The sequence below is a fragment of the Trifolium pratense genome, linkage group LG2, assembly GCF_020283565.1.
Source record: "Trifolium pratense cultivar HEN17-A07 linkage group LG2, ARS_RC_1.1, whole genome shotgun sequence".
Taxonomy (NCBI): domain Eukaryota; kingdom Viridiplantae; phylum Streptophyta; class Magnoliopsida; order Fabales; family Fabaceae; genus Trifolium; species Trifolium pratense.
The window spans coordinates 73,236,110-73,366,032 of record NC_060060.1 but is presented as its reverse complement, the minus strand read 5'-3'; the positions used below and the strand labels follow the sequence as shown (position 1 = coordinate 73,366,032).

Genomic DNA, 129,923 nt, shown 5'->3' with positions numbered 1-129,923 from the left:
ATACTTTAGCTATGTATCTTATTATTGAGCTTGCAAAAGGCTTTGCACACTTTGCTATCTTTGATCAAAATTCTATTTTGATGGAAAATTTCAAAATTGCATATTTCATTGTTGTATGAAGGACAAAAAAGTTTAAGCTTGAAATAGTCACACATAGCAACAAAATATCTAAAATCAACTATCGAATTGAGGAAAAGAATTTGGTTGATAAGTTTGTTCATTTCATTTCATAATCGTTAAGAATTAATATTCTCCATGCTATAAAAACGCAAGTTTATGATTTATAGTCCATTTGTACTAAATTATATTTCTTGGACAACCAAAATTTATTCGCAGTTTTTTGAATGATTTATTAAATTCAAACAAATGTCCGTCATATGAATTCCATTGATTTTTTAGTCTTCGTAAATATTCACATTCGAAAAAAAGGGTATAATTATCTAAATAACTACAAACAAATTTATAAGAACGGGAAAAAACAAACGTAATTTGATAGATAAACGGTGGAAAACAATTTTATAAGTTTCCTGAATTACTGGAGAAATTAGTGCGACACATTTTCTTGAAAATAGAAGACTAATTATAATTGTTTGGGAAAATATAAAATATATATATGGAATTGTAAAACTAAGATGTGAAGAGGAGAAAATAAATTTTGAAAAAAATCGTTAAAGTTATTATAGCAAGTAATACTAAATATTAAAAAAAAGAAAAAGTTAATCTAAGAAATACTTTTTTCTAGATATGACTACTCAAAATTTAGAAAGATTCTTTAGTACAAATGCTGCAAAATTAGAATTGATTTGTTCCTATTTATTAGTTCAAGTACTACAACTAATTTATTATAATACAATAAAAGATGATGTAATTTGGGCCAAAGACAAAGTTGGCCCATGACAAAGCCACAATCTGAATTTTGAAACCCACATCTAATCATTCTCATTTGAACATAAAATACGGGGTTTTACAAAGGTGAGCTATGAAACATTTTCCATTTGTATGCAATCAAATTTCCAGACGTTGAAAGAACAATTTTGATTCTGAATCATACCAAGTTGTGTTGATCCAGATCAGGTAATTATCAATGTTTACCTGCAAAAAAAAAAATCAGTTTTCCTCTTTGATATTTTTCAAATATATGATTCTCAAATTTTATATGCTAAATCTAGTTGTAGGAATATTAATCTACATCAGTAATAGCTGTTGTGTTAATTATTCTTCTAATTGTATCTTATACATATTATTATAATATGATTGTAATTGTATCTTATTAATATCCTGTTATTAGATGAATATTGTTGATGGGGAAGATATTCAACCACCCAGATTTTGGGATATGGTCATCACCTCCTTCGATTTTCAAGGTAGAGCAGCATTGGTAATACAAATAATCAAAGAATCCTTATTGTTGTTTAAATTGAAATTAAATTAGAAATATACTAATTTACTTTTTCATTATTTATCTTAACAGCATTTTCCGCGCAATATCTCAATTAACTATTTGGGAGCGTCGCAAACTGATATTGTTATGGTCTTGGAGAATTCGGATATTCATGTCAATTGCGAAATCAAATCATCAAAATTGAATAGCAATGACAAATATATATGCGATGGGTGGAATGCATTTATGGATACAGGTAATATCAATGTTGGTCAGAAACTTAGGTTCACGATTTTAGATTCACCTGTTTTTTTGAAGGTTCGAAAAATTAATTAACATGTATAAGCCTATTCTGAATCAATGTTTTATTTAGATTACATTATAAGACAAAGTGTTGTTTTATTATCTTTTGATTTGTATGTCATCTACTTTATATTTCAAGAACAATATTTGTAATATTAATCTTAGTCAAATGCATGCAACAATAAAAGATAGAATATTATGTTTTCTTAATTCAGGCTCAAGCACTTTAATTAAAAGACCCACAAAATATAATATTTGTCATATTACAGAGCAAAAGATATTAACTTAAACATTCATCTAACACAGATTATAGTAGCTGACATTTGTTCTTACTGAGTCTTAATACACATATAAATTGATTAAACCTTTCGCAATTCATCATCATGAAACACAACATAAGATAATAAAGAGGGTTCTATTATAAAGTGAAGGAGCAACAAAGATTACCGGTCCTAATTCTGATTGATATTCTGACGTTCTAGCCTCACAGTTAGCTCATCTCTTTCTGGATACAGCACAAACAGCAAATTATCACCAACCCTTGGCCTGTGAAGGCGCGCGTATTCATACCATCCTTTACCAATATGTTTTTCAAATTTTCCAGTTTGCAGCGATCTTTTTGAAGTATGAATTTGGCATTCAACTTCAAAATCAGTGTCTTCTGATATTAGCTGAACCTGGGTGACATTGGCTAGGATACCTCTTGAAATAGAATTTGGGAAGTGCTGCAATAATAACAAAAAAAATTAACAGAATACTTGGCAATCAAACTTTATATCATACATGAGACCATTTCGACTAAAAGTCAGAAAATCAAAAGTGATAGTAAAAAAATTGCAATGCTTTTAAACCCTAATTGGAAAAACCCAGGTATTAATAAAAACATTGAGCAGACATTTTAAATTTATCCTAAAAACAATATATAATTTCTAAAGGATTCAACTAAAGATAGTTAAAAACCATATTTTTATTTGTTCTCCAAACTGGTTAAATGTACCAATGCCAGATTAATCAAAATCTAATTATAATGAATTAATAAAGAAATTTAATGTTATAAAATAGTACCAGCACTTGCTTCTTTGAAAGATTAGCCAAAACCTTTGTTACTGTTGTATTCCATGTAACCGTTACATCACCACCTTCTTCTCCAGCATCATCCTCTTCGTCTTCCTCTTCCTCCATTTCATTCTGAAAAAATAGATATTTGAAAAGGAACATTAATTGTTATCTGAAAAATGTATGTTTTTAAATGTAACACCAATAAAAAACATTACCTGGACTTCCGTTGCTCCATCTGAATCATTCCCACTTGAGACATTTGCTAAAACCTCTGTTTGGTTGGAGTGTTCCACATCCTCAACCTCACTTATAAAGGTCATATGAAAATCATTGTTGGTATCTGATAATCAAGAAGGACCCTTATTGGTTTTTCAATGTCAAAAACTTCTGTAACCTGGTTCCTATGCATAAAGAAGTTTGTACCATCCATTTCAAAATTTACTTGTGCCCATAGTTTTTCTGCTACAATCCTGCCATAGCTTAATCGATTCAATTCCCTTTTTCAAAGTTCATGGAATTCAGTTGGAATTTTAATTTTATACTGAATTTGAAGGTAAAAAAAAAACATTATTAGCAACAATTGATACTTTGTATAATATGAAAGAGTCATCTAAAGTAGAGAGTATAGTATAGAACAATATACCTTAAAAGGACTGATGACTGTTTCAAATGTGGTTGGTCTTTCAGCAATCTCCATTGTTTGAATGCATGTCATCGCAAATTCGTTACGGACGATTTTATAATCGAACATTACTCTGGTAGGATGCTGAAATCCAAATTTTTTAGCCACTAACTGGCCATAGAACATGAATGATACATCTTCATTCAAACTCAGTCTTATCTTTACTGATCCAGAGTTTGTCGTAATCATGCCGTCCTTTTGCTTATTCAGTTCACATTTCCAATCATTATAAAAATTCATTGGAATATCGATTGGTCCCTAAATATGAAAAACATTATATATTTTAAAACTTGACATTCAAAATGTTTCGAATAAGAGAAAAATTAAAGTATTTTAATGATGATTTGAAAATTATGGGTTCAATATTTTTTGTAACATAATAATAAAAACTACTAAACCATTATAATTAAAAATAATAATTTATGTATCTATACAATTTGAAAATCATAAAAAATATAGTATAGTGTAAAATTTGCACAAATATTTTGATGTATTATATATGTGGCTTTTCTTATAGTTTCCAAATTTCTAATTCTAATAATATTCATCTATATATACAGAGTGAAAATAATAAAAATGATTATATAGTCACATACCTCATTCGGATAAATGATACTTTCGAAAGTGTTGATTCTTTGATTTCCATTGATTGGTGTAGTCCTAAAAAGTATCAAAAATTTAAAAAAAAAATGAGATAAAAACTCAGATTTAGAAACAGTCAAATTGTTTTTGAAAAGTTATTTTACAGATATATCAGGGGTTAAAATTTTAAACTTATATTTACCAAATGCTACAATTAAATTAAACTTATGAATAATGAGCAATGAAAGTATTTATGTAAATCGATTAAGTAATTTATCAATATATATGTTAAACTGGAAATTATGATAATCTAAACCGTTTATTAAACATGCATGAACAAAAAGAACAAAAAAGAAAAGATCAAAAAACGATTCATACTGGAAAAAGGTTGAAAACTTTACCATTTTGAGGAAGATCCCATCTTGAATCTTTACGGTTTTGGTTTGATATTGAAGGAGGTTGTTTCGAATCTAATGGCTGGGGAAATTTACTATGGTTTTTGTCAAGTCGTTTTGTTGAAAAGGAAAGTTCTTTTTGGCTTATTGTTGCATAAAGTTCGAGAAGGATATGGAAAGTTCTTTTTGGCTTATTGTCTCTCAATTATCGTTTTGTCATTTTCATTAATGGATAAAGATATTATTTAGAAATAAATTTTGACTGTTCATTTGGTATTCTTTAAAAGACACGGAGATGTAGTTCCCAGATTATTTATTAGTCCCACAAATATGGGAATCATATTTTCGTTACATAAAGATTCAAAATTTAAGATATTTGTGAATGTCTTTCTATATGACAAGGCTTTTAAGATTAATAATATAAAATAATATTTTAAGATTTTTTTAATTGTTGTGTACCGTTGGTATTTCAAAAAATTTATGTAGTATATATATAATTGTCAGACTGTTTTTTTAATTACTACATATGATGTACCGCCATTTTATTGAACATTTTATAAAATAAGTTTACACCGATGATATATAGGTTAAATTTTAATTAAATATATAAATAATAAATGTGTAAGGATATATTGTACATCGTAATATTTATTTTATCATTTTAACTAAATGAAAATAGTCGAATTTTAAAAGTTGCAATATAATAGAACATAATATTTATCCACAAAATAGCTAAAATAAAAAAGATACACATGGTTTACTTGATTGCCAAATACAACCTTTTTTGGTAAATAAGTTTTTTTTTTTTTTTTTATCAAAAATGGAGAGCATGGCATCATAGTAAGTTTTTTTGGTAAATAAGTAGTACTCTGACTTGATAAAGACAACTTATATAGTAGGCTAATTCAAGGTCGATGTTATTTGGCAACCGACCAAATACAATTAGTTACTTCCAACAGTTAAATAGAATACGATGTTTTGGTTTATTTATTGTACTTGAGTATGGACCAACTATAGTTTGAATTGCATATATCGCCACAAAAAAATTGGTTTATTTTTTGGTTTATTTATTATATTGTTTTTTTTTTTTATCCGAAAATACTTTTATTAATGAAATTCTGGTACACAGTAGACAAGTGTTGTCCACGATGTGAAGACACTTGTCGTAACACTTGTCTTAGCAGTAAGAACAATAAAACAGAGCATTAAAAACATATACTGAAAAACATAAACGACACACATAATTGTTAACTCAGTTCAGCCTAACAGCCTAATCTGGGGGATACCAATCCAGGAGGAAATTCACTATCAGCAGTATTAATTCAGAGCTAAACTCCCCCGTTTACAACTCCTCACTTAATCCCTACCCAATGCAACTTCTACCTAGGAACTGCTAGATATCAGACCCTGTCTCACTCCCCTCAACCTTACAACCAGTAAGGATTTCAATAACAACAGAATGGAGACACTCTCCTTGACAAAGATGAAGACACACTTCAATGACATTAACACCTAGCCAACGACTAAGTTCCCAATTTGGAGTTGCTTAAAAGCTTCCTCCAAGTACAATTCTCAACTCATTACCTACAGGTTTCTGAGTGAGGACATAGTGACCATCTCACAATCCGAGTGGTTCACTTTACACCAACTCTCCTAGAGAGTGGCTTAAAGACACGAAACCCTTAAAAGACTACATCTTTGATATTCTATTTATTATATTGTTCGACAAAAAAAATTTCTTCAATTCCTTAACTGCATAAAAAATTAAAGTAGTAGTTAAGGTTTAGAGAGTCTTATATATCTAAATGTACTAATAGTTATAAGTGTTGAATTTAATTGATTGCAAACCAATTATATGTCATGTGAGACATGAATGTCTATATAGGGATTAGCTTGAAGACAAAATTAGATTCTTTCTTTTGTTAAAGTACCAAACATGTAGATCAACATGTGTGAATGAGTACTTGATGAATAGTATATATATTTGTTGATATTGTAAATTTTTTGAAGTGTAAGAAATAGTCACAAGAAAGGGGGGTTTTGAATTGTGACCCTTTTAAAAATTTAATCCTGCACTATAGAATTGATCTCAAGTGTATACTTGGATAAATGTTAGTTAAATATAAAACAGCTTGTTCAGAGAATGTTCTCTGCTGTGTTCGGAGAACGTTCTCTGCTATGTTTGGAGAATGTTCTCTGCTGTGTGAGAATTCAAAGTGAATGTAAATTAAGTGGTTTGTGTGATGTGTGTTTACAGAAAATAAATAGTTAAAGGTAAGAGAGATTCACACACAAAATTTATACTGGTTCACCCGAATCCTGGGCTAGTCCAGTCCCCACGCTTGTGAGTTTTCCACTATAATCTAAATCCAGATTACAGAAACTTCCCATTGATCTAAGCCCAGATCAAAGACCCTTTATGATCTAAAACCAAGATCACAAAGTATCCAGCTATATCCAGCTGATCTACCTTTACAAGGTAACCTCGATCAATTATACCCAATTGACTTAAGAAAATCCTAATGATTTATCAATGGTTTCTTGGATCTAAGCTTTTAATCACACCTAACTTGTTGTGAAGCTTACAATGAAATACACTCAAAATACTCTACTGAATATGATCCTAGATTTCTAGAGAGCTTGAAGTATGAGTGAAAAAGAAGAGACAAAGATACAATCACTTAAAAGTGAGTTGTGTAGCAAAGTGGTCTCTTGAAATATTTGCTTTGTAGAAACTCAAAGGTTAGTTTGAGAAGCAAATAAAAACACCCAATATACTAGAAGTATATATGAGAATGAGGATCTTTGAGTGTAGAAGAGTTTTATGACTTGTAGACTTTAAACAAAGCGATGATGAGTACAGTGTTAAGGATGTCAGTCTGAAAGAGGCGCCCTCTTGATTTAAGGGTCGTGCGAAGTCGAGCTAAGCGACTTTAAACAAAGCGCTGCGTGGGAGGCACCCATGAGTTTTTAATTTAATGTTTTAATTTGAATTTGCAGAAAATAAAGAGATCGATCGCTTAACACCCATCAGTTGCATTATAGGCGTAAATCTCCAGGTTTTGCACTCCAATTCTACTCTTGAGTCGCACTAGTGAGGACATTGTTGGATTTAAGTTTAGGGGAGCATTTCACTACTTTTATTTATTTCCCAGTCATTTCAATTTATTTCCCTTTTCGCATAATAAAAAAAAATTGAATTTATAGTGTTTTCTTTGGTTTTTCTAAATTTTTCCTTTTCTTGAGCCAATTTAAAATTTTTTTCTAAAGATTTAGGACAATTATTCACTTTGAAAGTATATAGGTTAGGAAAGGACGAGAGGCTAAGTTAAGAAAAATTGAATTTATAGTGTTTTCTTTGGTTTTTCTAAATTTTTCCTTTTCTTGAGCCAATTTAATTTTTTTTCTCTAAAGATTTAGGACAATTATTCACTTTGAAAGTATATAGGTTAAGAAAGGACGAGAGGCTAAGTTAAGAAAATTAGGGAATTTTACAACAAAATCGGTATTTTTCCAATACCCAGAAGTCTCTCTAGTATAGATATCAATTTGAATAACCATTGTGCCGAAATCTCCTGATTTAAATTTGTGGATTCCCTTAGTAGTTTATTTACCAGTCGGACACCATCTATAAGTCACACATTAAGTAGGTTAGTCGATGAATATAAGCGAATCATTTAAGCAAATAAAAGGTCATACTGTGGTAATACGGTTAAACCTTGTGAATATATATATGTATATTTGAATATTGCTTGTGAAAGTAATACGAAAATTTGCATCATCAAGATAATTTGCGAGAAAAAAAAAGAATAAAATCGCTAACCGATTTTCTTACCATGTGTGTGACATAGATAAAGGGTCTTAATGTGACTGTCTAGAATGAAAAAGGATTAAACAAAGGAGAAGATCTAGATTTTAGTACAACGGCATGATCCGAATTCGGTATGTATAAGATGGAGAACTTTGTGTGTCGTTGAAATACCCTTCTTGATTGAATAAGCACCTAATTAATTAGTCTTAGCTGATTTGAATTTCTGACCACGTATGAGTATTTGTGGTATTGCTTTTCTAAGTCTACATTTATGAATTGCTTAGTATTTTAAATGTTTCCTATATGTAAGTTAAATTGTTTGAGGACAAGCAATGGTTCAAGTTTAGGGGAGTTTGATAACACCGAAAAATGCACTATTTATTTAATAACATTAGCTTAGTATTTTACTATTTCTTCGCATTTTTCGTAGTATTATTACTATTATTTTTATGTATTTCAGGAATGTCCGGAAGCTACCAAATAATTTATAAGTTGCAAAATAAATGCTAATAAAGAATTGGATCAGATCAAGAAGCAAAAAGGGGCGTGAATGCCAAAAACAATCAAACTACAAATGGGCCACAAGCCACAAATAAAGCAGCCCAATTCACACCATATATGGTGCACGCCATATAGATGATGGCCACCAGATATTGTTTCTTTTTCTTAGGCACTTATTCACACAAACAACACATGGCGCACGCATGCCTATTAAATTGGAGCACTTTAAGTACGTGGCTCTCGCCACTCTCCCTCTTTCCGGATATATCTCGCCGAATCTGAAGCAACAAGCAACGGAAAATCACGCACTATTAGGAAAAAAAATCTGTTTTCTCAGCCTATAAATAGATGGCTTTAGTTAGATTATTTGTTACAATTTGTCCACTGTTCTTTTTATTCAGTCACTGTTTCTTCAAGTTTTACATCTTCCAATACCTTATCGTTGCTTTATTTATGTTGATGTTTATTTATTTAATTATTATGTTGTTACCAGCAACTATGTCTAGCTAATTTATTGAAACTGGAATGTGAAATTGGAAGCTAATTTGGATTCGATGTTTAATTTGTTTACTTAATATTTTAAACTAGTTTTCTGTATCAGTTTTTAATGATTAAATTAAAGATTTTGCACGAGAGTGAAAATTAAATAAGGTATAAATTAATAGCGCGACAGTGTGAGATTTGTACCGGATAGTAAAAACTGAACATTAATTTTAAACACCGCGACAGCTCTTTAAAGTTAATTAAACTATATTAGTTTTCAAAAAGTATTTTATAAATAAATGTGAGAGCGAGAGTGAAGCATTCATTTATATAATATAGTATCAGTTCAATAGCGCGACGACGTGAGACTATATTTTTAAACTAATGTTGTTTTGTGAAAACTAGATTCTTTCCCAATTAAATTGTATTGATTTTCAAACAGTGTTTTCATAAGTAAATGTAAGAGTGACAGTTAAACATATATTTTATTTCTACATGATATAACTCAATAGCGCGAGAGTGTGAGAGGCGTATCTTTAAATCAATATCATTTTGTTAAAAAGAAACCTTTTTTACTAAATACAAATTAATTATTGAATCAATTGAAGCGACTTAATTCACATTCCGGTTAGTTTAATAATATTATATTTAATACAGTTTAATTAATTATCTAAAACGCATTCTTTAATTAATATCTAGCCTTAACCTTACGATATATTAAAAACATAAGCGAAATATTAACAAATAGTCCCTGTGGGATCGATAATCTTTTATAACTACGCGATATACCTGTGCACTTGCAGTAATATCGACAACACTTTGGATAAGATTGACACCTAAGTGCAAAAACCTGGGAGATCATTCTTCAGGACGTTGGAGAACATTATCTGAAATGGTGTGGATAAGGTCCAACGAAATTAGAGCTGTTGCAAGTTGTAATACAACTGTAAATACTTCATCAAAGGCATAGAGTATCAACTGTTCACTTGTACTTCAAAGGACACATGAATAGTGAAATGAGTAATCTTTTATGGGAGAATGTAGCCACCCATGTCATAAACTTGTACTTGGATCAGGTGTGAAGCTTCCTTGCAAGCTGTTGCCTTTGTTGCTGCATTTTCATTGGTCTAAATAATAACATCAGTTGTCCATGAGAGAATCATAAACCTTGGCAAGAGATATGTTCATGTAACTCCTTGAATATGACAACAAGAGAATGTTCTCTAGTCATAATTCATTCGTTGCCTTAAATGATTTATTCCACTGTTATGATCCTTGAAATAACTTTCATATAAAAGTTCATTCTTGTCTTGTACCAAGTTGAACTATGAAAAAGTGATTATCCTTGAACACGCAAACTTGGGAGACCGTTCTGAGAACGTTCTATTGACTTATAAATAATTCAACCTTTGAAATAATTTCTTCTTCAAAGTTGATTCTTGCCATTGTGCTGAACTGATATGAATGCTCTTGAGGGAAATAAACATGTTCATGATGAGAACATTGTTTCATAAGAGTTGATAATATTTCTTTTCTATATGAGAAGATAATATCTTCTTTGGTCAATCAACTTTGAATTCTTTTGTTGTTGCAAAACTTCCCACAATTTCTCTTTGATGTTTTACACACATCGTTGCTTGTTCAATGACTATCTTTAAGATTATTTAGTGGAGCGTGAGTGTACTCATTTTTGAAAATGATTAAAACGTTTATGCATTGTGCATAAGCTCCTTTGAAAACCTCATGGAAGATCATTCTCAAACATTGTCATCTTGACAAGCTTTGGTAGGATGATATTTTGAGTAGCTTTTGACGATCTTTCGTACATGCATCATTCCTTTTGACATTAATTGCAATTGTAATTCTTCAAAGCATGTAGTACAAAACTCAATGTAAGTTTTGTCACACAACATCAAATATATTCTTTTGTAGCTTGTGATGCAGGTTTTTCCATCTTGATTCTTCAACTACGATTCTCTTAATCTTCCTTGAATATTTAATTCCCATTGTAAACCTTGTGGTGAAGATGAAGACTATTAACTATGAAGTTCACTTTCTTGCTTGAACCTTCAATGAATCCTCGTATGATTCAAACAACAGTCTTTAAAAATCTTCATGAAGCTTGTGATACTACTGTTGTAATTATTTGATGATACTCCAATTCTTTCATTGTTTGAGTATATAAAATGCACTTGTTGATGTGAGTGACATCTAGCTCGTCCACTTTTATCATTATCTGTCTTTAAACAAAAACTCAAGTGCAACCATCAGTAGATCACCATTCATAAAACTTAACATTTATTCCATAAGGTTTGTTGTCATTAAAACACATATCAAAAAGGATTTTGCTTCAACATTTTTAAGATGTTTAAATTTATTTCCTCAATGCATGAATAATTGTTAATTCTCTCAATAAAACAATTGTAGTGTTTTTTTAATTAATAAATAATGTTATGAAAATAAAGAAAATTAATTAACTCAATAATAATGGTATTAAAAAAAACCAAATATTTTTCATAAATATATTCATAACATATTAGAATTTCTGAAAAATATATATGCCATAATAAATTACATATTATTGACGATAATAATATTTGTATACATAAATGCATCACAGTTAAAATCTAATATATTTCCTTCAACAATGTTATTGATTTACACCATTTTTTCCATCCTTTTTCAAAGGTAAACTCAACACCATTTTCACCATGTTTTATGAATTTGCATGTGACATTTTCATGATGAGCACCGCATAGGATGAATTCTGAATAATCTGATAGTGATAGGTGGTTTCCAAAATCATGAGGTAGAACCTAAAGATTGACAAAATTGAATTGTTAGTATATATGTAATGACAAAATATGGCTATTAAATGAAAATGTGCTGAAAAGGATAAAATTTATGAACTAACCAATTTAGAGGAATTCAGATGGGATTCTTTTATTTCAAGTAGGAAGGAACGATAATCATCAAGATTTGTACTCAAACTATGATATTGAGGAAAAGAAGATGGAGACTCATTTTGTTCAAACTCACAAACGATCATTAGAAAAGTATCTTGACCATAGTAGTGAAATGTAAGACTTTGATTTCCATTCCATTTATAATAATTTCTAATTCTTGGCCAACCAAATGTTATTAGTGGTTTGGTAGTTGACATATTGAACTCTACCTGGTGAGGAATTCCATCTCCATCATACAATTTCCATTGAGTACCCAGTTGCTTAAAATATTTTCTAATAAAAAAAGGATCTAATTCTCCAAAAGTCTGCAAGTGATTGACTAATGTTAAGTTCTATATTATGCAATATTCAAAAAGCAGGAAAATTATTTTTTCAAACCTCATTAGGAAGATGAACTGCTTCAAACATTGCCAGAGGACTTCCATGAATTATAGGAGGCCATTTTGATGCCATTGATTATGAAGTAACAAAAGTAAGTAAAACTTTGTTAAATGCATGTATTTATAGATAAAAAAATAATGAGTATTTAATAAAAGAAACTTTTTTTGTACTACTTGTAATTAACTTTTAGATATTATTAATTTATTTTGTAATAATTTAATATTTCATCCAATTTAATTATCATATTCTTTGGCAATTTAATGTAATGTTAGATTAATTTATAGGCTCTCATTGTGTAACAACCCGACTCTAATTAATATTACTAGTAATAATTAGATGTTCCAACTAGAAGATTAAAATATAAGGTTTAAAGGAGTCATTGAAGAAATTGTACTGAAAAGAATGACAAAATTATGAATTAGTACAAGTGAGGGGGCAAATGAGTAATTGGCAAAAACTATATGTGTGGATATATTAAATTATAGCAAAAGGGAAAAGAAGTGCACAGAACCATTCATCTTCTTCTTTCTTGCGTGAGCTCTTTCTCTCTTTTCTCCCATTGGCTTGAAAACCCTCTTAGCCACACACACTACAACTCGCCTCTTTCTCTCAAAATTCTCTTCTCAACAGGCATCAATAAACATGTTCAACTTCTATTTTTCTTACCTTCCCAAGCTAAACGAAATTAGCTCAAAACCCCCCAAAATTACAACTTCTTTAATTTCTAGTTGCATGTGCAATTAACTTCACAAATTGAGACTTTTGAGTGTTGGGAACTAAGGTAAGAGGAGTTAAAATTCAGCTAATCCCTTCCATTTTTATCAGATTCGAACTCACCCTCACCACCTTGACCAAAGATCTAAATTCTCCATTACTCTTGTGATGATACTTTTCATGTGCAAATCCCTACCCAAATTCGTGTACTGGAGCTAAGGTAACAAGAATAGTCCCATCTTTCATTAGTTACTTTCTCTTCAGCTTTTGTTTCTAATAGACAAGGGTTCTTGCAATTACTTCAAATTGTCTAATTGAAGCTTTTACATGTGTAAAATTCCTTGTAACAAGTCTTAGATGTTGGGATTTAAGAAATTATTATGGAAAAGTGATTTAGAAACCTTAATGAACTGTTGTTGCTGTATTATGGGCTGGTGTTATTGTTAAAACTGATTTGGTATGGTTAGAATGGTTATGGCTGAATTCTATGGAATTTTAGTTAAAAATTCGTATGACAGTACAGGTGCTAATCGAGTCATAGCCGTTGCTGTGTAGCCCAGACTTGTGTAATTGTTGCATTTTCGGATTCTACACCTAATTCCCTTCAGTTTGGATATAAATTTGGTATGTTTTGGATTAGAAATGGATTCGGAAAACGCGTTTGAAGTTGGATATTGATGCTGGAAACTGCTTACGGGTTTTGGCATGGATTTTGCGGAATAAGCTAAAATGTGAGTTTAAGTTGGGTGAAGGATTCCATAACTGATTATGTATGCTTAATTGGCTGAGTAAGAGTTTGGTTTGAAGTTGGAATGCAAAATTTAGAGGTTGGAAGTCACTAGCAGTTTTATGCAGAAAATCTATCGCGAGTTTGCTTATGCGAGCGACATCATCGGATGTTTCTAAGCGGGCGAGATGGCTCGGTAGTGCTAGCAATTTTCAGGCGAGTTCCATAGATAGAAATCCTTACCAATATAGTCTCCCCACTATTCTCATGGAGAATTGGGTTTATGGGTAGTTAGAATTAGAATGAAAGATTGAACCTTGATGAGATGACCCCCTTAGATTAAATCTCTCAAATTGTATAGATTTGATGTATGTTGTTTATGAATTTTGGTGACTTCCCTTGCCCTTGTTGTGCCACTAATTGATGGCCTAATTTGTCACTAAAATTCATCTAAGTTAAGGTTAGGATTGTACATGAAAAATTGCACAAAACTGAGTTTGGCAGGAACAGAGCACCAGGGCAATTCTGCCCTCTGCGCCTGGGGCACAGCCTCTGCGCCTGGTGCGTGGGAGACAGAATCTCCCCTCTCCTCTTGCGCTTTAAGTGCCCCTGTTGTGCTTTAGGTGCATCCAGCAGCCCTGTTTTATCTTGTTATGTGTTTTCGGACGCTTGTGGGACACCGTAATGTCCCTAATGGACTAAGACTAATTAGGAATGAAAAATGTAGTTGTTAGTTTAACCAATTGCATAAGTTTGGGTAGAGAAAACAAATAGAATACTTTGGATTAGATGTAATATGAGTTAATTCATGACAGGTAAGAATTTGTGCAGTTGATCTTGAAATGTAGTGGACTTTGGACCACAAGCATTGGATTTCCAATGCTAAATGTTTATAATGAATAAAATGTTAAGTTGTGGTCTATAAGGCACCAGAAAGACTTCCTTATGTAGGGGTTGGAGCTGGATTGAAATTCTACATAGAATTTTACGCAACGATAAGATGAGGTATGACCGTGCTTTAGCCTGATATGATAGGGAATTTAGCCGGGTATGTAAGGGAATGATTCGAGACTACTCACCTCGGATTATTCCGTAAAATCAACTCAGATAAGTAACTTTGTGTGTCACACTTTATTTGCATTATATTGAAAATAATTGTGAAATGAATATTTATATGTTTATGTAATTGATCAACTGTCAGGACAAAGGATATTAGTACTACCCTAGGATAGGCGGGACTCACTGAGGCTTTATGTCTCATCCCACTCTTTTGTATTTTTTTTCAGATAAGCAGATTAAACGAGACAAGGTAAGAAGAAACTAAGGATTGAAGATGGAAGATTTTATTACATTAGTTTCTTCCTTGTGTTGTTAGATTAGTCTGATAGATATGTCTGATGAGTATTTACCGTTGTGTAATGGAACTTTCTTTTCCTTGTATCTGATATAGAATTTAAGTACTTGTTTCTTTTGAACAAGCTATTCTGTAAATTTTAATGTATCCGGATCTTAATTATGTATATACTTGTCAATATTCTAGACATTTGACTTGGGGTATTACACATTGAGTTTAATTTAATGTAAGAATTATTATATTTCTCCTAATTAATTTTAGACTAATTTATAGGCTCTATCAAATATATTGATACTGTCTCAGCGCTTAAGACTAATAATAAAGTTAATATTAAAAGAAAAAGGAAAAACTTTTATTAAATTTTTTAAGAAATAAGGAAATATAAACCATAGAAACAATATGTGCGATGTACCAAGGGAATATATCATAAAGAAACAAAAATTTAACGTAAAAGACTTCATAGATAATAATTTCATTAATTAATAATGACAATACAAAATACTATAATAAAAAAAAGGAAAGAAAAATAAATACACAAATTATTTGATTGCCAAATTCAACGAAAAAAAGTCTTGATGAAGAGAAAATTAGATTGTTTTAAATTATAATGTATGCGCGGTTGATATATTGAATTATAACAAATATCCGGCATAGAAATTAATGTTAAATTCCTAGCTTTTGTAAATATTGAGATACGAAAAAATGCATAACTCTCCAAATAACTACAAATAACTACAGACAAATTTATGGTGTTTAATATAAAAAATCGTATAAAGGAAAAAAAATAATAAAAATCATACATAATTGGGTAGATGAACGGGGAAAAACAATTTTTTAGTTATTGAATAATTGGAGGAAATTTTTGCGACACATTTTGATTAATATAGAAGACTAATTATAAGTGGTTGGAAAATATATATATATATATATATATATATATATATATATATATATATATATATATATATATATATATATATATATATGGGGTTTTCTAACTTAGACCCTAGTTAGGTCTAAGTTAGCAAGGTGCACCTTTTCAATTAGACCAAAATACCCATTCTTTTAATTTTTGAAAGAATAGAGCAACAGGGGCATTTCTGTAATTTTACATAAAAAAAATAACAACACGCGCCCCACCTTCTTAAACAATTAATAGACGTGGATCCAGTGTCGCGCGCGTACGGAAGGACCATGGTTACAGACCGTTGATTTCCATCAGACAGCCAAGATGTGATCTCATTAAGACTGTCTGATCAATCAGACAGCCCAGATCATCCTGATCTATCAGATCATCCTGTCTGCGACACACTAGATTATAAGCTGGAGAGAGAAAATTTTGCTTTTGAAAAAGGCAGCCACGTGTCAGCATATGAATGGGTCTGCGTGATTTTTTTCATTTTATACTTTAAACTCGATTATTTCGTCGTAAATTAATTTTTTATTTTTTATACCAAAATTCATAATTTTTTTTTCTCTACAAATAGAGACTTGGTTCGTTTGATTTGGACACCGAAAAAAAAACGCAATTTTTCACTACTTTAAACTCGATTATTTCGTCGTAAATTAATTTTTTATTTTTTATTTTTTATACCAAAATTCATAATTTTTTTTTTCCTACAAATAGAGACTTGGTTCGTTTGATTTGGACACCGAAATCCTTCTGAAACCATTTATATGGTAGAATGGTTTCAGAGAGTTGTAATCTGAAACCATTTTGCTGGTAGAATGGTTTCAGTAAGTTGATTACTAGTTATTTGCTTCTGAAACCATTTAGCTTGTAGAATGGTTGCACATAGTTGTATTCTGAAACCATTTTACTGGTAGAATGGTTTCAGTGAGTAATTTATTAATTGTGTTTGCTTCTGAAACCATTTATCTGGTAGAATGGTTTCAGAGAGTTGTAATCTGAAACCATTTTGCTGGTAGAATGGTTTCAGTAAGTTGATTATTAGTTATTTGCTTCTGAAACCATTTAGCTTGTAGAATGGTTGCACATAGTTGTATTCTGAAACCATTTTACTGGTAGAATGGTTTCAGTGAGTAATTTATTAATTGTGTTTGCTTCTGAAACCATTTATCTGGTACAATGGTTTCAGAGAGTTGTAATCTGAAACCATTTTGCTGGTAGAATGGTTTCAGTAAGTTGATTATTAGTTATTTGCTTCTGAAACCATTTAGCTTGTAGAATGGTTGCACATAGTTGTATTCTGAAACCATTTTACTGGTAGAATGGTTTCAGTGAGTAATTTATTAATTGTGTTTGCTTCTGAAACCATTTATCTGATAGAATGGTTTCAGAGAGTTGTAATCTGAAACCATTTTCCTGGTAAAATGGTTTCAGTAAGTTGATTATTAGTTATTTGATGAGATTAAGGTAGTGAAAAATTGGGTTTTTTTTTTCTGTGTCCAAATCAAACGAACCAAGTCTCTATTTGTAGAGAAAAAAAAATTATGAATTTTGGTATAAAAAATAAAAAATAAAAAATTAATTTACGACGAAATAATCGAGTTTAAAGTAGTGAAAAATTGCGTTTTTTTTTCGGTGTCCAAATCAAACGAACCAAGTCTCTATTTGTAGAGAAAAAAAAATTATGAATTTTGGTATAAAAAATAAAAAATAAAAAATTAATTTACGATGAAATAATCGAGTTTAAAGTATAAAATGGAAAAAAATTAACGCAGCCAATAATAGCGTGACACGTGGCTGCCTTTTTCAAAAAGGTTTCTCTCTCCGCGTCAGCCTTCACCCCCACGCGCGCCTGTCGGCGCGTGTGATGCACGCGCGTGGATTTTGTCAAATGAGAAGCTGCCACGTGTCCTGGGGGGGAAAAAGAAGTGGGGGCGCGTGTACTGTTGCATAAAATTACAGAAATGCCCCTGTTGCTCTATTCTTCCAAAAAATTAAAAAATGGGTATTTTTGTCCAACTCAAAAGGTGCACCTTGCTAATTTAGACCCAACTGGGTCTAAATTAGCAGCCCCCTATATATATATATATAGAATGGTAAAAGTAAGATATGAAGAATAGATAAAAACATGTGAATATATCATCAAAGTTATTAGAGTAAGTACTAATAAAAATATATAATTAAAAAAAAGTTCATAAAGTACTACTTTTTTCAAGAGATTACTACTCATATCTTCAGTACAAATGCTAGAAAGTTATACCTACTAAATTAATGAATTGACTTGTGCCAATTTCATAGAGCAAGTACTACAAATAATATATCTATATCTATCTATATATCTATATATATATAAAAGATGATAAACTATGCAACCCTAATTGCAAACCCTAATTTCTATCTAATGATTGATTGACATCTATAGCCTTAGCAAACCACATGGTGAGGAGTATAAGCTTACACATGGCCTGCTATATGGAACACATGCATTGGACCTAGTGGGATATATATCTCTCTTTTCTCAATTGTTTTTTCATTTGTGAAGTTTTTTTCTCTCTCTTCTCTCTTTTCTCTCTTGTGCGATCTCTCTCTTCTCACTATCTTCACACTTTCTTCTATAACCTTTCTCAATCTCTTTCTCTCTGTCCTCCTCATCTCATCTTCACCATAATATCCACCGCAACTTCCACCACCACCTATAAATCAATAACTCGTCAGTGTGAGGGAGTGGCCGAGTGAGAGAACATTTGTCGGCGGGAGAGAAGTTCCGGCGAGGAGGAGAGAATTCCGGCCGAGGAGAGAAGTTTGCGGCAACATGCGGTGCTTGGCGACGGCGGCGACGAATCTTCTTTCTCATTCCTTCTTCTGGTTAGATCTGTTACTTTCTATGCTCTATTTAATTGCTTTTTTTTTCTGTTGTTTTTTTTTATGAGATGGTTACAGATTGGAGGTGGTGGTGATGTGTGGTGGTTATGGTAGATGGTAACACTGATGTTTTTTTTTTCCAATTTATAGACTGATGAATCTACTGCAATCTGAAAACCCCAACATTTAACACTTATTTTTAGTTTTGTATTATGTTTAGTTTTGATCTTGCATGTTTGAAATCCTCCATGAAATTGGATCTTTGGATGTCAATAAACTCAAAGTGGGCAGCAGATATGGCTATAGGACTTGGTACCGGAGTTCCGTGGATCATGTGCAAGCAAGATGATGCTCCTATCCTGTCGTAAGTTCAGCTGCACTTTATCATTTTAAGAAAATATTTATATTCTGGATTCAGTCTATTATGCTTCCTAGGATTTCAGCTTCTAATTTCGACATAAAACGTTGTACAGATTAACACTTGCAATGGCTTCTATTGTGATTATTTCTCTCCAAATACGGCTTACAAACCAAAGATGTGGACAGAAGCTTGGAAACTATCAAGAGGTATGCATGACTTGTTTGGATGTCAATAAACTCAAAGTGGGCAGCAGATATGGCTATACGACTTGGTACCGGAGTTCCGTGGATGTTAATAAACTCATCTCTCTTTCAAACTGTTTTTCGTTTTTTATTTATTTTAATTTTTGCAGAAAACATTCTAATGATAAAATTGAATAGTTTTGATTTTTAATGATTTATGTTTTGTGGTGTTTGTTTGTTTGTGTTGGACACAGGTAGTTGAAGTTTCAACTTCCAAAACTGGAAAACATGGACATGTTAAGTGTCACTGACATCTTCACTGGCCAAAAACTTTGTGGTTTGATGTATGATTTTCATATTCAATTTCGTTTTCATTCTATCACAAATTCACATTGTATACTAACTAATTGATGATCATTTTTTTGTTTAAATTTTGAGTTTATTATAAGATTGTTAATTAATAATGTGGAATTAATTTTGTGTAGAAAGCAGAGATTAGCAGAGGTTACTCCAAGAGATTCACAAAGATTGGCAGTAAAAAAGGTTATTGTCATTGGAGTGTGTTTTTCTTTCTGATATTTAAGTTGGAATGATGAATTCATTATATCTGAAATTACCATGAGTTTGACAAATTACTGCGTGTCATTGCCCGGCATAATCCTCGCAAAAACTACATTTTGAGCTTTAACAGAATTACAGTTATGATTTAATCTAATTCATCGTTTTTCTAAACGTGCATTTAGTTCTGATTTTGTTTGATTAAATTGGTTATGAGAATGAGACTGATGTACTTTCATGGCTGCAGGACATTTCCTTAGGTGTTGCATTGGGCTCTGCTACTCAAATTGCAATGATTGTGGTAAATATACTCTCACCATCTAAATGTAAATTATCGATACTTTGGTTTTAAATTTCACTTATGGTCACAGTTGCGGTTTCCCTGCGGACTTTTATATAGTGGAAAAATGTGGTTGATGCTGTCAAAGTTCCGGCCGCGATAATGTTGCAAACACCTAAATATCCTTTATATTGCGGCTGCAATTGCGGTTGCGAACTATAACTTAAAACCATTTTCATATATAGTCTTCTTTATTTTAATAATAATGAAAACTAATATTTTACAATTTATAGGTTCCACTATGTGTAATTGTTGCTTGGATAATGGGTGTGAAAATGGACTTGAACTTCAACCTCCTTGAGACAGGTTCTCTTGCTTTGGCAATTATTGTCAGTGCCTTCACTTTACAGGTATATAAATTTGACAGAGAATTTTCAATTGAAAAAAACACCAAATTGTGAATTTCTGACTTTATTATTATTAATTTCTTAATGAAATTTTATATGGTATTGACATGACCACTTTATATTATTATGCCATGTTTTGGTTTGATTACTTTGATATTAAATATTATGAAGTGTAGTGCAAAATACTCAAAACATGATTAAAACCAGAACTGAATCAGTTATGGATTCGGTCAACACCACACTCTCCAATCTTCATGAATTGAGTTCAAATTTTGAACAGTTTTTAATCTATATGATTTTTAGGTAATTTTAGAAGAGGTTATTAATGTGATGAATCTTTTGAATTCAGGTAGAAACTGAGGATGAGGTACTATTATATTGCTCTAACCTGTTTCTTGTGATGTATTCAAGAGGATGCAGACTTATTTTCCCAAAGTTGATCAATTTTTTCCTATCATCATTTGCTTTTTTGAATCTTTTGCAATAGGCTTGGTTTTAAGAAGTAGATCAATTTTTGCGGTTTTGGTTTTGTAAATTATTTGCTAACCATTTTACTTTGCTAATTTGCTAAATATAAGGCAGTTTTGTTTTTTTATACATTTTTAGATTGCTCTTCTTTCTCGCACAACAACAACGGCAGCCTCCGACGTAGGTAAGGATTTCATATCCATTCTAACCTTAATTTGGTTACCTACTAATCCTTTATTTAATGCATTCCTAAATGCCCCCCAAAACACATTTAATCGAGCTCATGTCACATCACTACATTAGATATGCTTTAAGTATGTAACTAAGTTAACGAAACACATTTGTAGAAACAATCCAATACTAGATGTATCATTGAGATAACAAATTTACTAGACTGGCTCATAAGTTTTTCTGTTTTATAGCAAAAAAGGTTTGAATTTTAGCGCTTGCAAAAGAGATAACATTTCTGTTGAACCTGTCATGATGGTACATTAATCAAATGAGTTAGTAACAAAAAATCAAATATACTGTCAGCAAACCAAACCAATAATGTTTGATGACAGATATCGGTTAAGGAATAATGAATTAGGATTTATATAAAAGTGCTTACATATCATTACCAGAATTTCACTCATTCTATTTTTAGTTGTGCATTTGACAGCATGTTGAAGCCATTTGGGACAATTTTTGCATAACTAATACATGTGCAGTGCAGATGGGATAAATGCAATTGTATCATGAAAGCATGCTCACAAAAATGTGTTAACCAATAGTGTGCAACTATTCGGTTGCCATACTTTTCTTGCTTTCCCAGAAAAGTTACAAGCCTCCTAAAAGACCCTTGACAAACAAGGTTTGTTGGTCTTTTACTCTTTTACATTTTTGGTTTGTTATATACTTATATGTATTCAATTTTTTAGTTATTATAGGAATGTTTGTTACTTTGTTAGCTTTTTGAATCTGTATATATATAAGGCTTTTATTATGCAAACCTATCTAATTGAAATAAATGTTCATAGTGTAAGCCTTTTATTTCTTATATATATATATATATTGTTTGCAATTTCATATATGGTTTTCCATTAATCTATAATCCACTCCATCCCAAGAGAAATTAGTTTGCCAAATGTAGTCATTGTTGTGCTTAACTAATATTGAGATTTGAGAGGAATATAAATTTTGTCATCTAATAGTCTAAATACACATTAGATTGCGTGCTACATTACTTTGTTAGCACATAGTTTAGTGGTTTGGCTTTAATTTTGGTCACACGACATGTTCTTCCTATGTGGTGATACAGCAAGCTTAAATTGGTTTCTTTCTTTGTGCAGGTTCTCAAAATCATAGTTTCTAGCTTGCTTTAATGTGAGAGATTTGTAGTAGATAGTATTTTTGGGAGTTGCTAGATGGATTTCAAGATGATTCCTATGAAGTTAGTAACTTAAGAGTTTGAAGAAAAGTTTGTAAAATCTAAGGAAAGAGTTTCTTTTGTGGTGTTCTTGCATGTTATAAGGAAGATTGACATGTTATAACTTATGATTCCTATCTCTATCATTTTGTTTTCCATGTGTTATTTTTGGACATTTATTTTGTGATTAACATCATCCATGATTGAAATATATTTGGCGTTATGGTGATGTATTTTATTTTAGTCATTTTGATGTCTTTTTCACGTGGGTATGTACTTTATTTTGATGTTCTTTGGATATGGAATTTCGATGTCTTTTTGCATACGGTTATGTACTTAATTTCGATGGGTGTGAGAAGCGTTTGGCTTATATCACAGATGCACTCTTGCCATCAAAGAGAAAGTCCAGGAGACGCGGTGTTGCATTGATCGACAAATGGTTAACCTTCCCGGATATGGGACACATTGTAGCTTCTATTTTGGGCAAAGCAGTCGTTAAGTTGACGAAACAAGGAGCATCCGAGACATTTTTTCCATTGCGCGGTGTTCCATCATCCGACCCTTATTCGCTGGTTATTTGTGTTGGAGCTATTCCCGGTCATTATGTCTATATCAGGTTGAAGGATGGTTGTCCGATACCTCCAACGTGTGTTCAATGGAAACAACATTGTTCACAAGAAGCTATTGTTTGGGAGTCATATTTTGCTATTCAACAAGCCAAATATAGTAAACTAATGCACGAGCAAATTGTCCACGACAAGAAGAGTGCCCGTGTTGGTTCCAGTTTTTGTGATCCAATTGACCTTTAATTTGTTTTTGTTGTTTTCTGATATGAATCTGTACTTCATTTACTTTGTGTTAATTGCGACATGATACTATTTCAATTGCGATGTAAATGATGTCCCCCTTTGTTATTTTCCGCATGTTCATGACTAACTTTTTCGGCTAATAGCATCCATGATTGGTATATAAATGATACCCCCTAAGAAATTTGCATATGCTTATGACTAATTACCTCGGCACATAACAACCATGATTGGTATACAAATCACGTTCCGCCGAACCCGTGCAACGCACGGGCGGCCGTCTAGTTATAATACAATAAAAGATAATTCAATTTGGGCCAAAGACAAAGTTGGCCCATGACAAAGTCTATATCGAATCTTTTAAACCCATATCCAATGTGTGTCATTTCAATATAATTAGATCGTAAGGCTTCTACGGCGTGTTGCACGCGCCTTCGGCGCGTTACGTAGTTGGTTTCAACGAAATATTTTTTGATAAACAGAACAATTAATTGGATTTGAAGGTTGCGTTTATCATTAATCGACACAATTCTTTTTTACGATAATAGTTAAATAAAAAAATAACTTAACATAAAATCCATTACAACCATATAGCGGAATATGAAATACTTAGGAAATAACATAATTTGACTACAAATAATTAATTTCATAATGTTGCTTAGTCTTGTAGCATAAAACTTAGTCTAAACTATGGAAACCTGACAAACATTTAAGGTTATATCTTTGAATTCAAAACTTATTCTATCTCCTAATTGAATATTGTTGTCAAAACAGAAATTTAAGGTTTATATTTCAATCTAATTTTTGTGTGTTCATATTAATAACTTTTTCAGTGTGACATGTACTTGAATAATACTTCCTCCGATCCTATATATAATTAATATTTTAGTTTTTTCGTTAATCCTAAAATCCATGTATTTATACTATAATCTAATAGAGATTCATCAATTATTCAATAAACGTAGAAACTAAAACTTTTATTGTATAAAAAATTGAAGAGTGTCTCCAACTTATTATTAACTTTTTTTAGTTAGACGTATACTTTAAACAATACTGTCTCTGATCCTATATACAATAAATAATTTAGTTTTTAAATTCATCCTAAAATCCATCTATTTAGACTATAATATAACTAGCAAGCCAAACAGATGCGTTCAGCGCCTGCCAAAGTCTAACTTATGTCCAAAAAAATTGTTTTATATAGTATATATATATATAGTATTAAATTGGTAATCATTCATATATACGCAAACTATTTGTCACCTATCCTTTTTATATATTGTTGAAGATATATATTCATCCATTTTTCCATAACCGTAAAAACTAAAACTTTTAGTATATATAACACAAAAAAAAGTATCCAACATTTTTTGTTCTTATATCCAAAATGTTTTTGCTCATATTCCATCTATCCTTAGTTATAAGGAAAATACTAATTTTTAAATTCATTCTATAATATATGTATTTCGTCTATAATATAGACCAAATACATTAGTTTTTTGATTAATCTTAAAAAATTAATTTTGCTTCTAATTATAAATGGAAAGAGTATATAAGTATTGAGACAAAATTGTGGAACCAATCACCTATTGGCAAAATCTATATTTCTCAATCATTCTAACTTTCTAACTTTACCATAAAAATATACAACACAAAGTTGTCTTTTTTCAATAGAACAATATATTCCTATAGATATGGTCATTTGACGAAAAAGGCAACAAGAATACAGTACCAACTTCACAAAACTAACCTTTTTCAAGAAAAAATCTCTTATCTTCCTCTGTAGCAAAAAAAAATCTTTGTCTTCCTTCGTCTACTGTCATTCCATCTGCTACAATCGCTTTCGACAATTCACCCAATCATTCAGATCTGCAATGGAACCTTCTTCAAGCAGGTAAAAACCTCAACTTTATCAACTAATTTACCTTTCGCACGCATCAAAATATTAACTTGCATGCTTCAAATACTTCAAAATTTGTGGTCTTTTTCAATCAAATCTGTTTTGAAGCTATAGTTTTTATATGTTCTATATGAAAATCTTCAAAATATGCTCCTCATATGTAACTGATTCATATGTTGTATCAATTGTATAAAGATTGTATCTTATGTTTACCATTAAATTAGTTTAATATATGTTGCTGTCAAACCATTTGAACTAACGATGATAAACTACTTATATCAGAACTGATAACCAAAGGAACAACAAATTTGAAACACTCATTTGCCCTGATGAGGTATACGATTGAATTTATATACTTTAGTTTTTATATTTTTCATTTATTTTTAAACGATCATTTAAAAATCATAAATCCTATCAACTTTAGGGCAAAATTGAAATACCAAGGAGTTTCTTTGAGGAATGGAAACATGAACTCCTCAAAAAACAAGATGCCAGGATAACTACAAATCATAACTCATCAACAGTACATTTATGTTTAACCGATGACGAAAGTTTCATGTATTATGCGCATATGGTAGCTCAAACGTTTGATTTTCAAAAACCAACTAAAGTGATTTTGGATTATAAAATTATCAACAATGAGTTCCAAATGATGGTGATTGGAACTATCGATAATAGTAATCGGCCAACAACATTCGAAACTATCATCAATCCGTCTGAGGTACATTGCAATTCATTATAAACTGTTTATTTTCACTGATGTTATGCAAAAAATGATATTAATAACTAAGGTTTTTTTCAAATTTAGAGCTACATTCACATCCCAATTGATTTCTATCAACAATGGGAAAGGGAATTGAATCGACTTAACTATGGTCGGATTTTGTGGAATGATTCATCAGTACCTGTGTATTTTCGATTCAACGAAACTGATAAAGTTATGTTTGGAAATGACATTTGCTATACATTTGGATTTGAAAGACGAACAAAAGTGCGTCTAGTGTATAAAATTACAAACAATAAGTTTTCATTGACTTTCATTGAATCATTTGATGATCAATCACATGCATCAACTGAAGTTTTTGAAGAAGGCTTAAATGATGATGGATCTGATGAGGGAACCATAATATTGGTAATGTACATTCATAATATTTCATTTAACTTCATTAGAAATTTCATTCTGTTTCCAAAATAAATATTCTGATACATACTATTTATTTTAAGGATGGAGTTGAAGAAGGTGATCATGCTGATGAGCCTCAAGAAGTTGTTCAAAATCCAAATGATCCAGAGCCTGTAGATGCTGATGAAGAACCAGTTGAATGGAATAAAACAGTTTCCAGAGCAATGACAAATCTTTCAAAAAAACAAGTTCTGGTAATGCCTACAATTTATTTAATGTTTGTTGTTATTAAATCATGATTACTGAAAATAACTTCCTACTAAGTCTTATAAAGTACTTTGAATATGGCAGCACTTTCCAAATGCTCTTTCAAGAGGTGTACTTTCAAGAGCAACCTTTCTTGACTTAATCTCGGAAGATATGGATTTTCATCATCGATGCCCTATTCATACTTCTACCAGATCACAGAATGTTGGAGCATTTGAAAAATTTATTGGCGACGGCTGGTATGCTTATATGCTTACTCACAGGCCAAGAGCCGGAGGCACCTTGATATTTCAGCTATTTCCGGATACATTTGAACTCATTGTCACTCTTCAACGTCGCAATTAAAGGGACAACATCAGGAGGAATTACAAGTTATGCTTTTGTTGTACTGCATTTTATAAGTCAGCAAACTTTATGATCAATATGTAAATTTAGTATTTGCCCTCTCTAATTTCATTTTGGAACTTATTATGTTATATTAATGTGTACTCTAATTGGCTAATATAATGATATGCTGTATGATAAGCAATGTTTCGTGAATGTGTGATATAATAGCTTATCACTTTATAACTGTTCATTGCCATAACTATAAATTTTTTTGGTGAATATGTACAAATTCAATGTAATAGTACTTATTTCATTGATTCAGAACTTATTAGTGTTGTTGGTTTATCTTGATACAAATCAAAACAATAAAACTATTAGTGTTGTTGGTTTATCTTGATACAAATCAATGAAACTAAAATTGAATCCACCATGATAGGCGAATTGGATTTCTTCATTCTGACAATAATTGATATTTTCTCAAGATTATCAACTAATCAAATCAAAATTTCATACAAAAAAACCCCAAAATTTGTTAAGCTCACAATAATTGATACTTTCTCCTTCCCAGTTTTATTGACACATTTGACAGTTGTGAATTCTAAATACATATTAATTTTGCCGTTTTTAAAACTAATAAAGAAAAATAAATATTACAACGTAATATGTTTAGTTCATCTATATTAATTTTTTTATAATTTCAATTTTTTAGTATTCTTACTATTATCAAGTTAGAAATATTTTAGCTTACCTATTATTAATCGACACGTCATTTCAAATTATACAAAAAATTTCGGCTACACGGAAATAATATTTAGTTTAATAACTTTTAAAATTAGAAATAAACTTCCTTTATTCTACACTATAGGGCATATTTTTAATAGTGATTTTTTTTGGTATAGTGCATATTTCCATATTCAAAAAAGCCTTTTTATTTTTATATTTGTTTTTTTGTCCCAATTATAAGACTCATTTGGCCCAATTAAACACTACATTGTGTCAAATAATGATAACGCAACCTTCTAATTCAATTAATTATTCTATTTATCAAAAAATATCTTTGTTGATACCAATTTCGCAACGCGCCGTAGAACCCTTACGACCTAACGCACCGACACAATATAACGCGCCGAAGGCGCGTCCCGTGCGAACGCACGGGTTTGTACCCAGTTTATCGATAAAATGATACTTCATGTTCTTGGCGACTCCGTATATGCAAGACTTGTATCGCCTAGCTCTTTGTATAACTCTTTTTCTTCATTTTAGCAAGTGGGTTTTCAACAATATCAACAAACAAGAGATTTAAACTAACAATAAAATATGGGCTCGGTCTAGCATGGGAAATGGATGTAGGTCTCCCACCATGGAAAAGGACCTTTTAGCCGTCAGATTTATTAATAAAATAATCAATGAACATGATGCATTACTGGGAACCTGAGGGTGCAGTGTTCTTCAAGTTAAATTTTTTTTATAGTAATGCGCACTTGTATTTTATTAATTAAAATTTGTCCATGACCAATATAACCCTTATATTTTCTATTATTCTCTTTTCATTCCAATGATTTTTTTTCTCCAAATCACATTAGGGATTCAAATAACCCAAAATCAAACAAAACACAAACATGCCGTCAAAAACAAACACAAACATAAATCAAATCAATTTAACAAAACAAAAACCAATATAAAATCCTCAAGAACAATTGTACCCGTCTAGAGGTTGAAGAAGCAAATTTAAAAAAGGAAATAAAAAAAATATAATGTAATTTGGCACCAAGCAGTTTTGAACCCGGTACCTCTAAATAGAAGTGTATAACTTATGGCGCTTGACCGTTTACAACATTTTACAATATGACGCATTAAAGTAATATTTATTGCTTCTTTAAGTTCTGTATAATTTTTGCTCTGCTAAAATTAATTACTTGCATCAACATGTACTTGGGTCCCTTAACTATTTGGTCTTGGGTTCGATTTCCGGTCGGTGCATATGGAGAAGCATTTGTTGGGAGAGGTCAACCCCTTAAATGGATCTCAATTACCTCAAGGAGATTAGTCTCTGTAGTTGCGCGCGGATGATACCTTTAGTTTACCAAAAAAAACTTAATTACTTACTTTGCAATTTAATTATGCTTAAATACATTAATTTTTCATTTGTTTTCTTTTTTAGTATGCTTAACTAGTGCACCGGGAACACTGTTTAGCATGACCCAATTTTAATTAAAAGGGAGTATCCACAAATAATATTATTTTTTTTACAGAGACGAAATCACAAATACATCATAAATTTACACACACAAATGAGAGAATTGGGGTTCGAATCCCGATCATGGCGTTCAACCTAACAATTTTGTCAATTTTTGTCAGTTGAGCTAGAACTTGTGGACCACAAACAACATCTTTAATTATGCAAAATTATATATTAAGGGTTTAAAATCATGTTTGTGATGATAATGGTAATTAATTATATTGAACATTGTAACACCCAACCCCTTAACGCGTATTTATTAGATATAAATAAATAAAACACTTAAGAAAATCTAGGCGTCACATGTTAATAATACAAACCACGGCATAATTAAAAATCATGCTAGCACAGCGGAATTAAAAGCGAATAATTATCATAATGTATATCATACAACAGTCATAATTGTTCACACAATATCCTTAGGCTCTAGGCCATATCAACAAAGGATATTATGTTTACAACCCAAAAGATTAGGAATAGCAAAGTTAAATATGCCATCACGGGCTCAAATACAAATCAAGCGAATAACCCGACCCGGTAAAACCTAATCAGAGCAATTCTATACAACCCATCAAAAAGATATATATAACATATATCTAAGGAGTAGTCTACGCTAACTCCTCACCAAAAAGTGTGCTACACCAAGCACGAGCAACGCCCTCTAACTCTGATCGGAATCCTCAACCTGAGAACCTGAACCCCCAACGGTCCAGCACATAACACAAAGCATGAGAGTTAGATCACATAATCAAAATACAAGTGCAAGTAAAAGGGTACTTAAACACTTCTTCTATAATCATGCATATATCATACATTCGTCCATATCCATCAACAATCTACCATTCCATTATAAGTACATAAAGACATATAATCGAATACTCACACAATCAATTATCACAATTATCCAAGTATGTGTCACATATCACTTATCACATAAATGTACACATATCCTAATGCATTCTAATGCGTCAACTTCATGCAATGTCACCCTAGACATATCTAATGCATGTGGTACCGTTTCGTCTTTATTAGAGTATCTCACCTCTAATATTCGTCTTTATCGGATAAATATAATCCGATATCCGTCTTTATTGGAATATCCAATATACAACAACAAAATTCATGAATGCATGTATATGTTTTTCATGAATTCACCAACAATTATTTAGCATAAAGCTCGTCATTTACTATGTGGAACACTATCCAACATACGTCATTATTAAGATTAACAAAACCTTAATATTCGTCATTTACAACATACATGATTAACAATCAATATATGCATCAACAATCATCAACAAGCATCAACAATCATCAACAATCATCAACAATCATGTAAGAATAAGATACTGGTTCGAAACTACATGCAAAGGAAGATCGCAGATGAAAAACTGGTGCAAACTGCAGCATTTACGCCTGGGGCGGAAATATTTACGCCCGGGGCGGAACTTTACGCCTGAGGCGGAAATGTTTACGCCTGGGGCGGAAAAACATCTGAAAGGCTGGCTGCTCACTGCTCTGCCGTTTCAGGCGGAAATATTGGACAGCCTCTCATTGCAACGATCATAACTTGGGCTACGAAAGTCCAATGGAGACGTACATATACTCGTTGGAAAGCTAACAAACAGGGCTACAACTTTTATGTTGGCCACTAAAACCAGTTCACAACGAAAAGAGGTCAAAATTGCACGTAAAGGTTCAGACCTCTTAGATGACAATTTTCTACATTTCTCATTTCAAACTCTAAACTTTCAAGACTCTCACATAAGCCATTTTTCATGTTATAAACCCCAAATAAGTTCATATTCAAGTGCAACAAGCATATCTAAACACAAAAGGACAGTTCATTTCTCAGATCTACGTCATAAACATCGAAAAAGTAAAGATTGACACTTTTTCCTCAAAACTCTCAAGAACACAAAGTTCTTGAGTTTAATCCATTAGAAAACTCGTTTTAACCATTATTTCCGTTCATTAATCATGTTACAAGCATGTTAAACATATCAAGAACCTTAGGAACGATTTTCATCAAGAAAATCCATTCCAATCTAAAACGAAAATGGGGTGGAGGAAGTTCGGGTAAGGAGAAATCGACATTCTCCCCTTCCTCGAATCACCCACGACTATGGAACCTACTCTCATACCTGGATTCGAAGAAAACTCGAAGATTTGATCTTGATTCTCCTCACTTTCCCTTGCCCTAGCTCTTGAGCTCTCTTCTCTCTCCAACTTGTCAAGAACAAGAACAAATGAAATGTTCCCTCATGACTTGGCCATATGGCGCCACCCTCACCTCTCACAAGGCCCATTGGGCCTCAAGCCCAATTGGCTTGGCCCAATAACACACTAACGCTCACTATCGCTTAATAACTAAAGTACTCGATAAATACTCAAGTTATTAACTTAATTAAAATTCTACGTTAAATAAAATATTTTAACACATAAAAATTAATAATTTGAAAATTGGGTCGTTACAACTCTACCCTCCTTAAAGAATTTTCGCCCTCGAAAATTACCTGGAAATAACTCTGGATACGAACTCATCATCTTGCTCTCCAATTCCCAAGTCGCATTCTTACCAGCGGGTCCTCCCCATACCACCTTCACCGAGGCGATATCCTTATTTCTCAACCTCTTCACTTCTCTACCTTCGATCCTCAAAGGCACAACTTCGACCGTTAAGTCATCCCTCACTTGAACATCATCCGATTCAATCACATGTGACGGGTCTCTAACATACTTCCTCAATTGTGACACGTGAAACACATCGTGCAAATTCGCCAATGATGGCGGCAAAGCAATCCTATACGCCACTTTCCCCACTCTTTTCAAAATCTGATAAGGACCAATAAACTTCGACGTTAACTTCCTCGATTTCAAAGCACGTCCAATTCCGGTAGTCGATGTAACTCTTAAGAAAACATGATCACCTTCTTGAAATTCAATGTCCTTCCTCCTCTTGTCATGATAACTCTTTTGACGACTCTGAGACGCTTTCATCTTCTCTCTAATCATTCTAATCTTTTCCGTAGTCTCTTGCACAATCTCCGGACCAAGAATCATACTCTCTCCGGATTCAAACCAACAAAGCGGTGTTCTACACCTCCTTCCATACAAAGCCTCAAAAGGTGCCATTCCAATACTCGAATGAAAACTATTGTTGTACGTGAACTCGATCAACGGCAAACACGAATCCCAACTTACTCCTTGCTCCAAAACACAAGCTCTCAACAAATCTTCCAAAGATTGTATCGTCCTTTCCGATTGGCCATCCGTTTGAGGATGATAAGCCGAACTCAACCTCAATTTAGTCCCTAAAGCCTCTTGCAAACTTTCCCAAAATCTCGAAGTAAACCTCGGATCTCGATCCGAAACAATACTCGACGGAATACCATGCAACTTCACAATTTGTTCCTAATATCAGCCGGAAAGTACTTCCTCAAGAACTCTCCCTTGAACATCTCCCAAGTGATTACCACACCACCAACTCCCATCCTCAGCTTAGCATTCTTCCACCACTTGTTAGCTTCCTCACGAAGTACATAAGTACCCAAGGTCAACTTACTTTCCTCGGTACACCTCATAGCCTCAAAGACAATCTCAACTTCCTCTACCCACTTGACAGCAGCATCTGGAGCATAGCCTCCAGTGAAAAGTGTCGGATTATGCCTCATGAATCTCTCTAACCTCATCTCATCTTCCCTCCCGGGTTGATGATCTCTAGCCACGATGTTGGTCAAAGTAGCTATCGCATCTGCCATCTGATTGTTAGCCCTTCCAGCCATGATCCTGAACAACCAATCAATCCAAGAACAGACTTAGAAAGGTAATATCAACAGTGTTATCTCTACACAAGTTGAATATATGGGTAACTAATCCTAATTGGTTCCACATGAACCGACCTGCTCTGATACCACTATTGTAACACCCAACCCCTTAACGCGTATTTATTAGATATAAATAAATAAAACACTTAAGAAAATCTAGGCGTCACATGTTAATAATACAAACCACGGCATAATTAAAAATCATGCTAGCACAGCGGAATTAAAAGCGAATAATTATCATAATGTATATCATACAACAGTCATAATTGTTCACACAATATCCTTAGGCTCTAGGCCATATCAACAAAGGATATTATGTTTACAACCCAAAAGATTAGGAATAGCAAAGTTAAATATGCCATCACGGGCTCAAATACAAATCAAGCGAATAACCCGACCCGGTAAAACCTAATCAGAGCAATTCTATACAACCCATCAAAAAGATATATATAACATATATCTAAGGAGTAGTCTACGCTAACTCCTCACCAAAAAGTGTGCTACACCAAGCACGAGCAACGCCCTCTAACTCTGATCGGAATCCTCAACCTGAGAACCTGAACCCCCAACGGTCCAGCACATAACACAAAGCATGAGAGTTAGATCACATAATCAAAATACAAGTGCAAGTAAAAGGGTACTTAAACACTTCTTCTATAATCATGCATATATCATACATTCGTCCATATCCATCAACAATCTACCATTCCATTATAAGTACATAAAGACATATAATCGAATACTCACACAATCAATTATCACAATTATCCAAGTATGTGTCACATATCACTTATCACATAAATGTACACATATCCTAATGCATTCTAATGCGTCAACTTCATGCAATGTCACCCTAGACATATCTAATGCATGTGGTACCGTTTCGTCTTTATTAGAGTATCTCACCTCTAATATTCGTCTTTATCGGATAAATATAATCCGATATCCGTCTTTATTGGAATATCCAATATACAACAACAAAATTCATGAATGCATGTATATGTTTTTCATGAATTCACCAACAATTATTTAGCATAAAGCTCGTCATTTACTATGTGGAACACTATCCAACATACGTCATTATTAAGATTAACAAAACCTTAATATTCGTCATTTACAACATACATGATTAACAATCAATATATGCATCAACAATCATCAACAAGCATCAACAATCATCAACAATCATCAACAATCATGTAAGAATAAGATACTGGTTCGAAACTACATGCAAAGGAAGATCGCAGATGAAAAACTGGTGCAAACTGCAGCATTTACGCCTGGGGCGGAAATATTTACGCCCGGGGCGGAACTTTACGCCTGAGGCGGAAATGTTTACGCCTGGGGCGGAAAAACATCTGAAAGGCTGGCTGCTCACTGCTCTGCCGTTTCAGGCGGAAATATTGGACAGCCTCTCATTGCAACGATCATAACTTGGGCTACGAAAGTCCAATGGAGACGTACATATACTCGTTGGAAAGCTAACAAACAGGGCTACAACTTTTATGTTGGCCACTAAAACCAGTTCACAACGAAAAGAGGTCAAAATTGCACGTAAAGGTTCAGACCTCTTAGATGACAATTTTCTACATTTCTCATTTCAAACTCTAAACTTTCAAGACTCTCACATAAGCCATTTTTCATGTTATAAACCCCAAATAAGTTCATATTCAAGTGCAACAAGCATATCTAAACACAAAAGGACAGTTCATTTCTCAGATCTACGTCATAAACATCGAAAAAGTAAAGATTGACACTTTTTCCTCAAAACTCTCAAGAACACAAAGTTCTTGAGTTTAATCCATTAGAAAACTCGTTTTAACCATTATTTCCGTTCATTAATCATGTTACAAGCATGTTAAACATATCAAGAACCTTAGGAACGATTTTCATCAAGAAAATCCATTCCAATCTAAAACGAAAATGGGGTGGAGGAAGTTCGGGTAAGGAGAAATCGACATTCTCCCCTTCCTCGAATCACCCACGACTATGGAACCTACTCTCATACCTGGATTCGAAGAAAACTCGAAGATTTGATCTTGATTCTCCTCACTTTCCCTTGCCCTAGCTCTTGAGCTCTCTTCTCTCTCCAACTTGTCAAGAACAAGAACAAATGAAATGTTCCCTCATGACTTGGCCATATGGCGCCACCCTCACCTCTCACAAGGCCCATTGGGCCTCAAGCCCAATTGGCTTGGCCCAATAACACACTAACGCTCACTATCGCTTAATAACTAAAGTACTCGATAAATACTCAAGTTATTAACTTAATTAAAATTCTACGTTAAATAAAATATTTTAACACATAAAAATTAATAATTTGAAAATTGGGTCGTTACAAACATAGTGAACTTCATCCTACATTAAATTTTTATTATATTTATTTATGATTAACTATGATGAAATATTATGATGAACTCTGTAGGTTCTATTCTTTTTGGTGTCAATTTTGGTGGGTTTTGATTAGTTCATACATAGTAAGAAAAACAATTTTGGCTTTAAACAGAGCCGCCATAAGTGGGCAGTAGGATTGACCCCCTTGAATTAGTCGGTCCTTGGGCCGGATGCTGAGTTTTAAAAAAAAAACAAATATGATGAAATATTAACTTACATTTTTTAATTTACCCACGGGAATTAGAAAAAAGGAACATAATTTGATAGTTTTAGGTTAATTATTAAACAATTAAAGGAACATAATTTAATTTACCTGCGTTGAATTTAGTTAAGACTTTTTAGGTTAATTATTAGACTATTAAAGACTTATTATACCGGGTTTAACTTCGTTAAGAAGTTTTAGGTCAATTGTATACTAATTTAAACTTTTTATATTGTGTTGAATCTAGTTAAGATTTTTTAGGTTAATTATAAACTATTAAAAACTTATTATACCGATTTTAACCTCGTTAATAATTTTTAGGTCAATTCGTATACTAATTTAGACTTTTTATACCGCATTGAACCTAGTTAAAACTTTTTAAATCAATTATTCGACTAATTAATACTTCTTATACCAGATTGAATCATGTTAGGCTTTTTAGACTTTTTATACTACATTGAACCTAGCTAAGAATTTGTGGGTCAATTATTCTACTAAATTAAGAAACATGACATCAGATTGAACCCGATTTAGGTTTTTAGGTAAATTATTGGACTAATTAAGACTTATTATACCGGATTTAACCTAACTAAAATTTTTTAGGTCAATTATTCTACAAATTAAGACATGTACTAGATTTAACCTCGTTAAGACTTTTTAAGTCAATATTCATCCACTAATTTAGATTTTTTATACTACGTTGGACCTAGTTATGACTTTTGAGGTGAATTATTCTACTAACTAATATATATATATATGATGCCGGATTGAACAACATTAAGGCTTTTTAGGTCATTTTGTCTCCTAATTTGAAGTTTTTATACCGCGCTGAACCTAATTAAGACTTTTTAGGTTGATTATTAGACTATTAAGACTTATTATACTAGATTTAACCTCATTATGAATTTGGTCTAGTGGTGAGGGGTTTGGATAGTTAGCATGAGGTCTTGGGTTCGATCGTCTGCTCTGTTATAAAAATAAAAAATAAAAAAATTTGTGAGGTCAATTATAATAATTTAGTCATTTTATGCCGTGTTGAATTTAGTTAAGAATTTTTTAGACCAATTATTCAACTAATTAAGACTTCTTAAACCAAATTAAACCATGTTAAGACTTTTTATTTGTCTACTAAATTAGACTTTTTATACTGCGTTGAACCTAGCCAAGAATTTTCGGATCAATTATATATTCTACTAATTAAGATTTATTATAGCGGATTGAACATCATTAAAAAAATTTAGGCAAATCATTTGACTAATTATGATTTATTATACCGGATTTAACCCAACAAATAATTTTTAGCTCAATTATTCTACTAACTAAGACTTATATAATATTGGATTGAATATCGTTAAGATTTTTTAGGTCAACTCGTCTTCTAATTTAAATAAACTTTTTTAGGTCAAGGGCTAAATATGTTTTTTTGTCTCTATAAAAAAATAACATGTTTTTATCCCTGATATTTTTTTCTTTTAGCTCCCAACATTATTTTGCCTGTTAATTGACTAATAGGTTGCCACGTGTCAATGCATCTTGCAAAACAAAGGAAAAATTGAAAAAAAAAACATTAAATTATTTTTTTCAGTTTGTGTTTAAATTAAAATTTAAGGTTGTTATGGGCAGTTTTCATAAATATGGTATATGTGGTAATTGTGTAAATAACATAAGTTAATATTATATTATTAAAACCTGTTTCACTTGCAAAGGCAGGTTAAAATATGAAGACTACTTTCTTGATGACTTCTCTGTACTTGTGGACGTGGAATAATAAATTCATATTTGAAGTTGATTTCGATAGGCCAAGTAATTCAGCATTGATGATTTACAAATACACCAAAGATATTTAAGATGGTCTTTGTGCTCCCTATACATAAATATTCTAGGATTAGGTAGTCTTAGTGTTTTGGTTGTACTATGTAATATTTCGGACCGAACTAAGATCCACAATGTTGGTAGTCCACTTACGTCTTAGGCTCAAGACAACTCATCCTCATTCTAAGCTAAGGCATTATGGCACACTATCTATAGTAGAAAAATGTCGCATGTTATGAGATATTTGCTCTTCATTCCACTCATATTGTGGTACGCTCTTGTCCAAAATTACTCATTCACCTTATTAATGATTAGGCCAAGCTTTTGGTTAGCAATTTTTGCATTTGCATGCCAATATATCTCAACTCAGGTCCAAAATTAGTCATTCAACATACTCAAGACATTCACTATGCAAGAGTTCTAAGTGGCCAGTAGGTGACTGACTCACTTGTCTATTTTTTCTCTCATCCAAAATTAGTCATTCAACATACTCAAGACATTCACTATGCAAGAGTTCTAAGTGGCCAGTAGGTGACTGACTCACTTGTCTATTTTTTCTCTCATTTTCATGTCTTACACTAAAAACAGTAGTAGCATATATATATGTCCTCTATGAGTTCACTCACTCAGAAGTTAACACGTTACAATGTTACATGTACCATGTGAATTCAATCATGGTAAAAAAACTGCAATGTGGAACTTCAACTGTTAGTGATCAATCACTTTACATGCTACATTTATCTCGTGACAAAAGCATTTCCTAAAGGCACAAAATGGTCAAGAACAATATCACATGGTGAAAGATTGACAGAATTTCTATATTTGTTCATCAAGACGAATTCACAAATAAAGTTAAAGCAATATATCATGGCATTCCAATATGCTTTCTTAGTTAAATAAATTCCATAAGTAAACTATCTACAATATTATTTCTAGTTATCCATGCATTTTTCATTTGGGACCAACACACAATGGAAATATATGGGTTGTGCAAGTGGAATAAACAACAACCTACTTTTCTAGGTGTGTTTTTAAAAGTAAATAATCAACATATTCTTTGAATTTTTATTCATCCATTAATTTCGTCCTTAAGTTTATCGAATAGTTAAAATATTCCTTGATTTGTGAAAATTATATCAAAGTAGTCTTTCCTCAATCAATTGTATCCATAAATTATAATAAAATATATAAATATATATATATATATATATATATATATATATATATATATATATATATATATATATATATATATATATATATATATATATAGTATCAATTTAGTTCTGAATTATCTCTCAATTAATTACTTAGAAAACCGCATCTTATTGGCGGCCTAAAGAAGTCACAGAAACCGCCGATAAAATGCCACTTCTTGGCGGCCAGCTCGCGACCTTCATCGGCCAATAAATCGTCCGTCGGTAACATTAGGCGGCCAAAAACCGCCAATAAGTGAAAACCAGATGTGGCACCACTGCTTTGTGTATTGAAACAAGGAACTTGAGGTATATATATATCATTGAACTCCCCAACCCTTTACTTCTCTAAGCAATGTGAGACTTCTTCAATATAATTTCTTTACCCTTTATTCTTCCCTTCATTAGTAATGTGAAACTTACATTGCAATCAACCCCAAGAGTCGCTATCGCCATGAGTAGTTGGTTTGTGGATTTGTTGTTTCCGTGTTGGCGGTCAGATCCATCGCCGCTCTCAAAATCTGTTTTCATGGTGGGATCTTAATTTGTGGGTTGTTTTGTTGGATGCTTCCCACGAGCTTGATTCATCAAGACTGATTCAGCCTGATATTGCTTTCGAAATGGCTAGGTGCGTATATTCTTCGTGTTGACGGTAGTAGTCATTCGTCATGCTAATGAGTTTGCTGGGCTTTTTGGTAATTCTTGTGCTTGTAGTGCTCAGCCGCGTTGATTGACCATCCTCGATTTGGTTTTCGATTAGTTCTAGCCGCGTTGATTGACCATCCTCGATTTGGTTTTCGATTAGTTCTAGGTTGCTTTGGGTTTTCAACAAGATTTGATTCGTCACAGGTTGATAGAGAGATCTCAATTTTCCTATTGTGCCGGGTTTATCTCAATATTAGTATCATTTCTTGATTTCAGACTGTTTAGCTTGAAAAAATCATCATCTCACATTTTTTTTTTGTTACAATATATAATACTTCTTAGAAATGAGTATTGGGTCTAACTCATCCTTACAAAACCGGCTTGTAAGGTGAGGATTGCCTCTAGTATATAAATACTTAGTAAGGCCATCTCTCAACCGATGTGGGACTCTTAACACACCCCCTCATGCCCAACACTATTAGGCTTGGTGCGTGGATATAAACGGTAGGTGACCCGATAGCGGAAACCTGATAACAGGTGGCCCAACGGATCGTAGAGAGGCCCTGATCACTAGTACAAATATGACATATTACACATCATGTTTACATCTGACGAGCATATGTCAGATGTAAAACGCTATATGGAGTAGTCTTTTCATCTGGTTTCAATGTCCACAGATGTGAAAAATAAATAGACAAGACTTTTTACATCTGGCTTCAATGTACCAGAAGCATAACTAAACGTGGTGGCAATCTTGTAATTATGGTGAAAATTATCTAAAATATGTATATATCTGGTCATATTTAGCCACAGATGTAAAACGTCAGGTTGAATAAAAAAAATAAAATAATATTTTTGGAACAAGGTAATAGTCATGTGTATCTGATATCTCTCTCCCAATTATCAAGACTTAAAAGAAAAAACCCTCTCACCTTCGCGAAGAACACCCAAAACCTAGCAACCTTCGAAAAAAAACACCCAAAACGCAGCAACCCTGCTCGCAGCAACCTTAACCCCTCACCTTCGCAAGAACTAGCGCCGTCCTCTCTCTCAACTCACCACCAGCGCCGTCCTCTCTCTCTCACTCGCAGTCGTCCTTTCTCTCACGAACCCTAACTCCAAATCGAAGCTTAACTCCAAATCAAAGCTTCTCTTTCTTTCTCTGGCCTCTACTCTCACGAATCGAAGCTTGTTTTTCTCTCTCACATCGATTCAGGTACTCTTCTTTCTTTTTTAATCCTTTTTAAATATTTTCCTTTTCGTGATTTCTTTGTGTTTTAGCTCTTACAATTGTTACGTGGTTGTGGTTTTGATGGGAGATGGGTATGATTATGGTGGAAGTGTGTGGTGAGGAATTTGTTTTCACGCATAGAAGAAGGAAAAAGTCTAATTTGTGTTTTCTGTTCTCTGTTCTGTCTCAGTTTGTTGGTTGCAAAATCTCTCTTTGTTCTGATTTTTTCGTGGTTTGTTACTTGGATATTATGTAATGACTGTGGATATTATGTAATGAAGAACATGCTTGACATTGTCACCGCTAGTATTACAAAGAATTGGATGGAGGTATTTTTTTTTTCTTGATTGCCGCTTTTTTTCTGCATATATGGTTTTCTGCAGTTTCTTGCATTCTCCATTAGTCGGGCCGAACGTTAGTGTCTACGACCCATTTTGTAACGATCCAATTTTCATATTTTTATTTTTATGTGTTAAAATATCTTATTTAACGTGGCATTTTAATTAAGTTAATAACTTTAAGTTATTTATCGAGTACTTTAGTTATTAAGCGAGTAGAGAGAGTTAACGTGTTATTGGGCCAAGCCAATTGGGCTTGAGGCCCAATGGGCCTTGTGTGTGTGTGGAGCACCCATATGGGCATAGTGAGGGAAGAGAGAATTCATTTTCTCATGTTCTTGTGTTCTTGAGAGAAAGGAGAGAGCTTGAGGAGCTAGGGTAAGAAGGAGAGCTAGGGACTCGAGAGCTTCGTCGTGTTTTCTTCGAATCCAGGTAAGAGAGTAGATTTCATATTCGTGGGTGACCCGAGGAAGGGGAGAATGTCGATTTCTCCTCACCCGAACTTCCTCCACCCCATTTTCGTTTTAGCTTAGAACGGATTTTCTTGATGGAAATCGTTCCTAAGGTTCTTAATATGCTTAACATGCTTTTAACATGATTAATGAACGAAAATTATGGTTAAAACGAGTTGTATGAAAGATTAAACTCAAGAACTTTGTGTTCTTGAGAGTTTTGATGAAAAAGTGTTTAAACTTTACTTTTTCGATGTTTATGATGTAGATCTGAGAAATGAACTGTCCTTTTGTGTTTAGATATGTTTGTTGCACTTGAATACAAACTCATTTGGGGTTTATAACATGAAAAATGGGATTTTTGGGTGAATTTGGGTGGAAATCGCATGTTTTGAGCAGTTCTGGCAGGAGCTGTTCGCTACAGCTCGCTGCAGCTCGCTACGAGCAGGTGAGCCACTGGTGTGGTTCGCTGAAGCTCGCTGAGCCTTCGCTCAGCGAACAGCTCGCTACAGCTCGCTAAGGCTCGCTTAGCCACCGTGTCAGCACAACACTTTGCTGTTTTGGAATTTGAATGACTTTGAGGGTTCTAACATGTTATATTATGTATTTTACCCAGTTTTTCGCGTAGATTCCGATTCCGGAGTTTGTTTTATGATAAAATGCATGCTTAATACACTTTACTTATATTATTAGTATTGTGTTAAAAATGTGAGTAAATGCATTGTATGTGTTGATGATTGTTGATGATGTTTGTTTAAATATCAAAGAAGTATATTAAGGTGTTAATCAACTTAATAAAGAAGGATATTAGAGTATGTTATTCTAATAAAGTAGTATATCGAATTATGTTATTTGATAAAGACGGATATTAAGGTATTGATTATCTTAATAAAGACGAACGTTGGATAGTGTTCCACGTTATTGTTGATGGGCTATATGCCATAATTGTTGATGAATATATTCATGAGTTTTGAGTGCATGCATCATGAATATTTAGGGATATTGGCTTGTCCAATAAAGAAGGATATCGAACTATATTTGTTTGATAAAGAAGGATATCGGAGGTGAGATGCTCTGATAAAGACGATGGTACCACATGCATTAGAGGTGTCTAGAGGACATAACATGAATGTGAAGCATTAGATTGCATTAGGGATTTTGTGTGCATTTTATGATAAATGATGTTTGACACATACTTGGTAAATGTTGATTGTTAATCCGTATGTGAGGAGCAGAGTCCGTCATGACTATAAAATGAACAACGCAAAGTCCGTCATGACTATAAAATGAACAACGCAGGGTCCGTCATGACCATAATCTGAACAATGTATTTGTTAATGTTTTGGTATTGTCCGAGACGACGTGAAACTATATGTTTGGTGTATTTTGTGAATGATTGATTATGTGATAAATGAAGTATATGCATGATATATGAATATGCATGAATGATGGTGAGGTATATGTATAATGTATGATTATGCATGTTTTTATGAAGAAGTGTCTAAGTACCATTTACTTACACTTATATTTTGAGTATGTTGTCTAACTCTCTTTTATGTGTTATGTGCTGGATCGTTGGGGGTCCAGATTTACAGGTTTTGTGGTATTCGATGTCGAGTCGTCGGTGAAGCTCTGCTCTGATTGTGTCACGGGAAAGAGTTTTATATTGTATATAAAGTCTATTGTCTAGGTGGTTTTGTATAATCAATAAATACATTATTTGATTCAAAGATTTGTATAAACACTATTTTTACTAATTAATTACATTAGTATTATTTTGATAGAGGAGTGTAATACTCGAACCGATATTCAATAAATTAAATGTGATTTTCCGTTGCGTATTTTGAAAAAGATTTTACTAAAGGTAGAAATATATAAATAATGGGTTTGGGTGTTACACATTCTACATATATAAGTATTTGCCTATTTGCCTGATTAGTACTTCTGCATTCTGCATTAGCTGTGTAGTTTCCTAGCTGTGTAGGACTGTGTTGTCACTTGCGGATTGCTGAAAATAGCGGTTTGTTCAAACTTGGTTATGCTACAGTACTATAGTGCTGCTGAAGCCGCTACTTGACAGACTTCCCTCTTACTGGGAGAGTCTTCACTATTTGTTTGTTTTTCACATTCACAAGATAGTGCCATGAATTTGGCCATGAGATTGAACTGTTTTGTCTAGAAAAAGTTGGACATGAAGCTTCAACTTATGTAAATTGAAATATGTATCTGATTTTCTGCACACTAGAAATTTTAATTGTACTAGAAATCTGGTTGAGTAGTTGTTATTTTTTTCGCCGAACGCCGTACCTGGGAACTGCTGCTGTTTGTCGCTTCCTGCATTCTGTTTGTCTGGATTATTGCATTTTTTTAGATCATGTAGTATGAATAACTTGATCATGTATATGTATTGTAGGTGTTCGATGATCCCACGTCATTAACCGAGGAGAAGCTATATGAATTGCGAAACAGCTGGGCTACTTGTTTTCTTGACCTGTACAATCCCGAGGTAGATTATGATGTTGCCGATGATGAGGCTTAGGAGCTAGCTAGGTTAATTTGTGTGATGTTACAATGGATTCACATTAATTAGGATGTTTTGAATTGTAATGACTTGTATTTTGCTTGAATGTTATAACATTTTGGATTGTTGGTATTTTGCTTGAATTGTAAGACTTGGTATTTTATTTGAATTGTAATGACTTGGTTGAATGTAATTGTATTTTGGTTGAATGTTGAATTGTAATGCTATTTTGGTTTTTTTAATTGCAAAATAAGATTTAAAATAAAAAAAATAAAAAAAACGCAGGATTTTGAAAAAAAATAAAATTAAATAAACACTAGTACAAATATGACATATTACACAAGTAGTTTACATCTGACGAGCATATGTCAGATGTAAAATGCTATATGGAGTAGTCTTTTCATCTGGTTTCAATATCAACAGATGTGAAAAATATATAGACAAAACGTTTTACATCTAGCCACAATATCCCCAGATGCAAAGCTAAACGCGGTGGCAATCCTGTAATTATGGTAAAAATTGTCTAAAATAATTTCACATATGACCATAATATCCCCGGATGTAAAAAGACTTCAAGTGATTAATAATTGGTCTCACAGCAACATCTCTCACACGATCTCCTTCATCTCTGACTGCTCACTCGAACCCTAGCGACCGGCCTCATCTCTCACGATCGATCTCATCTTCTCTCTCAGATCTCACTCGAACTCGGCGGCCTCATCTCTCTCACGATCGATCTCGTCTTCTCTCTCACTGATCTCACGTACTCGCTCATCTCTGTCGTCTCTCTGTCTCACTGAAACATGAATTGATGGCTGAAACGGAAATTCCAAAACCCAGTTAAACACAAATTGAAGGCTGAAACACATCTCTGTCATCTCTAGCTGAAACCTAGAGAAAAGGTCAAACCCTAATTTACTCATGAATTATGAATTATTTTTTTGAGTGATATTTTGAGTTCAGTGATATTTTGTTCAATTTGGGTTTTTGAGTTCAGTGATAATTTATTCATATTTAGTTGGGTTTTTGAGTTCAGTGATATTTTGTTCAATTTGGCTTCAATCACTATTCATTCTATTTTTATGCATAAAGCTTCTTTTTTTAGGTTTAATTGGTAGTGCATTTGCATCGAAGGGTTGATTTGGTTAGGTCAAGATGTTCACTGAAGGACTTGACAAAAACCCATTTAGATGGGTCAGAGAGGTATTATTCTTCACTCATTACTGTTTTTCATGTTTTTATCATAATGGATTTCTTTTAATTATCCTTATTACTTGAAAAGTTGTGATTTTTTTTTGCTGATGTTGTTTTGTTATTGTTTTTGTTGTTGTGTTGTTTGTTGTAAGAATGTGATGATTTTGAGTTGAATTCTGCCTAAAAAAACTACATTGTGTTCATTAGAAGGAAGTGTCATTCATCGAGAGATCCGGTGATGAGGAGTGCTGCTAATGAAATGCAAGGTCACGGGGTGTGTTTCACTTGCTGTGTTGATTTGAGGTAGGTTTGTGGTTGAATTGTGTAAAGGTCCGATATTTTTATACTTCTGGTAGTTTGTGCTGAGCAACGATAGACGTATTTTAAACTGTGGTTTCGATATAATAAAAGAAAGATATTGTCAGTTTGATAAGAACTAGATTTGAGAGAAGGAAAGAAAAGAATTCCCTATTGGAATTGAATGAATGAACTACACTGAAGTGTTTTAGAGACCTTAACTCTGCTTTCTCTAGTCCACAAATTTCACTTTCTGGTGTCTTTAATTCTACTTGCTTACTAACTGCTAGGTTTTTTGAGAAGAAACACCGGTAATCTAGTCAAATAAACAAAATAAATCCTAACCTCCGAGCTACACTTGGGCATCCTTATATAGACCTCCAAAGTTACAAAAGGATAACTACCAATTAACACCCTAACTAAACCTAACTATCACAAGGGCTACAAAGCCTAATTCCTAAACTAACTCAAACAACTAAAACAAGTAGGAAGTAGTATCAATGGTTCTCTTCCAAAAAGTAAGGCTTATATGTTACCAGGGGATACTTCTATGTGCAAAGTTCTGCAGAAAAGGTATGAAATATCCTAAGAAATTTTTCTGCAATTTTTTTCATTTCAATTTTGGTTTTTAAGTACTTGGCACTACTTTCTCTGAATGAATGAAGTACTAATGTAGCACCAGCATTTTAGATTTAAGGCATGTCCGGTCAGTGTCCGATGTTGCCACCGACCATGTGGTTACATTCAAATATTTTACTTTCTCAAATTATTATTGGTGTGTGTGTTTGTGCTTTATAGATGTATTATCTTGGCCTGCTGGAATTAGCCTAACTGTGTTTTATGCCATGAAAATTTTCAAAATGGAAAACTATCTGAGTGCTCCACCATTTTGTGGCTCTACTCAAGAGATTAGACAAACTAATGAGGAAATTTCAACTTCTGCAGCATGTAGTACTCCAAATAATGCAGATTCAAGTACTTTGAAATCTGTATCCAGGGATAAGTTAGAGAACCATGAAGATGCAAGCTTGAAACATTTGTTAGGTTAGTATATTTGATCGAATTTGTATGCAATTATGCAGGATGAATTTTCAGCCGTTATAATAAAATCATTGGTAACCTTAGAGGATGGGGCTTATCAGATTTTTCAGGAGGCAGGACAAAGTCTTTCAAAGGCCAGATTATAGGTCTCATTTACGCAACTCAGTACCTACGAGTCCCTCTTATACTTTTTAACTCCGTCTTCATTATTGTAAAGTTCGTTTCTGGGTGATGTCTAGCAAGGTGAGATGTCAATACTTATAGCTATGCACATTCTTTTAATTTTTCTGTGTAGATTGTAGAGTATAGTAATAATAATCATAGCAACAACATTATAACACAAGCTGCAATACATTTACAAATGGACCAAATGTAGTTAACTGGATACTGTGTTTAGTTCACTGCATGGGTCTTCAGTCATTTTATTTTTCCTTTCTGGATATTGGCAACAACATGAAATAACTTAAAGAGCAAAGCAATACTCTCTTGCACACTTATTATTAGGTAAAATTCACGGGAATCTCTTTAGTATAGAATTGTGTCCCACGAAATAGGGAATGAAACATAATGTGATTTAGTGGTATCCGCGTGATTTTGTTTAATACAATATCAAAAGTGTGTTATAGAGTGTGCATTAACTTATCTAGCTTGAACTTGAAGTATGGTTGTTTTGCCACTAATTATTTTAGTTTTGAATGCTTAGCTAATTTTGGTGCTTGTTTGGCAGTAAATTTTTATTAGATTAAGATATAGTTTTGACCACAGGAAAAATAAAATAAATAAATAGCTGCAAACTTACCTAGTTGGTTATAGTGAAGTTCAAATATAAAGCTAGCTTGTTCAGCAAACCTTAAGCCACTAGTGTCTACCTTAACATTTTTGTCTCCCATCTTCCATTCTCACACACAGTTTGAAGAGAATATGGTTGTTTATTTTTTATAGTAAAGGGATCATGCTGTGAAGTATAAGGAAGTAACATAATGTCTAGCGCTGATGTTTATTTTTATCTTCTTAATGGTTGCAGGTGCTGGAGGTTTACATCGCATGATTATGATGTTGCCGATGATGAAGCTTAGGAGCTAGCTAGGTTAATTTGTGTGATGTTACAATGGATTCACATTAATTAGGATGTTTTGAATTGTAATGACTTGTATTTTGCTCGAATGTTATAACATTTTGGATTGTTGGTATTTTGCTTGAATTGTAAGACTTGGTATTTTATTTGAATTGTAATGACTTGGTTGAATGTAATTGTATTTTGGTTGAATGTTGAATTGTAATGCTATTTTGGTTTTTTTTAATTACAAAATAGGATTTAAAATATAAGAAAAAAAAAAAAGCAGGATTTTGAAAAAATAAAATAAATAAAGTTACTATTTCACATCTGGTGACTTGGTCAGATGTAAAAGGTCCAATTTAATTAAAAAAAAATTTGGTCAGCTGAAACACGAGAACAGAGGTAAAAGAGGATACTTTTACATCTGGCGAATGTCAGATGTAAAAAGCGTAAACTTACTACTTCTTGTACGTCTACCTCTGACTGGGGTCAGATGTAAAATGGGGTTTTGGCCAGATGTAAAAAGTGTTTTCTGTACTAGTGAAAGTTACTATTTCACATCAGGTGACTTGGTCAGATGTAAAAGGTCCAATTTAATTAAAAAAAAATTGGTCAGCTGAAACACGAGAACAGAGGTAAAAGGGGATAATTTTACATCTGGCGAATGTCAGATGTAAAAAGCGTAAACTTACTACTTCTTGTACGTCTACCTCTGACTGGGGTCAGATGTAAAATGAGGTTTTGGCCAGATGTAAAAAGTGTTTTCTGTACTAGTGGATACCATCTTAGAAATGAGTATTGGGCCTAACTCATCCTTACAAAACCGGTTTGTAAGGTGAGGATTGCCTCTAGTATATAAACACTTAGTAAGGCCATCTCTCAACCGATGTGGGACTCTTAACAATACTCATATTTATATTATCACGGTTTTTTATTTAAAGTTCATTTTACTAGATGTAATCTTATTTAAGACACTTATATAAAATATATGAACACTTTTAACAGCTGATTTTTAAAATTTAATTCGTAATCATACTGATGGGGATAATGCTTAATCTATCGTTGCCTCTATGTCATGTCCAAAAATTAGTCATTCACTTTGTTAATGATTAGGCCAAGCTTTTAGTTAACAATTTTTGCATCTGCATGCCAATATATCTCAACTCATTCTCTTACCAACCCATCAAACCACTTCATCACTTGCTACTCAACATACTAAAGTCAAGGCATTCACTCACTCACTGTGCAAGAGTTCTATAAAAAACAGTAGTAGCATTAGCATTAGCATTAGCATATAAATGTTCTCTATGAGTTTATACTCACTCAGAAGTTAACACGTTGTGCATGTACCATGTGGATTCAATCATGGTAAAAAAAACTGAAATGTGGAATCTCAACCGCTAGTGATCAATCACTACACATGCTACATTTATCTCGTGACATAAACATTTCCTAAAGGCACAAAATGGTCAAGCAATATCACATGGTGAAAGATTGAGAGAATTTCTATATTTGTTCATCAAGACAAACTCACAAATAAAGTTAAAGCAGTAAATTATGGCATTTCAATATACTTTCTTAAAGCATCTCCAATAAAAGTTTTATAGATTGATGATCTATTTTTTATTTTTTCTTTTTATTCTACTATAATGTGTTGTTGCATACGACTATATTAAACTGAATATAACATAGTAGAAATTAATTACTTGCATATGCTTCTATATATGAAAATAAATTAATTTATAACTTGGTGATTTTGTTTTTTCTCATTATTTTAGTAATTTTTTATTTTATAATATTTTTAAAAAATAAAGATTTTGATCTGTTTAAGGTCAGGTAACTCGCAACCGTATAAGACCGAACTCGAGTAATATATTTAGAGCATGTTTTCAAACCGAACTTTTTAATCCGACCTGATAAAGCTCGTGGCCTGTTAAGGCCGATTTGTTTAGTACCGACACTACAACATTTTCAGTCTACAAGAACGCCAAAAAACCGTTCTGTAATTAAAAAAAACCGTTGTCATAGGCTATGAGAACGGTTTTCAGCGCGTTCTACACCGAGGGGTTCTCTTAGCCTTTCGCAACGGTTTATTTTCCAATGGCAACGCCTTGAAGACAACCGTTTTCTTAGAGTCTCTAATAGAACGGTTTACAAAGTTCCCAACGACAACGCTTTCTATCCGTTCTCAGAAAAAACCGTTGCCCTTGGTTGAATTATAGAACGGTTCATATTACTAGAATAATGACTTTTTACATCAGTTGGAGCGACTTTATATATCGGTTTTTGAGGCGATGTCTCCTGACCTTTGTGTTCATTGCACATCGGTTACGCACAGAAACAGATGTTAAAAAGCTACTTTTCAAAACTGGCACTTACTTAACCGATGTAAAAGGTATGTCGTTTTAAAAAAAAAATCAAATTCTATTTTCGTTATATATCACCAAAATAAGATGTGAAAACTTATCAAATTTCTGTTATATAACAATACAAGTTATACTAGTATATTGAACATGTACATAGTCATTAAATATCCTAAAGAACAATACATTATTACTATGATTTCTTAACTAAAACATAAGAATACATCATAAACTAAGATTAACTTCACTAAGATACGACACTACAACATATTATAAAGTAGTATTTTGTCGTCCTCTCTACCTTCCAAATTTCTTGTATACATGTAACTCTGCAATTACATGGAAAACATATGTATGATATGAGCAATATATAATCATATTATATACTTAACTAGCAATTACAAATAACAGTAACTAGGGAGAAGAAAAAAGCCTTACAGAAATAAGCCCCCATAAGCCAAAAATATCGACCTTTTCGGGTCAGCCTGATCCAAGATAAAAAGAATTACAATATAAGTACTATATAATATAATTAATCCGAAAATGAAATGATTATTGGAATTTGGGAGGAACTATTGAAGCTAATTCGAGAACAGACCTTTTGCACATAGAACCTGATTTTATGATTATACTTATAAAAGAGCAAAATGTGCAAGGAATGAACAACAAAATTAATTAGTAACTCAAATGGATGCAGGCAAAGTTTGTCTATAGCTTCAACAGAATAAAGAGAATTTCACATTGTTTCTTTCATGTTCAGCTAGCTACGGAGACATGTAATTGCAATGCTACATCACATCTCTTCATATACAATAGAAAAACTTTAATTAATTCATTGATTGAAAAATACAAGAAACAAATTAACTAATTTAGATTTAGCATGCAAGGAATAAGAAAAAAAACTGAAAAATAAAAATATCATAGCACTTTGTCTAACTGAACAAAACATATTTAGAGGTGTCAAAATTATCAATAGAGATGATGAACAACCATCTCATAAGTCATTCTTTGAATTGGATTTAAAATGAATATGTACTGTAAAAATAATTTGAAAAATTGGGAATAAGACAAACAAATGAAAGTGACTAAAAAGAGATGATGTAATCAAGAAATAAATGAAATGACTTCACATATTTTCTCTTTAGTGCCCAGCAAGAGGACTGCAACTTATAATTCCTCCTGTTTTCTTCTGATTAACTCTGCCACTTTTCTCCAATACTAGTTCTTCTTTATAGCTGTCATTTCCTTCTATTACCTAAATGTTTCCAAAGCAACTATTATATACCTTATATATAAAATAATACAACAAGTTTCACTCTGCTAATATCAGTCATAAACAAAAAGGGTCATTCAATTTCAAAGTAAATTTAACTATTGATATAATGATTAAGGGATTTACATGCCAATGTTATAGTGCTACGTTTGTGCATTGTCATCATTGGGCAAACATTTGCCAACCTTTAGAAGAAAGAGTTCCAACCAACAAATTAAAATTTATAATTCTTATAATCAACCCATAAATCACACAAGAACTACTTTGCCTCTTAGCCTAGCAAGAAACAAATAAGCAAAAAAACACAAAAACAGGCCCAAACAACTCAAATGCTAAACATCCCCTCTAAAATCTAGCTATATAACATGTCACATGACAAAATCCATGTACATGTTCAATCAATAGTTTTCATATCTAAAGTCTTGTTACTTTGTTTTCATATCTAAAGTGTTTTGTTCAATCAATAGTTATAAAAAACAAAATATAATAGAACCTGCAATAGTAACCATTGGAATCTTTTCTTAATAAAAAACACCTTCCTCTTCAAATTGAACATATATGGTTATATATTTATATCAATGAGGTATTCCACATATATGATGAGAGCAATATTTGTTCAATTTGGAGATTTGGCTCTGGAAATCCAACACTTATTAAATTTCTGACTACATTAAAGAAAAAGAAACATGACAAGAAAACACAAAGTGGCATATGTATGTGTGTGAAAATTCCTTTCGATTATGAAAAGGAAAACCAATGCTATATATATTTGTCTATTCTTCTTTATCAATCAAACATTAAAACTGCAGTTAATTGAAGCCCTTCTTAACAAATAAGTAGGACTATGGAATAATAGGCATAAATGAGCAATTCATATAAGTTCTTAAAATAAGAATATATAAGAGAAAAACAGCCCTGAAGAGAAAAATAGCAATAACATGAGGAATACATTAGAGAAGAATCAAACCTGGTAGAAGAGAAGAATCAAATTTGACCAAAGAGAAGTATCGGCACACATTTAGACGAGAGGAAGAGCACAATTGATGTTTGCTCCAATACATCTAACACAGAGACAATGTGTACTCTAGTTGGATTAATTGGTTAACCATGAGAACATTATAGATGCAATCAAGGGACTAGAGTCATATCATACAATGATCAACACAAACTCATACTAAAGCACATCAGCAGACTATAGTTTGTCTGAGTATTTATGTCAAACACTTGGTGAGCAACAAATAAATGATAAAAGTATTGAGCAATGATAACAATTTGTGGTCACAAACTAGAAACCCAGAAAAAACACAAAGCAGTAAGTACCAAACACATAATAGCGAATAAGAAAACGCATCAACTCCGGATGTAACAAAAAGGAACCGCTAGAGAAAGGGATCAAACAAGAATATATAGACCTTGGTAACTACGACGACATATTAGAGATTGAGCAACCACGATGACTACGGATGAGCACCATGGATTGCGGATAAGTCGCTAGAGTTTTGCCGAGACAAAGAGTAGAGAAGGAATCATGTTTTTTGAATGAGACTAGGGTTCGTCGATTTCTTTGAATGAATCGTGTTTCCCCATCTTTCTCAGGTCCATGAATGGACTAGGTTTCGTAAGTTTAGGAAGAAGAATCAATTTATGAGTTTGCGACAATAATCAACGGAACATAGCGAATTAGGGTTCTTTGCCAGAAGAAACAACAGATCGGAATGAAAAGAATCACGTTTCTCAATTGCGTTTTGAGAATCAATTTTAAGTAGAAGAAGAACGGAAGAATCGATTTTGGGAAGAAATCGCATATTGTGTTTTTTGAATCTTGAATATTGGAATGGATTCTGAAATTTGGGAATGGAAAGGCGTGTTTTGTTTTTCTCTTCGGGGAAGTATATATTTTTATTAAAATAATTAAAATTTAAAAACTATTACGGAACGGTTTTAAACCATCGCTATAGAAAACAGATAGAAAACCGTTCTCCTTGGTGTCTATGGCAACGGATTTCCAGTGTTGCGTATAGTTAGCGAAAATATATATACTATCACAACGGTTTACGAACTCTGTTGCCTTTGACACTCTTTGAGAACGGTTTTTTTTACATCCCAAAATTAAGGCGTTGTTGTAGGCCTAAAATGTTGTAGTGCGAGTAATCCATTTTGACAGTTTTAGTGTGCTGACACTATGATCCATCCATCCATTTTTCATTTACGGGACCAACAGACAATGGAAATATGGGTCGTGCAAGCAAGTTGAATAAACAACAACCTACTTTTCTAGGTGTGTTTTTAATGGTACATCCATACCCTACCTCTATAATGTGTTTGATTGTTATTGAAAATCTACTTATCTCCATTCGATTATATGGACAACTTATATTTTTCTTTCCTTTAATGGAAACCCATGGTTCTCCAATGAGTACCACTAAAAGATATATAGTTTTATATATTTAGAATCTCGATCATAGACAATTTACATTTGTTTTGGACTCCCTTTTACTTCCTCTAGCCTAGATACCTAGATATATAACGTTTAATATACAAAATGTCATGTTGAAAAGAAAAAAAAATTAAGATATTAAGATTGACATTCAACTTAGTAATTTTGATATTTCTGCCAACAGAGTTAGAATTTATTGACAAAAAAGGCAAATTACTCTATAATTACATTGAATTTATACATATCTTCTGTTTAATTTATTTGTTTTATGCTTTCCTAGTACGTTGTATATATATAATTTTAAATGTTTTGTAGAGTTTAATTTTTCAAAAATTTTTATTAGTTGATGGATCGTTAAGATAAGAATATGAGGTTTTTGTAAGATAATTAGAATAAGATAGTATGTAACCAAAAAAAAAAAAAAGAAGATAGTAATTTTATTTCAAAACCCCTCCTCTTATAAATCAAACATATAGTTTAGTGAATAAAGTTGAGGCCTCAAATTTTTAAGACTAAAATCTAACCCTTCATCTTAGCGATATTTAACTTTTTATTTATTTTTTCATAAAATATACTGTAATTGTTTTTTATTTTACAAGACCTCGTTATAAAACATGCCTTAAGCCTCTAGTTGTGTTGGATCGGCTCTGCCTCTCTCCCTTCCCCTTACCTTCCTTTTATTAAAAAAAATTCTCTCTTTCTTTAAACCAAACATACCCTAGATACAGATAGAAGAGTTACACATTACTAGTTAGAAGGAAGAGGTAACGTGTCACTAAATCAACCGTGGAAGAAAATAGGGATTAGGGACTAAAAAGACAAATATGGTAATTAAATGCGATTTCTTTGGTGGGTCTAAATTGAGTATTGAGTGAGTTATGAATAAACATAATTCGCCTTCCAAGTGCAAATGATAAAAGACATTTCCATAAAAGCAAGCTTAATTAGGTCCTTAGTTTCCAATGATAGGTCCCTGATAGGACACCTGTTACTGATAGTAGTACGTTAGGCTTAGGGTATCACTTCCCTGAAGAGAGGATCATCGGTGCATGTTGAACAGTTCAGCTGGATGATGGATGTCGTCAACCTCATGGATGACTTTTTTTTTTCTCCCTCACGCTTCATAAAAATACAAACATAGACCGATTGAATTTTTTTTAATTAAATATATTTTTGATCAATATACATATCTAAAATTTTATAAAAAATTCAACAAATTTTCTGCCAGCGTAAAAAAAAAAAAAATCTGCCAGTTTCCGTAAAAAAAAATATTCTGTCATAATTTTTTATCTCTACTTCTTAGTCAAATTGTATATATTATTTAAAAAAAAATATGGTCGTATTCAGTACATTATAGGAATATCTCTTACAAAAGTTTAATTTTTTTTTTAATAAGTAATGAATTAAATATGATTTTTTTTTAGTTTTTTGGCTTAAAAATTCATAAATAATTCATCTTGTTTTAAAAAAATTTAATTTTTATGGGAGAAGTTTTTATAATATTATAGAATCAATTCATAAAACAATTCATAAATATGAAAGTACAACAGAGTTGATTAAAAATATAGAATCAAAAATTATGACAGAAAATATTTAAATTACCAAAAATAAGTGACAAATTTAGGGACGGAGGTACATAGTATTTTGTATATATTTAAAATTAGAGGGACTAGAAACATAAAAAGGGGAGACATTAAAAGACAAGATACTATCTTTTTTTTTGCAACCCAAATTAAGCTAGTACACCATTAAGCTACAAAATGTAAGTGATGAATAGAACAATACTAAGATAGAACTATACAATATAAAGTTGAAAAGATAGAATTGATTTTAGCTTGTAAATGTTTGGTATATAAAAAAATATTTTGATATTTTAAACAACTTATGAAGAAGACTAAAAGTTGTCATGTGATTAAGTAACAGATAAAAATTTTAGTTTTTATCCATTCTTTTGAGTCCTAATTTATCCAATCATATAAATAATTTTAAAATCAAACAGTTCATATTTAAAATTCTCTTATTCACTCTCTTATTATAGGTTTACTTTTTAAAAAATCTTTGATAACATCCTTGAAATAAATATCCTCCACCAAATCTAGATGGCCAGTTAAATTGCTCATTTTCACTTTTAGTTCAATGCACGCTTTTTTAATAAAAAATATACATTCGCCTTTGATTAGATATACCTAACTTAAGCTGATATGTTCTTACTTTTCCTTTAATTCTTAATTAATATAAAATCACGTTTTCCTTACTATATTCACTGGGGAACCCCGGAAACCATACAACACTCAAAAGTTTGTCAATTTTTCATGGGCTTTTGGCACCCTTCATGCCTGCTATTCACAAACGATGTTTTCTCTTCCCCCCTCCCATGAATCTTTTATACCCCCCAATATTTCAATTTTGCCCTTGCGGAAAAATTCGGTTCGTAGAAACCGAATTTTTTCTAGTGCAAATTCAGAGTAAATTTCGATTTTTAGAAACTTTCAATTTCTACGAACCGAAATTTTTTCAAGGGCAAAATTGGAAATTCAGGGGGGATAAAAGATTCATGGGGGGTGGGGAGAGAAAATATCTTCACAAACATATTGGCTAATTAACCCATAAGTTCTAATCAATGGCCTAATTATACAATTATATTGGTTTTTGTTTTTCTTTTACTCACTCTCCTCCCTAAAGTCCTCATATTTCCTCCCCTCTTTAGAGAAATGAAAAACATTGTTACTATAATTTTATAAACATACAAGAGCCCAATTTGTGACATAATTGTGCTATAATTACACGCAAAACTATGGTATTAAAATTAACAGTATATTATTTGTCAATAAGTATACCAATATGTATACGAGATTATGAGTGTTATGCGGTTTATTTATTCAAATTCAATGATTAAAATTCTTAAGATACTAACTTGAGTCTAACTCAATCTTACAAAATCAGCATTTGTCTTTGGAAGATGAATTGTTTTGAGTACATTTCTTTTGTTCGGAATCACACATTTACGGTATTTTTTTTACTTTGTTTATATAAATAAGTTATTTTCACATAAATTTAATCTAATTTTCTTGATTTTATTGTCAAAGTGTGACGTTGTTTTGTTTGTCGTCTTTGTGCGATGTTATTTGGTTTTGGCATTACTAATTCAATTGGTGAGTTGTGTGTTAACATTGCAGATCCAAATACATCTCAGTCATTTTAATTTTATCATATTTATTCATAGACATTTTTCCATGTTATGCTATTAAACATTGTTAGTTTGTTCACATATTTACATACATAGAGTGGAGGGATCAAAGTTCGAACTTGATCATGGGTGGCGTCCAATCCAATAATTTTGACGCCTATATATATCTGTTGAACTAAGATTTATGGACTCATCCTTTTCAATTTTAGCGGTATAAAATTTGTGTTACTTTTTATGTATTCTTTTTTAAAAAGCTTTACTGAGCAATAAATATTACTAAAACTCACATACATAACTGCTGCGTGCGAAGTCTACGTCAAATATCCATCCTCCAACAATATAATATATATATATATATATATATATATATATATATATATATATATATATATATATATATATATATATATATATATATTAACCATTTCTCTTTCTGCCATACCATCTTTGATTTCACTTACCTTACCATATGAATCATGGAATATCACTATGACAGTGGCTCTTCCTCATCTCATTCCAACCACTACCTTCAACAAACTGGGTCAACGTCCCTCACTTCACAACGCAGCCTCCTCTCAGTTCCTTCCCTCAACAACACTCACCACCACCACCACCACCACAATTACCACCTCATCACAACCCTCAAAAACCACCATAACACATCTTACACATCCTCTCTTACCCTCTTTGGCAAATTCCTCCTCACTGGTTCATCAGACAGAGAAATCACAACCTGGAACAGAACAACCTCTGATGAAGAACAACAAAACTCGGAAAACAACGTAGTAATTGCAGGAAAAGGTGCTGTTAAATCTTTAGTAATTCAATCAAATACAAACACTCTTTTTAGTGCTCATCAAGATCACAAAATCCGCGTATGGAAATTTGTTGTATATTCTGACAATATAATTTATTTTAAAGTCCTTTTAATATTATATAATTATCATCATTATTATTAATAAGTTGTTAACGTTTTACTTGGTCAGTAAACATGTGTTTTTTCGTTATTAATAAGTTGTTAATACCCACTTACTCCTAGTTAATAGCGATATGATGGTTACAATGAAGAAAAAAAATTCTCTCATGTATATATATTTGTACGTGGGTTAAGAAAGAAGGGGAGCATATACATGACTGATCTTGGGCACATAGAGCTTTCAACATAAACCAATATTACTTTTCCTTATAAATTGAGGTGTTATCTTCCTGGATTACATCACCGGTGTCTAATAATCTCTTGCTAGTTCTGTTACCTCGGGTATGATTCATATCCGGGAAGAACATGTTGAATCCTGGGGGATTTGCGCTTATGAGGCGGATAAATCCTTAAGGACAGTGCGATCAGCACGCCTCAGGTATTGTTCCATGGTTCACTATTTTGCAGGATTATGATTATGTGGTTGTTTACTATGCGGTTGACATCAAACTACTACACTCACAAGAGATAAATTCCTATAAACTCTCTTTTAATTTATTATTTATAATATTTGTTGAATTACTTAAATTAATATACGGTTGAATATTGTGATTAGATCCAATTTTTGACAACAATCTTAAGGATTTATTCTTTTTGTTGATTAAGTTTAACCGCTAAATTTATTTATGAAGTAGATGGTGAATTGACAATGAAATTTCTTAGCATTGAAAATGGCACTATCAGTTCCTTGGAAAAGGGCAACCGTGCGATTGTAATCACAACCAATAAGCTTCTCAAGTGTGAGGTTCTTGCTTTTCAAGTGTGAGGTTCTTGCGGTGAAAGTTTGATGTCTTATGGTTTTTGATACACAGGTCTCTTTTCATCCTTAATTACTTTTAATGAGCATTCGTGACTCTTGTTTTATGCATGCTAGCATGTCACTGATTGTTTCGAGCGTTGGTACCCAAGTGATCATTTATGTGCTGCAAATTTTTTTATGGATTTATCATGTGTGATTATCATTATTTTATTTTATTATTTTTGGCCTTTGTCTATGCGTTATAGTGTTACAAGTAATGAGATCTCAATAATTTATATTGATGCTAAATTGATATTGGCTAAGTTTTCTTTTGTGATCCTAATAATTATACTATTCTGCCAAAGGATTTAAACTGAGATCATGAGGTTTTGACAATATTCACATGAATAGAATGAAATTTGTGATAGTAGTGTATGTATATAGTTATGTGATTAATTGTCTTTGGTTGCTCATACGAGTCATTATATTACTGAAATTATGATTATGTTTCTATAGTACCGTATAAATACTATACTATATGGTTTGAATAGTAATTTCCATATGAGAAAATCTGAATAAATATATTTTATAAATTGTGGTGGCTATGTGTATGCATAATATTGTGAGAATTTATTTTGGTGTGTCATGGATTGAGATATTTTATTTTATTGTGGAAAATTCTTATTACTTAATTATTATATTATCGACAATAAAATTGAGAAATTTTTGGTGACACATACATTGTGATAGAGACATTGTCGCTTAGAAATATTCTAAGTAGACCTGAACATGATTGTGATTCATGAAATATTTTGAGATACCATAAACTATAATATGGTATATTGTGGATTATCCATTGTATTAAAATAATACAATGATATTTAGTGAAATTGTGGATTATCCATTGTATTAAAATAATACAATGATGTTTAGTGAAATTTGTTATGAGAAAATATATCTGTGCGGAGTTATAAATTGTCCTTATTGAGGGGGCACCGTCACTTGAAATTATTCAAGTAGACCTGAATAAAAATCTACATATGTTACTAAATGTGGGGGTGTTGTCGCTTGATAGTCTTTCAAGTAGACCGAATAAATTATATTATGAATATCGATTTGAAAATATATGAGATATCGCGTAATGTAATCAGCCATTATATTAAAATAATACAATGATGTTAATCGGATATAAGAGCCGATGAGAATAAAATCGATAAGTGAATTTATTGTGAAGAACAAGTTTATTATTATAGACTTCGATAAAATATGAGATTAATTGACTTAGAGACGTCTTAGTCAATAATATTACATGATGAAAGAAAATTATGTCTTCATCACTTGTGTAAAGTACGTACTTGAAAATCCCCTGGGAAGAAATAATTTTTGTGACACATCGAGAGGAATTGAACTTTAGCCATTTTGAAATCAACAAGTGATAGGAACCCAACCTTTGTGATTGGAGATCCCATGAATAAGGTTCATATGGGTAAGAACAAGTTACTTGTTAGATCTGTTAGCACCAAAAATTAATCAATTAATTTTTGTCTTAGTCCTTTTCCTATGGTGTGAGTGAGAAAGTGCTAGACACTGCATTATTGAGAGGGTAAGCAATAAAACTTTTAATGATTTTCATATCTCTTATGGGTGGTGTATGGTTTGCAGCATACACTTGATGAAATCACCTATGTGAGTGTCAAGTGGGGCCGCTTGTATGAGATCTTGGCGAAATCTCTAGAGCACTCATGAAAGAATCCAGGCACGCGCATGGCCTATTAGCGCAACACAGCGGCAACAGCAAGAAATGTGGGGTGTAATGCGATTGGTAGACCGCTAACATACGTTAAGTTTCATTGATTCATATAGCTTGCTACACTAATGTTACTGTGTGTTAAGTACTATCAGTCTAGGACTGGTTCATATAGCTTGCTACACCAGTTTGATGCATTACATCAATGATGTTAATCCATGAAATGTTTTTGAGTATTCTTTTATATACTTTAAAATAAATTGTGGGGGATTGTTGTATATTCTGACAATATAATTTATTTTAAAGTCCTTTTAATATTATATAATTATCATCATTATTATTAATAAGTTGTTAACGTTTTACTTGGTCAGTAAACATGTGTTTTTTCGTTATTAATAAGTTGTTAATACCCACTTACTCCTAGTTAATAGCGATATGATGGTTACAATGAAGAAAAAAAATTTCTCTCATGTATATATATTTGTAGGTGGGTTAAGAAAGAAGGGGAGCATATACATGATTGATCTTGGGCACATAGAGCTTTCAACATAAACCAATATTACTTTTCCTTATAAATTGAGGTGTTATCTTCCTGCATTACATCACCGGTGTCTAATAATCTCTTGCTAGTTCTGTTACCTCGGGTATGATTCATATCCGGGAAGAACCTGTTGAATCCTGGGGGATTTGCGCTTATGAGGCGGATAAATCCTTAAGAACAGTGCGATCAGCACGCCTCAGGTATTGTTCCATGGTTCACTATTTTGCAGGATTATGATTATGTGGTTGTTTACTATGCGGTTGACATCAAACTACTACACCCACAAGACATAAATTCCTATAAACTCTCTTTTAATTTATTATTTATAATATTTGTTGAATTACTTAAATTAATATACGGTTGAATATTGTGATTAGATCCAATTTTTGACAACAAAATTAACAAATGATCAAAAGAAATACACCCATTTAGCAACACTTCCTACACTTGGTGACCGTGCTTCCAAAATCTTAATCCCCAAAAACCATGTTCAAATTCGTAGACATAAAAAATGCACATGGGTTCATCATGTTGACACTGTTTCTTCACTTGCTCTGTCTAAAGATGGAAACTTGTTATACTCTGTTTCATGGGACAGAACAATCAAAATCTGGCGAACTAAAGATTTCACTTGTTTAGAATCAATAACAAACGCACACAACGACGCCATTAACGCCGTTGTAGTTTCTTATGATGGTGTTGTTTACAGTGGATCAGCAGATAAAAGAATCAAAATTTGGAAGAATCATCAAGGTGGTGATGATGATGATTATAAGAAACAAAAACAGAAACATTCTCTTTTTGATACCTTAGAGAAACATAACTCTGGAATCAATGCTTTGGTTTTAAGCAGTGATGAATCTATTTTATATTCTGGTGCTTGTGATTGATCAATATTGGTTTGGGAGAAAGAAGTTAATGATGATGGAAGAATGATTCTAATGGGTGCCTTAAGAGGACATAAAAGTTCAATATTGTGTTTAGCTGTTGTGTGGGATTTGGTGTGTAGTGGTTCTGCTGATAAAACCATAAGAATTTGGAGAGGTGTTGGAAGAGAGTATTTTTGTTTGTCTATTTTGGAAGGACATCAAGGTTCAATTAAGTGCTTAACTGCAGTGGTTGAAAATTGTGATACCTCTGAATCAGAAGATGCATCTTTTTTAGTCTATAGTGGTAGTTTGGATTGTGACATTAAGGTTTGGCAGATTTTTGTTCCTGCTGAGTGAAGAATCAAGATTTATTGTCAATTTTTCGTCTTAATCCTCTAGTTAATTCATTTTCGAATTACAAGTTAGAATTATGATTTGCTCTGTTTGTCTCATGGGAGCAAGAATGAATAACAGAATAACCATAAATCTTTTTGAGTTCCTTCCTTCCCCCAATCCATCTCACGCACAACTCAATCACATCAGGTTGTTTAATGTCTGCCTTCACATTGAGGAAAACATTATACACTTTTTTTACATTACCAATGTCATTAAATTTATATTATGGTTATTCACTCTTGCAAGTAAAATAAAACAATTCAAAATTTAACAAAAATGATAAAATTATGTTGATATCGGTAATGTAAAGGAGTAGCTTAAAACTTTTTAATAGTATTAGACCAAATTATAACCTAAAATAAAAATAAGAAATCAAATATGTAATTAAACCTATAAACAACATACATATTCCCCTATCTAAAGAGTTGCATATTTTACTTGGCAAAGTGGTGAGAATTCACACAAAACCCAAAAAAGACGGACTCATCTCAAAAACACAATTTTGTGGACTTTGAGATTGCAACAAAAAAAAATGTATTTTTAAAATTTTGTATAAAATAAAGAACATAAATGTTTGACGTTGGAAACTTGAATTTTTTTATCCTACCCCTACATTTATCCTTATACCCTAACAATTTTTCAAAAATGCCCATTCTATCCTTATCTTACATTATATTTTATTATTTTTTATTTTGTCCTTTTATAACTTTTCCGGTAGATTAATTGGTTCCGCAACCGCAAGACTGTTTCGATACGTATTTTTCTTTCCGGTATGTAAATTTTAACGGCACACATTGAAAAAGTATTCCGGTTTGCAATCCTTTTTACCAGCACACTTTCCGGTTTGAAAAGTGTGCAGAATCCATTTCAATTATATACCGGAACACTTTTGATAAGTGTGCTGGTATTAGTATTATAATAGTGTTTTTGATGTAAAGTGTTCCGGTATTACATAGGTTCAATACTTCAATGAAGAGGAAAAAATTATTAGAAGATACTTGCATAATTGGAGAGGAAACCAAACCTTCATCACATCTTTCATCCTCTAGAGATAATAATCTCCCCATAAGGCTCCATCTGCTCCACCCTTAGGACATCACGGGTAGCAAGAACTATGCACAACAGAGTTACGGGCAGATATATTGAAACAAGGAATGTTCAGATTTGTTTATTAATCATTAGTAAAAAATTAATATAACTGGTAAGAAGTTTGATAGAAAAGTAGTGCTGCTAATTTTCCTCCAAGGGTGTTAAAAAATGTTTTCATCTGACTATAACATACAAAATTCAATAAATATGCCTTGTTAGTATAGAAGCCTTAAAAGTAATATTGTTACCAAGATCAGGTGTTGGACACCAATGTCAGACAGCATATGTAATATTTCTCATGAACATTTTTAAGTGTTACGGTTTGAAAAATGTGTCCTTTTTAATTACATACCGGAACATTTTTTGTAAGTGTGCCGGTATATATAAAAGTGTTCTGATATGATCATATCTCTCATGAAAGTGTTCCGGTATGAATCGGCAAGAACCGGTAAATATTTCAAACCAGCACACTTTAAAAAAAGTGTTCCGGTATGTATTGTTCCACTTACTCTCTCTTTCTCCCCTAACTCACACCGGCACACCTTCTCTGTGTAGTGAAGAATTTTTTTATTTTTTTTTTACAGTTTTACCTTATATATAAGGGCATATTTGTCATTTCACTTCTAATTGTTGGGGTAAAGTGATAAATATAGGGGTAGAAAAAAAAAATTCCTGGAAACTTTTCTTTCAAATATTTTTAACGTTTTACAAGCTCAAATTTTCTACATTTTTTAAAAATAATACATGCATTCCAAGAAGCACCCAGAATAATACTACTATTATATTTTCATTTATTATAATTTTTAAAATGATATCATATACCATATATATATATATATATATATATGGGTCGTTCCGTCAAAGTCACTAAAATATAGGGTTTGAGTTTAATAATTTGAGCCCAAATTTTGTTAGTGCTTTTTAGCCCCCCTGAAAAACTGTGTTATAAAAATAGGCTAGTTCGTATAGGAGAATTCTTTTTCTATCCCTACATTTACTTTTTTACCCCATCATATTTTAAAATATTCTTATTCTACCTTTATATTAAAGTGTGTTGGTATGTTAAAAGTGTGCTGACATGTTAATTAAAGTGTGCTGATATATTAAAAAGTGTGCTGGTATATTAAAACTGCATGAAAAGTGTGCTGGTATTTTAAAACTACATCAAAAATGTGATGGTATGTTACAAGTGTGTTGGTATGTTAAAATTACATTCATCTTTTAACATATTTTACTAGAACACTTTCAAAACGTTAGTGATGCTAGTCTTTGGAAGAAATGCATAGCCCCCAAACATTAGTGCAGATGACTCTTAAAATATCATGACCCATCAATTGAATATGAAGATTTAGCATAAAAAACAGAACTCGACGTCGTGAGAGAAGAAAAAGAAAGATGGATCTTAAAATAACATGACCCTCAATTGAATTTGACTTTGAAACATAGTTTCATTTTCTGAAGGTAAAAAAAAAAAAATTTATTTTTCTCCATTGAAAAGTAACATTTAGGGAAGAGAAACAGTACTTGATGATGAATATTTGCGTTTTGCAATTTCCAGATTTCGTAATTTTCTTTAGTTTTTTACTCGTTAATTTTTTCACCTTCACCCCTACCGGACATAAAGATTTCCACCGAAAACTTGCATATGATTTTCACGGTGCGGCCGATGCAAGATGTAGCTTCATTGATCCCTGAAACAAATAAGTTTAATGTTTTTATGATATTCCTTAACTGTTGAATGCGCTTCCAAAGACCCACAGCTCACTGCAAGCAACAAGATTTAACTAATAAACAAAATAGATTTTAGAAAGAAAAAAATTACTAAACATAAAGATCTGGTGGATGATATGAGATCCAAATAAGAAAAACAATGAAAACCTAAAAAATGTAAACCGGACCTCTTTTGTCTATGTGTTCCGGTAAAATAGTCTAATTGGAAAAGTTGCAAAATATTTTTCAAAACAATTGCATATAGGAAAACTTTGGAAATTTGTGAAAAAAGTAAAGTTTTAATTTACATATAAAGGTAAAATTGTCAGGACACTCAAAATGTAGAGGTGAGAGTATAATTGTTGGGGTAGGGAAAAAAAAAATTCCGTATAGGACAAGGGTAGCCCTAGCTTGTTTTAACATAAAAATAAATATAAAAAACTAGAAAAAAAACAAATTTAAAATTTATCCTAGCTCTACATAATATGATGGTTAAAAGGTTTGAGTTTTATGCATAACAAATGGTTTATTTTCTTCTTGTGTAATCCATCTCACAATGACAGGTTGAACTCAAACCACTTACAATTATTAAGATGGGTCAAGCGGCTAAATTTTATTGTATTTTTCGCAGTGAAACATAACAAAAAAAAAAGTACTGGAATATGAGAAATATATATATTCATGAATAAACAATTATATAGTATGTTGAATCAGAGTTCAGATCCACTCCATTGCCTTAATAAGTGCACTCTTTCAATGCATTTGCTTTTGGTTAATGAAAATAAATTTGTAACTTGACGTTATTATTTTTCTATCATTTTTTAGCTAGTATTTTTCAATTATTTCATAGTATTTTAAAAAATAAGGATTTGACTCATTTAGGGGGTGTATTGGATTGAAATTTCATGGGATTTTAAAAGACTTTTTTATGATAAAAAAATCTTGAGGTATTCGATCAAGACTTTTACAAAAGTTCAATAAATCTTGTGGTATTCAATTAAGACAAACATGATTTTTTTTTCAAGGCAACAAAATTCGTTGGTATTCAATTGAGATTTGTTACTACTTTTAAAATGTCTATTGGTATTCAAAATTCTACCGATTTTGATGGATTCTTCTCTGGAATGGATTTTGAGAGACTTTTTAGTTGAAAATACAGTTGATAGACTTTTTCAACAATCTCACCAAAAGCCTTCAGACTTTTTGAACTCTCCAAGACTTTTTACTTTCATCATCACCGTATCAAATTTCTTCTTCTTTATTACTTTCTCAGTTCATCATCACTGGTTTTCTTCTTCTTTTCTTTTTGTTCACTTTTTCAACAATCTCACTAAAAGCGTTGGGACTTTTTCAAACTCTCTAAGACTTTTTACTTTCATCATCATTGTACTAGTTTTTTCTTCTTCTTCTTCTTCATTACCTATCAAATATGTTTTTTTGCAAAATATATTTTAATAAATTCTACATCTTTTTTACAAACTTTTGATTCATTACAACTTTTTACAACAAACGAATTTTTTTCGTCACATTCATCTACTTCTGTTTCCCATCAATGGTGGTGGTGGTGACCTTTTTATTGGTGATTAGAAACATATACGTAAAAAAAAAAAAAAGGGTTTTTTATTTTTTTGTTTAAATATTTGCATTCCCAAAAAAATATAATTTCTTTTATTAAAATTTATTGATTCTTTAAAATTTTTCATATATACAAAAGTTTCCTAATATATAAAGTATTATGAAATCTTGATTGTAAAAAGTCTTTTAAAAAAAATCTCTCAAAATCAATTCAAATCATGTGTTAAAAATCTTGATTGTAAAAAAGTCTTGTAAAAAAAAGTTTTTAAAATCTCACAAAATCAATATAGTCCAACAAAATCTCATAAAATCATCAAGACTTTTTTTGCCAAAATTATCTCATAAAATCTCATGTGTAAATGAGCATATATTTGCTGAAAAAGAGACCCAAAAAAGTAGAATTTAAAATTTCATGTGACATGTCAATATTTTTTTTTTTCTCTTTAATTTTATTGTTAAGAAATCTCTATGATACGAATTCCATTTGAAAATCCTCTAAGTTTACATTTTCCGTACTTTTTCTCTTTTTCAGTGTGAAGAAGAAGCTGAGGTGTTAGGTAGCAGTCATTTATCCAATGCCTCCGTTTCTAATTAAGATTAATAACTGTGTTTGTAGAATACTAAGATAAACATCACCTTGACTTTGGAAGTACTAAACATACATAAGAAACACCTTTCTATCAAAATTATATGATAAGATCATAAGACAAAATTAACATCTAAGCTAACTAACCTTGGTTTCATAATTTCAAAGTATGACATCATGAACTCACTACATTAAACCAGTGAAAATTCAGGGTCTATATATCTTCGAGTTGGTGCAACATTTTGTGAATGAATTTATCTACGCGTGTCCCGATTGAGCCTTAAAATAATTAAACCATTCACGTTTATATGCGCAAACGTTTGTATACGTGTCAACACTTCACTAGTACTCCCTCCGTCTCAAAATATAAGCAAAAATTGGTCAATGAAAGTTGATGTATTTGATTTAAAATTTAGTCCAGATACATTCACTTTTGTTGACCTCCTTTTACTTATATTTTGGGACGGAGTAGTATGTTATAACGATGTTTAAGAGAAATGTACTCTAAAGAAGTCTTGTATTAGTCAAAAAACAAAGGTCTTGTATCAAACTATTGCCATTGGTGGTGGCATGGCACCCCTTGTTGATATCCTAATTAATTTAAAAAACGAGGTTTTATTCAAGCAAGGGTAAGGTAAGATGGTCAGAACATGAGTTTATAAGGTAAGATAATCATCACCTTATAAGTCAGTTTTATAGGGTTCAATTCAGCTCAATTCCTAAATCAGTCACCTACCAGTATACACAAGCAAACCATAAACCTTAATTTGTTTTCCCTTAATTTTTATTAAAAAATAATACAATTTGGTCTTGATTAGGATTCAAACCCACAACACTTCAGTGTAAGGCAATATTTCCAACCATTATGACAAGTATAACAATTGTGATTAAAATTATGTGCAATAATTGATAAGCACCATCAATTTTAAAAGTATATCATATCAAAATTATTGTTGACTATATTATTCATCACGAAATATTTTTATGTCTTTCCTGATCAATGATTTTTTTTCTACCGGATCATAAATTTAGAGAATAATTATCATGTGAGATTTGGAAAGTTATTATCACGTGTGATTTGGAATGTTACACCGCTCAATATAGGGGAGGGATCAAATTACACCGGTGTAACATTTGAGTAATGTTACACCGCTCAATAATGCTTTAACGAATACAAATTTTACAAAATCCACCGTTTGATTGAAAGTTTATATCATATAGATCATCTATGTTAGAATTTATAAACATCTAAAATCGTTTGATATGTTATTTAGATCGATCAAGATGAACGGTATTCAATAAAAATGCATAAACCATTAATCTTGATTGGTCTCAATAACATACCAAACGATTTTAGATTTTTGTAAAAATTAATATGGATGATCTATACAATATAAGCTTTCAATCCAACGGTGGATTTTGTAAAATTTGTATTCGTTAAAGCGTTATTGAGCGGTGTAACATTACTCAAATGTTACACCGGTGTAATTTGATCCCTCCCCATATATATATATATATATATATATATATATATATATATATATATATATATTCTCATACTGAAATTCTGGTATTACTAGAATGATGTTACCGTAGATGTCCCAACAACTACTTTATGAATAATGTTGTTTCTATTGTTGGCACATCTTACATAACATATAAAATACTGACAGAAAATAAATAAAGTGCACAAGTAATTGTTAACCCAGTTCAGCCAACTGCCTACTCTGGGGGATACCAATCCAGGAAGGAAATCCACTAATAGCTCTAGTTACTAAGACCTCCAGCAAACCCTAGGATTTACGCCTTAAACTAAGACCTCCAGCAAACCCCTGGTTTACGCCTTATAACCTCGACACTACTCATGCAACTTCTGCCTAGGAACTCCTAGACATGAGATCCCATCTCACTTCCACTCACACAACACAACCTGTGTTGATTATACAATGTTTGGAAAGATGTGGCGACAACTTGTCAAGACAACACTTCACTTTTGCTTAAAAGCTTCAAGTGAATCACACACGGTAAACTCCGTACTTCAAAGCTTAGGAGTAACCTTAAAATAACAAACTTACTTCTTAACTCGTGTTATAGAATCCACAAGCAAGAATTACAATCAAACAATAAAAGACTCAACAAAGACTCAATATGTGAACTAATAATTTTCAATGAGATACTTAGTCTTGAGCTTGGTCTTCGTATATATAATGATCTAGCACGCTCCTCTTTCTTCATTACTGATAGGACGCTCCTTGTAGCTCATAAAAGGTGATCTGATTTTCTTTTGATCTTCATCAAGAATGTATAGAAACTTTCCAAAAGTGTTTAAAGACTTTATAGGATAATTGTGATCATACCGTTGTACCATTAAGTCTTATCTTATCCTTAAAGTTCCTGATCAGATCAAATCTCCATTGAGCGTGCTCTTTAAGTGGATTTCCATAAATAGCAGATGCTCTCATAAATGCGCGAGATTTCCTTGAATAAATATGATGTTGTAACATGTTTTCCAACATCTTGTTAGTATATTTGTTTTAGCAAAATTAAGCCAATTCAAATATCCAACAATCTCCCCCTTTGGCAATTTTTGGCTAAAACAATTTCAGGCCATTACCTTTGAGAGATATAAAAAGCGCAATCCTTCAAATCACCATGGTCACACAGAAGAAGGAATGTTAGAGCATCATTTAAACAAAATTTCACATAGGTGAAAAATATATGTGCATCAGAGGCAGCAGCAGCGGAGATATCATCAAATAGCCTCGAGCAAAAATAAAACGTGGTATCAGAGCAAAACATATATCATATGTCATATGTCATCAAAGGTGTTGTGACATATGAGAGCACATCTTCTAGCACATGTTCGTCCAATCAGGGCAGCATCCATTCAATAGCAAACTCCCCCTGACTTTATCAGCTTGTGCATCATCTCAGGGTAAAAAAAAATTACTCCCCCTGAATACTTGCTTACTGCTACTTAAAAACATGTCATAACAAAAGACACAACAACATGTAGCAGAAACAAACAAAGCAAAAGCAAAGTACTACTCCCCCTTTTTAGCCACAAAATGTGCCAAAACAGGAAAGTAAGGTATCCAAAGTGCAGAATTAAAAGTACAGACCATGCACTCAGAAGGTGCTAAAATCCAGGGCACAAACAACCCACAAAAACAAATAGCAAAGTTCAGTAAAACATTAAACAGATTACAAAATCATTCATCATCACTACTGTCAGAGGCTTCATCCTCATCTGTAGCAGTAGCATAACCTTCATCCTCATCTGCATTGTTTTGATCACCTGTAGCAGCCACATTTGCACTAGCTTTCACAGGTACCTCATCAGCTTCCAATCCTTCAATCATCTTCAAGAACACATTCTTCCTTTCCTCAAGCTCAGCCTGCTGTTTATCAATGTCCTGACATTGAACCTTCAAACTAGCAATAATTTCCCTTTTGGTCATAACACCAGCTCCAGCAGCAGATGTCCCAACATGATCAGTAACATTGTGATTACCAAAGAGCTTATGATGAAAAGTAAAACCAGATTCCCTTTTCTTGGGAGTGTCAGTCACAACCTTAATGTCTGGATATTGGGCTAAGATAATTCCACATAGCAAAGATGGAAATGCTATTGGCATCTTCACAGCTGTTGATCTAATATGCTTAATGGTTTGATCAAAAATAAAGGTTCCATAGTCATAGTCAAACTTGGTTCCTACAGCATATATAAATCTACCCAGGTTTGTAGCAACATTGGTTGCATGCTTGGTTGGCACCCAATTGGTTGACCCTATCCTATTGAGGATGGCATATTTGACATTCAATTTACTCGTGGGAATCAGCTTCTTTGTAGGCCAGACCTTAACCTTACCACCAGTTATCTCAGCACTCACAACATCATTAGCAACCTCTAATTCAGCCTTAGGTTCTACAGATCTTCCTAAGTATTCATTGATGACAACAGGAGAAAAATTGATACATTTACCTCTGACAAAAACTTTGTGGTAGTCCTTGCTCAGTGGGTTATCACATTCCTCAGGGATGTTCACCAGAAATTCTTTCACAAGCAGCTCATAACAGGGACTGAAGTCACAGACTGTCTTCATCAAACCAGCTTCCTTGATGTAGTCAAAGATGTCTTGACATTTGAGAGCATCTTTGGTCAGTTCCCTTTCAACAGCCAATCTCCTTTGGTAAATGTAGTCCCATCTCAGTGCAAAGGCAGCACGATGGAAAGAGATGTTATCACATGGGGCTTCTTCAACACCTTGTGGAGCCTTCTTCACAGTAGTCTTTTTAGGATTGGCAGAGGAGATGTTAACAACATCTTCAGCAACATCATAGTCTGAGTCACTAGATGACTCCTTCTTTCTCTTCAGAGTTTCCTTCTTCTTGGCAGGAGGGGAGAGAACCTTGCTCCAACCTTTGACTGGTCCAACACCTTTTGTTTTCACTCTTGGTGCAAGAGTCTTGCTTGCAGTGGCCACAGCCTTCCCTGTACAGCTTCTCAATCTCTTTGTTATACCACCAGTTGATTTTTCAGCAGTCTTGGTGGTGACATAATCATCAACATCAACAACATCTTTCTCTTTTTCTTTCTCAGGTTCTACAGATTTGTCAGCTTCAACTTCTGGTTCTTCTGTTGGGATGGACTGGTTGCTCTCTTCAGATTGAGTGTCCCCTTCATCATCAGAGGTATCCTCATCAGCAGTTCCAGTTTCCTCATCTGTGGACTCAGGTGTTGTGGCAGTTGGCTCAACATCCTTTTCAGCAACAGTTTCCTTCACAGGTTCTTCCTCAGTAGTTCCAGCATCTTCATTCTCATTCAAGGATGTCTCAACATCTTGCATGACAACTTCTTCAGTAACAACAGGGGTTGATTTTTCAGCCATCATCTCAGCAATTGTTGGTGATTCATTAGCAGTTTCCGTTTCAACCTCTGTAAGAGTGTCTTCCTTCTCAGTTTCAACAGGCATAGAATTAAGATCTCTCTTTTCAGCTTCAGACCCCAATTTTTCTAGACTAGGGTTATCACCGGTTGACACGATTGTTTCAACAACATCAGACACAGTTTTGGGGTTTACTTCAGTTGCTTTCTCAGATGTGTTAACATTCGAATCAAAAACCAAATCAGACATAGACAGAGCAAACTTAGACTTGTAGTCTCTTCTCTTTCTTTTAGAACTTCCTTTACTAGATTTAGCAATTTTAGCAGTAGAAAGAGAGATATCATCGCCTACCTCAGAAGTTCCCTTCTTCACAACAGTTTTTCCTTTTCCTTGCTTCTCAGCGTCATTAGATTGAGCTTTGGGTTTGGATGCATGAACAACTGTAACGGGGACCGCGTCCTTGATAATCTTTGAGGGATCGATTTTTGTCTTTGATCGAGTAGACCGTCCGGTTTTAGTGGTTTGTGAAGATTCAGACATGTTTTGATAATTTTTGAAGGTTGAGAAGATGGGTAGATAGAGTTTGATGAGCAAAGAGAGAGAATAGGGTTTGCAGACAAAGGTTAGAATTTGGAAGAAAAACAATTGAATGCGTGTGATGATGTATTTAAGGGAAGTTTGTAATGATTTCCCTAAATTAGCGTGCATTGATTGATGGGAGAGAAAACGGTTTCCTTTTGCACGCCACAACTGCAGTAACTGCTATGCTTCTTCATGCAGGCAAATTCCCAATTTGCCCCTTAAAAATTCAAACTGATTAGCATCAAGCGCCTTTGTAAAAATGTCAGCTAGCTGTTCACTTGTACCAATGTGCTTGAGTTCCACACAATTTTCTTCAACAAGGTCTCTAATGAAATGATGCCTGATGTCTATGTGTTTGGTTCTTGAGTGTTGAACTGGATTTTTTGATATATTGATTGCACTCAAGTTGTCGCAATATAATGTCATGACATCTTGGTCGACATTATATTCTTTCAGCATCTGTTTCATCCACATTAGCTGGGAACAACTGCTACCTGCAGCAATGTATTCAGCCTCTGCAGTGGATAGAGACACACAATTCTGCTTCTTGCTGAACCATGAGATTAAATTATCACCCAAAAAGAAGCATCCTCCTGAAGTGCTCTTTCTATCATCAGCACTTCCAGCCCAATCTGCATCACAATACCCTATCAAAGTTGAGTTCTTGGTCTGGGAATACAGAATCCCATAATTACTCGTGCCCTTAATATATTTCAGAATCCTTTTGACTTGTACAAGATGGCTCATCTTTGGCTTGGCTTGATATCTTGCACAAACACCTACAGCAAAGGTGATGTCTGGTCTACTAGCTGTAAGATACAATAGACTGCCAATCATGCTCCTGTATAGGCTTTGATCAACATCAATGCCATTTTCATCTTTGGTTAGCTTTAGATGAGTAGCAGCTGGTGTTCTCTTGTGTGCTGCAGTGTCCATTCCAAACTTTTTGATCATGTTCTTCGCATATTTGCTTTGAGAGACAAATATGGTGTCTTCCATTTGTTTTACTTGCAGACCAAGGAAATATGTCAGCTCACCTACCAAACTCATTTCAAACTCTGATTGCATTTGTTGTACAAAATGTTGCACCATCTTTTCAGACATTCCACCAAATACTATGTCATCAACATAAATCTGGGCAATCATCAGCTTCTCTTCTTGTTCTTTAACAAACAAGGTTTTGTCATGGCCTCCTTTTCTGTATCCTTGACTAACAAGAAAATTTGTCAGCCTTTCATACCAGGCCCTTGGAGCCTGTTTCAGTCCATAACGAGCCTTCTTTAGCTTGTACACATGATCAGGATTAGCAGGATCTACAAAACCTTTTGGCTGCTCCACATAAACTTCTTCATGTAAGTACCCATTAAGGAAGGCACTCTTGACATCCATTTGGTACAACTTAAATTTGAAGATGCATGCTATACCAAGAAGTAGCCTAATAGATTCCAGTCTTGCAACTGGCGCAAATGTTTCATCAAAGTCAAGTCCTTCAACCTGAGTGTACCCTTGAGCCACTAACCTTGCCTTGTTTCTTGTTACAACACCATTTTCATCTGACTTGTTCTTGAACACCCATTTTGTGCCTATGACATTAACACCATTGGGTCTAGGAACAAGATCCCACACATCACTTCTTCTAAACTGAGTTAATTCATCTTGCATGGCTTCTATCCAGAACTCATCAGTGAGAGCCTCTTTTACATTTTTAGGCTCAACTTTTGAAACAAAACATGAATTAGTAACCACTTCATTAGTCCTTCTTGTAGCAATTCCTTGGTTAGGATTTCCTATGATGAGATCCTTGGGATGGTTCTTCTGGATTCTTATTGAAGGAACTTTACTTACAGGACGAGGTGTAGAAATGGTTGATTCATCATCTGAATCTGATTCTTTTTCTGCTACAGCTTCTTCAGATGTTGGCAAAGTTGTTGCAACATCATCTTCAGTATCAGATGTTTTAGCAGGTGTCAAATCATCTATCACAACATTGATAGATTCTACTATTACCTTAGTTCTCTGGTTGTAAACTCTGTAAGCCCTGCTGTTTGTTGAGTATCCAAGAAACAATCCTTCTTCACTTTTAGGATCCATTTTTCTTCTGTGCTCCCTATCAGATAGGATATAGCACTTACTTCCAAACACATGAAAGTGTTTGACAGTTGGTTTTCTGCCTTTCCACAGCTCATACAGTGTAGTAGAAGTTCCAGTTCTGAGTGTGACACGATTGTGAATATAACAAGCAGTATGCATAGCCTCAGCCCAGAATTGATATGGAAGATGTTTTGCATGCAACATCACTCTGGCTGACTCTTGTATTGTCCTGTTCTTCCTCTCAACAACACCATTTTGTTGAGGTGTGATTGGAGCTGAGAATTCATGCTTGATTCCTTCAGAGATGCAGAATTCAAGAAAGCTTGCATTCTCAAACTCTTTACCATGATCACTTCGTATCCTAACAATAGCAGAGTTCTTTTCTCTTTGGAGTTGAAGACAAAGTTCTTTGAATGCATCAAAACTTTCAGATTTGTCTTTTAGAAATTCAATCCATGTGAACCTTGAAAAATCATCTACCATGACAAATGCATACCTTTTTCCTCCAAGGCTCTCTACTTGCATTGGCCCCATCAGGTCTATGTGCAGTAATTCTAGAACCCTTGTTGTGGTCAGATGTTGCAACTTTGGATGCGACATCTTTGTCTGCTTCCCTATTTGACATTCTCCACATATACTTCCTTCTTCTATTTTGAGCTTTGGAAGTCCTCTGATAGCCTCTTTAGCTATTGCCTTCTTCATGCCTTTAAGGTGCAGGTGGCCAAGTTTTTGGTGCCACAACTTTACCTCATCTTCTTTGCTAATGAAACATGTTGCTACATCTTCTTCATTAGGGATCCAGAGATAGCAGTTGTCTCTTGACCTTACTCCTTTCATTAACAACTCTCCTTGCTCATTTGTAACTAGACATTCAGCTTTCGTGAAGTTAACTTTCATGCCTTGATCACAAAGTTGGCTTATGCTGATTAGATTTGCTTTAAGCCCTTTTACAAGCAGCACATTATCTAGCTTTGGTAAGCCATGATTTGCAAGTTTACCAACTCCCTTGATCTCCCCTTTAGCTCCATCTCCAAAGGTTACAAAACTGGTAGCATATGACTTCAAGTCTTCAAGATAATGTTCAACACCTGTCATGTGTCTAGAACAGCCACTATCAAAGTACCAGGTTTCTCTTGAAGAAGCTCTCAAGGATGTATGAGCTATTAGACCTGTGATCTTCTTCTTTTCTCTCCATTCCTGTCTTGTCGTAACATTGGGAAAGACAGGAGTATAGAATTCTTGATGAACTCTCCTTGGATATCCGTGCAGCCTATAGCAGAAAGGCCTAATGTGTCCTTTCCTGCCACAATGATGACATGTCCAGTTATAGAACCTGGGCATAGAATGTCCCATCAGATGTTGCGACAATCCTCCTGACACAAACGTGCTGCTGATTGGAGTATGTATAGTGGCATTGTTGAACTTCATCTGCTGCTTTACTCTTTCATGTTCAAAACCAATGGGCTTAGGTTTCCCATAGTTTTGTCTCTGTAACATTTCCTCAAAGGCATCAGTACCTTTGGTCATCATTTTAGCCACTTTAGTGACTTGATCTAAATCAGCATTTAATTTGGTTACTTCTTCATTCTGTTCAGCAACTTTACACAGGAGGTTAGACTTCTCCATTTCTAGCTGTTGAATTTGACTACTCTGATCTTCAACCTTAGCATTGAGATTATCAATGTTTATGAGTAAGTCATTTTTCTCAGCTTGTAGTTTACCATTGATCTTCTTTTGTTTCTCTAATGCTTTGCAAACTTCTATACTTCTAGTATGAAGATCTTTATAAGTAGCAGCTAGTTCCTCATAAGTTACCTCCTCATCACATGATTCTGAGTCAGATTCACAAACTCCTGTTAAAGCATTAACAAATTTGGCAGATTCTTCCTCCTCTGAATCTGTATCAGACCATGAAACCACAAGACTTTTCTTTTGCCTTTTTAGAAAGGTTGGACATTCAGGTCTGATATGTCCAAAACCTTCACATTCATGGCATTTCACTCCTCTTTCATCTTCATTTGTCTTTTTCTGAAAGCTGGACTGTTTGTTGTTGTTGAGTCGACCATTTGGCTTGTGCCTTTGATCTACTTTCTTCATCAACTTGTTGAACTGTCTTCCAAGCATAGCCATAGATTCAGCTAAGCTTTCTTCACCTTCAGATTCAATTTGTAAGTCATCAGCAGCACTTTTTGAAGCAAAAGCTAGATTCTTATCTTTCTTTTCATTTCTCCTGTTTAGGCCAATTTCATAGGTCTGAAGTGATCCTATGAGTTCATCTAAATTTAGACTTGAAAGATCATGAGCCTCCTCAATAGCTGTCACCTTCATATCAAATCTTTTAGGCAAAGATCTGAGTATTTTTCCAACTAGCTCCTCATCTGAGATAGGTTTTCCAAGTGCATCAAACGAATTTGCAAAATCAAGCACATTCATCTGAAAGTCATGAATGGTTTCTTCCTCCTTCATTCTGAGATTCTCAAAATTGGTTTTGAGCATCTGAAGTTTAGATAGTTTAACTTTTGATGTTCCTTCATGAGCTTTTCTCAGAACTTCCCAGGCATGTTTAGCAGTAATACATCTCTTAACAAGCCTGAACATGTTTGCATCCACACCATTAAAAATAGCATACAAGGCTTTGGAGTTGCCAAGTGCCAGATCATCCTCATCTTTAGTCCATTCATCATTTGGCTTCTTGACATCAGTTTTATTGCCATCTTTGTCAAGAACCATTGGTGGTTCCCATCCACGTAACACAGCCTTCCATGTCCTGCTGTCAATTGATTTTATGAAAGCCTCCATTTTAGATTTCCAATAATCATAGTTCTCAGGACCTGTCAGTAGGGGGGGTTTAGACACTGACCCTCCTTCTTTATCCATTGTACCAGAAAATACTCTCCCTGGAGCTCACCCAAAATAACAGAACAGGGTGCCTGCTCTGATGCCAATTGAAATTCTGGTATTACTAGAATGATGTTACCGTAGATGTCCCAACAACTACTTTATGAATAATGTTGTTTCTATTGTTGGCACATCTTACATAACATATAAAATACTGACAGAAAATAAATAAAGTGCACAAGTAATTGTTAACCCAGTTCAGCCAACTGCCTACTCTGGGGGATACCAATCCAGGAAGGAAATCCACTAATAGCTCTAGTTACTAAGACCTCCAGCAAACCCTAGGATTTACGCCTTAAACTAAGACCTCCAGCAAACCCCTGGTTTACGCCTTATAACCTCGACACTACTCATGCAACTTCTGCCTAGGAACTCCTAGACATGAGATCCCATCTCACTTCCACTCACACAACACAACCTGTGTTGATTATACAATGTTTGGAAAGATGTGGCGACAACTTGTCAAGACAACACTTCACTTTTGCTTAAAAGCTTCAAGTGAATCACACACGGTAAACTCCGTACTTCAAAGCTTAGGAGTAACCTTAAAATAACAAACTTACTTCTTAACTCGTGTTATAGAATCCACAAGCAAGAATTACAATCAAACAATAAAAGACTCAACAAAGACTCAATATGTGAACTAATAATTTTCAATGAGATACTTAGTCTTGAGCTTGGTCTTCGTATATATAATGATCTAGCACGCTCCTCTTTCTTCATTACTGATAGGACGCTCCTTGTAGCTCATAAAAGGTGATCTGATTTTCTTTTGATCTTCATCAAGAATGTATAGAAACTTTCCAAAAGTGTTTAAAGACTTTATAGGATAATTGTGATCATACCGTTGTACCATTAAGTCTTATCTTATCCTTAAAGTTCCTGATCAGATCAAATCTCCATTGAGCGTGCTCTTTAAGTGGATTTCCATAAATAGCAGATGCTCTCATAAATGCGCGAGATTTCCTTGAATAAATATGATGTTGTAACATGTTTTCCAACATCTTGTTAGTATATTTGTTTTAGCAAAATTAAGCCAATTCAAATATCCAACACATACTATAACACCTTCAACAGTATTGAAATCTATTAAAAAAAAACATCTTTCACATTTCAATGTCTCATGTTAACAATTTCACCACAATTCGACTTAATTTACTCAGAGGTGTGTATAAACTTTCATGCTGTTTTGTGATTTATTATCTTTATTCCTGAAATCGATATTGTTTTAAAACTTTATGTTAACTTTATATGTATAAGGGATCAAATTACACCGGTGTAACATTTGAGTAATGTTACACTGCTCAATAACGCTTTAACGAATACAAATTTTACAAAATCCACCGTTAGATTGAAAGCTTATATCGTATAGATCATCCATGTTAAATTTTACAAAAATCTAAAATCGTTTGATATGTTATTGAGACCGATGAAGATTAATGGTTTATGCATTTTTATTGAATACCGTTAATCTTGATTTATCTCAAAAACATATCAAACGATTTTAGATTTTTATACAATTCAACATAGATGATCTATACGATATAAGTTTTCAATCCAACGGTGGATTTTGTAAAATTTGTATTCGTTAAAGCATTATTGAGCGGTGTAACAGTACTCAAATGTTACACCGCTCAATAATGCTTTAACGAATACAAATTTTACAAAATTCACCGTTGGATTGAAAGTTTATATCATAGAGATCATTCATGTTAAATTTTATAAAAATCTAAAATCGTTTGATATGTTATTGAGATTGATCAAGCTTAATGATATTCAATAAAAACACATAAAGCGTTAATCTTGATCGGTCTCAATAACATATCAAACGATTTTAGATTTTTGTAAAATTGAACATGGATGATTTATATGATATAAACTTTCAATCCAACGGTGAATTTTATAAAATTTGGATTCGTTGAAGCGTTATTGAGCGGTGTAACATTACTCAAATGTTACTTCGGTTCTCAACTTTTGAACACGATTTCTATGTTGGGACTTCCAAATCACAAGTTGAGACTTAAAGTTGGAGTTCCAGTTATGCTATTAAGGAATTTGAATCAAAAATTAGGATTATGCAATGGAACAAGACTTATTATTATGAGATTGGGAAAACGTGCTCTTGAAGGAAAAATTATTTCAGGAAGTAATATTGGTGATCAGGTTTTCATACCTAGATTTTCTCTGACACCAACTGACGTGAGAATTCTTTTTAAATTTCAACGGAGACAATTTCCTATAATGATTTCTTTTGCGATGACTATTAATAAGAGTTGGGGACAATCTTTAAAGCATGTTGGGATATATCTTCCGTCGCCAGTGTTTTCACATGGTCAGTTGTATGTTGCAATTTCAAGAGTTACTTCTAGAAAAGGAAATATTGATCATCGATGACGACAGTGAAGATACGACTAAGATTTCGAATGTGGTCTATAAGGAAGTCTTATGTAATATAACATAATTTTCTTTGTATGAATATTTATCCAAAATTATTGTTGAACTATCGTTTAATGTTACTCAACTTTTTTCATATACCTTACATTATTAGAATTATCATATCTTATTTAATAATTATATATTTTACAGCTAATCAGACCCGTGCACCGCACGGGTCGATGTTCTAGTCAGATACAAGATTATATGGACATGAGTTTATTTGAAACCGAAACTTTATAGATATATGTCTGAGTTTTAAAGTTGTTTGTCGCTTCGTCTATATATAATTTTTTATTTTTAGAGAACCTATAAAAACTAAAAAATGAGACGTGTTATTAGATTTTTAAGAGCCCAGGACCATATCTCTCTGGAGCCCAATCCATGCTTAATTTCCAGTTGCGAGTACAAGTCCAAACTTAATCGGTATTACAGTTTTAGCTTATTTTGCACACCCCCTGTGGAAAGAAAAGAAAAACCCACCTTAATTGTGAAAATATTATTATTATTATTATTATTATTATTCAAACAAAATTTGAGACACAAAATTGAAATATATTTGTTGTATTTTTGTCAAATAAGTGTGTTTAAATAACATTTTTCTAAAAAGTGTAAGTAGAATATAGTGATAACTGAGCACAAGAATTTTATTGATATTCATTAAAAAAAAATATAGAATTAACAATTGACAATTATTTTCTGTTGATGGAGTCTCTATAGAGTCCTGTAACAAAGACGAGAAAGAGATATAAATAAGGGGGGGGGGGGGGGAGAATCTCTCTGTGGTATATAATAGGAAATAAGAAACACTTCTCACTCAACTATTATAAATAAATACACATTGACTAAGAGAATTTTCCCATATTCTGTGTTTGTCGCACTTTCACTAGATTACATCCGGTTGATGAAATACTTGAAAAACCTAAAATAAATTAATATAATTTTAATTTTTTATAATCTATGAAAAAAAATAATTATAATTCCAATTTTAAGTTTTCCATAAACCTCGTTCAAACCATTTTAGGAATACTAATTCATCAATCTGAGTGTAAATCCATACATAATTTTTTCCATTTGACGTTCACACATGAAAATTGCTTCTTTGTGGTAAAATGGTCAAAGTTTGTTAATATTCATTTGAAAAATAGTATAAAATTTACAATTATGTTTTATTGATGGAGTCCCTAGAGTGTCATAGGAGACAGCGATGTGAGAGAGAGGGAGGTAGAGAGAATCTCTTAGTTTTGTTGAACGAAGAACAATGAATGGGGGATTCCTTCCCACCCCACTATGCCTCTGTAACACTACAAGAAAATAAGGACTTTGCAACGGTTAAAATTGCAGTTTGCGACGGTTAAAACTGTCGCAATTGTACATTTGCAACGGTTGTGTAACCGTGGCAGATTTGTGTGTCGCAAGAGAACTTTGCAACGGTTCTGAAAACTGTCGTTACAACCGTCGCAATGACATTGAAACAGTTTAAAACCGTTCCTATTTTTTCCTACATAACACTATTTAATTGCAGGTGTTGCAACGGTTATAAAACCGTCGCAAACTTATCTTTTTTTAAAAAAAAATATTAATTAATTTAAAACACATTTTATTCTTTGCAATGACTTATTAAATAATAGTTATAATATCTACTATATAAGAAAAAAAAGTACCTATGAAATTCCTAATTTACCCCTTTTTCATTTTTTGACACATAATCAATTCAGGGTTATTTTGTGTCTTTATTAAAAAACGTTAGTAGAAAAATGCTAAAAAATTTCTTAGTAGGAATGGAACCCTTAACCTTTTACTTACAATTCTTATTAGATTTACCACTAAGCCATATGAATTAATTTGTTATATTTTTGGAACCAACATATAATCAACATGAGTTAAGTTAAAAGAAGAAAGGGAAAGTGTTTAATAAAAATTGCCAGTTACCTCAAGAGGATTATTCTCTACAGTTGCGCGTGAATGATACATTTAGTTTAAAAAAAAAACAGTAAAAATTAAATACAAAGTTGAAAATAGTTGAAAAATAAATGACATTTTTTAGAAGTTTTTTTTTTTTTAAAGATTTTTTGTTTTTGATATAAGGACTAATATTTTTTTTAACAAACCAAAATGAGATATATTAACATAGAAAACCTCCCCAACACAAGACGTACCGAGGTAGACTACAAAAGTTTACAAAGAGTCAGAGAAACAAAACCATAAACAAATCACACAAGAAAGATATGACTTTCATTCTTATGAGATTTTTCTATGCGGAAGAAAATTATTGGAGAAAAAAAAGGACTAAAATATTATGTTGCCTATTTTTTTTAAATAATTTTACGGGTTATATTCAAATTAATACGGGAACCTAATTTTTTTGGATATATCTACGGGTCTTATATTTTTACTCATATATTAGTAAAGTTGTTTATTTTTTTTATAATTTTACAAGTTATAGTCATATATTAATATGGGGACATAATCTTTCGTATGAATTCTACGGGACCTATGTTTTTCTTTTTTTTTAGACTAACAACAAACAATATTCATTTATTCAAGTAAGTAGAGTACGTGTGAATCTGCACTGAATCTGAATCGGAGCAAATTTGCAATCTGAACAAAACAAACATTGTACTACAACGGAATTAAACCGGACACCGTACCAAGACGCGAACTCAAGACTAAAAAACTCTGCACTAAGACGGGATTAAAACAACATCAGACAAGAACAACAAAAGAAAACTCAAATGAAACATAAGAATGTGTGAAAAATCACTTATTTAAATAAAAAAAAATATAAAACAATCAAAAAGGGGTGATTTTAGATCAAAATTGATCCAAAATCACCCCTCATTGAAAGATGAACAAGAATAAAAAGCAAAAAGTATGGTTTACTATGTTGTTGTTGTGGGGCGGCTATGAAAAAAAAAAGTGGCATATGTTTTTCCTCTTATTAATAAGATTTCATGTTCTTTAATAATTTATGTAGGACTATATATCTTTATACTCATCAATTAATAAGATAACCTTTTTTTTTTTATTTGTACGAGACTTATAATTTTAATCATATATTAATAAAGTTGTTTATTTTTTTTATAATTTTACGGGTTATACTAGATCAAATATTAATACAAGGACCTAATTATTTTGTTCATTTTTACGAGCCATATTTTTTTTATTAATATATTAATAAGGTTGCTCATTCTTGACATATATTTATACTCATGCATTAACAGAATGATATAATCTTTTGTGTGATTTCTGCGGTGCCTGTGTTTTTTTTTTTGAACAAACTAAAATGAATTTTATTAAATGAATTTTATTATTAATAATGAGTCCTGATTGACACAAGGTGTGCCAAACAAAAAACAACAGTTTATATCATACACGTACGCAGGGCCTATGTTTTTACTCTTATTAATAAAATTTACAGTTTTTAACTATTTTTTGTGAACTTAAATTTATACTCATATATTAATATACGATAACCTGATCTTCTATGTGGTTTATGCGGGACCTATGTTTTTTACTCATATTAATACGATTAATACGTTTGTCTGTTCTTTTATAACATATACGAAACCTATAAAATACTCATATATTAATATGGAAACTTTTTTTTTGTGATTTATACGGGACTTATACTTTTATTTATATATGAATTAAGTTGCCTATTTTGTTTTACAATTTTACGGGTTATACTCATATTTAATACGGTGACCTAATTATTTTGATGATTTTTGTGAGACCTATATTTTCACTAACATATTAACAAGGTTACCTATTTTTAATAATTTTAAAAGGATATATTTATACTCATATATTTAATACAGAGACCTAATTTTTTGGTGGTTTTTACAAGGCCTGTGTTTTTACTAATATATTAATAAGGTAACCTATTTTTCCATAATTTCTACATTATCATTTATATTCAAATATTAATACGGAGACATAAGATTTTTTTGTGATAGTTTTACCATTGTTCTTTTTCTATTTTTTTACCAAATATTATATCTTTCTATTTTTTTAATCTTTTAATTTACTTCCCAATAAATTACTATTTTATGTTATCAAGTGAAGTTTTCAATTTTTTACTATTTTTTTTAGACCTATATTTATAATTATATATTAATACGAGATCCTAATCTTTTGTGTGATTTCTGGGGACCTATGTGTTTTTTTTTTGGTACATGGGGACCTATGTGTTTTACTCATATTAATAAGTTTGCCCATTCTTTTATAATATCTGCGGGACCTATATTTAAACTCATATATTAATATGGAAACTTTTTTGTTTGTGTGGTTTCTACGGGACTTATACTTTTAATTATATATTAATTAAGTTGTTTGAAACAAAAATAAAATAAAAATTAAGTTGTCTATTTTTTTTACAATTTTTCTGGTTATACTCATATTTAATACGATGACCTAATTATTTTGATGACTGTGGCGAGACCTATCCTATATTTTCACTAACATTTTAATATGATTGCCTATTTTTTAATAATTTTTAGGGACTATATTTATACTCATATATTAATACATGGACATAAGTTTTTTTTGTGATTTTTCAACACCTATGTTTTTACTAATATATTAATAAGGTAGCCTATTTTTTTTCTTCATAATTTCTACATTATCTATATTTATATTCCTAAATTAATACGGAGACATAAAGTTTTTTTGTGATGGTTTTACCATTGTTCTTTTTCTATTTTTTTTACCAAATATTATATCCTTTCATCTTACCAAGTGAGGAGCGGCAACGCCGCGACTCCCGTGCGGACGCACGGGTGTCCTGCTAGTTCATACAAGAGTAAGAAAATTAAAATGCACAAATATATAAATATAAATAACTTAATCTCATTCAATTAATTCATTCAATAGTAACAACATCCCTACATCAAAATTTTAATTAAGGTGCTTAAAACTCCAAAAGAAAAAAAACACTAATGAAGTTCAAACATTCCAAAACTAATACATTAGTAGAGTGGCTAAACATACAAAACATTACATCAAAATAAGTTCACAAAATATCTAAATATTCCCCTTTACATGATGTTGCTTCATGATCCTTAATTAGTGCTAGCTAGACTAAAAACGCCTAACATCTCTTGACTATTTTAATCCAGTTACCTGAAAAAACATAAGTATATTTTAGGATACTTAAAAAAACTGCAGCTGTTAGTCCATGACATAATTTCACAAGATAGTAGTTCCTTCAAACATAACATAATGACATCTTTTTTTTAAGCTAATTAAATAAATGAACTCATAACATAACAAGTTTTTATTTTTTGAAAAGCCTAGGAATAATTTATAAATGAAAGAGACATAAGGTATGCCAAAGAGAAACGATACAAACACTCCAAAACAAACAAACACAAATAATTACAATGCCAAAGTGCCTCAATCATTAACAATCTCAAGCTTATAGCAGACACACAAATGACAAAAAAATACAGGGCAACAAAATTAAGCTACATCAAAACAACTCCTAGGCCTAAAACATGATTACAAAGCTAACAATACAACAATACCAAGCCTAAAAACTGGACAGCAATACAATAGCAGTGCACTCATACATTATCTCCATTTAGCATATAAATCAACCAAAGAAATTCCAAAGCAATCCCTATAATGCATTCAGTACCTCACATGTAACACAACTCAATATTTTTCAGTCAACCACAATCACAAACAATTTACCTGATTTTCCCTAGAAAGGTACACATCAGATATGTCACAATTGTTTGATGTAAAATAATTTTTATGAAAGTCCAAATTCACAAAAGATATGTCTAACAAGGAATATTGGCTGAAAATATAGGATGGTTAACATTTCATTTCATTATTCTTGTTAAAACAAGATGAAATTTGATACCTCGAGCATAACCTTCAATATACAATGCATTAGGCATTGGCCAATACAACATTGCTGCATTAAGTACCTGAAAATTGAAATGGCAACCAGTTTTCTATCAAACCACTAAATCAAATTGATAAATAGTCTTTAGATACAGCCAAAACGATGGTGGTACATAATATGAATTGAGTATATACACACAAGATGCTCTATTTTCACTTTCAGATAGTACGAAAAAACTATATGCACCGAGACAATCCAACAAGCCAGAAGGTTTGTAAATCGTAATTCCCTCTTGATCAGTACCGACATTTTGCAAAACTGAATTAAAACATTTTATATTTTCTATCATATATAGACACATGACATTCATCAAAACAAAACAAAGATCATCTTCTACCAAAAAAATGTCAATAAATAAATAAATATACATGCTTACATGAGATGGCAGACTGGTTCAAAGTTACACCACCTCAACCTTGTCAAAATATGTATGTGTTGAATCAATGAACTGATTCCCCAAAAATGGCTGATTGAATTGGTTCAAATTCACACGTTCATTAGCTTGTATGTCCTGTCAAAGTCAATAGCAAAAGCATGAAAAGAAAAACATGTTATAGTCTTATTCAGAGTCTTTTCTACTAATTCATACCATATCCTTCTTCATCCCACCCACACCTTCCCTGTCACATAAATATGTTATAATTCTGAAATGCCCCTATTACACATGTTAATTTATTTTGTTTGAATGTAATTTGTGTGTTTTTAATTCAGTATGTGTCTCTCGTAGCCACATTCCATGATCCTTAGGTGATCCAAATTCTGAAGCAACAGAGGGAGAGTAAATTTTTTAAACCAAAAGAAAGGAGACAGAAACATCATGTGCACAGATGTAACCAACAAAGCTTTAACAAAGATAAAGCTGTAAGAGCCAGAGAGGTAGTCAGCTACCTCAAACAAGGTCATATCACTTCCACCAGTTATGTTCCATAGAATTCCAGTGGTCCTCTCAATACCAATATCTAGTAAGGGTGACTAGGTAGCATTTAATGCAGCATCTCTTGCCCTCATTTTCCCTTCAATACAAAAAGAAGCTAGAAGATAAATTTCAATTTTCAACAATAAATATAACCATGGAACATGGACCACAATGTACTCATCAATTATGAGCTTATTAACAGGTGGTATATGCCAACCAAAGGGTAATACATAGATACTTTAGCATAAGTTAACAAAAAGTTATTTAAAGATGTGAAAGTTTATGATTGAAGAACATTAAAGCATATTCACCATCAACATGTGTACTTCTCCAGAATTTTGAAGTATGCATGACTCATGAGAGTTAATTTTACAACCTTTAAATTGTTTTGTTTGGATTTGTTATGTAAAGGAATAGTTTCAAGGCAATGCCAGCTATCCTCTAAAAGAACTTACACTATACAATCCTTCCTTTATAGACATGAACGCCATATGGTAAGCTAATAAAACATATGGTAGTCCCATATATAGTTTGAGTATCACACCACACTCTACATGTATTGTGTAAGAAAAACACAGGTTTCAGAATCCTAAAGTAAATCCCTAAATCCCTAAAGTCAAATAAACAAATAGGAAGAAAAAAAAGAAACAACTTTATTCTAGCAAACACCTACTTTCTCCGTAAAATTTGATAAACACAAAATCACAAGAAACTATTTAGAATTGAAAACTCTTACCCACCACCACCACCACCACCATGGAGATATTGATGAAAGAAGAGTTCAAGGAAGTGGAGCTTCACTTTCATAAGAACAAAAAAAGAAAAGATAATTATAAATCTAAGCATTAAAATAAAAAAAATTGACAACAAAGTACGGAGAACCAAAAAAATTGATTTATTCATACCTTTACCAACAACAAATGGTGGAAGCAGATGAGGGAACTGTGCGACAAGAAGCAGAGACGAATAGACTATGTAATCGATCTCCGGTTGAACGGCGGAGCACCGGAGTGTGATGTGGAGGTTCAGTACGGCGGCAGTGAGGCGGTCTCGGGTTCTCACTTCTCTCGACGAGAATGATAAAGGAATTGGACAGATCGAGTGATTTAAAGATTTAAGGTAAAGAAATTGGAGAGTGACTGAAGAATTCACATGCTTCTCTCGACCGGAACGGTGAAGAGGGTGGCGCATGAGTTAGTGTTTTAGGGATTTGCATTGAACGTGTTTTGTTTTGTTGTCTGTGTGTTTCAATTATTTTTTTTGTAAGTGTGTGAGTTTTGATGGAATGGGTATTGGAGCCAAAAACAATTTCAATGGGCGCTAAAGGGAAAAAAAAAGGGGTATTTGGCACTTTTGAAAGTAAAATATTGCAAAAGTTGACCAACCGTCGCATGAACTGATGCAAAAAGTTTAAAATTAACACATTGCAACGGTTTTGACCAAAAGGTCGCAAGGTAAGTGTCGCAAAGTGACTTTTTTCTTGTAGTGTAACATCCTTAAACATATATCGTATTTTCATACTCAAGTAAGTTAAAAAAAAAATCAATCTCAAACAATTGAAAGAAAAATATATACAACATTCAAAATAATATAAAATGAAAAATGAAATAGACAATCTTCAAAAGAAAAAAACATAAGACAATAAATATTATTAAAAAAAATAAAATTATCATGTGGGAGAGATATAAAAAAAGCGAGAAAGAGAGAGAGAATTGTTAACTGGTATAGAGTGAGAAATGTAGATCACTTTTTACCCACTATTAAAAATGTTCCTCGACTAATTTAATTTTCATTTGAGAATCGAATTTATAATTATTTTATATTTGGGTAAATAGGGTTTTACCCCCCTGCAAAATGGGTGAATTTTGCATTACCCCCTGTAAAAAAAAAATTTGTGATTACCCCCTGTAATATAAAGATTCATTCAATTACCCCCCTAATTCGCCAACTAGACATGGAATCTTTTTTTTTATGATGTGGCATGCATATGTGGATTTTCTTCGAATTTTTATTTATTTTTATTATTATAATTATTCCAAATCATTATTATTTAAAATAAAATAAAAATTAAAAAAATCTTCATCTCAAATCTCACAAATTTTTTTTTCCAAAAAACAACTTTCATATCAAATCTCAGGAAGCAACTTTCATCTCAAATCCCTAAATCGAAAAAAAAATAAAATCATCATCTCCACAGTTCCTCCAATTCAAACTCTTCCTCCACCTCCTCCATAACCACCACCACCAACAACAACCCTAACATAATCAACTCATTCATCCCTCTCCTTCCTGGTCTCTACCTCTCACGTGTTCATTCCTTTGATCTTGGTGAAGGATATGGGTTGAGTTAGCAATTACAAGTTCAAGAAAAATAACAACAACACATGTTCTCCAAACATCATTAATTCTGATTTAATTTTAATTTTTTGGAAAATCAACAAACAACAAAATTCAGATATGAAAATCGGCGGAAATTAGTGAGAGTGATGCTGCAAGGAAGAGAGATGCAATTGGTGGGAAAGAGAGATGGACGACGACAGTGGTGGTGGTGGCTGGTGGTGGAGAATGAACCGTGAGATTTTATGTTTTGAGAAACTTATGAGTTTTTTATGGTTTTGGATTTATGGGTTTGAGATTGAATTGATGAGATGAAATTTAAGATTGAAGATGAAGTTTGTTGTTGTTGTTTTGATTTTTTTTTTTTTTAATTGAATGAAAGAATGGGTTGTTGTTGTTTGTTCTTCCCATGAGAGTGGTGAAAATTGTTGATGTTTCTTGCTGTTTGTTTTTTCCCTTTTTTGTTTTTTATTTTTTATTTTTTTAAATGACATAGCTCAATATGTGGCAAAATAAAAATTAAATAAATAAAAACAGTTAAAAAAGCCATGTGTAAAAAAAAAAGTCACGTATGGTTGCGATGTCAGCAAAATTAAGATTCCAAATCCATGTTGTCAATTCAGGGGGGTAAAACAAAGAATCTTAATATTACGAGGGGGGAATCACAACTTTTTATTTTACAGGAGGTAATGCAAAATTCTCCTATTTTGCAGGTGGGTAAAACCCTATTTACCCTTTATATTTATATGGTCACTATATAGTCCGGATGATGAAGATAAGAGAAATAATCTATCTCCTAATAGTGTAGAACGAGAAGCGAAATAATAGTTTTCATCTCGCTCTATCCTGTAACATCGTTAAACTTATATCATGTAAAATCTATTTTAATTTTATCATAGAATTTTAAACCGAATTACTCAAATAATATAACAAAATAAACACATAAATAATAACATTAAAAAAGAAAACAATCCGGTGCATGTCAAGGAGTAACATACTAGGAAAGAGAAATTAATTAGTTGTGAATAAAGAGAAATAAACATTGTATGTTGAAAGTTTCAGCAATGATGTTTACTCTCCTCACCTCCCATGAATTTTTTTCACCCCCAATATTCCAATTTTGTCTCCGCAGAAAAATTCGGTTCGTCGAAACTGAATTTTTACTAGTGCAAATTCAGAGTAAATTTTGGTTTTTAGAAACCGAAATTTGTTTTCAAGGCAAAAAAAAATTTCAATTTCTACGAACCGAAGTTTTTTCAAAGGCAAAATTGAAAATTCAAGGGGATAAAAGATTCACGGGTGGGAAGAAACATCTTCAGCAATAGTCTCCTCGAAAAAGCGCGGAACAAGTAAACATGGGCAGGGCAACATAGGGTTCCAACTTCCAACAGTAAAAACCAAACTCCAAAAGTAACCTCACTCACCTCACCTCATCCACCCCCTTTTCCCACCCGTGCCACTCTCATCATCTCATCTCATGGTGCCGTGCAACTCTCAATAATTTCCTTTCATTTCTCATACATACCCATTCAACTCCCATTTTGATTTTCTACCCCAGTGTCAACACAACACAACACAACACGTCAATTCCTATTCACACAACGCAATCTCACATGCTTCATATACTCGTAACCAAAAACACTAACAACACCAGCTGAGCACCATAGTAAATTAGAATTATGGGTGGAAATGGTAAACACAGATGGAAAATCTCCTTCCATCGTTCTTCCACTCATCCTAGTAGAAACTCACAACCTCCAAAAGAGTTTATATGTCCTATTACCGCTTCATTAATGTCCGACCCGGTCGTTGTTACTTCGGGTCAAACCTTTGAACGCCTCGCCGTCGAAATTTCCACCGAATTAAAATTCTCCCCCATTTTAGACGACGGAACCCGACCCGATTTCTCAACTATCATCCCCAATTTGGCCATCAAAACAACCATCACAAACTGGTGCGACAAATCCCGCACCCAATACCCTCCCACACCTGATTACACCACCGTGGAGAAGCTAATTAAAGAAGCAATGGCTGCGGCGGCGGCGGAGAAGGAAGAACCGATTAGGGTTTCTGAAAAGGAGCTGCTCAACGCGGTGGCGGATAATCCGCCGGTGATATTCTCCCACGCTGCTACTGAGTTAGGTCCACGTGTCAACCGTTTCAACTCGGGATCTTCCTCTGAGGAATCGGTGATAATTGGGGAAAGTCCTGGAACGCCTTTACCTTTCACGCTTCGTCCAACGTGTTTCTCTCCTTCTTCATCTTCCTCGTTCGAGATCGAAGTTCAAAACCCTAACGTTTCTTCTCCTTCGGAAGAAGAAGAAACTCTACTGAAGAAGCTGAAGAGCAACGAGGTTTTTGAACAAGAGCAAGGAGTGATTACTCTTAGAAGTATCACTAGGAACAGAGAAGAAGCTAGGGCTTCGCTATGCACTTCGCGGATTCTCGCGATTCTGCGTTCTCTGATTCCTTCCCGTTACGTCGTCGTTCAGGTCAACGCTATTGCTTCTTTGGTCAACCTTTCGCTTCAGAAATCAAACAAGATGAGAATTGTGCGGTCAGGATTTGTTCCGCTTCTCATTGATGTGTTGAAGGGGGGATCCAGTGAATCTCAGGAACACGCTGCGGGTGCACTGTTTAGTTTGGCTTTGGATGATGATAACAAGATGGCTATTGGTGTTCTAGGGGCGTTGCAGCCGCTAATGCATGCGCTGAGGTCTGATTCCGAGCGAACTCGTCATGACTCCGCGCTTGCACTCTATCATTTGACTCTAGTTCAGAGTAACAGATTCAAGCTTGTGAAACTCGGGGTGGTTCCGACTTTGCTTTCGATGCTGATGACAGGGACAATGGCGAGTAGGGTGTTGTTGATTCTGTGCAATCTTGCTATGTCTGTGGAGGGAAGGACGGCGATGCTGGATGCCAATGCGGTGGAGTGTATGGTGAATTTGTTGAGGGGGAACGAGTTGGACTCGGAGGCAACTCGGGAGAATTGTGTGGCAGCGTTGTATGCATTGAGTCATGGAAGTTTGAGATTCAAAGGGTTGGCGAAGGAAGCGAAAGCTGTGGAGGTTTTGAGGGTGATCGAAGAGACAGGGACGGAGAGGGCGAGGGAGAAGGCTAAAAGGGTGTTGCAGAAGATGAGGGGTTTTGAAGATGGTGATGATGAAGATGATTCTGGGTTTGATAGTCTTTTTGAATCAAGCGGGTTGACTCGAACAAGGTACCGAGGTGCTGGAGCTAGGAACAACAACCTTGTCAATTCAACTACATTTTAGGTTATCATTTGGATTTCTCCATTTATTTTTCCATAGTTTAAATTTACTGGTTTAGGTTCTGTAGGAAAATGGATGAATTATTATTATTTGATGAATTGAAATGTGTAAGTAGTTAAAGAAGATTGAAGAGGATTATGTTCTGAAATGTGAATTAGTTTATTGGTCTTGCTGGGTTTGGGGTGTAAATCATGGATTTGGAGGTGGCCATTTCAAACTTGCTATTCTAATTTAGCTTATGTGGATTAATTTAGTCTATAATCAGGGTTTAGGACTTACGTGAATGGTTGTTTGTAACCTTGTGTGTACATAATCATACTACATTGTTTACTTTTGGTTCAAGGAAAGAAAAAACACAAATGTGCAGAGTGTGATTGCTGACTTCTGTTTTATGTCTTGGTTCATTAGTTAAGGTTATCGTTGAAAGTACCAACAAACTTTGTTAAGGTTCTCATGTAATCTGAGTTTTCATTTCAAAATTAAAACGCTAATATCTCAAGATTTTGCATGCAAATTCGCTGTAGTTTTACTCGAAGCATTCTATTATTTTAATTTGATCCCCTTCTTGCTTCATACAGGACATTCAGTGTGGGAAGAATATAATTTGATCAATTTTTGTTAAGTTAACTAGGTTTCTTTGTCCCTGAAGACATAAAATGGTTGCGGACTTGTGAGCTAAATTATCTGCGTTCATTATATAATTTAAATCAAAATGTTATACAGCCATACAACATAGAGGATTTGGTCCTCCAAAGTGAGTAATTCACTTTAGAATATAAAATAAGTGTCATACATTTATAGGGAAATAAGAACCCTTGAAACCCCTCATTTGTATTGTTTAGTTCAATTTCAAATATGTCACATTGATAATATAAAATTATTTTTTTGGTTAACATGTATATGATCATATACTTTTAACATTCTCGTATTTTTTTATTCACAAATAAAAATAATACAGGAATGCTATCTAAGCTAGACAACATTTTTGGCAGAAACTAAGAATAAAAATGCATTACTAAAGCTATTTATTTATTTTGAACGATGGAGAATATCTCTTATCCAAAATAGAGTAGATAGTGGAGTTCATTGTAATTGTAGGAATTGGTATGTTGTAAATAGATCCACTCACTAGTAGTATAATATTTAGTTGAGAGACACTAGTAGTATAATATTTAGTTGAGACTTGGGAGTTAAGTTAGCAGGTAGATAAGGGTGAGACTTTGTCTATTTAAATAGTTCTGACCTTTTTTAGGTTTGATTTGGTCTTTTTAAAGGTCTTGTCTTGCCTTGCCTGTTAACACATACTGGTACTTTTTTTTAGTGAACTCCTGTAATTGCCGTAAACATATTTATGTGTCTGTAAAGTTTTGACCAGGTTTAAAAAGGTTTTAAGTATAGTTTGTTTATGAGGTATGTTATTTGAATATGAAAAATATTCACACAAACATATTTGATAAAATATATATATTCATCTCTATATTATTTATGTACATTATTCACATTTTTTTTTCACCACCAGTTTAATCTAATTTGAGGATCAGTTTTAATATCAAGTGGTTTCAACCCCTTTTAATATACATTTTAAATATACACAAAAGTACTTGACAGTAAATTAATTCTAACTAAGAATATGTTGAATGTAAAATAATTTATGTTACATTCGTGTAAAAGTGAATGGAGCAAAAAATTTACCACAAATTTTAGCTCATGAAAAAGCATAAGCTATAGGTGACCGTCAGATATATTTTCAGTTGGAAGTAGGCAACACATACCATCATGTGACATCACTATGATTTACATGTCACGTGCTTTGGAATTGAGTGTATAGAATTGGTCTTGCTCTTTCCTATTCCAGCTGTTTGCAATCAAAGCACTCAAGTATATATTAACATCCTTCCAACTACACACATCCAACACATCTAAATGGCAAAATTTTACAGGTGTCAAGCTCACAATCAAACTTGGAAAAATCCTAGCTGACATAAATGACAATTTTTTTGCTTCTTTGGGTATCAATTTGAATTCGGTTTCCCTCCTTTAATTGTCTCAGCAAACGGGCCACAACACATTGGATCTATTGCAATAAGCCCAATATAGTCCGGCCCAACTGAAACAATTCGTTTAGGGCCAAAAAATATAATTGAAGAACGAACAGAGGGAACAAAAGCGTGTAGCAGCCGTCCCTTTCATTCTGTCCGATGCATCAGTCTTTGACTACCATTTTTGGCTAATCTCATCCTGATAATATTTCTTCAAATTTATAATCAAATAACACAATTACTGATTCATGAAACTTCATCTTCTCACTCTGCATATATCGGGAGAAATCCCAATCTTAACTAGGGGTGTACGTGGGCCGGATTGGGTTGGGTTTGGTCAAAACCAAAACCCAAACCACATATGGTACTCCGGGTTGGGTTTAGTAAAATAACCACCCGTTATAACATTGGGTCGGGTTGGGTAAATCCACTAATTTCCGGGTTGGATTGGGTTGGGTTGTGGGTTACACAAATTATTTTTCTATTTTTTTTATATTAAATATCTAAATGTTGAATCATCATATTTTTTCATAAAAAATAACTCAATCAATGTATTTTCTTGAAAAATAGGGTAATTTTTTTTCACTATAAAAAATAATCACTCATTTTTTTGTGTAAATCTACTAATTTACGGGTTGGATAGCGTGTTATCCAAATGATTTTTTTGCTTTTTTTAATATCAAATGACTAAACCATGAATCACTATATTTGTTTATGAAAATTATTCAATTTTTTAAAATTTTAAAAAAATAATGCGAAAAATTATCATATTTGTTCATTAAAATTATTCAATCTTTTTGATTTTCGTAAAAAATAGTATAACTCATTTTTAATATAAAAATATTTAATAATCAAATGAAAAAATCTTTAGTATTTTCATAAAAAAAATTCAAGAAACATAGCACTAGTGGGTTAATGGGTTTTTTGGGTTGGGTCTGGTTTTACCCGAAACCCGACTTTTTTAATGGGTTTTTCATTTTTGAAATCCATATCCACCCAATTGCCCGACCCAACCCACTTTTTTGGGTTGGATTGGGTGGGTTTGACCGGTTCGACCGGATTTGCCCAACCCATGTACACCCCTAATCTTAACCCTTACCTATATTCAAATCTCACTCTGTTTTATGCTAATCTTTTGTTGTCTTTAGATGAAGCAATCTCCAAGGTTGAAAAAATAGCCATTTCAGTGATAATTTTTTTTGTGGTTGCAGGTTGATTCAAAATGTATCTCTGACCAACGAAAATACCTCGAAATACATACATCGATTCAACAAAAATTCACGGTAAAGGTGAAAGGTAAAACCCTAAACCCAAATTGAAATTCGAATTTTGAAATTGTTGATAATCCCGCCTTTAGTTTCATTAGATTTATTCATTTGTTAGTTTAAATTAGGGTTTCATAGTTTGCTATATAAAGGGGTTAGGGGTCAGTTGTGAAAATGCGCCGCAACAAATTCATTTGCTTGCCCTTCTTTTCTCTCATCCTTTGTTGGTCTTAATTATTTATTTAACCAAAATATTTTAATATCGCAATTTTAAAAAAAGTTTTTTAAAATTTACTTCTGTTTTCAAATGGCTTTGATGCGTTGTAATCCAACATATTTTTCAAGCATTTCAGAGATTAATTCAGACAAAGCTACATGGAATTTTAAGGCAAGAGTTGTCAGGCTTTGGCAAGTAAATGATTTCAATCGTCCTAACAATCCTTTTTCAATCGAAATGGTGTTGATGGATTCTGAGGGTGAAAGGATACATGCAACTATAAAAAAAACGCTAATTTATAAGTTTAAAGATGATTTGATGGAAGGAAAAGTGTATAGTTTTGAAAATATGGGTGTTTCGACCAATGGTGGTGCTTATCGTACCACGCACCATCGTTATAAATTGAACTTTCAGTTTGGTTCATTGGTTCAAAGACTTACAAATGTTGATGTTTCTGGGTCGCAATTTAATTTAGTTCCTATTTCTGATGTTGTCAGCGGAGGTTATGACACTGATATTTTAGTGGGTATGTGATTTCCTTTTTTTTTTTGTATGTTAATTCTTTTTCAAAACTCTGTCTTTTTAAATCCTGATAGTGTTTTCGTTAATTTCAGATGTTATTGGTGTTTTGACTGGTGTGGGTACTGAGCGTGAGATAACCAATCAAAATGGAAGCAGCACAAAGCTTAATGTTGTGGCCTTGGAGGCAGATGGGTATGGATCTTTCTTACCTTCCATTTTAAGTGAGTTATTAATATTAACATATAAATGTAAGGATACACTTTAACTGAGTTTATAATTTGTTATTAGGCATAAACTACAGTGCACTTTGTTTGGACCTTATGTTGATGAACTTAATAATTTTCTTGCTTCTGGGGATCACACCAATGCTGTTATGATTGTACAACTTGCAAAGGCAAAGACTTTTCAAGGTTATATGACTAAAACATGAATCTGTTTTTTTAATTTCAAATATACATCAATGTTAATAATATATGTTTATATATATATATATATATATATATATATATATATATATATATATATATATATATATATATATATATTTTGCATATTGAAACTGAAGTGATTGATATGGAATTTGTAGACAAGATTCATATACAAAATTGCATGAATTGCACCCGGCTGTTCTTTAACCCAAATTGTCAGGAAAGTATAATCTTGAAGGAAAGGTGTGTCATTGATATGTTTTTTTATTATATTAATATTATAGTTTAACTTTAAGTATTTACAAACTATTATCTGATGATCTTTATTTTTTTGTCTATCAAGCTTGCCTGAAAGTCTAGAGAGTCCTTCTCCAATGACGCTTACCCAAATCACTGCTGAGCCGTTAGCCCACTCGATGAGTTCCTATTCAACTCACCAAGAATGACTTTGCAAGCCATGAAAGATGCTACAACTGTAAAAATTTGCTAATAAAAACATTTTTTAATTTATCTGCTCTTTCTTATAAACTGATATACTTCATTACATATATTTTTTAATTGTAGGAATCCCTCAATGTCGTCTGTGCAACTGTCAAAAGGATCTTGAATCCAGAATGCTTATGGTACACTGCTTGTGTTTGTAACAAATTTGTTATTCCAGATTCAAACATGTTTTTTTGCGACAAATGCAATAAGCATGTGTTGAAGGTGATACCTAGGTACTTAATATCCTCTTACTGTAGTCCTTTGTTGAAATTTATATTAGGATAAATGTTGCTTCTTCATGTTATCTTACTTTTATATTTGTTTCAATGTTTAAGGTATTGCATGAAGGTTAGGGTTATTGATCAAACGGATTCTGCCACATTCGTGATATTTGACAAAGATGCAAGCTCTTTGTTCCAAATGAGTTGTGCTGATATGTTAGATGACATCCAAAGGGTAATATTCAGATTTAGTATAATATGTGTAAGTTTTATTAAACATGTGTTTCATATTGATAGTGTTTTGAATATGTTCTTATTTTAGGTTGCTGGTGTTGGAGGGGTGCCATCTCAATTAACTAGCCTGATTGATAAGACTTGGTTGTTTAAAGTGGAGACTAAACCTTCAAATAATCCTAGATTTGAACAGACATTTAAAGTCAGAAAGATCTGCACCGATGCTAACATAATCAAGCAATTTAAAGACAAGTGGGATCATGAGGAAGCTTCAATTAGCAAACTAAACAATGTATGCAATATCTGACTCTATACTTCCTTTTTGTTACCATTTTCTTCCAAACATATTGACTGATTAAGTTTCTTATTAAACTAGGAGGTTGGTTCCTTGAGTACTTTGATTGGCAAAGGGAAGGATGTATTAGTTTGTGGTTATACTAATATCTTATCTGAGGTATGCTATCATGTGAAATACGTTGAGTGTATTTAAGTTATTGGCAAGTGCATAGCACCATTATTTAACGTTAACTTCTTTGTCTTAGGATTCATTTTCATTGAATGAAAGTAACTCTAAGGACCAAGGATAGACAATTATTTGTGATAATACTCCTCTTGCATGTACCCAAGATTTAATGTGCAAATTTTCTTCTACTGTTGTGGACCTTGACGATCCTTCTCTTGATACTTTTATTTGCAATAAAGATGGTGGTGATATAAAGAAAAGTGACATGTCTTCAAAGGTAAATTATGCCTATGTTTGGTTGAAATAACTTTTATTAAGTTACTGTTATGTATACAGTTAACTAACATTTTTTTTTGCTTCTTGCACTTGATAAGCTTTCAATTGCTGCAAGTAGTCTAGAGGGAGAAGGAAAAGACATAGCTGTTGAGGCGGTTGATCTTGAAAAATCCGTTGGTACAACGACCAAAGAAGAAGCTGCTGGAAAAACTGATAGTGGAGGTGTTCATTGCGATGAATTTGTGGTCAATAAAAACATTAAGGTTGTTGTAAATATATCCCTTAATTTACATATTATATTTTTTAGATAGAATTATATGACTAACTATTAAGTTTGGATGGTTAGGAAGAGAAAACATTGGCTGGATGTGGAGAAATGGCAAAAGGCATGGTCATTGAGGGTAGTTCTGTTGGAAAAATTCAACAAATTAAGGGAATGACAAGATCTGGTGTTGTCAATCTTGATGAAGATTTTCATGAGTCTGGTTCTAGCATGGTAATAACTCCTAATCAACTTGGTTCAACTGACATTAAAGCAATCAAGGCAAAAAAAATAGGCAAGAGAATTTCTCCTCAAAAGCAAGATGAAGATGACAATGTACCTATCAAGCTTTTGAAAAGAGCAATCAAAATTGAAAAGATTACTTAGGATTTAAGTGTGTGAGATGGTGTTAGGTGGTTTAGTCTTTTGTGAACTTGATTATGTAATTTTGTTGGCCCAGGGTAGTTGGTCTATTTTGCTTTTAATTTTTTTGTTTTAAGATAATCAGTACTATCAAATCCCTATTTAGTAAAAAGGGTTTTAGTTAGATTTTTATGTTGTTTTGTACTCTTTAGCCCAGTGGCAGTGGGCAATTAATTAGGTATATAATTAATTATGATTTCGTGTTAGTTACTTGCCTTATTTTTTGTTTTGTTTTGTTTTTTTTTTAAGTTTGATATAATCTTATTATTTGAAGCCTAAAAAGTAATATAATTTTTAAATGTTAATAAAATGGAAGATATTTATCTAAAAATCATTACCTTCCAAAATTATTTCAAAATATAACCTTAACATTTAAAATATTAGTTGAAATTTTAAATGTTTATATTAGGATGATAAGTAAATAAAACACGATGAAAAAAATAAATTTTTATAAATTCATATGCTACTATTATATTAAATACCCATTATATCAAATCACTAATATAGTCTAATTAAATAAATGACATAGTTGCTAGTTGACGAAATGTAAATAATTCAAAACACGATGTCAAGTGCTCTGCTAGGGTTTCCAAAAGAAAATCACGCGCCGCCGCAAGATGAGGAGGACCAAAAAGAACGTAGTTCAAAGAAAGTCAAAATACCAGACAAGGATGATGGTGCTACGGAGGAAGGAGGAAAGGGGATGCAAGAAGGGGTTTCAAGGGAGAAAGGGACTGCTGCAGACTCAAAGTCCTACAAAGAGTCTGTTGTAGGCCATATGGAGGGTATGGATGATGCTGAGAGGAGAAAAAAGGTGACTATGAGTGGGGAGCTTGATGATGAGGAGGTAGTGGTGGAGGGGAAGATAGAAGAACAGAAAGTAGGAGATATTGATTGCCCGATATTTTCTTTTTCGGTAAGGGAAGAGAAAAGAATACAGCAACCTTGGAAGCAAGGAGTGATAGTGCAACTACTGGGAAGGAAGATTGGATATAGGGCCCTAGAAAACAGATTACAACAACTATGGGTTCGTAAAGGTGTCATACAAATTGTGGATCTTAGCCATGATTTTTATCTTGTCACTTTTACAAGTTTGGAGGATCAATGTAGGGCACTAATGGAGGGACCGTGGATGATTTATGATCACTATCTGGTGGTGCGACCATGGAGTGCAAATTTTGATCCGGCAAGTGCAACTGTGAGTAACACTGCAGTGTGGGTGCGTTTCTCCGGACTACCAATAGAGTACTATGATTCCAGAATATTACACTTTATTGGTAATCGGATTGGAAAGACGGTGAAAGTTGACAAGAACACACTTTTGCAAGAGAGAGGGAAGTATGCGAGACTGTGTGTGGAGGTTGACTTAAATAAGCCTTTGCTTGCGATGTTTGAATTGAAAGAGCGGCATTACAAGGTTGAATATGAAGGTCTTCACTTACTATGTCTTGCGTGTGGGAGGTTCGGACATTATTCTGATGGTTGTCCCAATAAGGTGAAGCCTATTGTTGATAGTGAAGCTACAAGAGAGAGTAATGAAGCTGGTGTAAAAGAGGGGCAGATGTTGAAGCAACCTTGGACGGTGGTTCAAAAACCAAAGCGAAACCGTAAAGGAAAGGAAGGTACGGCGGCGACACCAGCGACACCAGCGACGGAAGAGACTAGACAGTCAGAGTGGCAAGTGACGGCAACAAACAAAGGCTCAAGATTTGCTCCACTGAGTAAGGAAATTCAGTGCGAAGAGGATACTGTCGGAGAGAATAACGGAACTGCAATTAATGCAAATATGGGTAACTCAACACAATTATTAGCCCATAATAGCTTGAGTGAGAAACAACCTCCAAAGTCAACAGCCGATAGAATCAAAGGAAATAATCATAATAATAAGACTCCAAAAATCAATGCCACACGTGCGACTTTTAAGGAAAAGAAGGGGACCACACATGGAAAAAAGAGTGAGACATTGGCAGAACTATTGGTACCACAAGTGTTAGATAATCTTACTTCAAGTCAATTTAAAGCTATAAAAAAGAATGGAGTGAGCCACAAAGAATATGGACAAAGCAACACTACTAGGCCAGAAGGCGCTAAACAACCCCAGATGACAGAACCACACACAAAAGCTCATAGTCGTATGGAATATCATCGAGACCCGGGTATAAAAGAATCAAAAAAATTTCATGGTCCAATGTTTGATGCTACGATGCCAGTGTTAGGCGAACCGCTACCAATGTATCCCAAAAACAATGGAGGTATGAGTACGGAGATGGAAGTTTTTGTGGATGCAAAGGACAATGGGGAATCTAGCTCTGAGGAGTGGGATATGGAGATCATGGTTGAAGGTGCTAACCAAAATCATGATAATAGAAAGGGAGACGATAGTGTCCGTTGATCCAGTTTTTTAATGAATTCAAATATTTTTGTTTGGAATTGTAGAGGAGCTGCTAGTCCGGCTTTTTTTCGTAACTGCAAGCAGTATGTTGATAAACATAAGCCTGTGCTTATGGTTATTATGGAAACTAGAACTAGTCCAACAAAATTAAAGAGATCTTTTCAATTGTTGGGGTTTGATGGATATCAATTTGCTGATACTAATGGATATGCTGGTGGGATTATTGTTGCATGGAAAGAAGGAATGATTTTTGTTGATGTGCTTTATACACATTTTCAATTCTTACACTCAAAAGTAACCTTGCAAGGAGGAAAATCATTCTATTTTACTGCAATTTATGCTAGTCCACAGGAGGAAGGGAGGAATGATTTATGGAGGGAGTTAATACAACTGTCAGGCAATATGATTGGTGAATGGTTGCTAGCGGGAGACTTTAATGATTTAGCGAATTCTTCGGAAAAAAAGGGCGGAGTTCCTGCTAACCAGAGAAAGTGTGACAAATTTTTGACAAGAATGAATGAGTGTAGCTTGATGGACTGTGGAGCCATTGGTCCAAAGTATACCTGGCGTGGACCAACCTTCCATGATGGTGAGCGCATTTTTGAAAGGTTGGATCGTGCTCTTTCTAATGATGAATGGCGCCTTGGTTTTCCAAATGCAGTTGTTAAAGTGTTACCAAGAGTAAATTTTTCGGACCATCACCCTCTGCTCATTGCTTTGTATGGAGATGATTTTGTCCCGAGAACACGTTATTTCAAGTTTGAAGGTGCTTGGCTTTTGGAGGAGAGTTATGGTGAAATGTTGAAAGCATGTTGGAATGACACATCACCTATACAAGACAATTTGACTAATCTTTCTCATGACATTAAAGAATGGAAAAATATAACAGTGGAGAATATTGCTAGATGTAAGAAGCAACTTTTGGCCAGAATAGGTGGTGTCCAGAGAAAAGTTCAGACAGAGCGCAATAACCGTTTTCTTGTTCGGTTGGAAGCTGATCTTCAAAAAGAACTTGCGCATGTCCTCAAGATGGAAGAGGTAATGTGGTTTCAGAGATCGCGGGCTCGATGGTTGGTGGATGGAGATAGAAACACCAAGTATTATCATCTCAAAACTATAACCAGAAGACGCTATAATAAAATTCTAATGCTTCGTGACTCTCAAGGGGAGTGGGTGGAGGACGGGACTGTCTTGAAACAAATGGCAAATGATTTTTACAAGGATTTGTTCTCAACTGATGGTAATGAGGTTAGTTGGTTCCAAACTACAATATCTTTCCCGCGATTACTTGATGACGAGATTCAGCAAGTTCGAAGGCCGATGGAGGATGAGGAAATTAGAAGTGCTATTTTTAGCATGAGTCCTTGGAAAGCGCCGGGTCCGGATGGTTTCCCTGCTGGCTTTTATCAAAAGTCTTGGGGAACAGTTGGCAAGAGCGTATGTGATTTTGTTAAAAAGGTTTGGCTGAACCCGCTAATCCTTAGGGATTTCAATTGCACTGATATTTGCTTAATTCCTAAAGTTGATCATCCAGAATATATTCAACAATTTAGGCCAATTTCTTTGTGTAATACTTTATATAAAATTGTTAGTAAAGTATTGACAAATAGAATTAAAGATACTATTACCAAGGTGGTATCTCCGCATCAGACAGGTTTTATTCCCGGTCGAAATATACATGAAAATATTGTCGTAGCTCAAGAGATGACTCATAGCATGTGGAAGATGAAGGGGAAGGTGGGATACTTTGCTATTAAAGTGGATTTGGCTAAAGCGTATGATCGACTTCATTGGAGCTTTATTTATCATACCCTTATGGAAGTAGGATATCCTATGGAGTGGATTGATGTGGTAATGACGTCTGTTACTAGTGTCCGCACCAATGTGAAATGGAATGGAGAGAGAGCAGAGTATTTTCATCCTCGGCGGGGCATAAGACAAGGTGACCCTATTTCACCTTACTTATTTGTTATATGCATGGATAAGCTTTCCCATTTGATTACGCAAGCAGTGAATGAAAGAAAGTGGAGACCAATGAGAGCGGGAAGAAATGGTCCTCTAATTTCGCATTTAATGTTTGCGGATGACTTGATTCTCTTTGCTGAAGCTAGTGTTGATCAAATGACTGTGGTACTTAATATCATAGATCAATTTTGTCAGTTATCAGGACAGAAGGTTTCGCAAGAAAAGACAAACATAATGTTTTCAAAAAATGTTTGTCCTCGCACCAAGGAAACCTTAGTCATGATGTCTGGATTTATTGAAGCAACCTCGTTGGGCAAGTATCTTGGTGTACCCCTTGTTGGAAGAGCGCCGAAACGGTCTGATTATAATTATTTAATAAATCAAGTGAAAACCAAACTGTCAGCTTGGAAAGCAAAACATCTCTCTTTCGCTGGGCGGGTTACTTTATCAAAGGCTGTTATTGAGGCTATTCCTATATATCCCATGATGACAACGACGATCCCTAAATCATGCCTAAATGAAATACAAAAAATCCAAAGAGCTTTTATTTGGGGAGATGACTATGGTGGTAGGAAATATCATGCAGTGTGTTGGGAAAATGTTACTCTACCAAAAGCTTATGGAGGATTGGGTATGCGTAGATTAGTTCAAATGAACAAAGCTTGCCTTATGAAGATGGGATGGGCCATACGAAGTGGGGCGGATGCTTTGTGGATTGAGGTTATTAAAGGAAAATATGACAGAGAAAATACAAATTTTGAGCATGTAGTTGCCAAAGCACAAGACTCAAGTTTATGGAAAAGTTTAGTCCAGACATGGCATTATTTTGATCTTTATGGGTTTTGGAATATTGGAAAAGGTGATTTGGTGAGAGCATGGACAGATAAGTGGTTGTTTACAGGGACATCAATTAAAGACATGGGAATTACGGTACCAGACAACATGCAACATTTAATGGTTAAGGACTTGGTGGACGTCAATGGGTGTTGGAATTTTGATTTACTAATGACTTGGTTACCACATAATATCATTAGTAAATTGTATGCACTTCTACCACCTCAAAATGATGGAGAATCTGACAAGAGAGTCTGGAGCGGTACTGATAATGGCCAATTTTCAATTGCTTCAGCTTATAATCTGGTGTGCAATTTCAGCGGTGACAACAGAGAAATGGAGTGGCTGCGTATATGGAAACTTAAAGTGCCGGAACGTATTAGAAGCTTCATTTGGCTTGTTCGACATGATCGGCTAATAACAAATTACCGGAAGAATAAAATGCACATTGGAGAACCATGGTGTACACATTGTGTAGATATTATTGAAGATACATTACATGTCTTAAGGGATTGCCCTTTAGCTAAAAGTGTATGGTGCAACTTATTGAATAATGCTGCTCGTGAAAAGTTTTTTACTGCAGAACTCAAGACCTGGATTCACATGAATTTGCAGCAAGATTTGGGAAGAAATATGCATATGGAATGGTCTAGTGTTTGGGCAACAAGTTGTCATTCTCTGTGGACTTGGCGGAATAGAGAAACACATGATGAAACAAGGTTGCGTCCCATTCATCCATGGCGATACATTCTTGACTGTCATTTACAGTATATGGCAGCAAATGTTAATAATATCGCCCTCCCAACTCGACATCAGCAGGAGGTGGACATTGCGTGGCAACAACCAGAGATGGGTTGGGTTGTTCTGAATACAGATGGCGCGAGTAGACGGGATGCGGCAGCTGGTTGTGGCGGGTTACTCCGTAATTCTAACGGGCAATGGTTAGGTGGATTCTCTCGTCATTTAGGAATGTGCAGTGCTTATCTTGCCGAGTTGTGGGGTGTGCTTGATGGTCTTAGGCTTGCGCGGGAATACGACATCACCAAGTTGAAGGTGCAAGTGGATTCTAGAGTTGTGGTCCAGACGCTAAACAGTGCTAATACTGGTAGTATTGCCGGATGGAGGCTTATTCAGGAAATCCGTCAGCTGTTAGCATTGGATTGGGAGATTAGAATTTGTCACACATACCGTGAAGCAAATGCTTGTGCGGATGCTCTTGCCAACATGGGATGCGACCATGGGCCTGGACTACGTATTTACGAACAATGTCCGGCTAGTTTGAGTAGTTTGTTGCTTATGGATGTAATGGGGGTTACTACCCCTAGAGTCATCTCTGTTTAGTTTCTTCCCTTGGGCTTAGGCCCCTTTTGTATCCAAAAAAAAAAAAAAATGTAAATAATTCATCCAAACATAATTTTCGTAGCCTTTTTGATGTTAAATATAACATAATAAAAATAAATATTTGTAAACGATAATTATAAGTTTGTCTTTGAAACATATCAAATAGTAAAAAATATATTCAATTGATCTGACGAATAGTATTAACACATTAAATTTTAGTTACATGTTTCTTATGAGAGAGTTTTATTCCTTAAATTATACATAAAAACGTTGAGGGTTATGCGAAATTGTTGCTTGTGAATGCAAGATGGTTAATGACAGGGAGAAAACATTCAAAAATCATCAGAAAATGAAGAGAGTTATGCGACCAAAATTAGTGTACCTTTGCAAAGTGGATAAGTAAGGAAGATGAGTAACAAAATCTATAAAAGGGACGGCTCATCCATTGGTGATCATAAAAGGGACGGCTCATCCATGCTTCTGATCCCTCTGAAGCAGCTTCAAAATTTATTTATTGGCATAAATGAAAAGCTTTAATTGGAACGGACTATGTTAGGCCTACTGCAATGGATCCAATGTTTTGCGGCCCATTTGCTGAGGAAATTGAAGGAGGGAAACAACATTCAAATATATGTATGCGAATTCGAATTCCGATCCGATCAAGCGATTCTCACAGAAGAACATCCAAACACTAAAAAAAAAATGAAGTTTTTTGCGATTTTCAGTTTTTTTGGATTGATTTGCGGTTTTTATTTGGATTGGTTTTGTTTTGACAACCCTTATTGGTATTTGTATTAGACATTACACTGTTCGTTCTGCCAGCAATTATGTTATTTTTTATGTTTGGGCTTTTTGGGCTTAATTGTTACAATATTTATATAATATTTCTTTTATTAGAATGGGTATTTCTCTGACATAAATTCTTATTTGAATCCTCACCTAAATATTAATTATTAGGCACAACCAACTGTATAATCAAAAATAATTAAAACATTAAATAAAATTGTTCAGTATTTAATCGTGTAGTAATTAATGAAACCAAATATCTTTAACGATATTTTTATTTAACAAAATTAAATCTTTATAAAAAAGGAAAGCAAAACAAAAATTAAATGGACCAAACAAAATTAGGCCCAAACTCTCATGAAGAACGAATTCGAATTCCGTTTCGATCCAGTGGATCTCGCAAAAGGACATCCAAACACTAAAAAAAATATGAATTTTTTTGCGATTTTCAGTTTTTTTGGATTGATTTGCGGTTTTTATTTGGATTGGTTTTGATTTGACAGATGAATTGGTTAGGCAATAATGGTAATACTTAACACGAAGCAACCAATGTTGAGGGCGTCTGAACAATCTTTTGGAACACGTATAAATTGACAAAATAAAAAATGTGTAAATACACTATTATTTTATTAGGGTAGAATGTGTATTTTTAATAAAGCCTGGGGTATGAAAAATGATTTGTCACAATTTTCATGAGTTGATTCTTGGTTGGGCCTCATACTAAAATCAATATAAGATGTGGATAGCCCGGCCCAGTTAAGCCTATGTCAACAAACAAAAAATCCTAAATGCTACACGATCTGAAAAGGTTTCACCAAACCTTATCCACGCAAGGAGAGCTAATGTCCTTATGTTTCTTCCTTGATCATGTGATAGCGTAGACGACAACGACAACGACAACGACAAAGGGGCTCACACACACGCAATAGGACCGGCAACACTTGGGACCATCGACAATGGCGTCTTCTTCCCGGTACTTATATGTTATTAAAGTTAATTTGTTCCTATACAATAAATGAATACTTTACCTTTGTTCCCTATTTTGATCAATTTGCTCTGCATCGCAATACTTAATGTACACTATACATGTACTTTTGTCAGAGCTACACATGCAATTTGGGAATTAGGGTTTGACTTATATATTTATTTGTTAGAAAACGTTTTTTACTAAATGAGGGTTTGACTTATATATAATCAGAATTTGTGTATTACCTTTTTTACTAAATTAGGGATTGAATTGAATTATATACAATGTTATTTCAAAAACCCATTTTGCTAAATTAGTGTTTGACTTAGTCAAGGATAGTTGGAAAAGGTTTTACTAAGTTTCATTTATATAAATTATTCATTTAAAAGGATGGTTTGATTAAGTACCTCAACGATTTTTACAAATTGTTTTACTATGAGTAACTTATATAAATTATTCATTTTAAATTGTGGTCTCATTAACTAATTAATCATTTGGTTGTCATATGTTTACAAACTAATTAGTTATATATGTTTTGTTATACAAGGGGACCTTCGGTAGGTGTAATTCTGGTATCACTAGAATGATGTTACCGAAGATGTCCCAACAACTACTTTATGAATAATGTTGTTTCTATTGTTGGCACATCTTATATAACATATAAAAACTGACAGAAAATAAATAAATGACACAAGTAATTGTTAACCCAGTTCAGCCAACTGCCTACTCTGGGGGATACCAATCCAGGAAGGAAATCCACTAATAGCTCTAGTTACTAAGACCTCCAGCAAACCCTAGGATTTACGCCTTAAACTAAGACCTCCAGCAAACCCCTGGTTTACGCCTTATAACCTCGACACTACTCATGCAACTTTTGCCTAGGAACTCCTAGACATGAGATCCCATCTCACTTCCACTCACACAACACAACCTGTGTTGATTATACAATGTTAGGAATGATGTGGCAACAACTTACCAAGACAATACTTCACTTTTGCTTAAAAGCTTCAAGTGAATCACACACGGTAAACTCCGTACTTCAAAGCTTAGGAGTCACCTTAAAATAATAAACTTACTTCTTAACTCGTGTTATAGAATCCACAAGCAAGAATTACAATCAAACAATAAAAGACTCAACAAGACTCAATATGTGTAACTTATATTTTTCAATGAGATGCTTAGTCTTGAGCTTGGTCTTCGTATATATAATGATTTAGCACGCTCCTCTTGCTTCAGAATCAATAGGACGCTCCTTGAGAGTCATAAAGGGTGATCTGATTCTCTTTTGATCTTCATCAAGAATGTATAGAAACTTTCCAAAAGTGTTTAAGGGACTTTATAGGATAAGTGTGATCATACCGTTGTACCATTAAGTCTTATCTTATCCTTAAAATTCCTGATCAGATCAAATCTTCATTAAGCGTGCTCTTTAAGTGGATTTCCATATATAGCAGATGCTCTCTTAAATGCGCGAGATTTCCTTGATACAGTATGATGTTGTAACATGTTTTCCAACATCTTGTTAGTATATTTGTTTTAGCAAAATTAAGCCAATTCAAATATCCAACAATCTCCCCCTTTGGCAAATTTTTGGCTAAAACAATTTCAGGCCATTACCTTTGAGAGATATAAAAAGCGCAATCCTTCAAATCACCATGATCACACAAAAGAAGGAATGTTAGAGCATCATTTAAACAAAATTTCACATAGGTGAAAAAAATATATGCATCAGAGGCAGCAGCAGCGGAGTTATCATCAAATAGCCTCGAGCAAAAAAAATAAAATAAAACATGTTTAGCAAAGATGTTTTAACATGTTTGTCTTAGCGTGGTATCAGAGCAAATGATCAATCAAAGCATATGTCATCAAGCACATCTTCTAGCACATGTTCGTCCAATCAGGGCAGCAACATTCAGCAGCAAAACTCCCCCTGAATTCATCAGCTTGTGCATCATCTCAGGGTAAAAAAAAATTACTCCCCCTGAATACTTGCTTACTGCTACTTAAAACATGTCATAACAAAGCACACAACAACATGTAGCAGAAACAATCAAACCAAAGTACTACTCCCCCTTTTTAGCCACAAAATGTGCCAAAACAGGAAAGTAAAGTATCCAAAGTGCAGAATAAAACAAAATACAGACATGCACTCAGAAGGTGCTAAAATCCAGGGCACAAAACCCACAAAACCAAATAACAAAGTGCAGTAAAAAAAAGTAAAGAGATTACAAAATCATTCATCATCACTGCTATCAGAGGCTTCATCCTCATCTGTAGCAGTATCATATCTTTCATCCTCATCAGCATTGTTTTGATCACCTGTAGCATCCACATTTGCACTAGCTTTGACAGGTACCTCATCAGCTTCCAAGCCTTCTATCATCTTCAAGAACACTTTCTTTCTCTCCTCAAGCTCAGCCTGTTGTTTATCTATCTCCTGACATTGAACCTTTAAACCAGCAATAATCTCCTTTTTGGTCATAACACCAGCTCCAGCAGCAGATGTCCCAACATGATCAGTAACATTGTGATTACCAAAAAGCTTGTGGTGAAAATTAAAACCTGATTCCCTCTTCTTAGGTGTGTCAGTCACGACCTTGATGTCTGGATATTGGGCCAAGATGATTCCACATAGCAAAGATGGAAATGCTATTGGCATCTTCACAACAGTTGATCTAATATGCATAATGGTTTGATCAATAATAAAGGTCCCATAGTCATAGTCAACCTTGGTTCCTACAGCATATATAAATCTACCCAGGTTGGTTGCAACATTGGTTGCATGCTTAGTTGGTACCCAATTAGTTGACCCTATCCTATTGAGGATGACATACTTGACATTCAACTTACTAGTGGGTATCAGCTTCTTCTTGGGCCAGACCTTAACCTTACCAGCAGTTATTTTAGCACTTACAACATCATTGGCAACCTCTAATTCAGCCTTAGGTTCTACAGACCTACCTAAGTAATTATTGATGACAACAGGGGAAAAATTTATACATTTACCTCTGACAAAAACTTTATGGTAGTCCTTGCTCAGTGGGTTATCACATTCTTCAGGGATGTTCATAAGAAATTCTTTCACCAGCAGCTCATAGCAGGGACTGAAGTCACAGACTGTCTTCAGCAGACCAGCTTCCTTGATGTAGTCAAAGATGTCTTGACATTTTAGAGCATCTTTGGTCAATTACCTTTCAACAGCCAATCTCCTTTGGTAGATATAGTCCCATCTCAGTGCAAAGGCAGCACGATGGAAAGAGATATTGTCACATGGGGCTTCTTCAATACCTTGAGGAGCCTTCTTTGCAGTAGCCTTCTTAGGATTGGGAGATGGGATGTTAGCAACATCTTCAGCAGCATCATAATCTGAGTCACTGGATGACTCCTTCTTTCTCTTCAGTGTATCCTTCTTCTTGGCAGGAGGGGAGAGAACCTTACTCCAACTTTTTATAGGTCCAACACCTTTTGTTTTGATTCTTGGTGCTGGAGTCTTGCTTGCAGTGGGCACAGCCTTCCCTGTACAGCTTCTCAATCTTTTTGTTATACCACCAGTTGATTTTTCAGCAGCCTTGGTGGTGACATAATCATCAACATCTACTACATCTTTTTCTTTTTCCTTTTCAGCTTCTACAGATTTGTCAGCTTCAATCTCTGGTTCTTCTGTGGGAATGGACTGGTTGCTCTCTTCAGACTGAGTGTCCCCTTCATCATCAGAAGTACCCTCATCAGCAGTTCCAGTTTCTTCATCTGAGGACTCAGATGTTGTGACAGTTGTCTCAACATCCTTTTCAGCAGCAGCTTCCTTCACAGGTTCTTCCTCAGCAGTTTCAATTTCCTCATTCTCATTCAGAGATGTCTCAACATCTGTCATGACAACTTCTTCAGTAACAACAGGGGTTGATTTTTCAGCCACCATCTCAGCAATTGTTGGTGATTTGTCAGTAGTTTCTGTTTCAACTTCTGTCGGGACGTCTTCCGTTTCAGTTTCAACAGGCATAGAATTAAGATCTCTCTTTTCAGCGTCAGATCCCAATTTTTCTTGACTAGGGTTACCAGCAGTTGAAATAATTGTTTCAACAACTTCAGACACAGGTGTAGGGTTTTGAGGTTCTACTTCAGTTGCTTTCTCGGATGTGTTAACATTTGATTCAAAAACCAAATCAGACATAGAAAGAGAAAACTTAGATTTATAATCTCTTCTATTCCTTTTAGAAGCTCCTTTACTAGACTTGTTACCAGAGGAAGAGATAGCATCGCTTACTTTGATGATTTCTTTCTTTTTCTCAGCAGTTTTCTTCTTTCCTTTTTTCTCAGCAGCAGTGACAGGTTTGAGATTGCTGGGCTGTATGGTAGTAACAGGAACGGCGTCCTTGATGATCTTCGAGGATTCGATCTTCGCCTTTGATCGAGTAGAGCGGCCGGACTTTGTAGTTTGTGAAGATTCAGACATGTTTGGATGATGATTTTTGAGGTTTAGGAAGTTGAATGGATGAAAGTTGAAGTTGGAAGTGGAAGAATAGGGTTCACGATCAAAAATTAGGATTTGGGAGAAAGTGTATTGATTGCGTATACAGACACATTTAAGGGAAGTTTGCAATAATTTCCCTAAATTAGCGTGCATTAATGGATGGAAGAGAAAGCGGTTTCCTTTTGCACGCCTTAACTGCTGTAACTGCTATGCTTTTTCATGCAGGCAAATTCCCAATTTGCCCCTTAAAAATTCAAACTGATTTGCGTCAAGTGCCTTTGTAAAAATGTCAGCTAGCTGTTCACTTGTACCAATATGCTTAAGTTCCACGCAATTTTCTTCCACAAGGTCTCTAATGAAATGATGCCTGATGTCTATATGTTTGGTTCTTGAGTGTTGAACTGGATTTTTTGATATATTGATTGCACTCAAGTTGTCACAATATAATGTCATGACATCTTGGTCGACATTATATTCTTTCAGCATCTGTTTCATCCACATCAGCTGGGAACAACTGCTACCTGCAGCTATGTATTCAGCCTCTACAGTAGATAGAGACACACAATTCTGCTTCTTGCTGAACCATGAGATTAAATTATCACCCAAAAAGAAGCAACCTCCTGAAGTGCTCTTTCTATCATCAGCACTTCCAGCCCAATCTGCATCACAATACCCTACCAAGGTAGAGTTCTTTGTCTGGGAATACAGAATCCCATAATCACTGGTGCCCTTTATATACTTCAGAATCCTTTTGACTTGTACAAGATGGCTCATCTTTGGCTTGGCTTGATATCTTGCACATACACCAACAGCAAAGGTGATGTCAGGTCTACTAGCTGTAAGATACAAGAGACTGCCAATCATGCTCCTGTATAGGCTTTGATCAACACCAATGCCATTCTCATCTTTGGTTAGCTTCAGATGAGTAGCAGCTGGAGTTCTCTTGTGTGTTGCAGTGTCCATTCCAAACTTCTTGATCATATTCTTCGCATACTTGCTTTGAGAGACAAATATGGTGTCTTCCATCTGTTTGACTTGCAGACCAAGGAAGTATGTTAGCTCACCTACCAAACTCATTTCAAACTCTGACTACATTTGTTGTTCAAAATGTTGCACCATCTTTTCAGACATTCCTCCGAATACTATGTCATCAACATAAATTTGGGCAATCATCAGCTTCTCTTCCTGTTCTTTGACAAACAGGGTTTTGTCATGGCCTCCTTTTCTGTATCCTTGACTAACAAGGAAATTTGTCAGCCTCTCATACCAAGCCCTTGGAGCCTGTTTCAGTCCATAAAGAGCCTTCTTCAGCTTGTACACATGATCAGGATTGGCAGGATCTACAAAACCTTTTGGCTGCTCCACATAAACTTCTTCATGTAAGTACCCATTAAGAAAGGCACTCTTGACATCCATTTGGTACAGCTTAAATTTAAAGATGCATGCTATACCAAGAAGTAGCCTAATAGATTCCAGTCTTGCTACTGGCGCAAATGTTTCAGCAAAATCAAGTCCTTCAACCTGAGTATACCCTTGAGCCACTAATCTTGCCTTATTTCTTGTTACAACACCATTTTCATTTGACTTGTTCTTGAACACCCATTTTGTGCCTATGACATTAACACCATTGGGTCTAGGAACAAGGTCCCACACATCACTTCTTCTAAACTGAGTTAGTTCATCTTGCATGGCTTCTATCCAAAACTCATCAGTGAGAGCCTCTTTTACATTTTTAGGCTCAACCTTTGAGACAAAACATGAATTAGTAACCACTTCGTTTGTCCTTCTTGTAGCAATTCCCTGGTTAGGATTTCCTATGATGAGATCCTTGGGATGGTTCTTCTGTATTCTTATTGAAGGAACTTTACTCACAGGACCGGGTGTAGGAATGGTTGATTCATCATCTGAATCTGATTCCTTTTCTGCTACAGCTTCTTCAGATGTTGGCAAAGTTGTTGCAACATCATCTTCAGTGTCAGATGTTTTAGTAGATGTCAAGTCATCTATCACAACATTGATAGATTCTACTATTACCTTGGTTCTCTGGTTGTAAACTCTATAGGCCCTACTGTTTGTTGAATACCCAAGAAACAATCCTTCTTCACTTTTAGGATCCATTTTTCTTCTGTGCTCTATATCAGATAGGATGTAACACTTACTTCCAAACACATGAAAGTGTTTGACAGTTGGTTTTCTGCCTTTCCACAGTTCATATAGTGTAGTAGAAGTTCCAGTTCTGAGTGTGACACGATTGTGAATATAACAAGCAGTATGCATAGCCTCAGCCCATAATTGATATGGAAGATGTTTTGCATGCAACATCACTCTGGCTGACTCTTGTATTGTCCTGTTCTTCCTTTCAACAACACCATTTTGTTGAGGTGTGATTGGAGCTGAGAATTCATGCTTGATTCCTTCAGAGATACAGAATTCAAGGAATCTTGCATTCTCAAACTCTTTACCATGATCACTTCGTATCCTTACAATAGCAGAGTTCTTTTCTCTTTGGAGTTGAAGGCAAAGTTCTTTGAATGCATCAAAACTTTCAGATTTGTCTTTTAGAAATTCAATCCATGTGAACCTTGAAAAGTCATCTACCATGACGAACGCGTACCTTTTCCCTCCAAGGCTCTCCACTTGCATTGGCCCCATCAGGTCTATGTGCAACAATTCTAGCACCCTTGATGTGGTAAGCTGTTGCAACTTTGGATGCGACATCTTTGTCTGCTTCCCTATTTGACATTCTCCACATATACTTCCTTCCTCTATTTTGAGCTTTGGAAGACCTCTGATTGCCTCTTTAGCTATTGCCTTTTTCATGCCCTTGAGGTGTAGGTGGCCAAGTTTTTGATGCCACAACTTTACCTCATCTTCTTTGCTGATAAGACATGTGGATAAATCTTCTTCTTTAGGGATCCAAAGATAGCAGTTGTCTCTTGACCTTACTCCTTTCATCAACACCTCTCCTTGCTCATTTGTAACTAGGCATTCAGCTTTTGTGAAGTTAACCTTCATGCCTTGATCACAAAGTTGGCTTATGCTGATTAGATTTGCTTTGAGCCCTTTTACAAGCAGCACATTATCTAGCTTTGGTAAGCCATAGTTTGCAAGTTTACCGACTCCCTTAATCTCTCCTTTGGCTCCATCTCCAAAGGTCACAAAACTGGTAGCATAAGACTTCAGATCTTCAAGATAGTGTTCAACACCTGTCATATGTCTAGAACAACCACTATCAAAGTACCAGGTTTCTCTAGAAGAAGCTCTCAAGGATGTATGAGCTATCAGACCTGTGATCTTCTTCTTTTCTCTCCATTCCTTTCTAGTTGTAACATTAGGAAAGACAGGAGTATGTAACTCTAGATGAACTCTTCTTGGATATCCATGCAGCCTATAGCAGAAAGGCCTAATATGTCATTTCCTTTCACAATGATGACACGTCCAGTTATAGAACCTGGGTATAGGATGTCCCATAGACTGTTGCGACAATCCTCCTGACACAAACGTGTTGTTGATTGGAGTATGTATGGTGGCATTGTTGAACTTCATCTGCTGCTTTACTATTTCATGTTCAAAACCAATGGGCTTAGGTTTCCCATAGTTTTGTTTTTGTAACATTTCTTCAAGGTCATCAGTACCTTTGGACATCATTTTAGCCATCTTTGTGACTTGATCCAAGTCAGCATTTAGCTTGATTACTTCTTCATCTTGTTTAGCAATCTTACCTAGGAGGTTGAATTTCTCCATTTGCAGCTGTTGAATTTGACTACTCTGATCTTCAACCTTAATGTTGAGATTTTCAATGTTTGAGAGTAATTCAATTTTTTCAGCTTGTAGTTTGCCATTGATTTTCTTTTGTTTCTCCAATGCTTTGCAAACCTCTATGCTTCTATTATGAAGATCTTTGTAAGTAGCAGCTAGTTCTTCATAAGTTACCTCATCATCACATGACTCTGAGTCAGATATACAAACTCCTGTTAATGCATTAACAAACTTAGCAGATTCTTCTTCCTCTGAATCTGTATCAGACCATGAAACTACAAGACTTTTCTTTTGTCTTTTTAGAAAGGTTGGACATTCTGTTCTGATATGGCCAAAACCTTCACATTCATGACATCTTACTCCTCTTTCATCTTCATTTGTCTTTTTCTGAAAGCTGGACTGTTTGTTGTTGTTGAATCTACCATTTGGCTTGGACCTTTGGTCCACTTTCTTCATCAACTTGTTGAACTGTCTCACAAGCATAGCCATAGACTCAGCTAAGCTTTCTTCACTGTCAGATTCAATTTGTAAGTCATCAGCAACACTCTTTGAAGCAAAGGCTAGATTCTTATCTTTTTTTTCATTCCTCCTGTTTAAGCCAATTTCATAGGTCTGAAGTGATCCTATGAGTTCATCTAAATTTAGACTTGAGAGGTCATGAGCCTCCTCAATGGCTATCACCTTCATATCAAATCTTTTAGGCAGAGATCTGAGTATTTTTCCAACTAGCTCCTCATCTGAGATAGGTTTTCCAAGTGCATCAAACGAATTTGCAAAGTCAAGCACATTCATTTGAAAGTCATGAATGGTTTCTTCCTCCTTCATTCTGAGATTCTCAAAATTTGTTTTGAGCATCTTAAGCTTAGATAGCTTCACTTTTGATGTTCCTTCATGAGCTTTTCTCAGAATTTCCCAGGCATGCTTAGCAGTAATACATCTCTTGACAAGCCTGAACATGTTAGCATCCACACCATTGAAAATTGCATACAAGGCTTTGGAGTTGCCAAGTGCCAGATCATCCTCATCTTTTGTCCATTCATCATGTGGCTTCTTAACATCAGTTTTATTGCCATCTTTGTCAAGAACCATTGGTGGTTCCCATCCACGTAACACAACCTTTCATGTCCTGCTGTCAATTGATTTTATGAAAGCCTCCATACGAGATTTCCAATAATCATAGTTCTCAGGACCTGTCAGTAAAGGGGGTTTAGACACTGACCCTCCTTCTTTATCCATTGTACCAGAAGTACTCTCCCTGGAGCTCACCCAAAATAACAGAACAGGGTGCCTGCTCTGATACCAATTGTAATTCTGGTATCACTAGAATGATGTTACCGAAGATGTCCCAACAACTACTTTATGAATAATGTTGTTTCTATTGTTGGCACATCTTATATAACATATAAAAACTGACAGAAAATAAATAAATGACACAAGTAATTGTTAACCCAGTTCAGCCAACTGCCTACTCTGGGGGATACCAATCCAGGAAGGAAATCCACTAATAGCTCTAGTTACTAAGACCTCCAGCAAACCCTAGGATTTACGCCTTAAACTAAGACCTCCAGCAAACCCCTGGTTTACGCCTTATAACCTCGACACTACTCATGCAACTTCTGCCTAGGAACTCCTAGACATGAGATCCCATCTCACTTCCACTCACACAACACAACCTGTGTTGATTATACAATGTTGGGAATGATGTGGCAACAACTTACCAAGACAATACTTCACTTTTGCTTAAAAGCTTCAAGTGAATCACACACGGTAAACTCCGTACTTCAAAGCTTAAGAGTCACCTTAAAATAATAAACTTACTTCTTAACTCGTGTTATAGAATCCACAAGCAAGAATTACAATCAAACAATAAAAGACTCAACAAGACTCAATATGTGTAACTAATATTTTTCAATGAGATGCTTAGTCTTGAGCTTGGTCTTCGTATATATAATGATTTAGCACGCTCCTCTTGCTTCAGAATCAATAGGACGCTCCTTGAGAGTCATAAAGGGTGATCAGATTCTCTTTTGATCTTCATCAAGAATGTATAGAAACTTTCCAAAAGTGTTTAAGGGACTTTATAGGATAAGTGTGATCATACCGTTGTACCATTAAGTCTTATCTTATCCTTAAAATTCCTGATCAGATCAAATCTTCATTAAGCGTGCTCTTTAAGTGGATTTCCATATATAGCAGATGCTCTCTTAAATGCGCGAGATTTCCTTGATACAATATGATGTTGTAACATGTTTTCCAACATCTTGTTAGTATATTTGTTTTAGCAAAATTAAGCCAATTCAAATTGTTGGTGTAAGCCCTAGAGGCCAATTATTTATAATTGCATGATACTTGTATTGGATAATTTACTTATTAAATAAAGGCTTTTCTTTATTATGTTTATGTGTTAAATAATAATAGAGTCCCTAGAATAGTAAGTTCATTGAATGGAACGTTAAGTGTGACTTAATCGTGAGAGTCCATTACACATAAGAACACTATTCTTAAAACATCCGTAGTCGAGCTTTAATGTGAATTGGGATAACATCAAAACATAGAGACTATTATGTTGGTAGACTGATGATCACATCTCACGGATCATAGATAAAGAGTTATCAAGTCTTCACATAGATATAAATATTAAGAGTAATATTTATATCGGATTGACCCACCATGAGAATACTACATAGTATGTTATGAAATGTCATAAGATATTCTCATAGTGATAAGTGGTGTATTCCACCCTTCGACCTGAAACCACTATGTTCCCTAGATGTAGGAGTGTAGTACTTTGTCGCCATTCAAAGTTATCCGTAAAAAGATGACTATAAAGTTGGTTGATGGGTATTCCACGAATCATGCTAAGGGACATGAGTGACCTAGATGGAATTTACCCCTCCTACATAACAGGAGATATGTCTATGGGCCCAATATTGAACTTAACAAGGGTGACGTACTATGCCTTGTGTTCAATATAGACATAAGGGTAAAAGGGTAATTATACACATGAGTTTTATCACGGAAAGGTTTGTCAGATCATGTGACATTCTTGTGACTTGGGTAGCAGTGATGTGTTGCTAGATACCGCTCACTGTTTATAATATTAAGAATAATATTATTGCCAACGTTATAAGAACCTACAGGGTCACACACATAAGGACAGTCGATATGGAAGAAATAAGTAAGACTTATTTTGAGGGTGCGATTAGTGAAAAACGGTTTTGGGCTTAAGAAGACCAAACACCGTTTGGCCCAACTGACCACACAAGAAATTCTATAAATAAGAAGCTTGTGTAGTTCAGTGAGAGCTTGCTTTTTCACAATTCGTTTTTCAGAGAAACCTTAAAGCTCTGAAACCCTAACCGCACTTCCTAAGCCTTCATCTTGTAGCAGCTAGCACTGAAAGTTGAAGACCTGCTCGTGTGGACTAGCTAGAGGTGCTGCCGTCGTGTGGTGCTTGTGATCAACGAATAGAAGCAAAGAGTTTGCTGTTTCAGTTCACCAAAAGGTATAACGTTTAACCCTGATCATGACCATTCGCAAGGATCCATTGAAGGAAAAATTTAAAATTCCGCTGCGTTTTACACTCTGTTTTAAACACGATTTTCCTTCACAAATATCCAACAGTAGGTGACAAAAAAATTCCGTGTTGGTTCCCGACGAGAATTTACCCGGATAAGGTATCGTAGTTGTCCTATTCAAAGAAATCTATACGAAAGTTCTTGATTGAATTTTATACTTTGATATGTACTAATACAAATACCAATACCAATATTTTCTCTATTTGTTGTTTTATATCATAGGAGAAAATTCATGTTTGTTCTAAGTGGATCAACAAGTATGGAAGCAGCATTGATTTTCAAAAGCCTGTAATTATTACAAATCTTAAGAAACAAGCGACCAATTTTGTTTTTAAGCAAAGTGACGGTAGATGGTTTATACATTCTGGGATTATGGTAGCAAGGGTTAATGGTTTCGTCAAACCAACTGATGTTATACTTTTCTATAAAGAAGATAACAATTTCAAGATCTGGCTTGATAAGGGAAAATCTATTGCTTCAGTGCCGCCCACTCCTCCTCCGGCTAACGTGTATGTGTATACAACTTTCAAATTTATGTTTTGATAAAATCAGCCGCATTTCATACTTAGAATAGGTTAGAATAAATATTTATATAAAATATTTAATTTAAACAATTGTGTGTATTTTATTATATATGCAATGTACCTGAAGTTCGTGCTAAAGTTATATATGTTTTGTTATATACAAGGGGACTTTCCGTAGGTGAGAAAACAATGCCGTGTTGGTTTCCGACAAGAATTTACCCGGATAAGGTATCGTAGTTGTCCTATTCAAAAATATCTATAATAAAGTTCTTGATTTAATTTTATACTTTGATATGTACTAATACAATACCAATACCAATATTTTCTCTATTTGTTGTTTGATATCATAGGAGAAAATACATGTTTGTTCTAAGTGGATCAACAAGTATGGAAGCAACATTGATTTTCAAAAGCCTGGAATTATTACAAATCTTAAGAAACAAGCGACCAGTTTTGTTTTTAAGTGGAGTGACGGTAGATGGTTTATTCATTCTGGGATTATGGTAGCAAGGGTTAATGGTTTCGTCAAACCAACTGATGTTATACTTTTCTATAAAGAAGAAAACAATTTCAAAATCTGGGTTGATAAGGGAAAATCTATTGCTTCAGTGCCGCCCACTCCTCCTTCGGCTAAAGTGTAAGTCTATACAACTTAAAATTTATGTTGTGATAAATTCAGCCGCATTTCATTTTAGTATAGGTTAGAATAAATATTTATATCAAATATTTCATTTAAAAAATTGTGTGTTTTTTATAATATAAGGAATGTACCTGAAGTTCGTGCTAAAGCATCTAAGCACTTCAAAACTACCATTTACCCTGATAAGGTATTTTATATTTTTATGATGCCGGTAATTAACGTAATTTGAAAATTGCGACTAATTAGAATACAATACTAAGTTTGTTTGTTTTTTTTTTTATATGAATTACCAATCAGAATGCAATCAAGGTATGTCCTGAATTTTTGAATCACTGGTACAAAGAGCTTGATTTTGAAGAAAGTGGTTGCATCATTGATGCCGCAACAAACAAATCTACCGCTGTAAAGTTCAAGCCAAAGGACGGATTATGGTTTCTTTCTTCAGGAAGGAGAGTTGCGATGAATAATGGCATTACGAAACCGAAGATCATTGTCCTTTATTTTGAAGGACATGTAAACAGATTTTCAATGTACCCTGCCTATGGAGAAAATATGACTCCTACTCCTACCAATGACGATCCTATTGTGATATCATCCGATGAAGATATGATTCCTGAGGAGCATGGTGATGTTATTAATGAACCTCAGGTGGAAGACCCCGTAGACCCTTCTTCTTATTACATGTTTGATGTGAAGATGTCTGAATCAGCCGTTCGAACAAGTTTTTGTAAGTGCATTCTATTCACATTTTTGTTTCTTATTTTTCATTTGTATTTCTGTACTGATTTATTGTATACTTTTAATTACGTAGCATTTTCCCAACAAGACGTCAATGTATGTTCTTAGGGATAAGCAGACTATGATTAGGTTGAGAGATCTTGCCACAGGACGAATTTATCGATGTACCATAATCACTTCAGGCAGATACACTCACGAAAAATACCTAGGCAAGGGCTGGTATGACTTCAAGTTTGACAAAGACTTGAGGGTTGGTGATACATTGCGTTGTGAACTCGATGAAGATGCCCGATTCATGAATGTTGAGGTCATACGCAATAGGAGAAGGCGTCGATGAAGGATATGTTGGTAGCTGTTTTACAACTTCTACAAGTAGAACATTGATGAGGAATATGTTGGAAGCAGTTTAATTGATAATGATGTATTAACCTATGTTTGAAGTTTATAATGACTTGTGGTTTTGTTATTTGGTTGAACAACTTTTATTTAGTTTATCATCTTTAGTTGGGTTGTAACTAATTCACAATTAGTATTTCGATGGAACTTATATTATTACCTAATTTAGTTTTTTGTGTTTCAATTAATAGTTGTGTGATTCTTCATGATAAAAATGATTAAAATTTCATTGCACTACCATACATTAAAAAACGAGTTTATGAAAGATTAAACTCAAGAACTTTGTGTTCTTGAGAGTTTTGAGTAAAAGTGTTAAATCTCTACTTTTTCGTAGTAAAAATGGTAGATCGGTGAAATGAACCGTCCTTTTGTGTTTAGATATGTTTGTAGCACTTGAATACAAACTCATTTGGGGTTTATAACATGAAAAATGAGATTTTTGGGCGTTTTTGTGTAGAAAACGCATGTTTTTCCGCCTCAGGCACAATAATTTCCGCCTGAAACGGCAGAACAGTGAGCAGCCAGCCTTTCAGATGTTTTTCCGCCTCAGGCGTAAAAATTTCCGCCTCAAACGTAAACTTCCGCCTCAAACGTAAATATTTCCGTCCCAGGCGGAAATGCTGCAGATTTCACCAATTTTTCATCTGCTATCTTCCTTTGCATGTATTTTCAATCAGTGTCTTATTCTTACATGATTGTTGATGCTTGTTGATTCTTGTTGATGCTTGTTGATGCTTATAACGATTGTTAATCATGTATGAAGTATAAATGAAGTATATTAAGGTGTTAATCAACTTAATAAAGAAGGATATTAGAATTATGTTATTCTAATAAAGACGGATATTAAGGTATTGATTATCTTAATAAAGACGGACGTTGGATAGTGTTCCACGTTATTGTTGACGGGCTATATGTAACACCCAAACCCATTATTTCTATATTTCTACCTTAGTAAAAATCTTTTTCAAAATACGCAACGGAAAGTAATGTTCGATATTATAAAAGTTGTGGTTCGAGTATTACATTCTTCAATCAAAAATAATACTAATGTAGTTAATTAGTAAAAATACTTGTTTATACAAATGTTAAATCAACTAATGTATTTATTGATTATACAAAACAACCTAGACAATAGACTTTATATACAATATAAAACCCTTTCCCGTGTCACAATCAGAGCGGAGCTTCACCGACGACTCAACATCGAATACCACAAAATCCTGTAAAATCTGGACCCCCAACGGTCCAGCACATAACACATAAAAGAGAGTTAGATAACATACTCAAAATAATACAAGTGTAAGTAAACTGTACTTAAACACTTCTTCATAAAAACATGCATAATCATACATTATACATATACATCACCATCATTCATGCATATTCATATATCATGCATATTACTTCATTTATCACATAATCAATCATCTACAATTATATACCAAACATATAGTTTCACGTCATCTCGGACAATACCAAAACATCAACAAATACATTGTTCAGATTATGGTCATGACGGACCCTGCGTTGTTCAATTTATAGTCATGACGGACTCTGCGTTGTTCATTTTATAGTCATGACGGACTCTGCGTTGTTCATTTTATAGTCATGACGGACTCTGCTCCTCACATACGGATTAACAATCAACATTACCAAGTATGTGTCAACATTATTTATCATAAATGCACACATAATCCCTAATGCAATCTAATGCTTCACATTCATGCTATGTCCTCTAGACACCTCTAATGCATGTGGTACCATCTTCTTTATCAGGGTATTTCACCTCCGATATCCGTCTTTATCAAACAAATATAGTTCGATATCCTTCTTTATTGGACAAGCCAATATCCCTAAATATTCATGATGCATGCACTCAAAACTCATGAATATATTCATCAACAATTTTGGCATATAGCCCGTCAACAATAACGTGGAACACTATCCAACGTCCGTCTTTATTAAGATAATCAATACCTTAATATCCGTCTTTATTAGAATAACATAATTCTAATATCCTTCTTTATTAAGTTGATTAACACCTTAATATACTTCATTTATACTTCATACATGATTAACAATCAATATATGCATCAACAATCATCAACAAGCATCAACAATCATCAACAATCATGTAAGAATAAGACACTGATTCGAAACTACATGCAAAGGAAGATCGCAGATGAAAAACTGGTGAAAACTGCAGTATTTCCGCCTGGGGCGGAAATATTTACGCCTGGGGCGGAAAAACATCAGAAAGGATGGCTGCTCACTGCTCTTCCGTTTTAGGCGGAAATTACTGGACAGCCTCTCATTGCAACGATCATAACTTGGGCTACGAAAGTCCAATGGAGACGCACATATACTCGTTGGAAAGCTAACAAACAGGGCTACAACTTTTATGTTGGCCACTAAAACCAGTTCGCAACGAAAAGAGGTCAAAATTGCACGTAAAGGTTCAGACCTCATAGATAACAATTTTCTACATTTCTCATTTCAAACTCTAAACTCTCAAAACTCTCACATAAGTCATTTTTCATGTTATAAACCCCAAATAAGTTCATATTCAAGTGCAACAAGCATATCTAAACACAAAAGGACAGTTCATTTCTCAGATCTACGCCATAAACATCGAAAAAGTAAAGATTGACACTTTTTCATCAAAACTCTCAAGAACACAAAGTTCTTGAGTTTAATCCATTAGAAAGCTCGTTTTAACCATTATTTCCGTTCATTAATCATGTTACAAGCATGTTAAACATATCAAGAACCTTAGGAACGATTTCCATCAAGAAAATCCGTTCTAAGCTAAAACGAAAATGGGGTGGAGGAAGTTCGGGTAAGGAGAAATCGACATTCTCCCCTTCCTCGAGTCACCCACGAATATGAAATCTACTCTCTTACCTGGATTCGAAGAAAACACGACGAAGCTCTCGAATCCCTAGCTCTCCTTCTTGCCCTAGCTCCTCAAGCTCTCTCTTCTCCTCTCAAGAACACAAAAGGAACATGAGAAATGAATTCTCTTCCTCACTATGCCCTTATGGGCGCCCCCTCACACTCACAAGGCCCATTGGGCCTCAAGCCCAATTGGCTTGGCCCAATAACGCGTTAACTCTCACTATTCGCTTAATAACTAAAGTACTCGATAAATAACTCAAGTTATTAACTTAATTAAAATGCCACGTTAAAATAAAATATTTTAACACATAAAAATAATAATACGAAAATTGGGTCGTTACAACTCTCCCCCACTTAAAAGATTTTCGCCCTCGAAAATTACGCTACTAAAACAACTCCGGATAACTCCTGTATCCGACCCTCCAATGAAACGTTCAAAACACTGCACATTACCAAGTTTGACAAAATTAATTTATCCCATCCAACACAATTTTTGTCTATTTATCAACAAGAGATCAAGGACGGCCAGTTCCTCAATTTGTCGATAGACAGTCAACAATCATGATATCGACATAAACCATTCCTATCAAACCGCTAAAACGTCCACTCCGCACGAAACATCCATAGATTCATATTCTACGGTACTCACAACTCTACCCCAAAACAGGTATAACCAATCGAACACACTCCGAAAAGGTACTCCCGTGGAATACTCCACAACTCCACAACTCCACAAATCCTATAAGTCTCTGATTCCCTCATGGATCACTTAACCGTGTTACATCACTTATTCATATTCGAATCTTATTCCAACTTATCACTTGATAACCAACAATCACTTGATGACCAACATTCTCAAACTTCATTGACACAAGCTAAAAACTACCGTCTCTAACCGTCAAATTCCTTTTCTCGCATATCTCCAATCATTGAGTCGAATCTCGTTACGACTATTCTATTCCCAAGTAATCTCTTAACCAATATTTGCATCCCTTAACGCAAACATTTTCCAATACCACTTCTCCTTAATTCCTTAGTAATTCGCTACTTCAAAATTAGACCACTGCCTAAAATTGGTTCTCCAAACAATCATAACTTCTATCTCATTAGTTTCAAACGACATCTTCAATTCGCCCATAATCCATCTATCGATGTTCCTCATCATCTTGCATTGCAACAAGCATACTCTTCTCCGTTTATTCACTCATCGAATTTTTTATTCATCTCAGACCCCTACCAATCATCATCTCTCTTTGGATAGTTATCTTTAAACTCCTCCTTAGTACATTCGATACCAAAATCAAACTCTTGAATTAAATCTACAAAGCTCCAAATATTCGCCATACGATCTAACTCTATCCATTAAATTCTAATCAACCTTTGTCTTAGTATTTTTTTTTTACTCATGACTCCTTGTCTAATCCCAATATGACATCTCTAGAAAATTTCCAAAATTCTCGTCCAAATACATTTTAAGTTATGCACCAAGTCACTACCGTTTCATCATCCATGATGAAACAATTTAAAATCTTTTACTTCATTGTCACCGATTGTGACCATACCACATCAACATCCACGATGCATCTAACAACACTAGTCTCCACCGACTTTCGTATTCCATAAATCCAAATTTCCTTAGCAAATACTTACTCACTCTTATCTTGTGGGCACTACCAAATGCTCTCTGACACTTACCTTAGGCATCACCTTCAACTCCTTACTATATGTGCTCAAACACAACATCTACTCACATGTGCGGTAATTCTTTTTCGCAAACTCCCACCTAACACAAGTCACTTCCAACATGACCTCATATTACTTATTCTCTGAACGTTCTCCAACGGCTAACTTTCTTATTCTTCATCATTCAAAAATGATACCTCTCTTTTAGCTTCATCTCCACTTCTAGGATCTCATTCAACTTCGACACAAATTGCCCTGTCATTATCCAAATCCAATTACTCTTTCTTCAACATGCCTCTCACAAAATCCTTCGGATCGTTATCCCACTTCCATCTTCGAATAAACTCGATTATTCATACAATCCTCACTTCCAACGATTCACCAAACATACCAATCCTATTATGATATTTCTCAATTCCATTCTTATTTACTTTAAAACCTACTTCCCTTCATCGATTAATTAACACCAACGGTTCACTAATCTTCATATCTCTTTCTCTAAGCTTCTCAAATCTCTTCCGAAAGTCACTCCACACTAGACTTAGAACTTCAAATTGTTCAACCAATTCATCCTACTACCATATGCACGACTCACATAAAGCTTCTTACTCAAGAATCCGGTACAACATCTGATCCACTTGGATGACAACTTACTTCAAAATCATCACCTCCTCAAGAATCTTAATCACTTCCACTTCTACATATTCAACTTCTTCCGATCAAACAGGTACTTCAACCTTGGTCCACAAAAATGATGCCTTCAAACTTTTAGTGTAAGACACAATCTCCAACCGTTCCGAATACTCTTCATCTCACTTAACCAATCTCACTAACATCCACGACGAAACACTTGGTCCGACAACTTCTCTTCTAGTAGTTTCTCACAACTCGTTGCTCCCATTCATTCCACTTCGAACAACGTCACCACTTCCTAAATATTCCGCTTCAAGAGCATCTCTACTCATCTCATCTTCTCACGTTCGAAACATCTCGGAGGGATATAACCTTCTCCCCCACTTATCTCAAACCCATCTACACTCTTCCACTATAACTTCTGGTGCTCACACCTAACGGTTCTATCGTCTCTAAACATATTCTTCCTAAGAAGAAACTAGTATCGACATCGTTTACACGCATGTCGCATACAGGGGACAAAACCTAACCCACGATACCTAAACGCTAACACAAATTCATGCAAGCATTCAAGTAACCTATACTTCCCTCACTTTTCAAAGTTAGGAAATCAAGCAATCACAAGAAAAATAAACATTGCAAGGCAATAATTCATACTCACATTCAGTCAACTCAGAACAAGACGTCAACAAAAAATAAATTTCTTGTCTGGCTCCCTCGCTTAGCAAAAGCTAGCGAGCTCCCGGCGAGACAAGTCAAAAACATTCACAGGATTTAACAAGACTTAGCGAGACTCAGCGAGGTTCATTCTTCGCCTAGCGAGCACATCCAAAAATCTGGGTGCTCTGCTACGGTTTTGAACTTACGCTCACTGAACTCTCGTTTTCTCGACTCACTAATCTACAAAATCCAAAACATCAAGCATATAACATCATTATAGACTTGAAAGCACAATTAGAATCATGCATCACAATTACAACATAGAATTATGAGATCTTCATGTTTTTACTCATAAAACGCATAGCAATTCAAATGCCTAGTAATCATCTAGCACATGTTATAAACAAACATATAACAAACACATACCAGGACACATTAATATCCTACTCTTCTCACCATTTTGAAAAATTAATTTTCACTCACCCAAAAGAAAATAACTCTATATTTTCACCAAAATCTTCAAGAAATAATATTAGTTTTTAAAATTATTTCAAATCATTACCACATGCAGTTTTATATCATGCCGGATCGTCACATGCAGTTTTATATCATGCCGGATCATCAACAATTAGCAATAAGCATCAATCCATCAAGTTTAAACTACAAAAAGGTTAAACTCTACGCATATACAACTATTATAAACATAGGAGTATAGCACTCACACCATTACTCACAAAAAGAACGAATAATTTAATTCAATTCACATCACTCATAGTTCCTAAATGAACAACATAAGTGATTTCACAAAACAAACACAACAAAATTGTTAGACAAACACGACTGACACACAATACTCACTTGGTCTGACTGCGCAGACCTGCTCTGATCGACACATAACCCACACAGTCCGAAGACGACCTGCTCTGATACCAATTGTAACACCCAAACCCATTATTTCTATATTTCTACCTTAGTAAAAATCTTTTTCAAAATACGCAACGGAAAGTAATGTTCGATATTATAAAAGTTGTGGTTCGAGTATTACATTCTTCAATCAAAAATAATACTAATGTAGTTAATTAGTAAAAATACTTGTTTATACAAATGTTAAATCAACTAATGTATTTATTGATTATACAAAACAACCTAGACAATAGACTTTATATACAATATAAAACCCTTTCCCGTGTCACAATCAGAGCGGAGCTTCACCGACGACTCAACATCGAATACCACAAAATCCTGTAAAATCTGGACCCCCAACGGTCCAGCACATAACACATAAAAGAGAGTTAGATAACATACTCAAAATAATACAAGTGTAAGTAAACTGTACTTAAACACTTCTTCATAAAAACATGCATAATCATACATTATACATATACATCACCATCATTCATGCATATTCATATATCATGCATATTACTTCATTTATCACATAATCAATCATCTACAATTATATACCAAACATATAGTTTCACGTCATCTCGGACAATACCAAAACATCAACAAATACATTGTTCAGATTATGGTCATGACGGACCCTGCGTTGTTCAATTTATAGTCATGACGGACTCTGCGTTGTTCATTTTATAGTCATGACGGACTCTGCGTTGTTCATTTTATAGTCATGACGGACTCTGCTCCTCACATACGGATTAACAATCAACATTACCAAGTATGTGTCAACATTATTTATCATAAATGCACACATAATCCCTAATGCAATCTAATGCTTCACATTCATGCTATGTCCTCTAGACACCTCTAATGCATGTGGTACCATCTTCTTTATCAGGGTATTTCACCTCCGATATCCGTCTTTATCAAACAAATATAGTTCGATATCCTTCTTTATTGGACAAGCCAATATCCCTAAATATTCATGATGCATGCACTCAAAACTCATGAATATATTCATCAACAATTTTGGCATATAGCCCGTCAACAATAACGTGGAACACTATCCAACGTCCGTCTTTATTAAGATAATCAATACCTTAATATCCGTCTTTATTAGAATAACATAATTCTAATATCCTTCTTTATTAAGTTGATTAACACCTTAATATACTTCATTTATACTTCATACATGATTAACAATCAATATATGCATCAACAATCATCAACAAGCATCAACAATCATCAACAATCATGTAAGAATAAGACACTGATTCGAAACTACATGCAAAGGAAGATCGCAGATGAAAAACTGGTGAAAACTGCAGTATTTCCGCCTGGGGCGGAAATATTTACGCCTGGGGCGGAAAAACATCAGAAAGGATGGCTGCTCACTGCTCTTCCGTTTTAGGCGGAAATTACTGGACAGCCTCTCATTGCAACGATCATAACTTG

The 129,923-nt window shown here is 33.8% G+C and overlaps 5 protein-coding genes, 4 long non-coding RNA genes and 2 pseudogenes across 29 annotated transcripts; 7 read left to right on the top strand and 4 right to left on the bottom strand.

Annotated features, from left to right (window-relative positions):
* Positions 1–11,824: 11,824 nt before the first annotated feature.
* On the bottom strand, positions 11,825–12,616 carry LOC123905417. The gene is made up of 3 exons (XM_045955014.1): positions 12,542–12,616; positions 12,112–12,468; positions 11,825–12,013 (listed from the first exon to the last, which is right to left on the bottom strand). The coding sequence occupies exons 1-3, from the start codon at positions 12,614–12,616 to the stop codon at positions 11,825–11,827; spliced, it is 621 nt and encodes a 206-aa protein (XP_045810970.1).
* Positions 12,617–12,933: 317 nt separating this feature from the next.
* Positions 12,934–15,559, top strand: LOC123911272. The gene is made up of 2 exons (XR_006810432.1): positions 12,934–13,989; positions 15,272–15,559. It is a non-coding gene; the product is annotated as an uncharacterized LOC123911272 (long non-coding RNA).
* Positions 15,560–18,612: 3,053 nt separating this feature from the next.
* On the top strand, positions 18,613–23,022 carry LOC123911271 (vacuolar cation/proton exchanger 3-like). Of its 13 annotated transcripts, none has more exons than XM_045962657.1 (10): positions 18,774–19,114; positions 19,332–19,475; positions 19,585–19,743; positions 19,909–19,998; positions 20,140–20,197; positions 20,460–20,513; positions 20,786–20,902; positions 21,506–21,551; positions 22,083–22,220; positions 22,699–23,022. In XM_045962657.1, exons 4-9 carry the CDS (start codon positions 19,943–19,945, stop codon positions 22,106–22,108), a joined length of 357 nt encoding a protein of 118 aa, XP_045818613.1. In that variant the 5' UTR covers positions 18,774–19,114; positions 19,332–19,475; positions 19,585–19,743; positions 19,909–19,942; the 3' UTR covers positions 22,109–22,220; positions 22,699–23,022. The 13 variants fall into 13 exon arrangements, with proteins under 13 accessions (XP_045818611.1, XP_045818608.1, XP_045818610.1 ...); XM_045962656.1 differs by having other exon boundaries at positions 18,776–19,114; positions 19,585–19,678; XM_045962655.1 differs by having other exon boundaries at positions 18,613–19,475.
* A 52-nt stretch (positions 23,023–23,074) lies between these two features.
* On the top strand, positions 23,075–23,584 carry LOC123905416. The gene has a single exon (XM_045955013.1). The coding sequence runs from the start codon at positions 23,075–23,077 to the stop codon at positions 23,582–23,584; it is 510 nt and encodes a 169-aa protein (XP_045810969.1).
* Positions 23,585–44,488: 20,904 nt separating this feature from the next.
* LOC123911270 lies at positions 44,489–47,835 on the top strand. 8 transcript variants are annotated; one of them, XR_006810425.1, is made up of 6 exons: positions 44,984–45,258; positions 45,402–45,445; positions 46,039–46,119; positions 46,492–46,590; positions 46,689–46,830; positions 47,612–47,835. It is a non-coding gene; the product is annotated as an uncharacterized LOC123911270 (long non-coding RNA). The 8 variants fall into 8 exon arrangements; XR_006810422.1 differs by adding an exon at positions 44,489–44,957 and having other exon boundaries at positions 45,161–45,258; positions 45,402–46,590; XR_006810428.1 differs by lacking the exons at positions 46,039–46,119; positions 46,492–46,590 and adding an exon at positions 44,666–44,957 and having other exon boundaries at positions 45,161–45,258; positions 45,402–45,552; positions 46,629–46,830.
* Positions 47,836–50,115: 2,280 nt separating this feature from the next.
* On the bottom strand, positions 50,116–53,193 carry LOC123911269. The gene is made up of 3 exons (XR_006810419.1): positions 52,248–53,193; positions 50,446–51,262; positions 50,116–50,336 (listed from the first exon to the last, which is right to left on the bottom strand). It is a non-coding gene; the product is annotated as an uncharacterized LOC123911269 (long non-coding RNA).
* A 4,162-nt stretch (positions 53,194–57,355) lies between these two features.
* On the top strand, positions 57,356–62,229 carry LOC123911268 (annotated as a pseudogene).
* Positions 62,230–71,060: 8,831 nt separating this feature from the next.
* On the bottom strand, positions 71,061–72,561 carry LOC123905415. The gene is made up of 3 exons (XM_045955012.1): positions 72,070–72,561; positions 71,713–71,952; positions 71,061–71,072 (listed from the first exon to the last, which is right to left on the bottom strand). Exons 1-3 carry the CDS (start codon positions 72,559–72,561, stop codon positions 71,061–71,063), a joined length of 744 nt encoding a protein of 247 aa, XP_045810968.1.
* Positions 72,562–84,917: 12,356 nt separating this feature from the next.
* On the bottom strand, positions 84,918–88,093 carry LOC123911266. Of its 2 annotated transcripts, none has more exons than XR_006810418.1 (6): positions 87,764–88,093; positions 87,595–87,658; positions 86,831–86,955; positions 86,319–86,453; positions 85,898–85,964; positions 84,918–85,149 (listed from the first exon to the last, which is right to left on the bottom strand). It is a non-coding gene; the product is annotated as an uncharacterized LOC123911266 (long non-coding RNA). The 2 variants fall into 2 exon arrangements; XR_006810417.1 differs by having other exon boundaries at positions 87,595–87,653.
* A 2,454-nt stretch (positions 88,094–90,547) lies between these two features.
* LOC123911265 (U-box domain-containing protein 38) lies at positions 90,548–93,357 on the top strand. Its single transcript, XM_045962647.1, has one exon. It carries the CDS (start codon positions 90,875–90,877, stop codon positions 92,471–92,473), a length of 1,599 nt encoding a protein of 532 aa, XP_045818603.1. The 5' UTR covers positions 90,548–90,874; the 3' UTR covers positions 92,474–93,357.
* A 2,724-nt stretch (positions 93,358–96,081) lies between these two features.
* LOC123905414 lies at positions 96,082–98,547 on the top strand (annotated as a pseudogene).
* The last annotated feature ends 31,376 nt before the right edge of the window (positions 98,548–129,923 follow it).

What these genes read in the sequence shown, in the direction of transcription:
- LOC123905417 (XM_045955014.1), bottom strand. Translation starts at nt 12,616, where the DNA reads ATGGCATCAAAATGGCCTCCTATAATTCATGGAAGTCCTCTGGCAATG. An exon ending in CAGTTCATCTTCCTAATGAG is followed by an intron (nt 12,469 to 12,541) that starts GTTTGAAAAAAT and finishes AATCACTTGCAG; the next exon opens with ACTTTTGGAGAATTAGATCC. An exon ending in ATCTGAATTCCTCTAAATTG is followed by an intron (nt 12,014 to 12,111) that starts GTTAGTTCATAA and finishes GTCAATCTTTAG; the next exon opens with GTTCTACCTCATGATTTTGG.
- LOC123911271 (XM_045962652.1), top strand. Translation starts at nt 19,943, where the DNA reads ATGGACATGTTAAGTGTCACTGACATCTTCACTGGCCAAAAACTTTGT. An exon ending in AAAGATTGGCAGTAAAAAAG is followed by an intron (nt 20,198 to 20,459) that starts GTTATTGTCATT and finishes TCATGGCTGCAG; the next exon opens with GACATTTCCTTAGGTGTTGC. An exon ending in TCAGTGCCTTCACTTTACAG is followed by an intron (nt 20,903 to 21,505) that starts GTATATAAATTT and finishes ATACATTTTTAG; the next exon opens with ATTGCTCTTCTTTCTCGCAC.
- LOC123905416 (XM_045955013.1), top strand. Translation starts at nt 23,075, where the DNA reads ATGGAATTTCGATGTCTTTTTGCATACGGTTATGTACTTAATTTCGAT.
- LOC123905415 (XM_045955012.1), bottom strand. Translation starts at nt 72,561, where the DNA reads ATGTCTGAATCTTCACAAACCACTAAAACCGGACGGTCTACTCGATCA. An exon ending in AGGAAGACACTCTTACAGAG is followed by an intron (nt 71,953 to 72,069) that starts GTTGAAACGGAA and finishes TCCTTGAATGAG; the next exon opens with AATGAAGATGCTGGAACTAC.
- LOC123911265 (XM_045962647.1), top strand. Translation starts at nt 90,875, where the DNA reads ATGGGTGGAAATGGTAAACACAGATGGAAAATCTCCTTCCATCGTTCT.